This window comes from Hoplias malabaricus, chromosome 3, assembly GCF_029633855.1.
Source record: "Hoplias malabaricus isolate fHopMal1 chromosome 3, fHopMal1.hap1, whole genome shotgun sequence".
In the NCBI taxonomy this organism is placed as follows: domain Eukaryota; kingdom Metazoa; phylum Chordata; class Actinopteri; order Characiformes; family Erythrinidae; genus Hoplias; species Hoplias malabaricus.
The window spans coordinates 17,018,617-17,162,795 of NC_089802.1; the positions used below are offsets into that span (position 1 = coordinate 17,018,617).

Here is a 144,179-nt window from a genome sequence, read left to right on the forward strand (position 1 = left end):
ACCCAATTGCAACTGTAGGGGAGTCCAGGAGCAAAAATACCTCATTTTACTGAGTTGTGAAATTACACTCTGGTAAACATGTCACCTGGGAATTATTTTCTTTGTGCTTTCGTGAGTTAAATAAAGCTTCAAGAGAATAAAAAAAACCACACATACTTGTTTTAATTACATTTTACAAAATTTGTCTAGAAATGGGTTCTTCTTCATTTATTGCTGCAAACAGCATGTAAAGCCCTTTTTTAAAGGTTCAAACTCAACAAAGATATACAACATATAACTGTAAGACATGGGAGCATTCTAAATTTAGGTGTAGGCTTTATGTAATTGCACTGTTCTGAACATGTGAAAAGCCAGAGAGAGGTGAAGAGTACCTCTGACATTTGACCCTATTCTCTCTCCTCTTACTCTATGGCTTTGTTGTAATGGGACTCAGCTGTGAATTTTACAAATAAGCAGAAAGAAGCCTGACCCTCTCCTGATATATGCTTCACCTGCATTGACAGGTTTCCGGGAAAATAGACCAGAAACCACACAGCTTTCCTTACAATTGACAGGGGGCCATCATTCTTCTGAGCAGAGGGAGTGGGTTTGCTTTTTAGTTCTATTTATTTCACAAGTCATGTGCAAAAGTTTGTTGAAGCCCCTTATACTTTGTGAATTCAGCTTCTTTAAGGTGCACACATTGAAGACACTGACCTTCTACATGCCACGCACAGCTTGTATAATCTCCACAGGAAAGTATTTTCAAAATAATGGGAAGAGCTGGGGCAGGTGCTCATAAGCCTAGAAGAGTGTAAAGTGTCAGCAAGAGGCAACATTGGACTGTGCAGCAGTGGAACTGTGCTCTCTAGAGTGATGGAACACATTCCAGTATATTTGGAATGAGTTTGAGTGGTGCTTGTGATTAGATATCCATATCCATCCATTTGATTGCAATCAAATCCACACAGAAGTGTTTCCATGTGTACTGTAATCCCGTCCTAGAAGAGTAAAGGCTGTACTCATATGCATTTAAAAGAACACCATGTAATATTTGTACCATCAAAATACAGCTTCAAAAACAGTGTGTTATTCCACTGACCTGTAATACGAAGAATAGAGCCTCTGTCGTTGCTAGTCGGGGTTCAACACTGCAGGAACGGTACTATGTAACTTTTGGATGAGGGTAGGATACCACCCCCTTCCTAAATGTTACCTAGTGTTCCTTTAAAATGGCTAAGGGAGATTTTTCTGAAGAGAACACATACAAAACAATTCACGTCCCTTAAGAACAGGAATGTCCAAGGGAAAAAAATAGTTTGCAAAAATTAAGATTAAATGGGTCTTTTTACAATCACGCAATACTTGGTAGACCCTCAGAAAAAACTGTAAGGAGAAAATAAACCTCTATACTTATTTTAATCTAAAAACAATCTACCGATGTCTCTTCAGGAGAAACAGAAAATTTCAACCAACTTCTAAGAATGAACTGGAGGTGTTTATAAGACACATATAAACTACATGAACATATAATGTATTAGATATTTATATGTGCGTTAGGAGAATTTGCGTTAGGACACTTACACCTCAGAAGCACATTTTAAAACACAACATATTGTGCAGTTGCTTCTTTATATTCACATTGTGGATTTATTATTTATTATTTATTTTATTTATTTATTTTTAATAAATGTATAATTCTCGGATAAATAGCTTTATATAATGTTAGATGCCCTCAGAACACTTCTACACAGTGCTGTATACAGTAAACACATTTATTATACATATATACATATATTTAATAAGGAATGTGGACCTGGCAATTGCCTTGAGAATGAACGCAGTAGTATTTATTCCAGTAATGAAAAAATGTGTGTGTAGGCCGTTCAGGTGAGTTGCAAGAGAACTTGATAAGGTCGAAGTGTGCATTCTGCCCTGAGGCTTTAATATACTGAACACAGTTTATAATGAGGGCTCTCTTTCTTCTTTAGCCTTGTGGTGCAGTCATGCTTACTGAGGTAACACACACATTGACAGAGACCACAAATATCAGTCCAGCTTTGTTCATTTTTAATGAATGTTTTCAGTGTATCCCTTTCTGAGTGTGATGTCAGTATTATGGTGGCCCAGGACATGAAAACAGCTGAATTTAAGGGAAATTTAGAGAATACTACAATATCACATAGAAACACGCAGAAGAAATTATTATTATTAACACAGAGCTTTAACGGAGAACCCATACACGTTCTTGAACAGATTTAACAGTTGTTATCTCTTTATGCTGTGTTTTCTTTTTATTTTGTGGCGTAGTTCTCTTTGGTTTCTTTTGTAATGCTGTTTTGTCTTGCCTCTTTAGGCCACCATTTTGTCCAATAGTAGAGAAGGTGGCTTTTACGGCTGTTATTTCTTTCTCTGAGTTTTCTGTTCTGTGGAACTGCTGTAGCCATCTGTTCTCATTCTGCTGGACGGCTGGTCCAGGCTCTGGTCACTAGGCTTGCGTGACTGGCCGGGTCTGACCGTGGGCCTGCCGTTATGTAAATGGCCGTATGATTTATCAAAGTGTGCTGATAGGAATCACTATGCAGGAATGTCAATTGGAAGCAGTTCAGAGAAGTGGGAGCAGGCCGAGCAGATGTTATAGGTGCAGTATAATCTTCATTAGACAGACAGACACACACACACACATAGACACACACCCACATGCTTGTCCGATGTCTCAACATACACCAAACTATGCTTTCGCTATAACACAGTGACGTTAAATACCAAGAAACAAAACAATGATCACAGTAGACGGCAGCTACAGAAAAGGCTGTAAAAGTGCCTGAGGTTTCAAACCCATGTTTGCTTGTGGTAAATATACAGAGTATCAAAGGGAATATAGAGCACTGTGATTAATGGGCACCTCGTCATGTTTAGAAAATGAATCTAAAGAGAGAGGGGCGGTAACAATAACACAGTGGGAAAATGGTGGATTTGTTCCTGAAATGAAATGATTTCCACCTTTACTCCATGTTTAATGTGGTCAGAACAGTCCTCTACGTTTACAGTTCCAGAGCAGTGTGACAGCACAGGAATTTACACCCAATTCATCAAACCTCACGTCTGTCAAAGTCACATCGGACACAGATCACTGGAGGTTTTCAAGGTTTTTTTTTTTTCTTCTTCTTCTTCTTCCCCTTGGCCAAATTCTGAACATTCAGCAACCTCTTACAATTTTTAAATTCATGGAATCATCTGATAAAGGTTATATCAAAAGGAACTTTGAAAATGGCCTATATTCTATGCTTCCCGTCTTCACTGACATTAATATTCATCCTCAGAACAGCCACACTTCTGTAGCCAGTCATTTTCTAAACCCTCATCATCCTTTAGAATGAAAATGAATGTCAGGTTTTGTTTTTGATATATGTAAATTACCTCTGATCGGATTGGTTGCCCAGTATGACACTTCCTTCACAAATCAGAATGAGGTGAAACATTGTATATAACTTCAACAGCAATGGGCAAAGGCTGAGGAAGTTTAATTCTGATATATCTCCATTTTTGTCCCTTGAAATATCCATAATCACTGCTCACCATGTGTGTGTGTGTGTGTGTTCTTCTCATAAACAATGCAAAAACACTCCAAGGTGACCCAACCAGACAACGTGGGATCTGCTGTCTCCTGATTGACTGAATGCAACATCTCCACTGTGTCTGGTTCTGGTTCTGGTTCGTGTGAACCAGATTATTTACTTTGAAAACAGAAGAGAGGCACAGTGCTGAAGTGTGGCGTGCTTCAAGGATTTGTTGGATGTAACAAAGCAGCGGAACATTTAAGATAAAGTGAGCACATATCGCATGGACGCAAGGAACATGCTTGCAGCTACGAGAAATATTTTTTAATTTTTTTAATTTATTTATTTTTACATCTGGCCCTGTGCATCTGACAGTGCTCTAGCCAGTATTCAATTCTCCAAACACAGTCTATCAAAAGCTGCAGAACTAGCACAGCTGGGAGTTGCAAATGAGCAAAAGCAGGAGTCAATTTACAAAATGTTTCGTCAAAATGGAACTGGAAACGGTCAAATAAGTCCACAGAAATGCTTCCTAAATGGCCTGTCTATGCTGCTGTGTAAGGTAAGTGTTCATTTTATGGTACAGCAAACAAGACAGGGGTTGAAAATAAAGTTTCTGTACTGTATTACCTGCAGTATTAAACCCATGCTGATAAAGCTCATTTGTTCACTGTTATGTCTAGTATAACTACTGTAGTGCTGCAGTTAAGTTCAAATTAAAGTAAAACAATTGAGATCAACTGTGATTAACTCCAAAATAGGATGCATTCATTCATTATCTGTAAGCGCTTATCCAGTTCAGGGTCGTGGTGGTTCCAGAGCCTACCTGGAACCATTGGGTGCAAGGCAGGAATACAACCTGGAGGGAGCGCCATGTCCTTCACAAGGCAACACACACATTCACACCTACGGACACTTGAATCGCCAATCCACCTACCAACATGTTTTTTTTTTTTTTTGGACCATGGGAGGAAACCCATGCAGACACTGGGAAAACACACTAAACTCCTCACAGACAGTTAGCTGCTGCACCACCGTGCCGCCCTCTATTAAACAATATTATTTATATTAATCATTTCACACGTTTTTATTAATACGTTAATGTAACCTAATGTGAATGTGAAGCATTGCTGTAGAAGGATATTAAACAGCATGAGCATACGTGAACATTAAAACACTGAATGTTTTATTTAGATCTAAACAGTAAATAGATTAGAAAAGCCACAGAGGCATGAGGAAGACATGACAAAGGCCTACAAGGAAAGAAGATGAGTCTGTGTTTGTCCTTCTATCAGAACTGTATTCACCACAGTCCATAAACACATTACAGAACAGATCGATACTCTGAGTAGGTCATTACGCTCACCATGCTGGCTAGCACTGAGTATTCTCCACATAAAGCTGTCAGAACTGAAGAACTGAGCTAGCGGATTGTAAAACGCTTGGTTACTGGTTACCAGATGAACAGCAAATAGGAATGGATTTTTAAAACTTACTGCAACATAGGCACTGAAATAAAAACAAATCAAGAAGGATCCAAATCACTCCCGAAACACTAATCTGAGGAAGCCATTTCGGGAATGTAGAGATCAAGGGAAGGGGAACTCCCGGCCCACCAGCCACACATGTCCCTGCATCCAACTGCATGGGCCACCAGGTATATACTACATTTTTATTGGTTATATTCCAGTTGTCTAGCGTTTGATTATGAAAATAACTTAAACACTGTTCAATAGATTCATCTCGCTGCAAGAACCCTGATTGTAGCTTCACCCAATTTCTGCTGCATTTCTGGTGTTGTTAAAGTCTACTTTGCAAGAATGTCAAGAAGTGAAGGAAAGTTGATAATCAGTGTCTTTCAAGACAAAAGGGCAGTGCATTTTGGCTGCAGTGAAAGGAAAGCCACTGTGCTTCCTTTGTGGAGAAGCCCTCACAATTCTAAAGAAAAGCAACACTGAGGGAAAAGAAGATCTTTAGGAATAATCTGCTGGTCTAGTGTAGATAGACAAAAAAATTGAAATAAAAGATAAAGAATACAAATGAGCTATGTTGTGTTTTGTGAGACCCACACCAAAGTCGTTCAGCTGACTAATTTAATGTTAAAGGTAAATGGAACTTTGTAGCTGCAGCAACACTGCTGTGTCTGAGCCACTCATAAGAGCACAACACAAACTAACACACAACCAGCGTGTCAGTGTCGCTGCAGCGCTGAGAATGACCCACCACCCATGTCATACCTGCTCTGTGGGCATTCAGACGATTGAAGAACAGGGTGAAAGGGGGCAAAGAAGTATGCAGAGCAAGAGATAGACTCCGGTTTGTAATTGTAGAACTACAAAGGACTTCTGTGGACAGTGGAGCTGGGAGAATGGACAGCGAGTGTAGAAACATGGAGGTGGTCATAATGTTATGATTGATATACAAGTATGTAGTTTTCCTAAAAGGCACATTTAAAGCCAGGAGAGTTCCAGGTTGGCCCTGATATGCTTTTATTTCCTCGTCTCTGGCAACAGAGTGGGACCATTTATATGTGCTCTGAATGTACTCTATCTCTCTCTCTCACACACACACACACATAGACACACAGAAACAATTGTCCAAGCTTTATGTATCTGGAACCGAGCCATTATAAGACAAACGTTTTGTGCCTGTTCTGGTCACTGGCCATGGCTCTAAATCCGAAAGAACAGAGGTGAAGAATGGACAATATGTGTGAAGATGTACTGTGCCTTCTCTTTGATCTATGACACAGCTCTGTGCTCTTATCAATGAAGGTATACTACTCTCTCCTTTCATGCGGCTCCATGTAGTGACCGTTTCTTTGGCAATTCCGACAAAAGGAGATACGGGGGGAAGGAAGTGTTGCCAAGTGAAGTGATTTTCTCCCTCAGATCCCTGCTTCCGATTAAGCCGAGCACTTTTTAACCATATCTTCAAATCTTCTCTCAAGGACGAGCCCCTCAGCTCCAGGGAGCTGAGCACATGCACGCAGTCCAGCCATACGTCTGCTGAGCACTAGTGAGTCATAACATTTGCTAACAATAATGGCTTTACGCAGATTAAACTCTCTAAAATGATTTCCATTCCATTGGTGCAGGAGTGAAGGTTTTAATTTCACCAGCGTAATGCCCACAGCACATGCAGGAAGAATGTCTGCCCTTTGCTGTAATGCATCTGTCAAAGAAGTCAGAGAAGATGAGATTAGCATGCAGACTGGCTTTGTTTATGGATACGACTGCGCTAAACAGTTCAAACTGTAGATTCATCCAACCATTTTATCCCATACCCCCTTTACTCTTAAAAATAATGGTGTGAAAATGGGTTCTGTGGAGCAATGCCATATTAGAACCATTTGGATCCATAAAGAACATTTGAATGGATGAAAAACAACTGTGTGATAGCATTTATACAAATACTGCTCATTACTCAAGGGTTCAGGGTCGGTTTTTGGACTTTGGGAGAAGACTGGAGCACCCGGAGGAAACCCACATGGAGAACACACTTAGAGTAGTTTATTGAACATAATTAATTAAACAAAACAAAAATTCTCTTTCTGCTCCTCGTCTTTCTCTTTTCTCCAGAGTGCTCTCCTCACAGTAGTTGTAACACACAATACACATAACGGTAATCTTTCAAATAAACAGTGATCATTTAAGTTAGTGATTGTGTAAAATGGAAAGGCTACATTAGTAACCACGACAGCTTTCTGAAGTGAACAGATAGCAATAACTCTCCCTCATAAACAATATTTTACAGAAATAATTGCTGTGTTCTGCTGAAGCTTCAGTCACTGTGTATTTACAGCAGACCAGTTTAACACCGGGGGAGATAAAGTAGAGATAAAAGGGTTCATTTATAGATAAACACTACATTTTCCTACAGTTTAATAAACTGCTCATTGCTCCTTAAACAAAGAAAACATTCAAGTACATATTTCTTCTTAATAATTGTATCAATAATAATCTGATTTTGAGTACAGTCCGTTTAAATCCCTTTCGCTTCTCTGCTGATGCAGCAATATTTTGAAATCCCCCGTGGCATGCAATGAACCATGGGATATCTCGGCTGGCGAAGGTTGCATCCTTTGTTTCTATGGAAAAGAAGGAACTATTTGTCAGTCGCATACGAAGGGGCCTACGAAATGGGGCAGTCTAGTCACACTGCTGTGATGTAATCGGTCTACAAATGCGTCCTTCAAATTGAAACGCTCATATTACATTATTTGGGGATCAAGTACATAGGTGCTACATTTTCAGCTTGACATGAATTTTCACATTTCCAACGAATAGCGCTGCTGCTCTGTCTGCGTGACCTCTCAGGGTAGAGATATACTTGCTGTTAACTACGCATCACGGCTGTCTCACGTATCCTGCATCCATTCAGTGCATTGGTTGTCCATATCCTCAGAAAATACACACCATGCAAACGCAAGGTGCAGTACATGGGTAAACAGTAGGGGCACTGCAGGCGATCAATAGCATAACAATGGTGAAACGTTTTGAAGAAGGCTGTGTCAGAGCCAAGTCCGCAATTACCCATATCTTTCTGTGGTCTGCCCTCTAGTGGGAGTCTCCAGTTACAAGTGTAGCACATAGGCGGTTGTCTAAGCGAATGCATGACCAAACAACAAGTATACCCTAAGTACGCTAAGGCACTGCACATTTCCACTGTTCTGTCACATGGAACCAACATGGAGGAAAAGAGAACAGATGCGGTTGGAAAAATAGAGATATTAACTCTTTTTAAATATGGATTTCAACATACAAGCAATATTAAAAGTAGAGCTAACTAACTTCTTTTGTGAGAACTCATTTTCACCACTACTACTACAATACTAGTGTTTTTCAGATATGAAACAGCTGAACCAGAATGGAGGACTGTTCACAGCACCCAGTGTGACTGGAGCTTGGAGTGGAAAGTTTTGTTTGAGCAAAAGCTGACTGTAACTTTGTGATTTAAGTTGAACTTGCCTGTAAGCTTTTATTCACTGTTTGAATTCCAACAGAAAGACATTTTTAACTCAAGCTGTTCAGTTTTTGGCACATTTGGTATGCCTTTACTTTTAAGCAATTTTAGCTATCAGCCCGCCTAGTGCATCTGAAATAGTAGTAGAAAAGTAGTGAATATTACCCACCTACAAAGCAGGAATCCTTATCACTTTTCATTTTTTTCAGGCAATGTTCAGAAGTCTTTCCACCATCCAAATGCCTCCAGATGCCATGTTTTGCCATGACAGACCCATGAGGGAGAGAGAACCCTTGAGCTAGTTTGGTCCCAGACACTTTCCCACAGTTTGTTTCCCATTTACCATGCCACACCAGAGAGCTAGAAAACGGTGAGAAAACATTCTCTGATTTTTTAAATAAAAAAAGTATTGGATTAAATTCATAAGCATCATATTTACGGTTCAAAATCTTTTTATATTTCTGAGTACCATCAGATTATTGGGACAATTTTCCAATATTGCATTCGATAAGATTTAAAACTACCGTATTAACGAACCTCCATGTACCCATTTATGTTTTTTCCTAGAACAATGTGTCCATGCCAAGCTTCATTAAGGACCCTTCATTTTTAAGAGAGCTCCTGACCCAGACGGGGCAGATGGCACAGCCTGTTGACATTTGTGCATCAATATTCTTGCCTAGTTTTGATTAACTCCTCATGTCTCTCGTTTACATGTGTCTAGAAATGTCAACAAATGTCAAGGAAATGTCAAGGGCTAGTGTGGCCAGGCCACGTTTGGGGTTGAACTGGAGCATGCTGTCTCTGTGTTAGTGATAGTAATAGGCTTGGAAACCTCCTGGGCCACACTGTCCTTGCCTGACCTAAGAATGAGAAATATAAAGGTGCATGATCTATGGTGAACGATTCATGGTCCATCTGTTTCTCTGCATACTTTCTTTTCCCCATTTCATGGTCAGGACCCCCATAAAGCAGGTATGATTTGGGTTTGGGATCATTCTCAATGCTGCAGTGGCAGTGACGTGCTGGTAAGAATGGATCAGACACAGCAGTGCTGTTGGAGTTTTTAAACTGGAAATAAAATGGACAATGAGGGTAGATACAAGGTAGGAGTTCCAAATCAACTGATCATTCAGAGCATTTTCTGAGCTGCTTGCTTGTTCATATCTCACTCTCACTATACTGTATGTCCACGTGTTGTTAGAGACAACTTGGATATTGTAGATATTAATCTGTGCATACACAGCTTTCTTCACAAACAATACCTAATAATAAAATGGATCACGCTAGATCAGCAACACATGTTTTGAGCTAACTTCCTTTATCTGGTGTTTGGTGATGGAAAGACTAAAAATGGTTTTGAAACATAAAAATAATGGGCACGACCCACTTTGAAAGGAGCTGATGTAAGCAGCGAAAAATCACCTCAGTGAATAGGTTAGCAGGTGCATGGGAACATGATCAAGTGTGTCCACAGAGCTGCTTATGTGTGCAAAATATGACATACAAGTGTGTCAGTAGGAAAGAGGGCCAGGATATATGTACGCAAGCTGCCCAGTGGTCTGCTGGGTCATTAGTACAGAACGTATGAAGGCTGTGTGGAAGTACTTAGAGCTGGCAGCGATGGGCTAGGTCTCTGACGCTGCATATGAAGTGTAGCATGGGTTTCTTGCATCTTTCTCTATCCCCTTCAAGTAACTAGGCTAAAATGATGAACTAGTCCCTGGATTTGGCACCAGCCCTCATTGCTCTAGTTAGCAAGAGTCTTGTATGTAAAACTACTTCTGAACTCAATACATCCCACAAGTGAAGAAACTAAGGCACCTCAGCTACGTCCGTGACTAATAACAGAAATAATTACGCTCCTTTGCTTTCTTCATGCTTCACAGACATTCCTAATGAATTTGAAAAAAGGTTTCTGATATCTATTAACCCCACTACAATAATGGAAATGTAGCTTATAGAGCAAAACTGTAAATGAGAAATAGATGCATATTATCTATTGGAAGTGAAGTCATTATATCATTAAACATGTCTTGTCATTCTCGTTGAGAACACATTTTAATGTTATGTTTTAATCATATTCATGTTTCAGCTAGTAATGAACGTTTGGCTACATTTCCTTTTACATGCTTCAAAATGACCCAAATCCTACAATTTTTATATGATGCTTTCTCAATCTCTCTGACTAACAGATTCGCTGTGATGATTTTGTTACATACAGCCTCATAAACCTTGGTAAGATCAGGTGCAAATGTTGGATGATTAATTCTGGATCCCTAACACTCTTCACATAGCCATCACAGTGTTAGATGATGCTCCATCTCTCCAAGAATACAACACCAGTGCTCCTCAATCCTATTCTGGAGGACATTTAATTTAGGTATACAAAGGTTTTAAAGCACATATAATTGTAATTCAAAATTCAAACATTCTTTGGTAATTGTTTACAGTTGCATAGTATTAAAAATGACAAAACGAATATTTGAGTAATTTTATGCTACATTCACAATCACTAACACTGAAATCACCATCTTTAAATCATCTAAACCAAAACTCCCAAATTTTGTACACAAACCAGATTCCAAAAAAGGGACACTAAACAACTGAATGCAATGATGTGGAGATGGCAAATGTCAATATTTTATTCATAATAGAACATAGATGACAGATCAAAAGTTTAATCTGAGTAAATGTAACGTTTTAAAGGAAAAATATGTTGATTCAAAATTTCAGTGTCAACAAATCCCAAAAGAGTTGGGACAAGTAGCAATAAATGGCTGGATAAAGGAAATTGAGCATATAACGAACAGCTGGAAGACCAATTAACACTAATTAGGTCAATTGACAACATGATTGGGTATAAGAAGAGCTTCTCAGAGTGTCAGTGTCTCTCTGAAGCCAAGATGGTAAGAGGATCACCAATTCCACCATTGTTGCGCAGAAAGATGCGGCGATACCAGAATGGTGTTACCCAGCGTAAAATAGCAAAGACTTTTAAGTTATCATCATCAACCGTGCATAACATTATCAAAAGATTCAGAGAATCTGGAACAATTGCTGTGCGTAAGGGTCAAGGCCATAAAACTCTACTGGATGCTCGTGATCTCTGGGCCCTTAAACGTCACTGCACCTCAAACAGGAATGCCATTGTCAAGGAAATAACAGAATGGGCTCAGGAATACTTCCAGAAAGCATTGTCAGTGAACACAATCCACCGTGCCATTTGCCGTTGCCAGCTGAAACTTTACAGTGCAAAGAGGAAGCCATTTCTAAGCAAGCTCCACAAGCTCAGACGTTTGCACTGGGCCAGGGGTCTGATGAGTGTTGTAGGAAGAAGGGGGGATGCCACACAGTAGGAAAAAATGGCCTTGTTCCAACTTTTTTGGGATTTGTTGACACTGTGAAATTTTGAATCAACATATTTTTCCTTTAAAATGTTACATTTACTCAGATTTTGATCTGTCTATGTTCTATTACGCATAAAATATTGACATTTGCCATCTCCACATCATTGCATTCAGTTTTTATTCACAATTTGTTTAGTGTCCCAACTTTTTTGGAATCCGGTTTGTACAATATTATCCCTGAAAACAGAGCAAATTGGTGCACATGTTTTACTGAGCTTTCTCGTTGATGCAACACATAATGAATGCAACAATGAATAACTTCTTCCCACTCGCCATTTTCAAACTGCTTAACCTTTAGGTTAATTTCTGTTGAATAAAATGACAACTGCCACATTTAATACTATGCACCTTTTACCAGAAAATGACAAAATAGTGAGAGCATATTTGAATTGTTAATTACAATTATACAATTTACACACACACACACACACACACACACACACAACAAAAGATTTTTTTTTAAGTTTTAAAACATTACGTTTAATACTTTGTTAGCCCAAACGTAGACTCAGACTCACTACTTCAGGCTCATGTGTTGGTGTTCAAAAGTGTCCCACTATATTGCCAGTGATTTACAGTGGAGATTAAACAAGTATATCTTGTATATAACTTTAGCAATGTTTACATACTACAGCAATCCCTTTTTACATCTAAAATGCAATATCACTTCAGTTTCCCATGATATGAGCCTTTAAATGTGTAATACACATGATACACAGTAAATCAATTATCATCCCATTTCCCATAGCCTTCTAATGGGACAAGCATCATGTACCATCTAATAATGTGTGTTCTGGCATCACTGCCCAAATTACTCACTGCTATTTGACACAGTGCAAAACAAACAGCAGTTTAATTTACTATCAAAAGCCATAAAACACAGCCGGTCAGAGAGTCTCCAGCAGAGCTCTGATTACAAGAAAACAATCAGAGTCTGGGTACAGACAGTTACTAGAGTAAAACTGCCTGACACAATAGAATAACATTAATTTGTTTCCTTCCATTTATCCTCAATGACCTCTACACAGAGGGTTGTATTCGGTCAAAGAAAGATCAAGTGGTACACTGCCCATTCAAATGTTTGGGTACACATTGCAATAATGCAACACACACAAAATATCCAAATATAGGTTTGTGAACACCAGCTCAACCAACGTTTCTCATGAATTTAAAAGGCATGAACAGAACGAGGTCATAGCATGGTTACGGATATATTCTGAAGACCCAAATTTTCCTCTCAAATCAGGGTGAATCAATTGTACCCTCTTTTCTACAATAACAGTCTCTGCTCTTATGGGAAAGCTTTACAGTCAATGGTAGAACATTGCTGTGAGAATTTGAAGTCATTTAGCCAGAAATCATTAGTGAGATCAGGTACTGATGTTGGAGGATTACTTCTAGATCAGAAAATCCATTCCATCTAAACTCAGATGTACATGACCACCCCTCCTCACTCACTCCAGAATATTAATCCAGGCCTAATGCTAGGGGAATTTATAGCCCTCTAGCATTAGCTTGGCAATGACCATGGTGACTTTGAACATGTCCAGCATCTCCAGAGCTCTAGCAGTCTGCATGCTGCAGACATTCTATATTTGACATGCGCACACACACACACTCACAAAAATAAAACACTATTTAATGCCTTTATATTCACTAAGACAATGATGAAAGTGATTCTGTCAGCAAATAAAGAGTTAATACATGAAATATACCAAATAAAATATTCCACTAAAATCTAATATTTATTGCCTACCCGGAATCACTGGGCGCAAGGTGGGAACACACCATAGAGGGGGCACCAGTCCATTGAAAATAATAATTTTACATATCATTACATATTATTTAATGCAAATTTTAAACATTGTTTTAATGACATTTTTGTTGATGAAATATGTACAAGACCTTTAAGATCACACTTCTGCCCATTTGATTGTTTGCTGATGTATTAAAAAACATATAGTGTGGCATGTTCCAAAGATAATGGAACGATTAATATGCATTGGATATATTGGGCATGTGTTAGCCTACATGAAAGAAGTAGGCAGTTCTGTGTTCTCTTCTAAGCATGTTGTTGTTGTCCACTCTCACTGTTGGCAGCTCTGACAGCAGCTTAAAAAGTGTTTCAGAGGAAGCACACAATCCTCCATCCTCTCAGCTTGGTAACATTGTGAAGAAATAAACATATTTTCACTGAGAAAATCAATAAAATACATACGTTAACCAGAAGTGTTCAAAGTGCATTCAGCTGTATCTGGGGAACTGTATTTGGTTTTACAGATGATTTAAAAACATAAAAAAGACCCTAAAAGCAACTGGCAGGAGAGTCTGAGTGACAGCAGTGGTTTCTACACACATGACCTCACTTGACCCCATCAGGCGCTAGTTATTCACAAATCCAGCATCGGGCAGTCGGGAAGGGGCTAAAATGACAGACATGTCCCCTCTGTGAGACACACTCAGGGCACTGGGAAATGTCACATCTAACAGTGCAGTGAATTTACTGCCCTAGCCCAGCTCTGTGGGACTGTGTGTGTGTGTGTGTGTGTTTGTGTTCCTCCTCTCCATCTCTGACCTTCTCTCATTGATGAATATGTATGGGGCAGATTCTGTCCTCACCATCAGTTCCACCTCTGAGCTGGGAGAGCGAGAATGCTAAAACCAGATCAATCACCACACTGGGAACAGACACAGAGGTTATATATATATACACACACACACACACACACATACATACATACATGGTGGGCCATTTATATGGACACACCTTAATAAAATGGGAATGGTTGGTGATATTAACTTCCTGTTTGTGGCACATTAGTATATGGGAGGGGGGAAAATGTTCAAGATGGGTGGTCATCATGGCGGCCATTTTGAAGTCGGTCATTTTGGATCCAACTTGTTTTTTCAATGGGAAGAGGGTCATGTGACACATCAACCTTATTGGGAATTTCACAAGAAAAACAATGGTGTTTAACATTGGTGTTAATGTAACTTTATTCTTTCATGAGTTATTTACAAGTTTCTGACCACTTATAAAATATGCTGCCCTTTGTGTTGTTTTGTCAATGCAACCCTCTTCTTCCACTCTTCACACACTGATAGCAACACCACAGGAGAAATGCTAGCACAGACTTCCAGTATTGGTAGTTTCAGGTGCTGCACATCTTGATGGTATGGTGTGGTATATGGGGTACAAAGATAATGGGGCTTATCTTCATCAATGGAAGCCTCAAAGCCACTGGATATGTGAAATTGCTACATGATGATGTGTTTCTCTCTTTATGCACTGAAGATGGCACGTTCCCTGAGTTTTTCCAGTAAGATGGTGCACCACCACATTATGGGTGTCAGGTCTGAGCATTCCTAGATGAACAGTTTCCTGGAAACTGGATTGGTCGTCGTGGGAGAGTTGAATGGCCCCCAAGGTCTCCCAATCTGACCCCCTTAGACTTTTATCTTTGGGGTCATCTGAAGGCAATTGTCTATGCTGTGAAGATACGAGATGTGCAGCACCTGAAACTATGGATACTGGATTTTCTTGTGAAATTCCCAATAAGTTTGATGTGTCACATGACCTTCTTCCCACTGAAAAAACAAAAGTTGGATCCAAAATGGTCGACTTCAAAATGGCCACCATGGTCTCCACACATCTTGAAAAGTCCCACCCCCCCATATACTAATGCGCCACAAACAGGAAGTTAATATCACCAACCAGTCCCATTTTATTAAGGTGTATCCATATAAATGGCCCACCCTGTATGTGTATGTGTATATATATATGAATGAGAGACAGAGAGAGGAGAGAGAGAGCACACTAAACTCTTCACATATACTGCCCTGATGCATTTAGATATGATGGCACAGGCCACATTGTTCCTGTTTCAGTAACAGACGTCTTCGTGTGTGTGTGTGTGTTTGTGTCTTTGGAGGGGCCACGGTCACTGTGTCTCTTGGGAGGGGGGGGGGGGGGACATGTTTGGGAGTTTCCTGTATGAAAGTGTAGAGCGAGAGGATGGCTAATTGTATCCCCTGGGAGCAGGACATCTGGGACAGAGATGGTCCTTTGTGAATGGTGGACACACAGCTTGATGAACCAGCAAATAAAATAAAATAAAAAAATAACAAGAGAGGAGGAGAGCTGTGCGATTAAATGATTCAAGAAATTAAAGCCCTCAAAATTTCTATTAAGTGAAACAGAAAGGTAATAACAGCTCAGATGATTCAGTGAGCAGTGCATTACATCTCCCTATGGAGCAAGTAACCTTTCCATAAAGAAGAGCATTCCACAGGAGGGTTTATGTCCCAGAATGCCAGACATATACTCCAATGAGCCACAAGATTATAACCATTAAGAGGTGAAGAGATTAACAGTAACATCTTGTTGGAGTGGCAGCTGATCATGTGATAGGGGTATTTTAGGCACCAAGTGAAGAAACAATTCATTTAAAACTTATACTGGTCATGGGTGACATGGGAGTGTAGGGGTCAATATGCGCAAGCAAGGCCAAGCAGCAAGTTAATTTCAGTGTGTGTTCTGACACTTTTCATAACCAGCTTTAAAAGGGACCTATTACGAGTCTGTGAATTTTCTCATCAATTTGGGGATTCTTATCTTATTTTTATAAATAAATCAAGCCAGTTTTTTTGGGACCTGCTCAAGTCTGAAAGCATGGGATAAAATGAGCAGTTGTGATTGCATTGTGCAGCCCTGGACCTGTCTGAGCAGATCCAGATACTGCACTGGATGTGCTTTTATTTGTGAGTGCAAAGACTAGGTTAAAAAGACACAAAACAAACATAACAATTAGAGATATGAGTACTGATTAAATAAGGTGATAATGAGAAAGAGAACAAAGCAAAAATGGCTCAAAAAAGTATTTCTGCTCCTCATGCCTCACTCCTGGTCTGTTTGGAATAAACAGAGGCTCAATCTTAACAGCTGCTGAAACTGTTTGTTCTGAATGGGGCTGTGTTGACAAGGTAAGAAAAGTGCTGTGCTGATTGATCCTTGTGGTATTTTGACCAAACAGGTCACAGACCCTAGGAAACTGCTAACTTGTGGCAGTATAGGTATAATCTGTATACATCACATAAATACACAGCAATTTGTGATACAGTAGCTCTTCTGTGGCACTGGGTTGGCCTTCACTCCACTTGCTCATCAGTGTGTTTTAGGCACACAGGACCCAATTATTAAAAACATCAAAATTACATTTAGGTGTTATTTCAGGGACAAAAAAAACCTTCCCATAATGTCTTAAAAGGGTCTTAGTTATTCACTACACATGGTTCTATGAACATGCAATCAGTCCCTGCCTCTCCTTACCCTCAGCTGCTCACCTGAGGCATGAAAGCCCTGCCTTGAAAGTTGATGGGATTCTAGCATTTAAACTACAGCACATGGACACTTTAACAAGGTTTGAACAGTTGATTTTCACTGGAGGGGATTTTTATTTTTTTAAAGGCAAAGGCAATCCACAGAACCCCAGAGGGATAACACAGAATATTAGATACTTTACAAAGGAGAAAAGGGGAAGAAATTTTAAAGGCTAAACACACAATTCTGGAGAAGTATAGTTTTCACAGCAAAACAACCCCTTAATGTTTCTGTTCAATCAGAAGCTCATAAGGTGGAATGGTATTTTTGAGTAAGATGCAAACAGTAGTTTGTTTGTGGCTGAAGTTAATGTGTTATTCACGGTTTGAATTAACACAATCTCATTGGTAACTTGAGCTGTTTAGTTTTGTAGAACTTCCACTATGCATTTAACTTAATGAAGTTAGTAGTTTCCTGAATTTGATGTCAGTTCCACCTTAAGTAATGTACGTTTACCCACATATGGAGCAGGAATAGAGCAACATCCTCATCTCTTTTAATTATTTTTATATTTCCGAGGTCACTCCTCTGTCCAAATGCCTCCAGATGCCAGTGCCTGAGCGGCAAAAGAGGGAGAGAAAGCTCCTGAGCCAGTTCTGACCAAGACATTTAGTTTCCCATTTACAGAGGGAGGCTGCATATAAACACCAGAGAACCGAAGAGCTTGCAAACTATGAAGAAACATTCTCTGAGTTATAGAAAATGTGTAATGCATTAAAATCATGAACATCACCTTTAAGTTAATTCATTGCTATCTCAGAGGTCATAACTCATGATGTCTTTTTGTTCGCGTGTGTTCCTCCCACTCTGAAAATCAATAGAGTGTGGATCTATAATCAACACAGCATGAGCAATGGCTTCTGGGTCCACTCTGTAGGGCAGGTATCCCACTGGTCATAAGCCAATTCACCCACAACACCTACAGCAACCCCCCTCCCAACCACACACACACACAGGGAAAAAGTCAGCACCCATACACCCACTCCAGAAAAGTTCTGTGATTCCCCACAGTCGGCTATGGACTCAGCACTGACAGACACTGCCTTATAAAACCTGCTTAAAACCACTGACTATAATAAAGCTGCAATTACAAAGTCTTTTAACACAATTATACTGTTATATAGAAAATTATGACTTAACGCAAAACTAAAGTCCCACTTTAAATGGTCTTTAATTTAAGTTGTTACTTTAACAAAACACTTGCAGCTGTTTTTGTTTTTACACATGGATTTTCACTTTACAGTTTATGTAAATTATGGTTATCCACACACTTCAAAATGATAGACCTAGAACCTTCTTTATTAAGTAAATGTTTCTATATAGAACTCTGAACACTTAAAGAACCTTTCATGAACCGTTCAGTGTTCTTTGAATCATGACAATGTTCTTCAGATTGACTGAGAACGTGCTATAGATGGTTCTACAAGGCACCAAAAACAATTCCTCTGTCATTATAAGCTTGACATCATAACAATAGAGGACAGTTTTACAGTGTTGATAATGAGTAAATACACAGTTATCACAGACCCTTTACAGAGGAACCAACCTCATTTAACTGGAAAACCATCACAGTAGTTACGTTATTGTTAATGTCTAAATATGAACTAGTGGGCTTTATATTAATGACATTTATAATCACTAAAATTACAAAATAAACCTCATACTCAGATCTGTGAAAACTTTGATGAAGGCCATTGAGTCTGCATCAAAACATGTGATATGTATTATATATAATTAAACACTCTTTCTATGTTAACCACCCTTCCAAGAGCTTATTAAGTGACTATTGTTCTTTTGTTTAAAACACCATTGTTAGTCAATAAAGACCGCAGACCATAAAGTTGTCCACATACGAATAATTTAAATATTTCTCCTCTTTTACAACAATTTATTTGCAAAGTCAGGCCTTATACAGTGTCAGTAACAAACTCCAAAAAGTCTGTAGACACTGCAGCCTTTAGCGGAGGAAGCTAAGTTCCAGTGCACACTTCTGTGACACTGCAGGATTAAATCTGGACACTCCAATTAAATGTGGTTGCCCACCAGTGATCCTTAGCAACCAGTAGCTTGAGATTAATCTTTTGAAATCCAATCACACACAGATACTGCCAACACTAAAAATGGTAATTTCAGGCTTGTTGCCCAAATACACTGGTAAAATTAAATGTGGCAAAAAGGGCATTTTGGAAGAATGCCACAGAAAACCCAAATCTTCACAGGATGTTTCTTTTGAAAGCAGTTTTATAAGTGAAACACGAGAATGTGGAAAAACCCTAAAGATCAAAGAACCTCTACATTATATGTATGTCTAACCCAAGGACATTTGAAGATATAACTACCATGGAAAGATTATCAACAATAATTATAAAATAAAGCACAGGTTTTGCATATTGGCAAGTAGTAAATAAGCCTAAGAAAAACATGCCATAGGCCAAACCAATATAAAATCCACCAGCACTGGATTAATGTAGCTCCAGCCAATGCATCTGAGATGAGCTGGATTAAAGTTTGTGATCCAGAACTAATCATTCAGAATCAATACCTGATAAATGCTAATGTTTATGAGGTTGAATGCAATCAATGTAAAGCAAATATGTCCACTGTTAGCTGTCAGCGCCTTTTGAAGACCTCTAGATTTGCACAAAAATGTAACAGTAATTTTTGCTAAATGTTCTGTCGTTAACTGACATCACGCCTGTCAGTCACACTACTTTTACTTACAGCATGAGTGAGATACAATGTTCATTTCCATACAATGTCTGTGTGGAATGTGGCTCAACGTTTTTGTCAGATGCTCAGTTTCTATTTCTGACACGTGACACTTGAATATAAAACTCACTCATTTTAAGTGAAGTCTTGAGTTGTTATCTGATTGGTCTGTAGTTCATTGACATTCTGAGCTACCAGACTCAAGGCTTGTGTTGTAGACAGAAACTGTGTTCAAAATGCCCCCCTACACACTATTAACCTTTACATAAGTCACTATAGAGTGCACTGTTATAGGGAACTGAATTCAGGAACGACATGAACAAGTTTGGACACTTCCTCGTGCAGGTTTTTAATCAAACAACGCATGCATTAGGGGTATTTGTTTCTGTAGGGTGCATCAGTTGTACACTATTTTCTCAGAAAATATATCACTGAGGTGCTAACCTCCTGCTTGTTCCATGCTTTTAGATTGAAAACAATTGTAGCTTATTTATTATTTGTAGATGTTTTATTTGTGTTCATTCGTTTGCCCCATTTCATCTCCAGGACTTATATTTTATTGTTTTTGTACCGTTCTGTAATTAAAACTTACAAATATTTACCTCCCTTTCTAGAGAAGAGTAGGTAATGGAACACAACTGGACTTTTAAACCACTGCTGTTCCTTTAAAGGTACATTTACACTCTTTGTAACTTTACTGAACAGTTATAAATCTGTACAGTACCTTTTTTCATGACAGTGCCGTTATTGTGATACACTATGTGACGGTTTGAATACACTGAATATTTTTGGACACTACTACTAAATGTCAGAAGCGCAAAATAATACGCTATATAGTAAAGAGGACACAGTTTCAGAAACATGAATAGTTCGCCTGATAGTGATACACTACTTCGTAGCTTGCTTGCTCTCATCACTTGTAGTTAGTACAGTTTTATATCGCTAAAATCTCTTGGCAAGACAACAGTAAGGTGTTACCAAAGCTTCTTAACAATATTTGGTATTAAATTTCTTTATTCATTTTCCATATAAATCACTTCAGTGTTTTATTAAAAGCTGCATTCACATTTTACATAATCTGCTTTTTACTCTCTACACCCCACCCTCATTTCCCCTTATTTTTCACACAATTTCACTGCAGATGACATCATCTAGTGACATTTTAATTCCTGTACTTCCAGGCTCCTAGTGCTGCCTCATGTCCCCTGTTGAATGCAGAAATGACTCTAGGTACAGTGAGGCCTCGTGTGGCCTTATTACACAGGCAGCTGGGAAAGGTAAAGGGCTTCTGATCTGAGGCACATTCACAGTACTCCCTCAGTAATGATCTCCAAAGGGACCCATCTCCCTCCCATCCCTGCTCCATCTCAACCAGTGAGAGAGAGAGAGAGCTTGGATTATGGACTGTCCTGAGAAGCACTTTTCTCTAATGTCTGATTTCCCATCTCTGGTAACAGCTATTCTCCTGCATTTGAAGCAACATCCCTTAGAAAATTAAACAGCATACCGCAAAGAAGCAGAACAGTGGATAATGCAGCAGTTAAAACAAGCTTCATCTGAGACATGTGAAGCCAGCTAATGCAATATCATTGGCTAACTTGACACACTTGGAGGAGAGCACTAAGTTCTGCGGCTATGTTCACATTACAAGCCTCATTAATCAAATTCCATTTGAGCAGGTTTGCCTGTATTGACAGTTCAGATTCATAAATGTAAGTGGCCTGTATTTGTCTATAATATGAAGGAATCTGTCTCTGCAATGGCATGCATGTGCACATTAATATATTATGTGTATTATAATATGATGTATTAAAATAGGACAAACTGACGCATCAGGAGCTCATGTGTGCATCACATTTTTGCCTGGGAAGATGGCAACACCTTGTAGACTGTAAAAGATTAGGATGGTAAGTGGAAAAAACAGCTGATATGCCTTTACTGCTGCACCAAGAGATCTGCTAAATTCCAAATACCTCCTCTCTACACTACGTAATGCACAATGTATGTCATAAAAAATGAATTCTGCACTCATGTTATGCATAGTATGTCTAATAATAAAACCACTGGTATAAAAGTATAAGCTTCACATTTTGAAGTTCAATTAGTGCCCTGTCTGGATGTAGTAGTTTTAATTTTATAATATTTGAAGTGCACCAATTAGGCACTATTTGTGATGCAGGTCAGCCACTCCTCCGTTGTTGTTTTGCTGTGCTGTGGGCGCTGACTTATAAGACAACACTAAGTGCATGCGTACTGGCAAACCCTTAATGAAATCAGATCAGAGCATTCACATTCAAGTTGCATGCCAACAAATCAGATACATACCTGATCTAGGAGCACATATGAAATTGACTCAAATATGATTTGAAAAAATAAGATTTCATGTGTCGTCACAGCCTTGAAAAAATAACCCTGATCTGTGCCACATTCAGGCAAAAATTCAGATTTGAGTCATTTCAGCCTGGCAATGTGCAAATAGTCATTATCATGCGTCATACTGAGTGACGGGTGTGAGGCTTCTTATTAATATAATTCTCAAAATCGAGACATCTAAAAAACAAAGCAATGAATTGTTGCATATCCCCTCTATCCCCTTCTTTGCAAACCTCAGAAAAAATATTGAGCAGTGTGAAAGCCTTATGATGTTATATTTTTCTCCATGTCTGCCACCCGTTACCACAGGCATAAAAAGAGTACTATACAAAGCAGCCGGTGTTTTCCCAGCTATTTCCTTGCCATGTGGAGAGTGAAACTGTCATTGTTCTCTACGTTTCTAAAAGAAAGGACACGGCACTTGGTGAGAGTGCATCTCACGGTTTTATCAAAGCAGTTGAACTCGAAGTGAACTGATGAGAAGAGAAAGTGACTATTGCAGGGCTATACTCCTGACAAACGCTGAGTGAAGTGAGGATACGACAGAAGTAGAGCAAAAGCCCCCTCCTCACAGGCTTGATCTGCAAAAAAAAAGCTCTTTTGCCAGCTCACATTTACTGGGGGAACGTGTCTCCCAGAAGATCTAGCAGGGAGGGAATTGGCAGTGAGAATCAGCATCTACCGATGGCAAATTTGTCTGCTTCAACTCGCTGTGCTATTATGCGTGGGCAGGGTGGATTTTCTGCCTGCCTCTCATTCTTTTTGCTCTCTCACACTGGAGAGAGGATTGAGCCAGATTCACAATGGCAGATTTTTTATTCATTGTGTTCTAGTTCCTTGCTTTTGTTTCTAGTAGAGACAGTAGAGTTTGTTTCTTCACAGCTGTAGTGCCATCTCAAGCCCTGGGCTTCTGCTAAAAACCCACACCCAAGCAGTAAAACCTATGAATATTTCAGAACATATTCCCTTAATATAAGGAAATGATTTGATTACACAGTATGTCTTCATTTTTTTTTCTTTCTGTGTGGGTGGACGTGGAGAGAGAGAAGCTGTCTCAGTGCAGTCAGATTAGAAAGAGTGATGCTCCCAAGGCACCTTTTAAATTACAAATCACACTCATCAAAACCACAGCTTGTTAAGTTCTATTCATCAATAGGTAATCAGCAGCAAGCACACACAAAAGGAGAGACTGTACTTCAACATAACGTTACTCAATGAGTATTTACTACATAATGTCAAGCTAGAGCTCAACGTTTGCATACATTGTATGTTTCAGTGGCTTAAATATAGCAAGATCTAAAATATCGAGATCTAGTGTGCGGAACAGCGGGCTCATTTGATCGTTCACAGTGCATGGACAAATTCAGGAAAACATGCTGGTACACTGCACTCATATTCTATGTTACAAATTCCTAGGCATTTACATGGTTTGGTAAATAACTCCCACAGCACTTGAGCCCCCAAGACTAAGTTGGGAGGGGGGCAGTTTTGGAGTGTAAGCAGACACTAAAGAATTCATTCACTATAGCTCATTTCTACTGAAATGTTGCAAATGACTAATAGGTTGAGAACTGTTTCCTATAGCCTGTGTATTGACTAAACATGTAATAGCTGACAGAAATTAAATACACTCATTGGCATCTTACTTTCTACTCTTTCATTCAAAAGTCTGGAATCATGAAACAATAGTTGCTGTTTTATTAAATTATTTATGCAGTGTAGATTGAAAACTAGACATCAGACCATATTTTGAGACATTTTATTCTTAATTTCAGAAGTAGTAAATTATATACTGCAAATTTTGCTATTTAGACTTCCTGAAATTTAGCTGCCTTAATATTTGGTATGATATTCTGGTTTCTCAGTCATTATAAAATCGTCTACACCCCTTTTTCACTTTTCATTTCAAACATTTACAGATTACTACAAATCAGTTGTAGAGTTTGTTAAATTAGTCAAAGATGTAGACGAATAAGATCCTAAAAGAACCATATTACAAATGCACATACAAAAAAAACCTACTGAAAACAATATTATCGATTCTAAACTTTGAATATAAGTGTAATCCTTACCTACACTCCTTCCCCCGGATGTTGTGTACCCCTACCACATAAGCGCATTTACGTTTACATTTACTGACTGTAGACCATTTGTTGCAATTAACAATTTGTCAGTCTTTACGATATTCGTCAACAGGAAAGGACTACACTCTTAAAAATAACAGTGCTGCAAATGGTACTCTGATCGATGCCATAGAATAACCAATATTAGTTTCATAAATAACCATGTTTTTGTTTTTGAGATGTGCGAGTATGAAGAAGCTTTTAAAGATTTAAACATCCATCACTCAATCTTTAGGTTCTATACCCATTTAAATGTAATTAGCAAAAACTGTTCTGTATGGAACCAAAAGTTCTATGCCATCGCTCAAATAACGTTTTTGTACAGTGTACTGTAAAGTCACTGCTGTTCAGATACTGAAGTTTTAAACATTAAATTTGACTAATATTTCCAGATTTATATGTAGTTAAATATTTGAGATGTAAAACACAGTTATTCAGAGGCATTTGCTGTAAAGAATTGCCCTGATTGCTTACTCGTTAAATGTCTTTTTAATGTTGATTTCTGAATATGGCTTTTTTTCATTTATGGAATATGGCCAAATGTCTGTGTCTACCCAAAACTGCAAAAATTAAACTTTAGATTGCTTTTTGGATTAGATTTTTTTTTGTTTTACACATGATAACAATGGTATTTAATCTTAAGTTAAAAATATGGTCCACCTGAAAAAAATAACTTTTTTCTATGAAAGTCTTTCAAGCTAAATTTACTACAGGTATTATTCAGGTGGTGGAACCTTCTCAACAACTGTGATACAGTAGTGTCATTTTAGAGGGAGTAGCTGTGCAGAATCCTTACTAAGCTTTTTGGTTGGGTATAAACCAATGGTTGGGATAAAAGACAACAAATTGCACATCAACAGTTGGGATGTAGTAAGTGATTGTAAAGCTACAAAGACCAACTGTTATACCTGATAAAACAGATAATAAGTGCAATTTCAAGGTAGGTTTACTATATAAACTGGCAACTTGGGAACAAATCAGGATTTACTGTGACTGCTTCCACCTATACAGTCCTATGAGATATGCAGGGAGTCGATGTGTGGCTATGGAAGACCTATCTGATGACCTATGTTGTTACTCCAGCAGCAGTCTTCTGAGCTCCTGAGGACAGGTGATGGGCAGGGCACAGGTGAAGTCCTGACACACATATGCCGTGGCTTTCCCATCTTGCTGAAGCAGGGAGGAGAGGACAGGAAGCTTCTGATACAAGAAACCTCCTGTATTTCCATCGGCCACTATCAGAACCTGAGAGAACATGGAGAAGAATAGTTAAAGATAGGATACAAGAGTAAGGGAGATGGAAGAATGAAATAGAGGGGGAAAAAGGAACATGGAGAGAAGGAGGGAGGAGAAAAATAACAATGATTGTCATAAAGATGACAATTAGGCAGAAGAATATAGACAGGGAGTGGGAGAGTAAGGCTGGAAAGATACAATCTTAACCCAGTGTAAAATGGACAAATCCATACATCCCTTTGGTAATAAACCATGATAGAGCACAGTGAGAGGTGATTACACTGGCTCATTTCCAGCTGACAGTGTTTATATATGGCCCTCCTTGTAACAGGACTCTGGCAGTGTTAGTGATGGAGCCAATACTACAATAATGGCCCTGACCTGTCTTTGACTGCAACCTTTCACCACTTAAAAAATAAATAAATAAATAAATTCAAATATAATAATAAAATTCAAATATCAGTTAGAGTGTTACGACTAACTTTGTATACATACACATTAAAGTTAAATTGTACACACACATCCTCATACACATTGATTTGTTCCAGTGTATACTTTGCATGTTGTCACAGTTAAAGGGAAAGACATTCATATGAAAGCCTGCAATCATGACACTGATGGCTATATAAAATAACTTGCTGTTTTCAATTACAGTTCAATTTATGTCAATGTCTCCCCGAAACGAATGACAAAGTCTAGAGCATAATCGCTTCATCATAACTCGTAAAGTTTGTTGGCACCCTTAGTAATTAATGAATTCCACTTTATGGTGCCCCAATTGTGGACACATTTTAACTTGTGCGCACACAGATTGTATCAGAAAAAATGGGAAGAAATGGGACGGGATGAAGCAGCTACACAAGACTAAAGTCATCATGCCAAACCAAGCAAGGGTAAGAGGGGTAGGACTATTGAGCAGAAGAACTGCTTTACCTGGATTTATGGTTTACTAAAATACCTTAGGAATAAGTTTTTGGAAGTGATTTTTGTGATCCAGAACTAAACATCCAACATCAGAACCTGATCTCACTTATTTCTCAATACTAATGAAAGCAATTATATGGTCTTTTTGTATTTTTGTGTGAGCTTTTGTTATCCCTCTCATAGTCCCATCCCCCATTCCCACCAATCATTCCCCCACTTACATCATACCCCTCCTTTCACACCTCTTCTTACCCTTCCTTCCTCTATCTTATCTTTCTTTCTTTGATCATCTTCGTCATCCCCTTTACCCCTCCTCAAACTCCTCTTCTTCCTCCAATTCCCCTTGGACTGGCAACAGTCACAGACTGGACTGAGAACAGACTGAATTGGGTACAGAATGAACTGGCTATAGACTGAACTGGTGACAAACTGATGACCAAGCTTTTCTGCATGCAGGTGAAGGAAACCTCTGAACCTCCAGTTTCTAAACTTCAGATCATCCTGAGATACACTGAGATCATCCAGCTGTACTCATACATGGTCCTGTGTATGTGTAAATAAACTCCAGTCAACGCTGAACTCCAGTCTCCTGACACTTCAATGCAGAATTTCTAACACTAAACACCTTCAAGAATGTTTCACTACACAGCATCAAGCATTCTCAGATGATTAGTGGCTGTAGCAAAAGAGGGACAGATTCCTAGTGATATGCTTAATCAAATTTCTGATTTCATCAAACTGTAATGTGATTCTTCCAGGACCAACATAATACATGAAGAACTGTAAATGTTAAAAAACAGGCACTGAGCGAAGTTGGCACTGTACTAAAGTGTACTGCTAATTATTACACTTACAAAACTCATCATTTAGGTTTGCAATACTGCTGGGATTTACAGCAGTGATTAGTAGGTGTTTCTAAAATGTGCTCAGCAAAATGTGTCTACAGACTGCAGATATTGTATAATGGCTATTGCATATCATTTGACTTTGCCAGTAAGTACAAAACACAAAGGTCTTAACAAGCTGTGGTTAGAAGACGTCTGAAAGATTAGTCTAGGCCAGTGGTGTTGAGGCAATAGCAAATTATTATATTATTATTGTACTATAAAAACTGACCCGCCGGTATTATATGGCGCATTTACCGCTAATACTGCAAATCCCACAATGACTAGGCTGAGCCTACCCGCATGCTTGATTGGTTGGCCCCGCTGAGCCACGTGACGGTGCAAAGGCGGGCGGGGGAGCAACCACTACCAGAAACGCTCTCCTCTGTGACAATCGTCATAGCAATCTCAAGCTACAGCTATCTCTGAGCTACCCCTTCCCATAAATGCCAAATATAATGGCAGAATATAGGAGCATTTTGGACAGGTGGGAGGTAGAATATCTGTTTACATATGTAAATGACAGACCGGTGTGTCTTGTATGTGGAGCCAACGTGGCTATAACTAAGGAGTACAACATTAGACGACACTTTGAAACGAAACACCACGACAACTACAAGGACATGAACATAACTGAAAGGAGCAAGAAAGTAGAGAAGATGAAAAGAAGTTTGGTTACACAAAAAAAATATGTTTAAAAAAGCCACTTCACAAGTGAGGCTGCTGTAAAGGCGAGTTATATTGTAGCAACAGAGATCGCAAAATCAGCCCGGCCCTTTAATGAAGGAGAGTTTGTGAAAAAGTGCCTGATGAAAGTTTGTGACCTCGTGTGCCCAGAGAAAAAGCAAGCATTTTTAAACGTGAGCTTGAGCAGAAACACAGTAGCTGATCGCACATTTGAGCTTGCCTCCAATCTGTATGACCAGCTGATGGAAAAGGGAAAGGATTTCTTTGCATTCTCTCTTGCTGTGGATGAGAGCAATGACATATCTGATACTGCTCAGCTGTCAGTCTTCATCTGTGGAGTGGACTCAAACCTGCGTGTTACGGAGGAGCTTTTGGGACTAAAATCAATGCATGGCACAACCACAGGTAAGGAAATCTTTGAGGAGGTTTCCAAATGTGTTACTGAAATGAAGCTGCCGTGGAATAAACTCATGGGATTAACGATGGCCAGCGATGTGCGGTCGAAAGAGTGGACTGGTGAGCAGGGTTCGGGAGAAGATGCCGGAGGAGAATTGTGCAGGTGAGCTTACTGTGTATGATTGTATTACACACCAAGAAGCACTGTGTGGGAAAGCCTTAAAGATGGAACATGTTATGACTACAGTAACAAAGGTAGTTAACTTTACAAGAGCTAAAGGTCTGAATCAGCACCAGTTTCAGTCTTTTTTGAAGGAGTGTGGTTTGGAATACGCAGACGTGCCATATCACAATGAGGTGAGATGGTTAAGCCGGGGGAAAGTACTGAGCAGTTGTTTCGAGCTGCGTGTGGAACTATGTCAGTTTCTGAAAAGCAAAGGGAAGGACACAGCAGCGCTCCGTCCACTCCGTCCATTCAGCGTCTCCTGGAGAAGCAGACGGAGCTCCAGCAGGAGAAGACGAGGCTCGAGGCTGCCCACGATGGAGGAGCTGGAGTGCCAACGGCCGCATAAGAGCCATCGCGGGCAGCCTCGAGCCTCGTCTTCTCCTGCTGGAGCTCTCTGGGACGGCCATCTTTACTCCAGCTCCGAGCTGGGAGCGTCACACGCACACGCGCGGATATTTCGAACGAGCAAGAAGGTTTCTGCTCATGGATATTTTTGAGCGAGCAAGAAGGTGTCTGCGCACGCGCGGATATTTCAAGCGAGCAAGAAGGATTCTACGCGCGCGCGCTCAGATATTTTTGAGCGAGCAAGAAGGTTTCTGCGCGTGATGTCTCTGACCTGCGCGCTCGCTCCACACTTACAGCCATTACAAAGATTCAGCCAATCAGAAACGTCAAAGTTAAAAGGTAATTTTTGATTGGATGGCTTGACCGCCAAGTGCGAAGGACATTAGGCCACAGCATAGCACCAAAACGGCTTTAGTTAAGATAACAAACGACCTTCTTCTCGCCTCTGATCGAGGCTGCGTATCCATGCTAGTTCTACTCGACCTCAGTGCAGCTTTTGATACATTTGATCATACTATTCTGCTAGAAAGATTAAAAAACATGGTTGGAATAACAAGAACAGCCCTATCATGGTTTAAGTCTTACCTCACAGATCGCCACCAGTTTGTAAAAGTAAATAATGTTTCTTCTATTCATAAAAAAAAATGATATTTGGAATTCCCCAAGGCTCCATTTTAGGACCTTTACTATTCATATTATACATGCTGCCACTGGGCAGAGTTATTAGCAGGCATGGCATTACCTTCCACAGTTACGCAGATGACACACAGTTATACATATCAGCCAAACCAGACGACAAACCAACACTAAAGAAAATGGAGGACTGTGTTAAAGAAGTGAAGCATTGGATGTCATACAATTTCCTTCTGCTAAACAGCGACAAACCGAGGTTCTCCTTCTAGGTCCAAAACCTGCTATAAATAAGGTATCAGAATTAATACATAATTTTGACTTCCCTGTTCTCCCTAGCTCATCAGCAACAAATCTGGCTGTTATAATTGATTCAGATCTATCATTTGATCAGCATATAGCATTTCCTACATCTTCGGAACCTCGCTAAGTTAAGAAATTCCTTATCCCTCCCAGATGTGAAAAGTTAGTTCACGCTTTTATTACATCAAAATTAGATTATTGCAATGCACTTTTATCAGGATGCTCCAGCAGAAACTTGAGTAAACTCCAGCTAATTCAAAATGCTGCAGCCAGGGTCCTCACTAAAACTAGAAAATTTGATCAAATCAGCCCAGTCTTATCGGCCCTTCACTGGCTTCCAGTTAAATTCCGTATTGATTACAAAATTATTTTACTCACGTATAAATCCCTACACGGACTCGACCCTAAATACCTGCGAGACCTCATCACGCACTATGAACCAACAAGATCTCAGGGCGCCGGCCTCTTACTAGTACCCAGAATTCATAAGACTTCAGCGGGAGGAAATCTTTCTCCTACAAAAGACCCTCAGCTCTGGAACAATCTTCCAGCTAGTGTTCGGGATGCAGACACAGTCACTATGTTTAAGTCTAGGCTCAAAACACACTTGTTCAGTTTAGCCTTTAGCAACTAACCTCTTTCTAGTTCAAGGTTGTCGTTTCAGGAACTCATGGACATGGGGAATCTGGGTAAACGTGGATGATGTGCTCACAATTTCTCTTTCTTGGAGCGGAAGGATGTCTTTGCCTGAGCTCCTTCTGGTTTCCCTCTTCCCAGTCTGTTACAGTCAGATCCGTCACTACACCTATGAAAATATTCACATGCTGTTTTTCTCTGCTGCACTCAACTAAACTAACTGCTTCCCTTTACTGTTTTCTGAGAAAATGGTGGCCCACTGATGGAAGATTGTTTGCTAGATTCTCCTGCGGCCCAGACTAGACCAGACCAGACCAGCTGCTCACCTCCATCTACTGCTGCCAGCCTCTGACCACTCGCCATGATCAACTACACTGAAGTAGAAATGGACTCAGATTAGCAACACTGACTGATTCTTCCAATCTGATGCATTATTATTATGCCTCAAGATTGATGTCACTATTATTATTATTATTATTATTATTATGTAGCATAATGACACTTCATTGGTGATAATTTAAAATTCAATCTATAGTTTGATCAGAGGAGGATGGGTCCCCTTTGTGAGTCTTGGTTCCTCCCAAGGTTTCTTCCTCCAGCCTCGAGGGAGTTTTTCATTGCCACTGTTGCCTTCGGCTTGTTCGCATTGGGCTTTGATTTAAATGTTCTGTTCTGAAACTGTGAAGCTGCTTTGTGACAACGTCAGTTGTAAAAAGCGCTATATAAATAAATTTGATTTGATTTGAAAAGTTTCTTTGTGAGCTGACATTTCTGTGTGACATCTTGAGCCATCTCGATGCGCTGAACCTGCAGCTTAAGGGGGGGGGGGGGGTTGCATCATCACAGACATGTACGCTGCAGTCAGGGCTTTCAAAACTAAACTGTGCCTGTGGGACAATCAAATGCTGCAAGGAAACCATGGCCATTTTCACCAACCAAACTCCAAATGCACCAACCAACCTCCAAATGGAGCTGATTGACCTTTAGTGAAATGACACGTTGAGGTCAAAATATGATGCTGTGGGCGCCACGCAGTTTCTTCAGTTCATCCCTGACACAATGCCTCAGCTCCGCACCCAAACTGCTTAGATGCTCTCCATGTTCAGCAGCACTCATCTATGTGAGCAGATTTTCTCCTCGATGAAGATGACCAAAACATCTCACAGGATCTGACTGATGAACACCTTCACGTGATACTGAGGATTTCCTCAGCTCAGAGCCTGAGCCCAGACACTGATGAACTTGCATCCAAGAAGAGATGCCAGGTGTCTGGCTTGGGCACATCAGAATAGATCACTGTATATCAAACTGAGCAATAAGTTTTACCTTTTCTTTATGCATATTTTTCTTGCTACTTCAAGGCATGAATGGTTGAATGCTTGATTGACTTATTATTGTTATATTATTTTTACATTCATTAACCTGGTGAAAAAGTTTATTTTGATATTTAATGTTAAAGCAAAACATGTTTGGACCATATTAAAAGGTTTATTTGTTCAATGTTGTCCCGTGATTTTATTCAAGTTTTAAATTTTGGCACATTGTGTATTTGAGTTTGACACCCCTGGTCTAGGCTAAACATGACAGATGATATTAGATAATATACTCTGTTTTCAGTATTTAAAAAAAAATCTACCCATTGTTGAAAGGGCAGAAAACAATTCCCCTCATGTTAATGAAGACGTATTCTCATTTATATTAATTATAATCATACACAAGATAAGATGTAAAATATCCTATGCCATCCAATCCAGCTCCAGGGGCCTGGAGGTTGTGGGTTCGATTCCCACTCCAGGTGACTGTCTGTGAGGAGTTGGTGTGTTCTCCCCGTGTCCGCGTGGGTTTCCTCTGGGTGCTCCGGTTTCCTCCCACAGTCCAAAAACACACAGTGGTAGGTGGATTGGCGACTCAAAAGTGTCCGTAGGGGTGAGTGTGTGAGTGACTGTGTGTGTCTGTGTTGCCCTGTGAGGGACTGGCGCCCCCTCCGGGGTGTATTCCTGCCTTGCGCCCAATGTTTCCAGGTAGGCTCTGGACCCACCGCGACCCCGAATTGGATAAGCGGTTACAGATAATGAATGAATGAATCCATTAGAGCTTTACATAGGGCCCACCCCACTCTCTTCCTACCGGCAGCCACATAATTTCTATTGTGTGGTCTATCCAGCTACACCCTAAGCTGCTGTGGCAGTTTATGATCCGATCAGCAACCAGCTACCCTTAACATCTGTGGTTATTCCTCGCCTCATTGGTGTTTTGCTGAATTAAGCCCACAACACATCCAGAAGGCTCAAGAGTTAAGTCTGGCATCCCAGACCCACCCCCCTCCAAGCCAGCTTTACAGTCCTACCTTACCCTTAAAAATCAACAACTGTAAATCCACACTGGCCTCCCTGGTGATTAAGATTGTACCTAGCCCCAGTGGCACCATTAATTCATGGTCCGTGCCACCAGTTTCATGTGATCTTTATGTACTTTACGTTTATCTTTATGCCTGTGTTCTCCTTATCCACAACCACTGACTAAACCTTTCAGCTGTTCTGGCACCTGATGCCGAACAGCACAAGCCTAACACCTATCTCAACCGGTCTAACATGTGCCTGCCAACCACATTCCCTCACCTCAGCTGCCACGTCAGTGTATTTCAGCTTCTTCGTTTCAAATGCTTCGTCTACTGCATCCTCAAATGGAAATATTAACTCTATGAAATAAACTATCCATTTATTTTCAGATTACAGCAACATATCTGACCTCAGTGTAGTTAATGCAATGCACTCTGGGACCTGCAGTTTTGTACCTACATCCACCACCATTTCCAATCTTGTGCTTCGCCCATACACCATTATTTAGCCTGTGCACAGTCTTGAATATGTCCACCCTCATGTACAAACCTAATCACTTTATAACTACAACCACTCGTTAATGCATTTACCTCTAACCAGCAAACATGCTAAAACTCTTAGCACCTGATTATATCTCCATGTATACCTGTCCTGCAACCAATGCCCTTACAAGCTGATAGAATATGCTCCAGCGTGCCAACCCCTGTACATAATCTACAGCTAGGGTCCTCACCTACACACTGTCCAAGATTTTGAGGAGTTGTAAGGACATCACAAGTTGCTCCAAGCAAAAACTACGACTTGCCTGTATCACCCACAATTCTTGCCAAGTAATCTCCCGCTTCTCTAGATTCTCTCAGTGAAGCCACTGGCCACATTTTGCCTGTGACACTGCTGTTGCACACCATGCCTCCTCTTCTTCTAATACGAGGCAGTAGGCCAAACTGCAGACACCACCATTTCAACTTCCCTGGTAGACAGGGTTTATAAATGCTATTTATAGCCTTCACCAATTCAGCCTTTATTCCCACAACGTGGTAGGTATCATTTAGTGCTGCACTATACCAATTACCTAAACTCTTGGCTGGTCTCTCCGGTACTGTAGGAACCATTTCTCCTTCCATCCAAAATTTTCTTGCACAAGTTTTCCTTTGACAATCGACAGACTTCTAGACTTGCTTGGTTTCAGCCTAGCCAACCTTAGATTATCATTTAACTTCCCCAGCAACTGCAGTGTGAAAGACACAGCAGTCGTCAGGGTCATCATGTCGTCCATATAAGCCCTGATTGGTGGAAGCTGAGTACCATCATGCAACCTCTCCCTGCCTAAAACCCATATAGAGGCCCTGATTACTACCTCCATCGCCATCATAAATGCTAATGGTGAAATCATACATCCAGCCATTATACCTAATTCTAACTGCTGCCATGACATATCAAATTCCCCTATATAAAAGCAAAATTGAATGTCCTCAAAATATGCTTTAACAAGCCTAGTAACCTTATCTGGCTTTCCACATAAATTTATGTGCCATTGAGCCAAATACATACGCTAAATCTAGGAAAACAAAGATCTCTATTCTCTTTCTTTGCTGTCTGAATCTGATGCCAGATCATGCTGCTATGTTCCAAAAAACCCTGCAAAGCCAGAAACCCCTGCCTTTTGTACTGACATATCAATTAATTTGTTTGATTTCAAATAAGCAGCAAGTCTCTGTGCTACATTAAAGAAAATCTTACCCTCCACATTAAGACTTATAGGCTGAAACTCCTCGATACCCACAGCATCCTCCTTAGGGATATCACCTGCTCATCTCCACTCTATTGGAATGATCCCTTTCTTCCGAACTAAGACCATCAACCACCACAAAAACTTAAAGACCTCAGGTGCCTACTTGTACACACAATACGGCACACCATTAGGCCCTGGAGCAGAACCTGCCCTTGCATGATGCACCGCATCTTGAACCTCACTCCATTTTGGTGGGCTAACTCTAGTTCCTTTGCTTTATTCTTATCAGTGTGCACATCATTGAAATGTTCCTCTAATTCCCTCTTTCCAATTTTTAAACTCCCAGATTTCTCCTTACCAAATAAGGTCTTCACAAAATTAAAAAGATTTATAAGGAACACTGTCCTAGTGTGTTCCTTCTTTTTCACCATTTTCCTCAAGTTCTTTTCTATTCTTAACACTGAAAACCTACCATTAAGCTTTCTGTAGTACCTTAATGCCCTCTCTTTCCTCCACTGCTTTCTAAAAGCCCTTAACTCCTGTATTAGTTTATCTATTTCTACTTGCCGTCTTGACTTCACTATATCTTGTCCCCTTTGCTTTTTCTGCAACCTTGCCATTCCATATTCATAAATTACTTCACCAAAAATATTACATTTCTTCTCTGCTGATCCCTTCAAACCAGCCAATATACCTTTCAAATCATCATTTATTCACTTCCACCCTACTACATCTACTGCAGCTGGCCATTTTACTTTTATTTTCTTCCCAATTCCTTTCACCCCTTGTTTCATCCTCTTCTGCTCACCACCATTCCTTTGGTTAATATCAGATTCACCCTCCTGTACACTTGTGCTGGTGTTCTCCTTAGTAGCAACCTGGTGTTATTATACTGTGAACAGTGGTGAGTAACCTGTCTCTGGACCGACTGATTTGAACAACCCCGTAACAAATATTGTTCAATGCCCCTGTACTCCCTCATCCAAGCACCTTTTCTTTTCCTGATGAATCCTCAGACTTCTTACTATTGTCACCTTTTCCCATCCGTGCACACCCACCTGCAAACTCTTTCCTTCTCCTGCTACCCCAGTTGCCACTATATTTATATTCTTTCTCGTACTCAAAGCTGTTCCATTGTCCATAGCCATGCAATTCTCCTTTGAGTCATCTTCCACCCCTGCTCTTGCAGACTCAAGGGGTATTGAAACGATATGTTTCATAGTAGCCTTTATTAGTTGCATCCACATGGTTGATCATACCATGGCTGTAAGCTCTAGCATTAGTTGGGTTTCATAAAAGTGCTAATTTTAAGCAATATTTAAATATATTTCCCTATGAGATAACAAAAGGCGAGAGAAATTATTTTGAATGTTTCCAGCAAATTACACATTCCTATTTTTATGATTTTATTTTTCCTTAATATTTTCCAACTGCTATTATTTATTATCTGACAATTTCACGAGGAATAGACTAAAAGAGGGAGAAAAAATAACCTTGATCAAAGTTTCATTAAACTAATATACATTTCTCTCCAACAATAACAGACATGTGAGGTTTTGTGAGGACAATCATGATACGGATGTGATGTCAAATTAGTTCTTGACACTTGACTCAATAATTGGACAATGTCGTTGAATAAAAATCTGTGTAGCATTAGCCTTCTAAACAATGGCATGTAAAGCTCAACCTTCAGTAATTCGGCTCTATTGATTCTCACAGCCAGCACTATCACACCCCTCCATGTTTTCCAAAGCTCTGACAGAAAGAGAAGCCCGAAATAACTCAATCAGGGCTGGAGCAGGTCAGGGGGGTGGCTGACAGTCAATGCTATGCTGCAGGTCTAGTTAGCTCAGCAGCAGGAATGGACAGTAGGGTGGTCATGCTGAGATTTGACTTCCATAACAAGAGTGTAGCCCTGACTGGCAATCGCCTTTCACCCAATAATAAAGCAGCAGGAATGAAAGCACATGTAGCAACATTGTAGCAAATAAGTCCAAGCTTCTTTTAAAGAGCGAATCCACTTTATTTCAGTGCAAGGCTGCTGTCTGGTCTTAGAAGAGTGTCACTGCAGAGTAGCGAAAAGCCAATCGCAGTTATGAAGAACGTTTTCCAAAATGTGACAGAGGTTACATTTTAGGACACAGCTCCAGAGGCACAGAGAAGATCTAGTGAGCTGAAGGATGGAGCCTGCCACAGCTGGCAATTCTATTTGCTTTCTGTTAACCTCTCCCGACCGTGAAGAAGTTCTATAGTGTGATTTTTCTGACAGTTGTGGTAACAAGTAAGCCCTGTAAAAAACCTGCTCCCAGTCACCTAAGCAGCACAGCTCTTGCCTGCTGCAGAGAAGTCTCACTTTATTGCAACTCAGAGGCCATGGAGAATTCCGCATCATTACCTTCCTGCTAGCAGCCTGGAGCAGCTTCCTGTCAGACGTGTGGGGACATCACAAGGCCTGTCAGCAGCCAGACTCAAAAGGCCATGACAGTCCACCAAGGCAGCACATCAATAACAACATGCAGACCAAACACGCAGCACGGAGACACACTCTGGGGTTACGCAAGGTGACTTCTCCTTTAACTCGTCTCACAGCTCTCGGTAGCTCTGCCAAAACACCTAAACGTTCTGTCTCACACAGTCCCTTGTTAAAATGTATGTTGAGAGTTTGAACCTGTGACAGTGGTTTTCTGAGTTACAGCATAGAGAAATAGCGAAGCAACAACAAACAGCATAAAGAACCATACAGAATACAAAATTCAGTCAGTGAGTACACTGAGCAGAAACATGAAAATGAAAACCATGGTTGAAATGACATTACAGTGACATTTAAATGACATTTTGCTTATTTCTGTTTTTATATGAAAACTTAAGTGATTAAAAAACAAGGAAAGAAAATGGTATTATTAAAACATGCATAGCATATTTTACTTGGAATTACTAACATAGAGCCACTGTGGCAGTTTGAGAGCATCATTTCAATAGGATCTAATTGGTATGAATATTTTGTGGCTCATCCTAATTTTAAGGGGAAATAAATATTCAGGCAACCAAGTATTTATAAAAACGAATTTTTTTGCTCGTAAACCTTAAGTAAAACTGCTTTACTAAATGGTATTTACTGTCATTTCTGACCACGTCTTAAATAAATAAAATAAAATTAGGGGCATAAATCTGAAATATATATGTGTATATAAAGTTATATTTATAAAGTGATACAAAGTACTGAATTAACCAGGAGAAACTGCACTACATAATATGAACAAAAAAATTGCTGACCGAAGTGTTGACAAAAAAAAGAGCAATAACCAACCATAAACCTTCCTGTCTTATGAATCATTCAGTTTTCCATTACTGATCGAGAGGAACTGAAGTCCACCTCATTCCTCCACTTCATTCTGACCTCACAACAATGCCTATCTGGTAAAATGACTCCCATTTAAAAGCTGTCAGTAACTCTACACGAAACACCCAGTACTACCCCTCTCTTCCCAGGAGCATTCTAACCCATGATTCCATCACTAGAATCATGTACTGATATCCATCTTCCGGTCTGTCAGCTCATTCTCCTGCACACCTAATCGCACATACAGACTTACACAGACACACACACACACACACACACACACACACACACACACATGGTTGATTAGTCTGGGGAATTTCATCAGCTTTGTCTCCTAGCAGGATAGAGCTGGTCTAGAGAGCTTGAGGCTGTCAGCACACACAGGTGGAGCATGCAGCCATTACTCATTCAATTATCTGCTGTGAGTTTATTTCGGAGTGCTACACATTTACAGAACACGTCAACCTCATTCCTGAGTCTCCATTTCCTTCTCCAGAGGTGGAGAATGATGTACAATCATGTGGTGTCAAAAGAAAAAAGAAAAAAAATATGTACAGTCCCCACAGAATGTGTATTTCCATATTAAATACTAGAAAAAACTAGAAATGTTTAAAGATGTTTTGCTTGTCTGTTTTTGCTATTGCAGAAGACTGAATATAAATATTGCTAACTGAATATGTGAAGGGTTTTGTGTAATGTATCATTGCAGATGTGGAAATGGCTTACTCAAACATAAAATCATCAGATGGGAACATTTAATTAGGTAGACCGCAATCTATACCCCTTTCCTAGTGTGGCTACTTTTCTTTGGAAAATAGGGGAAATTAACACGCAGAGACATTGACGCCAAGCACAAAAGCACACCTAGTGGAGCAGTCCCTAAATGTGAGTGAGAATGTAAAAAAATAATGCTGCTTGTGGCACAACTGCTGTAAGTGAGTGAATGTAAATGTGAGCATGTTTCAGAGAAAGTAATGTGTGTGTTTATGAGTTTGTCTTTGAAGGAGTTACAACCCAGGTCCATGAGGCGTTTAGTATCTAAAAACATCTGTTTTGTAATAAAAATAGATAGACAAGCCGATTTTCATGATAACTTTTTATTATTATTAATTTTTTTTTGTTTGTTAAATGAGCCAGACATGAGGCACTGATTATTAGCATTTAGCTCAGTGAAGGGTTATAGACAATACTCCGCGCATACGCATGTTAATCTCTAGCTAATGCAAGGAACTGCCATATAGCCCAATTTGGTACATAAGGACTTGACTTTAATCCTAAAAAATATTTAATCAATAAACAGTGCAGCTCAACATTAAATATTAATCTTCGTGTTTTCATTTTTGCATGATCTGCAGTGACTACTTCAAACCATGTAGGTGGTCTGTCCACAATCTATAAGGATTTTAATCATGAAGAAGGGACTGGAAATCCCTACACAATCATCAGACAGGGGTATGCGTTACAGGATAAAGACGATCCTACAGGATAAAGATGGAACTACCTCTTGCACTAATTCAAGGCGCATACAAATAGAGCACACACATAGCGAGAGCAGTTCACAACCTGGCGAGTTTTCAGCTAACTTAGTTTAGAACAGGAGAAGGTCTAAAAGTGCGCTTGTCCTTCTGTACCTTCACTGCTCTTTACTGTGGACCTATGTCTTGGGCTCCTCATTAATTTCTGACTGAGATTCTCTCAGCCACAGTGATAAGCACCCTTTTCCCCTGAGAAAAGGCACCTGGGGGGAATGCTCTGATGGAGATAATCAAAGCTTTGCCACAAATCTGGGGTTAAAACCTAGTCCTTCCATGCTTCTTTGCCTCAGGTTATCTTACACAACAAAGTGGTAGGTTCACAACTTAGCTAATGCAACAGATAGGATTTTATACAGCAGGACATAGTCTTGTCAGATGTTTGCAGTGAAGAGTATAAAAGTACTGGTATAGGTGAAAAAAGTGCACGTGTTCATCTAGTCAACGATTACATGTAAATGAAATTTGGTATATAAGAAAATACTCTTGTAACATCTGCAGTTTAGTATTAGATGTAATTTTGTAAAAATGTAACTGTATGGAACACACTAAAATGTAATATGACCACTCTATTATGAGGCAGTGATTACAGTTTTCTGTAAATTCCCTGCTAAAGGCACATTTCTTTGGCTTAAAAAAGCAGAGAACAATACCACATGTATTGATATATTTAAATATTAATATTTAAACTAAATTTAAATTTGTGTGCAATTAACTGACGGTCATATTTCATACATGTGTATATGGGTTTTCCACTATTTTTGTATGGGCATTTGACATAACTTGATTTCTTTGTCTCCTGTCCTCCATTACAGACCGCCAGTGAGCACCAGAACGCCCACCAATCCAGAACTCTGAGAAAAACAATACTCTGTTGTCATGGTTACTGATTCATTTAAACCAGGGCTGACCAGCCATGTTCCTGATTTTATTTACAGTTTTATTTCAAATCTAACTTAACACAGCTCCCTCTAATATGCAGCTATATTTGGTATGGTGCAATGAGTACATATCCAGGCACTGGAAGCTCTAATACATAAAGAAAAATGTTCTATAAAGTTTATAGACACCTTTGTAACTACTGCAGTCAGTAATTTTAAGGTGCACTCACTGCTGAGACAGGAATTGAACTGTACAAATACATTCGAAGATAAGCCTAAGTTCGCCAGGCTCAAAGCAAAGGATCCAATAATGAGGTAATACATGGAACTGCATTCTCTGGATGGATGAAGTTCAATCTAATACCTTTGAGATGAGATGAAGTGAAGTTTGGGGTCCAAAACCAAATCATCCAAAATCAGTATCTGAAGTCACTAATGTGACTGCGGTAAAATGGAATCAAATCCACTATCGAAATAGTCAGTTCATTAGTGATTATAAATATACCACATTCAGTGAAAAGTGTGTATCAAAAAAAAAACATAACCTTTACGATAGGAACAAATGAAATATCTACACCTACTAGAACAATACAACACTCAACTGAAATAATACACACGTCACAAAATGTTTATCCTGAAGGCCTGAGACCTGTTTTGTCTTTCAGATATTCAGCAACAGATGGCTATTGAGGAAATGAAAGAGCCTAAATATAGGAGGACGGAGGCAGTGGCGCACTCTTTATGACATTAATTAACCGAGACAAAGACTCTGTTTATCCTGAGAGTGGCTGATGTAAAAGAGAAGGACAGGGGGTTGACACTTATCCCTTCAGCAGCAATCTGGATCATAGTCACACACACCTGAGGTTATGATTGTCCACTACCTGCACCTCTATTCTACAGGACATGAGAGCTCCAATGTGAGTGTGAGTGTAAGACATGACAGCTGCATGTGTGTGGACATAGTCGGTCCCTGAACTGTTCTGGCACTTACAGAAATTACCCTGTGAACAGGGTCAGAGTCGAGGGCTGAGAGACTGTAGCGTCTGACCAATAGAAAAATAACATGTTTAAATGTGAAATGTCATCGCTGTCATAATGAAAATGTCTAAACTGCTGTAGTGTTAGAAGTCTTGTCTTGAGGGTGTAGCACAGTGCATACCAGTGTTTATACCTACTACCTAAGTAACCATACTTTGGAAATCTCTCACTTACTGTACCACACTCTGTATCCTGATGGTCTTACAGTAAATACATAATCCAAGAGAACCCAGAAGAATGAAGTCAGTTGTTGCTTTTGTAATTTAGGTCTCTGAACTGCCTAACAATTCACTTTCTTCTGCTTATTATGCGAAGAGCATCCTCATCTAACAATCTCCAATCATCACACTGGACCTGTGTTTATGTGAGAGCACAAAGATGAGGTTAAACACAGCCAAACAAACACAAGTGCACAGAAATTTGTGCTAATTAAATATTGCAGCAACAGAGAAGAAACAACCAAGCATAAACGGCTAAAAAACAGAGTTTCTGCTCTTTCCTCCTCATTCCAGGGCCCCTGTGGTGAACTGAGCTGTGGCTCATTCTCGTTTAAAGGAATAGGTTTTAAGTATGGTACTGTGGTGTTTTATCCTTGTGATATTTTGACCAATTGTTGTTAACCAGGCATTTAATTAAGACCCCAGAGATCTGTGTTAATTGTGGGAACGGGTACAATGCGACCCCTTTAAATTGGAGAATTAAAACAGACACACACTTGTAATCAGAATCAGGTAAACAAGACCAGTTTTCTAAGTACATATTGGATATTTTTTGAAAAAGTCCTCTGAACTGCTAGTATAAGAAGTCAGCTTCAAAATTCTGTCAAAATGTCACCAGTTAATCAAACTCAGAGAATAGAATAGAGAAGCGTTGCTTTTTTGTGTTGTTTCAGAGTTTATAAGCCCTGTTTGGAATCTATCTGTGCCTGATCGCTGCTTTTCATTCTCTCTAACTCTATCGCTCTCTCTCTCTCTCTCGCTCCAGGCTTCCTCCCTGAACCTCTCTGGCTGCTGTCATGTCTCTAAGGTCTTGTTATAGAATCAGGGCCATTTGTCTCTGTAATCAGACTTAGCTGAGAACTCCTTGCAGCCTCAAAGGCCAGGCCCTGTGTGCACTGTAGTGCACAAATACATGCCCAAGCCACCACACACCGACATGCAAAATGTTCTTTTCCACATTATGTTTATGTTGAAAAACTGTTTATAAACACTATGCCCTGTTTAAGTAACACTAAGCAGGCTGGAACTTATGGATATTAAAGAAGACTATCTTTAAAGAAGAATATCTACATTTTTGTTACAAAACAAAAGCCCTTTAAAAACAATGCTCTGGCTGCCTTTAAGTAAAGTATTTTCCTCTAATAAGATGATCTCTTAAATGGTGGTGGATTTATTCTGATATGCAAAGAAAAAGATTTCACAAAGCTGGAAAAAAAAATCTGAATCTACTTTGGTTACAAACTCCTATGAGCATGCAGACATACAACCAATTTTTATTTGTTATTTGTATTAAACAAATTACAGATCAATACGAATTGTACTCCGTATGTGCATATGCTCAAACAATGGCTATCAATGTGCATCCAACAATAAAAGCAACACAGTGCATTAACTGGTTTAATTTGAACTGTAACAATAGTGGAATCACTTTATAGAAGCATAAATTGACATTTATACAAGGAGAAACAGCAAAACATGTTAATTTGAATATTATTTTACTGGAAAATGAAAAACACAGAAATAAAATCTGGGCAAATATATCAAATATATAAACTTTATATATGGGGAATATACGCCCCCATTAACTGACACCAACTTGTAAGACCAATATATTCAGCTGGTAAACTGATTGCACAACTGCACAAGTAAAAAAAATAATAAATATTTTCATTCAAAGTGATCTGTTTTACCAACGTGTGTGTGAGTAAGAAGAAATAAGTCAAATATGACTCAATTGCTTAAGGTTTTAGAATAGAATAAATTAGAATAATACTCAAGCTGCTAAACATGAATTCATAATGACATGTGGATACAACATATTTTCTGGGAAAAAAATAAATAAAATTATTTACGGAGAATGTTAATAATTATACTAATTATCATTTGAATGATTAATTGATTTTAACAGAGCAATTATGCCAACCCCACAACGGTTTTAACATCGATGAGAAGGAATATTTTTAAAAATTTAAACACATTAATGATTTGTGAGTCATCATGGTTCTGATTTCCAACTTTATTTACAAATGCTTTTTAAGGGTGTGGTGACACAAAACAGAGTATCATAATATTGTCTAATTTCTGATACAGCTATATATTACCATGTCCATTTTAATCATACATACATCCTTACTACTTTGAGAGCCTATTTAAATAGGACATAGCCAGAGTCTTGAAAAGCTGGCAAAGGTCTATAGTATTCAACTGTATGTGTTTCTGTATACAGCCCCATGTGGCTGTGAACATGCCTCGCCAACATTATCAGCACAGATCAAAATCTGATTATAATGCAGAGAGATTCAGCTCAATCTGAACTCATCTTAATTTCATATGATGTGGTTTGTGAGATTAATTGATTTAGAGGGGGGCTTGGTTCAAGGGCTTTGATGCAAATCTGAATTAAAAAAAAAGAAAAGAAGCGCAGACGAGATTGAAAAAGCTGAGAATTCTTACACAGTTCATTCCCTGCAATTAAACCCCCGTGCTCCAAAATGAGTGAACAGATGATACAATAATTGGATTTAAATTAAAAAACATTCTGTAGCCTGGGTGGGTTAATGTGTCGAGGAAAATGCATTTTCAGCTCTGTCCTCCCAAACAGTTAGTCAATACTCTAAAGGCTGACATAAATCTTCAATACGCCTTGAACTGAGGGTTAGATGAGGTTGAACATGCTATTAGCACCTAGAGGAAATTCTACACTGTGCTAGGCTGCTCATGCTTGATTAGTTTTTATGTCCATTTTTATGTTAATCATAAGAGGGCACAGTCCCTTAAAAGTAGTTGGATTTTTTTTTTATCTCTAAAACTGCTTTAGGGTTTGTTCTGCCTGTCATTTTCCTGGGAAAAAAAATCTTCTCAACTTGCATGGTTGGTATAATGAAGTGGGTAACCCCATTACCCTTCATGTGGCTTTTGATTACCAGCCTGGGGAAGACCCTACCTCTCAAACATAAATTAATCTGAATAAGAGCATCTGCCTAATGAGAGAACTGTAAATAGGCATAATGTAAATGTCAATGCATTCTGCTTGTAAAATTGCTTTCTGCTAACTAGGGTCTCTGTGGTTACATGAACAGACTGAGCCTAAATTAAGTAAACCACATATATTATGGTGTTGTTGTTATTGTAAAGCCCTAGTGGACCAGAAACTGTGTTTTCTTTCTAATTAGGTTACCATTGTTCTTGCGCGTACATAATATAAAACTACTCCTCTTTAAGGTTATATATCAGTCTTTAGTGTTTTCTGTACACTCAGCCTTTACAGAACCATCTTCTCTGTTTGTCAGGACACTTAACAAGTTAAAACCAATGACCAAGAGAAGCAATCACCTGAGCTCATTTTTCAGCCTGCCATATGTCCATTTGTTCAAATGCCTATACCAGCATTCCCTGGATGCCCATTAGAAGTAAAATGAATAAGAAACTTAGCATTTTTAAGATGGCACCATATGGCTGCTGGATAATGTTACCAAAAGCCAATATTTCTCATGTTATGTGGAGTGCATCAGTAACCACAGCATTGGTGACTTTTACATGTGAGAAATTTCCATTGATGTGGAGGCAAATATTGTGTTTTAAGAGAGACGTGCTGCCATTAAAGTTATGTCTTTTCCAGGAAGTCTGTGGTCATTTCAGCATGACAGTGCCAGTCCTCATTTTGTATGTGCTTGGCTTTGTAGACAGAGTTTATATATGTGATTGATTAACCTGTCTGAGGTTCAGTCATGGCACATCATGTAGGTAAGACAAGATAAGGCAATGGTAACCAAAGATTTTTGCACAGCTGAAGCCTTGCATCAAGCTACAATCAGCCAAAATTCCACTTGTAAAAACTAAATAATTTGTTCCCAAATGATTAAACAGTGTAATTAAAAGGAAAGGTGATATATAACACATTGGTAAACATGCCACTGTCCCAACTTCTGGAGTGTGTTGGCGGCATCATATTCTAAATGTGTTTACATTTACAAAATACTATTAAGTTGTTTAGTGAGAACATTGGAAATCTTTTCTTTGTGATTTTGTTAGTTAAATAATACTTCAAGAGAATTAAAAAATTAAAATGAATTACTTTTACTGCATTTTACACCAAGTCACAACTTTTCTGAAATTAGAGTTCAGTGCTCAGCTTCAGTAGCGTAGTGGGCTGGGATTGTCAGGCCAAGAGCTGTTAGTCAAGGATGTTCATCATAATGCTGTAAGTAAAATTTCTGTAAAGTATTATCGGTAACTTTTATGACTTTTTCTAAATTAGTTTATATAATCATATTCTAAATTAATTCACGTATTCTTAATTCTATTGTCTGGGATTTTAGGAGTGGTGTGGTGGAAAATCAAATTGACACAAATCTCCAAGATGTAACTAAAAAGCCAAGACATATCTGATATCCATATTATGCCCAATAGACTTAAGACTTACATTGCAAGCAAACACTCTTCCATATTTTTCCATAAAAACATTCCCAAAATTTCTCTCAACTCACTCAGATCATATCTAGGTCACAGTGACTGGTTGATATGGTTTAGAGAAGGGTATGACTACATGCTGTGCTATAAAACTGAAAAACAATCGTCTTTGCCATTTTCACTAAAGCGTATGTCATAAAGACAGATTATATTTTGATTTCTGCCGTTTCTGTTTTTGTCCTTCCGTCTGATAATTCAAAAAGAAACAGTCGTTTTTAAACCTATATAAAGTCATGCACACAAAGAGATGGTAGAAGCCAAGACACCAGCTTTGTTGTCAAGATCATCTGCCTTCTGTCATACAGTGTTCTATCAAGAATTCTTTGCAACCTCCATGAAGATCCAGATTTGGTATGAGTGGGTTGTGAGAAATCACAAGAATGCATTTACAGAAAAGGTCAGGGTGACGATTTACTTATAGTGTTTGTTTACACCATTAGTCTCTGAGCTCTAGTTTAAGCCCAAACCTAAAGAAAATCATTCGGACACTACACAACAGCGACTGGTTGACTACTAAGTGGAAAATGGTGTACATTTCTGCTGAAGCTTTTATTTAAGCCAGAGTGTGCATAGCACACAAATAAAGAATTATATTTCATGAGCTCAAAATGCAGTATATCCAAAAAGAAAAGTGGAAAAGAGTATGGAATTCTAGTTTAATAATGCTCAGCATTCTAAAATTTAGTCTATTATGAGCACAGTCTAAATGACACTTTGCAGCAGGGTGCTCCAGTGTCATATAAAAGGTCTCAGGTCATTGCTACCCAGCTGCATGTGTAGTGAAGAGGCCACTGCCATTCTGAAGTCAACTTGGTAGAGGAAAATCTCATCAACTGCATAGTCTCTGGGCTTCTGACTGGAAAACTCAATTTCCTATTCTGCACACGGAAGCAGATCTTCATGGCTTTAATATGAGGGAGTGTGCGTGTGTGCTTTTTGTGGTTTCAGAGCTATTGATTTATTGACGTATTTATACTTCCTCTGTGAAGACATATAGGCGAGTAATATACATAGCATTGACTATACTATGATCCCTTGTTTAGTTAGTAGACCTAAGTACTATACAAATTACAGCAGCGGATCCATCCAGCAGATTCAGTGATTAAAGATGACTTCCATTACATTTAATGCTTGTGCTGTGTCTGCACATATACGAAAAAAAAATTCTATTTCTGTTTCAAGGAGGTCTTCCAAGATAAAAGGTTCAAACCTGCATACGTTTAACACAAACACCAAGACTTGACAAGGATTTTTCTTTTAAATTAATAAAATCTTTCAGACACTGAAATGGACAGTTTGACTCCAAAATATGACACCGTAAAGCTGCACTTTCTCCAGGTCTCTAAGAATAGCTCTATCCCCAGAGGATTTAAGGTAGGGATGATGATTTGACTGCAGGCTCAGCTCAATAAGAGAAAGTCATCTATTTTTCAGCAGGTTCTTCCCACTCCGCAATCAACAGGGCAATGTGACTGGCTTTTTCGATCATGTCTGAGTCAATTAAACAAACAATTCAGGCCAGGGTCCATCTGAGGCTTAGTCGCTGCAGAATAGGGCCACGCGTGGGATGCTCACTTCTTTATCAGTGCCTGGCCAGATGAAATTCTGTTCTGTCCCTTTTTTTAAACTGGCCTCACCAACACTAACTCATTACTCTCAGCCTCGTCAGCCTCATGCCTGGCTGTGTCTAGGCAACAGACTGAGTTCTCCCCCTCTGCTACCAAACCTGGCGGAAGTGTGAGACCTGTTGACATGAGGACAGAACACATGAGGATATACAATTAAATTAAGGGTGGAAAAAAATAGCCCAAATTTAAACATTTCCTGGGGTTGCGTTCACTGCCTGCATCTGAAAATAGACCAGGCTCTAGTTTTCATAAGCCCTCAGTGATGGCGATCTGAGGACATAATCATTGCAATGGACTTAGCTGACCCCTCAGTTTGCAAAAGAGGGCTGAACATGGGCAGGAGTTTAGTGCCCTATGAAAAATTTGATTTATTTGACTGCAGTGTTGTGGCATTCAATAATTGGTTTTCGCATGCTATAATTGTCCAAACCCAGGAATATCAGTGGAAATGGAAGCAACGCAGACTTCTTGTTGCTTTTGTTTTAACTGAAGTGTTATATGGTGGCAGGACTAGCAGAGATGGATGGGGCTAATCAGAGTGACAGCAGCAGGATGCTGGTTCAGGGGACAGCTCTGTGCTTCTGTCACTACACTACCACTGGTGATAGGAGCTGACACTCTGTGTCCCACATAGTGAACACTGACACTTAGTAGGGTCAAAACTGGGGTTTAGTGTTAACAACCATGAGACAGCAGCATGCTGAGCCTACAATAATTCAGAGCTGAAGCATACAAACAAAAGTCATTTCTAATCTGGTGTAGGCACCCTCTTGTTCAAATAGAGCTTATGAAAACGTTCATATCCTTCAGCATGTCTATGAATAAGACATTAGCAACAACATACACAGAATTTATTAAAGGATATTACTGTATATCATGATTATTATTTCAACCAGTGATGATATTAAACAAATTATCCAGTGTGACCTTTTTTTTTTTTATTTGCTTTGTCATTGCCTTTAATTCAACCATTGGCTTTGTACAAGCATTCTATTCTGCAGTAATCAATAGTAAAAATTAAGATGTATATAACATAAAAGATGTCATGTCCATGGCATCATGCACGTCATTAAAATAATGTGAATCAGCATTTTCCCGCGTTCACTCCAAATATCGGTCCACACTCCAACAGAAAGTTTATTGCTAAAATTGAACAAAAAAATCTGTTGCTGTTTAGCGTTTCCCAATCAGCAACCAAACCATCCACCACTCCATCCACATTATGATGACCTGAATCATTTTATTTTATTGAACCTTTAATTTAACCATGCAAGTCATTAAGAACATCCATCAATACATCCATTATCTGTAACCGTTTATCCAGTTCAGGGTCGCAGTGAGCCTACCTGGAATCATTGGGCGCAAGGCAGCAATACATCCTGGAGGGGGCGCCAGTCCTTCACAGGGCAACACACACACACACACACACATTCACACCTACGGACACTTTTTTTTTGAGTCGCCAATCCACCTACCAACGTGTGTTTTTGGACTGTGGGAGGAAACCGGAGCACCCGGAAGAAACCCATACGGGGAGAACACACCAACTCCTCACAGACAGTGACCCGACAGACAGTATGGGACTCGAACCCACAACCTATGCTAAGTGACTGCAACACTACCTGCTGTGCCACCGTGCTGCCCTCATTAAGAACAAATTCTTACTAAAAGTAGATCTCACTCAGTAGGCACCCCTGATTAAAGGCTAGAGTTCACAAAAAAAATATATATCTGTACACCTCCAGCTGACGCCCCCAGAAAAAGCATTAGTTGGGCACAGGAGTAGATTAGAAAACATTAATTTATTCATTCATTGTCTGTAACGGCGAATCACTGGGCACAAAGCACACCCTGGAGGGGGCGCCAGTCCTTCGTGGGGCGAAACCCAAACACATACTAACATCTAGGGACTTTGAGTTACCAATTCACTTACTAGCCTGTGTTTTTGGACCGTGGGAGGTAACCGGAGCACCCGGAGGAAACCCACGCAGACACAGGAAAAACAAGATTAGAAAATATGTTTATTGGCTTTGAGGGCATTCACCAAGAGTACTGAATTCTGTACTGTTTCTGCATAGACACTTCTAGAATGCCACATGTGGAAAACATTTAAAATAGACTCAAATTATATCTTTGATTTCATGTGCATGTTATCACCGCGATGCTGCATGACACACCCAGCCGGTGTGAAAGGCTACGCTGATTAATGTTGACACCGTTACAGTGTCTGGTGAACAGATCATGTACATAGGCTGCAATAAAATGCTCACTTGACTGGAACAAATGAATGATCCTGTAATGCTTGCCTGTGGTACTTTGTAGATTTTTTTTAACACTATATTATCATTTGTCTAGTAAACGCTCACAGACTTTTTAATTAAATTAATATTTTGAGTATGTGCAACAGTCCTGACTGTCAACAAACACAGCATATGTTTGCTAAGACCACAAAAAATAAAACTCATCAACTCTTCAAAGAGACCAATGCCACAGGGAGCATGATCAAGCCTGATCTTAGCTGATCATCCTCATCATCACCCCGCAAATCCATCCTGATCTTCTCAAGGCACAGCAAGGAGCACCAAGATACTGGCCTAATTTCCAAATACAACACACTCCATCTATCTCCTCTAAAATGCCACTGTGGCGTGTTCACTAATAGGGAGGTGGGTCTCCCAAGAGGTTTTTGCTCACACAGTAGTGACATCAGATTCCCACGATATGGCAGCTTCATTCCTACGAGGATGCAAAAAGAATAGAAACAAATGGAAAAGGAGAGCCCCCAGAGTGCATTTTTCACATGTTGCTTTAGGTAGCTGCGTTTCCCAGTAAAAACATGAAAGGCCAGGTATAATCTGTGTGTTTGTCTCTGTGTTTGCTCTCTGTGTTGAGGAAGCTAGGAAGCTATAAGTGCAGAGCAAGGAAAAGGGCAGGACAAATGAAAACACTATCTCTGAGCTTCCATGACCTTTATATTAAACAAAAAAAAAAAAAAGCACAAAAACGTAGGCCTCTGGCAACCGCCTACAAAAACCCAAATTATTTACTAATTATTTCAAAATCATTCTGTACACGATGTGCTGCCTTGCCATTGTCCCAGCTCCTGCTTTGCAGTGTGTGCATCAGCATGCACAGGGCAGGAATTTGACAACTTGACCTTTTGTGCGAAATTACTTTTGCCCACTCATTAGCATGAGGACTGTGATTACGCACTAATGCACATGGCAATTCTGGCTAGACCAATAAGTGTATCTTCCAAAAAGTGAAACAATGGAGGGGCATACAGTAAAATTATAGTGAAAATGTGTAAAGAGGCCCAATCACAGTTCTATAAGGTTTTAACTCCAGCCCCAGTGTAGCTGCTAACTAAAACAAAATGGAAAATGTGACAGAAGTTTCCATTTTGTAAAGCAATTTGCAAATGTCTCTATTCAATATCAAAGTTTTCTTTTTGTGTGCCTTTATCTGAACATAGATTTTGTGATTTCCTTGGCAAGCTGTGCCTTGATGAAGCTACAAAGACATTGGCCTACAGTCAAGTACACCCTCAAAATGTCTAACACAAAAACACTAGTTGAATTAAAAAATTTAAATAACTAAATACTCCTAGATTAATGTGTGGTTTTGTTGCTGTTACATTTACGACATCTTGTGAGTTTACTTTAAGGGTCACATATACAAACAATATATTTATATATCACACAGATATGTAAAATAATTTTAATTTTGCAACACTTTTTTATATTTTTGTTCAAGTGTTTTAATACGTAAACTGATTTAATATTGGATCTTCAGAATAATATTTCATTTTATTATTGTAACATTGCATCATGTTTTACTTCATGTTTCAGAGGACTCGCTTACATACGTCCTCTAAATGATCATTAAGAATAAACACTTTAAAACTGTGTGGCAACTTTTATATTTAATCCACACAAAGGAAACAAGCAAGTAAAATAACTATGACTTACTTTGTAGGGAAGAAACAGGGAATTGACACAGGAAATTAGACCAGCTGTGTCTTCTGCATCAGGCTGGCCACAGATAACTATCTGAGAGAGAGAGAAAAGAAAGGAAAAGAAAGGGTGGGAGGAAGGAAAGAAGGAAGAAAGGAAAGAAAAGGGGATCAGTTGTGCTTGTTGCAGTAATGAGGTAAGCAGGTGTGCTGGGGTACAGGCTGCCCTTGCCTGGACCTGCAGTTTGTTATTTCTCTTCTTCAGAAGACTTCTTCTAGCGCAGGTGAACTCCAATGGTCACAGCACATTTTCACAGCTTTTAAAATGCACTGGCAGAGGAGGAACGTTTGAGAAAATGTCTTCACTTGGAAACTGAATTGCAGCAAATAAAAAATGATTTTTTTAAAGAAAGCAAAAAAAACACGACAAAATAAACTAGCAAACTAAGAAATTGAAATATGGTATTGTTCTAAAATGTTTTACATTTAAAATACTGATAAAATACAACACAAATAAAATGTGCCATAAGATATGTACAAGGAACATTTTCCCACTATGCTGAATTCAGTGAATACACTTATTTTGACATAAAAAGGTACAGCAATGGTTTTTTGTGTTTGGCTGAACAGTCCTGATCTGTTTGTGTATTAATTACCTGTTTGAAAGTGTAGTGATGTGCCAGGAGGCCTCTGACCATCTCAGGGAGGGCAATTGGCACCTTAGTTAGTCTATCAGAAAAAGCAGTCAGCAGCTGTTGAGAGCGCTGCATCCATTCTCGATTGGCTGTCAGGTGGGAGAGGCGTAGCAAATTCATTGAAGACACAGAGTTTGCACTGGGTTCTGCCCCATCCTGATCTAGAAAGAGAAAATAAAAAGTTCTAACACTCTCATAAATAAAGTTTTCTTAAAGGTTTTTAAAATGTTTGTTGCCTTTGCCGTACAATTTGTGGAAGAACTTCTAATTATTAGAGAATTCATTTACGCTGTGCTTATATGAACTACAAAAGTCCTTCACTCTCAAAATCACATCTCCAAAACAAAACTCTCTAAAGAGGCCTCTGACAAAACAGGGAGCAGATATGGCATCACCTCAAAGAACCCTGTTTTTAAGAGTGAATACTAAGAGTAACCAAAATATTTGCCAAGGGACATTCAGATTGTTTTCTCTCACTCTGAAGGTATAAAAGCCATGCTCTGGAAAAGTTAAGTGTCATTGAATTGATAACTCAAATTATCAACATGACCTTTGCTCATTTATCACGCCTCATAGGGCTGAAAGTGCCTGATATTGCAGGTGAAGTGGCCAGTGGTTGTGAGCTGACTGGTTTTATCTGCTTTTCAGTGTTTATGTGGATGTATCCTGAGAGAAGTTTCCCATGCTCTGTGACCTCATGCAGACAGAGTTGGGGATAGTCTGGTGGCTGAGAGACGTACTGAGGTGGTGACTGACACAGAACACAACACTGCCCCAAACAGATGCAATCAAATAATATAATATAATTTGATTCTAGAATGTAGTTCCCTAAAACTCCATAAGTGTGAATAATCTGCAGTACGTTGTATATAATTCATTTGTAATTACATACAATTGGTAAAATTTAATTTTAAAAATTACACCTATAATCACTGCTGTGATATGCTCCATTACCACCCCAAATTACATAAATTATCCTGATTCTAGTGCTAGATTTCTAACCGTCAGCTGGAACCCCTTTATACATCGTGGTTGTGACAGTTGCTTGCCATTCCCTGCGGTTGGTTTGGTCAATAGTGTGGTATTATAATATATATATAATATTGCGGTTATTGTGACAGCCCTAAAAAAACAAACTGATAATAATTAATGTAAAATTCAGAATATCTTGAATTTGAAATGCAGTGAGCAAACTGTAGATAACACAAGACGTGATCATAAATACAGAAAATGTATTATTATTATTATTATTATTCTTTTCCCAATATCTTTATTTGATTTTCAGTATGATAGAAAAAAAAATGAGCAATGATAAAAAAGACAATTTAGAGAAAAAAAAAACCTGTATATGATGTTCACGATTGATTTTATATTGAGAAAATATATTATGAATTATTTCAATTCTTCTTTAATACTGTAGTCCAGTAATGTGACTTATGTACAGTAATGTGTTTAGACCAGTAAATAGTCCTTCATCAGTGGATATATGACACTGTTAGCTGGATATTTTTGGTTGGTGGATTATTCTCAGTCCAGCAGTGACACTGAGGGCTTTAAAACCTCCAGCAGCATTGCTGTGTCTGATCCACTCATACCAGCACAACACACACACACACACACACACAAACACAAGCTCTACAGAAAGAGCAAGATAACTCTATAGGCAATCATTCCAAACCACACACCGTCTCAATTCAAGGCACTCCAAATAATGGTGAAAAAAAACTGTATGCAAGCAGCAATCAACAAAACCCAGGTCCCAGAATGAAGCACGCTATCTGTGATTTGCTGGCAGCCAGAAAAAGGGAGGGTTACAAGCGGCTAGTTTTGGGCAGGCCGTAAAATAGAGAATGGCATGCGGTCTGGGAGGCAATCCGTCTTTCAGTGACAGTGTGCTGGAGGAACTCACTTCTGACACACTGCAGCACCACACAGCTCCTAATAGAACTCTATATGCCAGACTCACTATATAATGGCGCAGTCACTCTGAAAAGATGAAAAAATCTGTCTAACGTCCCTTTTAATTTATCAGCACCAACAACAAAAGCATAACAGTTCACTTTTTTCCCCTCTTCAGCCATATCTCACTGGTGTCAGTGTCATTTACACAGTGCCATCAGTCACAGGCCGAGGCATGGCTGTGAGTGTCTGTCTGTGTCTCAGTATTAGCAAGTACTTCTGGTTCTAAGTGATAATATAGACTCCAGCTATTCAGGACCTTAAACCGAGACTCCAATGCACCTGGCAAAAAATGCATTCACAGAAAAATGAGCTGAAACATTTGGAATTAATTTTTTATAACTAAAATAATAATATGCCAAACCTATAATTTTATGAAATGCTGTACAATTCCATCATAAATTTAGACTTCCTAAGGTCTCAGATATGCAGGTTACATTTACCAAAACATGTGCAGTTCATATTTATGTATCCATAATAATTTATTTTTAATGGACAAAATAACAGTGAGGGTTTATTTATTTTGCATTCCTTTTGACAGAAAATGAATTCAAAGAAACAGTATAAAAATATCGTGTTTGTTCCATGCCATCACTGTCAATAAAAATCTGATGCATCTCCAAAATAATAACTTTACAGAAGACAAATATTTTGTCATTTGTAATGTAAGTTAATGTAACAACATTGTTTTAAAAGTTGCATGCAACTATCAATTAAGCCCCTAAATCCTTTCCAAGTGACATTCAAAGTGGGCTGTAAATTTATACGTATGCCTTCATTCAGTATTCACAGCTTTATAAATATGCAATGAGCACCTATCACCCTCTAACCATCTGCATACAATTCAATCTGACCTGGCATGTCTCACCCTGAAACTTGACAGTCTTGATTCCTTATGTTTATGATGTAAGAAACTCTGGTGGTCTTCAATTCAATCTGAAATGCTCAGCAATGGCAGACATCTTATTTCTCTCTCATGATGCATCTTCCTAGCATAAAAACAACCACTACGTCCCTTGATCCTGTCCTTTTGTGATTTCAGCACCATATAAAGGAAACATGAACTTACGAGATTAAAAAGGGACAACTGAAGAATAAAGAAATGTGAGAATGAAAACAAAATCAAGAGTTAAATAAAACATTATAGAAATGGGATAAAGGTGAGACCAAAACAGAGAGTTAACTAAGACCACAAGACAGAGTGGTGCCAGAGTGATGAAGTATTTCACTGCGTGTGCTGGCATGCTATCAGCAGTGGGGTGATGGGAGTGCTATGCAGTGGAGTGATGCTGAACACTGAGTGACAGCAGGACATCTCCATCACTCTGTTCAAATGACTCACTCCCTTATACTCCCACACCCATCAGCCCAGTCAAGAACGCACAGCACACTCAGTCCATCCATGTCAAAGTCTACTCATTTTCTAGTTCCAGGTAATTAAATGAATTCTAGTTCATTTTCTATTTAATTACTAGTTTTACCTCTACAGTTGCACAGGTGGCAACCCTGATCAAACCATCAAACCATGGACCCCCCAGCCTCCCCCAGTCCCCAGGAATTCTGGTGGGTCTTCTGCTCCCATATCCTATGGAAGCTAAAGAATGCTGCATTAATCTGAGTAATATGCATAGGGAGCCCCTTGCATTGAATCTGGATGTGTTTTCTGTTGCTTGCCTTTTTGCATATACTCAAACAATTCACATAAACATTACTATTATATCTCAAATAACATACATGATGTATATGACCAGTGATTCTAACTTTTTAATCCAGTGTTTATGGTGTATATTACTAGAACTCTATTTGCCTCACCCTGTTTGAGGGACAGCAGCAATGTGGGGTCTGAAGGGTCACTGGAGAAGTAGCCACTGCCCTGGGCATCCCAGAAGAGCTGATCCTGCCTTTGCTGGAGTTCCTCAGCCCACTGTAACCACTGCACAGTCTGAGTGGCCTCATAGAGGTCCAGCAGACCACAGATCACAAAGGCATAGTCATCCAGAAAGCCTGCAATTGGTGAGGCTCTAGAGAGATGAGAAAAGAGTCACCATTGATCATGGAATATGACGGCGCCCTCTATAATTATAGTGTTCTTTGGCTTCTAATAAATTATTATTATTATTATTTTTACATAATATAGGACAACAATGCAAAAAAAAAGGGGAAAAATCCAAGCTTTAATTCAAGTGCCTTTATTTGGTGGGAAAAATAATATCACACATTAAGAAATAAATCTTTTGAATGAAATCATGTGTGCCACAATTATTGACACCCCTGGTGTTAGTACTTTATACAACCTCCTTTTGCCATCAAGCCAGTACTTAATCTTCTCCTATAACTCATCACAAGATGGGAGAATACAAAAAGAGGGATCTTGGACCATTCCTCTTTGCACAACCTCTCTAAATTGTCCAGAGTCCTGGGTCTTTTCCTGTACACTCTCCTCTTCAGCTCACCCCACAGGTTCTCTATTGGGTTGAGGTCTGGAGACTGAGATGGCCATGAGAGGAGCTTGATTTTGTGCCTTGTGAACCATTTTTGAGTAGATTTGGCCACATGTGTAGTGTCATTATCTTGCTGAAAGACCCAGTGACGACCCATATTCAGCTTTCGGGCAGAGGCCACCAGATTCTGATTCAAAATGTCCTTACAAGGTTCCCAGGTCCTTTGGAGGAGAAACAGGCCCACAGCATCACCGATCCTCCCCTGTGGGCATGAGGTGTTTTCTGCATACCCATTCTTGGTGTTACACCAGACCACTTAGAGTGTTTGTTGCGAAAAAGCTCTATCTTGGTCTCATCCGACCAAAGCACACGGTCCCAGTTAAAATCCCAGTACCGCTTGGCAAACTCCACCCATTTACGCTTATGAGTATAACTCATAAAGGGCTTTCTCCGTGCATGCCCCCAAACAGCTTGTTGGCATGTAGATAGCACCTAATGGTTGTTTGGGAGACCTCGTAACCCCAAGATGCTACCATTTGATTAAATTCTCTCACAGTGAGCTTTGCAGAACTTTTTACTTCTTTTACCATCCTTCTCACTGTTCGTGGTGGCAAGATACACTTGCGTCCTCTTCCAGGCTTGTTTGTCACAGTTCCAGATGTTTTGAACTTTTTGATGATTGCTCTGACTGTAGATAAGGGCATCTGCAGGTGAGTGGCTATTTTCTTGTAGCCATTGCCTGATTTTTGAAGGTCAACACTCATCTGCTTTACTTGAATAGTGTATTCTCTTGTCTTTCTCATGTTTAAGAGCGAATAAGAGAAAGAGGCCTCTGTGTAGTGCCATATTTATACCCCAGGGAAACAGGAAGTGATGAATTCCTAATTAAAGGTTCCTAGATCCACTTTATGCACTACAGTAGAATGACATAAATGGTTCAAATACGTTTATTTCCAAGAACTTGTTAAGGGTGCCAATAATTGCGGAGCAGAATGACCAATTTATGAGAAATAATTATTTCAGGATTTTTTGCAGGATATAATATAGTCAGGATTTTTTTTTTATTGAGTTGAAGGTTGCTTTTTTCTACATTTTTTCAGAGTGAGATTATGCTTCTGCAATTAAAAATTAATTTATTGTAAGGCTTTTAACACATTTTAATTAGGGGTGCCAATAATTATGGAGGGCGCTGTAAAAACAAGTACGTACAGAGTGTACAAATGGTTTACCAGGAACTTTGCAGCAAAATATACAGAAATAAAAAAGAAAAAAATAATTCAAGAGAAAAGCATTTCCTGTTTTTCTGAGACTGTAATAGCATTGTCAATGTAATAGAACAGGTTTGTTCATGATGTTCATGGGGGCTTTATGCATATTTTGTGTTAACTTAAAGGAACATTCTGGTGTTATGCTAAAAAGTAATCTATCATTTCTATAAATTTCATACTAGAAAAGGATGCTATAAAAAATGATGCAATTTTAACTCCCTTAAATATTTATTTAAATGACAAATCTGAACAACTTAATTATATTTTGTAAATATGCACACGTTTAATTTGATGTCTGCTAAACAAAACATTGAGAATTTATAGAACATTTATATTACATCACTTTGGAATATTATAAAATAAGCAGTAAATTGGTGACAGGTGAGTGTATCATGTCTGAGTATGAATAAAGAGCATCCAACAAAGCCTTAGACTTCGCAAACAATGATTGGTCGTGGTTCACCACAACATTTTTGAGGAGCCCATGTGGTTGGGTACATTCCTGAACGGCGCTTCCATTTATTCCTGCCATTTCTGTCCATCAAACCAGTGACATTTTTGTCCCACCTTACTTTTCTAAACTTTAGGCCACGGCTACCCCAAAATAATTTAGGTGTTTCACAACCTATAGTAAATAAAAATTAAGGAAATCTGAAGAAATCTCAGTCAATAGGGCAACGCCAAAATCAGTGCAAAATCCAACATCTGTCATATTATGTGGAGCATTATTGAATATGGCTTGGATGCCTTGCATATATTTGAAGGTCTACACAGAGGAATATAGTAGGATTTTAGGGAGACATGCTGTATGCTGTCCTCAAAGTGACATAATTCCTTCGTAAGTCTTCGTAAAAACAACGTGGGTGTGCTTGCCCGGCCTGCCTGCAATCCAGCTTTGTCTGCTATTGAAACTGTATGATGAATCATGAAGAGGAGAATCAGACAATGGCAGACACAGACTGTTCAGAAAGTGAAGTCTTATATCAGTATTAATCGCGGAATGGTAACATATTCCACTTGCAGAATTGAAACAATTAGTATTTGTATTTTTGTCAATGCTTTCGTGTTTGTGATTCTTATTTTATTTATTGCATTTTACAGAATGCTGCAATATTTCCAGAAAGGTTGAGTGTCATTTCTCATGTTGTTATATATTTTATAGCATAGCACAAGATGCCCAAGCCTACTTAATTTAAGAATCAATGGTTTTGTGACTCTGATGATATGATTTTGCTTTGTAACAGCCTCCCTCTTCACAAGAAGCTTTTCCGTATAATGTGTAGTTTTTTTGCCGTGCTCTTATATATAATACGCTACTGTAAATATTGGTAATGTGAAAACCTCATTGGTGGGAATGTGTAAGTGTGCATCTATGATCTAACACATAATTCTAATGATTTTGAATGCTTTGGAAGACTTGGAATAAAGGGAACACAGTCAAAACTTGGTGAAAGACATGTCTTCTGAGGATGTCAGTGAATTACATTTACATCTACAATTGTTGTCATATGCTCAGTATAAAGTTAATTGTAGTTTAAGGCCTTTCAAATATTCATATGGCCATCACATCAAGCTGGACCTTCTTTTTGAAGCTGTGCTTGTGCCAAATTCTTCCTGCCAAATTCAAACCCACACCCCCTGACACATTTTATGTGTCTGTCAGAGGTGCGGAGTTGGATTTGGCAGGTGTTTTTCAGACCGTGTCATTTCTTAATGCACAGACACCCTATTTTAACATGATTTTTACTCTAGAGTATCAACCGGAGCATGACACAGCTACCTCAGTGCCCGAGGAGCACATGGGGTTGGGAACATTCCTCAATGGCATTTCCATTTATTCCTGCCATTACTGGCCATCAAACCAGTTCTGTCCCACCCTACTTTTCTAACCTTTAGGCCACGGCTGCCCCAAAATAATTTACATCTGTATTTATTGCTTTTTTCGTTTTTTTTTAAACCATAAAAAAAATATTACATAATGCAACATTAAATGCTGCCTTATCTGAATCAGACTCTGTATTTGTGAGAAAAGTTTTAATAGTGAGAATCTCTTTATATCTGAGTTCAAGTACAAATCATCAGGTTTTCTATGAAAAATGCCATCCCACTCTGACTGGTAATTTTTTATTGTCTGCTTCTTGGTGCAACATGAGGATTTGGAAGCGTGCCCTTGGAAGAAAAGAGGAATATCTGAATCATCAAGCTTTTAGTAAGAAGTAGAGTTTTGAAGCACAAGATCACAGCTTCTTTGTTTTTTGTGCATGCTGGTCTCATGGACCATCTGTGCAATCCTCATGATTTCAAGGAAAGGAAAAGTCTCTTAATGTGCTAAAAGTGCAATGTGTGAAACAACGTTGTAAGGCGCTGATATCTTTGGAATATTTAGCATAGTTATGAACAGCAAAGCAGTAGCCAACATTTCCATCAGTGTAAGTGGAAAACCCTTCAGGCGTGATGTTTCTATCTCTATGAACATGAAACATCATCTAATGGCTGTTTTTAAGATAAGCTCAGATTTATTTTTCTGGGTCAATAAATATATCTTTAAATAACCAGAATGTTCATATGTCTGTTAGGGAACAGGTGTTCACTGTGAAAATGATTTTAAACGTGTAATGGGCTTTTTTTCCACCCCAAGAAAAAAAAAATCACTTAAATTACACAAATAGGGTTTGCAATTAATGGCCATTTTTACTGGAAATTACATAAATTAAGGACTGGCAATGAGCTGTGCAGAGTTCTACATATGGAGACATACACAGAATGTTTTTCTACATATGGAGACATACACAGAATGTTTTTCTACATATGGAGACATACACAGAATGTCTGATGAAATGTTGGAGAGTAGTAGATATCCGTTAAGGGCTCTTATAATTGTACACTTGAAAAACAAAGCCAGATCACCAAGGAGATTCTTTGAAGTTTAAAATAGGTGACTTTGTTGATTCAACTGAACATATCAGGGACTTTTCAGCCTCTGGTCCCAAGCACCTCTAGCAAGGTGTCATTGTTGGTGGCTGAGTGTGAGAGAGCTGATAGTGACAGGACAGAAGATAACCTTGTTGCTTGGAGAATGTAAAAAGCAGGTCTAGCACTTGAGGCAGCGTTCCCTTTTCCAGGTTAAAGAAATGTTTATATAACTGACATCTCCAGAGATGAGAGAATAGCTATGTTCTTCAAGAGGCATCTAAGAGGGGAAGCTTTGACCCTCCATCTGACACTGCCATGTCACAGCAGATATTAAAAGTTCATCTAGGCAACGTTTCAGAGTGATTCAGGAAACAGGGTTGCTTTCTTTGCTCTGTGAGGGAGGTTTTGCCTCAGGTAGATTTTGTTCACAACAAGAGCACTGGGTTCAGCGGAAAGACATGAATTTGTTTCTGTTTCTGCTGCTGAACCCAAGGTGGAGAACTGCTACTGAACTTGTGAAAAGACCTGTGAGACAGCAAAAACAAATCAAACTAGGGCAGTCAATTTTTAATGAACTGCTCTGTGCCTCGATTTTCCATTCCTTCCATCTCTTGAATCCCAGGTGGTGGATCCTCCTCAAGAAACACAGCTATTTCACAGCACAATCTCTTAATCTTAAAACCATACATCTATCTCTCCTAAGGAAACTGTGTATGATCAAGCAATCTTTCTGAATCAATACACACAGAGCTACACACAAGGTCTAAAAGGCGTATGAAAATCAATAAATGATTCTGAGCATATGGGAGATTTCCTTTGCAATTACAGTAGTAGAATGACCAGATGCTTCAGTTATAACGGAAACACAATACCTGGTCTGGATATCTTAGTGTAATATTCCTGTCACAAATTAATCACAGACTAATTTTATTCCATATATAAAAGATTGCTCATTTGACGACCATTGCAGGAAATGCTCCCTCCTTCTTACCAGAAATTAATACTTATACCCCTCAATGTTTGATCTAGCTCTTGAGAAGACTTTAATTTGCCATGTAAAATATTCACAAGGAGGAACAGAGAAAGGGAACATTTCCTTGTGAGGGTAAAATTAAGCGGCGCAAATACACAATCAGCAGACGTGCTACAGTCTCTCCTCTCCTGTAATTTAATCATCTCGAACCCGGCTGTGCTTTGAGAGTCTCGGTTATTACTCTCAGAATAAGGAAATCCTCCAGCGACAAAGCAGGGCAAATTAAAAACAACCCAACAGCCAGTACTTCAGCATCCTGCTTCTCTCTAAACAAACAGCACTTCACACAGCTACTCCTGAGAGCACAAATCCCCATACAGTAATCACACTATTTACAAAGACTTTCGATAGAAGACCCAGTTTTCTACTGATTTCTGTCAAATCATGTATTATGACATTAATCAGTAATAGCTCGCCATTGATTACCAGGACACAGCACTGCATGGACAGTTAGCAGCAGCATAACATTCAGTTCATAACAGATTTGTTTATTATCATGTCACTCAGCAACCTTGTCGTCACCTTGATAATAACCTACTGCTTTCTCTCAAGTTGGTTTGGTAACATCATGATATTGACCATTATCTTTATTATATGTTACACTATATCGGAAAAGAGCAAGTCTGGTCACAGTAGGTTCGAAGCCTACCGTGAATCATTGGGTGTAAGACAGGAACACACACGGGATGGGGCTAGTCCATCAAAAGAATCATACACTCACTCGGTCGCTCACACGTTCACAAGAAAGGGACAATTTTGAACAGTCAATACATCTACCACTATGCAGTTTTGGACTGTTGGAGGAAAGTGGAGCACTTGGAAGAAACCCACACATTCATTCATTCATTATCTGTAAGCGGTGGGTCCAGAGCCTACCTGGAATCATTGGGCGCAAGGCGGGAATACACCCTGGAGGGGGCGACAGTCCTTCACAGGGCAACACAGACACACACACACACATTCACACACACCTACGGACACTTTTGAGTCGCCAAACCACCTACAATGTGCGTTTTTGGACAGTGGGAGGAAACCGGAGCACCCGGAGGAAACCCACACAGACACGTGAAAACACACCAAACTACTCAAAAGGTGTGTGTGTCCCAGCAAGAAGCACTTTCACATTCGCCAAATATTTGCCAAAGCATGATGTATTATATTTTTATACAGAACATTTTATACAAGAGCACTTTTGGTGGGCTACAGTATCTTCCACATTTTGTTATCACATAATACCAGACACATAAAAGGTACTGTGGTTTAATTGATAATAACATTCTTTTAGAAGTAAAATATTAACTGTAGTTTGGTCCTTCTTATTCCCACTGCAGTGGGATGAGTATCAAAGAAATGGAGAAATGCCAGCTGAGAGGTGCCCACACTTTCACAGAATGAATTAAGGAAACAGCACAGTCTTCCAAGTGAAAATAAATGTGTCCTGCCAGTTTCACAGAAAAAAAAAAGAACTAAAAGATGGGTCAACTTGTTCCCTTGCGTAAAAGAACACAGCAACACAATAATGTTTGTCTCTAATCTATTTCTGCAGTTGTGTAACCTTATTTTGAGGCAGAGGGAGGTATATTACTTACGTTTGCTCTATGTCCACCTTGTCGCTGCTGTAGCAGGAGTGCAGTATCCGCTGACCCTCTTCATCCCACAGATGATCTCGGAGAAACCGTGCAGCCTGCTCTGCTCTCTGAAGCAGGGCCTGGTCCCCTAACACAGCCCCAACTCGTGCAAACCCAGACAGCATCAAACCTAGGATGAAAAACAGTTGTTGCAGAGTGAAAGCAAATAAACTCGACCGGTGCATTTCTACTAGAGCTACAACACATCAATTAAAAGCAGAGAAAACCTGTACATTCGAGGGCCAGACCAATATGAATATTTTGCCATCCATACCAATGTTAAGGAGCGAAATTGTCCAATAATATATTTGGCTGATTTACTTTTATTCAGAAATGCATATTAGAGTCGATTATGACAAGATTCTGCATATTTATGTCCCCAACATGCAATCAGCCGGTCAACACATTACATACTTTTTCTGGTGACACGAGTTCATTTTTACATTGGCCAAATGGTTGCCAAAGCACCATGTATTGTATTTTTATACAGGACAGAGGTTTCCACTGGCATTGGCAGAGAGAATTTGGCTAATTTTTCATTGGTGTTGCCCACATCCCACAAGTGCATGTTCCTTACAAATATGTTACAACAAAGAAATAATATACCAAACATGAATTTCCTAACTTTTTGTGCTAATGTGTATGCTCTCTAAATGAGGAAACAGATAAAACCTTGGTTGTGTGTTGGTAGGCCTTAACTCCCCATGTTAATATGCATTTGCTCTGAAATAGTGAGTTTTTCATAATAAAACCTCTTTCAGACAAACTAAGAATCAGATTTTAAAAAGAAAGTACATCACAAACTGCTTGCCTAATTTCATGGGTTAAAAACATTAGTACACCATAATAATTACAAATAAACTCTGTTTACTGTCCATTAATTTGCAACTGCAAATTTGAAAATATGTTGGTATGTTTTCATTTTCTACATAACTCAAACACAAAGCAGAAATTAATTTTTTAAGTAGTCCAGCCAGTGTAACTGTAATCACTATAAGCAGGTATGAGCTATAGTCTGGTTTAAGGATGACATGACTGTAAAAGCTGTGTTGAAATCGGAAATTCTCAGCAGCAGGGTATCTGTTCAACTGTGATGATTTACCAGAGGTAAATAGAGAGGAAAGTAGAATAAATAGAATAAAGTAGAGGGGAACCTATTTTTAGAAAAGAGGGGGTTTCCTTCACAAAGATACCTTAAATCAGGCTCTAGTACATTCCTATAACCTTGAAACAGTCCCAAAACTCATACTTTGGCTTAAGTGTATCAATGTAAGCCTATAAACTCTCAGTATATAACTACGTTTAACAGGGCTGCTCTACACAGAAAACACAATCCATAAAGATTTGCCACTGCTGCCACTCAGAAGCAAGGAATTCTGCTGGGATTTTTGATCTCCAGAAACACAGGCTGTGCAAGCTTAAGATCACTAACAATACGCCTGTCAGAGCATTCCATTAGCAAAGAGAACTGTGTGAGTGCCCCATCATCTCTGATTAATATGAATTACTTTGCAGGTAGAGATACGCAGTCTTAGTGAATTAGCAAAGTAATGGAGTGTAGCACACTAAGGACTGCTGTGATTAAACAATGTCTCCATCTTTCTTCAATTAAAATATCACTTCATTAGTCACTACAAGCACTGTTCGACATGTAGGGGGGCTCAGAAAAAGCCATGAAACCCTATGAAGGTTTTTGATAGCTTTTCACTACATAGGCACATGGTACAGAAAGCTTCTCCAAGAGCTTTCAAAAACTTGGCTCCACATTTCACAGCAAGCCAATCTCCTGAGAACACTTACAGCAGTGGTGCTATTAGTGAAAACAATATCACAGCTTTGAATTTACAACAGCTTTGTTGGCATACCATGATCAATAAGCAAGTGCGTTTGAGTCCGCAAGGGCTAAACCTTTGGCTTATTTTATTCATGCCTCAGCATTTCATTTATTAATTGATGGCTGTTTCCATTAGGCAACATTCTGTGGAAAGTAATTAAGAACACTAATTAGCAAAGTACATGGTTTTTCAAGCACCAATTCACTGGTGAATGTATTGCTTGCTTCAGTTAAAAGGATGAAGCTGAGAATGAAAGAGGGATTCATGGGGTACTACCATTCCAGGAGGCCAGGATTTTAGTGTCCAGATGAGGTTGAGGGCGTGCTCTGCGCACTTCAGCTAGTTTAGCCCTGGCACTGGTCAACACTTCTGACAGTCTGTCCACACTGAGGCCAAAGCGAGCAGCAGTGAGCTCCACAGAATAGCGCACTATCAACACGTTCTGGCCCTGCAGCTCACCATGTGGGTCCTGTATAGACCCCGAAAAGAAAAGACAAACACTCATCATAAACAAAGTAGAGCAAAGACATTTTAAGAGTGCTATATCAAAGAGCAGTCCATTTTGTTCAGGACACCATCTGCTATTTTTTAACAAATATGTTTTTCCCAACTGTGACCGTGAAATGGATAAGTGGAAAAGATGTTGATGTTTTTGCCCATCCGGGTTATTTAAAATATATACCTGAAGATATATCATGAGTAAAATAAGCAGTCAACATCTTGACTGAGCTGCTTTGAAGCAGCTTGCACATTGGAGGTGATATGTCATTAGCATTTTGCTACAGTAAAGGGAGACGCCAGATGTAGCCATGTACCATCTTTTGGTAAATGAATTTCATGACTCTACAGCAATGACAGAGACATTTTGGTTGCTAAATTGCTAAAGGAATAGTGGTGAGTCTTCATGCGAGCCATGTCAGCGAGGTGGAGCAGACTTCACGGTGTTCCAGCGGATTGTGGAAACTGGCAAAGTGTCATGCCCCCCATTCAGCTATGTGATGCTTCGAAGTTGACATTTCCCTTACGTGGGTAGAGAGTTCCTCGCTGATGACCTTGGTAAAGGAAGCGCTAGGTATCTGAAAGAGCACAGGCGTGGGAGAGAGCTAAAAGGTCAGCAAAGTAGGCACGACTAACACGGCCATGGTTGACAGTGAGATCCTCAGGTCTTTCAGTCTGGAAGAACTCTCACATGCTCGGGAATCTGACACTAAGGTGATCCAGGTGGTTGAAGTGGAGGCAACTGGAAATGATGGATTTTTTTTGCTAGAATTCTTGAAATAGTATTCACACTAATAGCAATCAGTAAATCAAATTCTTTGATGTCATAATTAAAAGTTTCCTGTTCGACATGGGCCACAGGAGTGCACATATGCACGGAGACACGAGCCTGAAGAGACACAATGCAGGAGAAAGGAAGGATGGAGTGAGAATATTTTTAAACAAAATAGTGGCTGGATGAAGCCAGAAGACAAACCAGAGTGATCTGTGCAGCTATTGATCTATTTTTTTTTTTTTACATGTGAACGAGACATTAGGTAGGTGAATGTTTGTTGAAAGGGGAGGTGTTGTGCTTGTTCACTTTTTAGGAATTAATCATAAGAAAATTTTATATAAAACCATCTATCTGGGAAAAAAAACATATGAGACAGCAGTCAAGAAGCCACTACTTAGAAACAGCCCAGTAAACCATTAGCCATTGATTCAACGTTGAAATAACGTAATGACTGCCGTCTAATCAACATTCTCTTAAGGTTGAAAATGAAAGTTGAAAAGATGTCCAAACACAGACATTGAAAAGACGACTATTAGACGTATTTTGGACGTCCATTCACGTTATTAATTGGTGCCGAAATAAATTACTTGTATAAAATGCGTTTTGGACGTCCACTGACGTTATCGATTGGTCACCACTTAACTAACTTATTAAGATGGAATTTGGACGTCCATTGACGTTTAAAATATGTCCTTGATGGACAGACTACTTTAAGACCTATTTTGAACGTCCAGGGACGTTCATTGTTTACTGGGAGAAACGCAAAATTTTCTCAAACAACAAATTGCTGGTTTCCCCAGTGGATAAATAAACACTAAAATTTTGGATATTATATTAAATGTTTGATATTTCTGTGGCATTTTCTATTAAGAATGTTTAATTTTCGTCCATGACAGTGGTAAATATTTTATTACCCAAGTGCAATATTTAACTAGGAATTAATAAAAGAACAGTTTCTGATTTTAACATAGTAAGTCATACAGTACACTGTAACGCAAAATAAATAAATACATTTTAACATGTTAACACTTTATATTTTCTCCAGAAATCATCTGCACCTGTTCAAGCTCAACATTGCCTTGGTCTTTCACACCATAATGATGCATGAAGATGTCAGCTTGTGTCGCACCCCCAGTGGCCCCCGCCACTGTGTCCGGGAGCAGTTCTCTGACCTCTCCAGCTGTCCACACGCAGAACGCACCTTCTCTTTTCTCACTGGACTCAGGCGTGGGCAGCGAGTCTGCATCCTCAGCGCTAAAAAAGCCTCCCATCTGTAGGAGGCAGTAGTGTGTTTAACAATCACATGAGACCAAGATCTCTACTTATTAATTAATCTACTAATTTAAAAGTATTTTAAACATTACTTGCATTGTGCATTGTATTTTCCACACTTAAGTGACCTCTCGGGTCACATTCTCTAACACTGGTATTTTCAATGAACAAGAATTTACAAATCGGAGCACAGTAAATTAGAATCATGATGAATTCTGTTAACATCTAATTAGTCAATAAATCATTAAAAAAAATTCTTATCATTCAAAAGATTTTAATTGCTCTTTTCATTCACTGACATCAGCTCATTTATCATCACGAAAGAGCCATTATGCTGCAGCACTGCTTGTATGTGGCCTGACCTCAAAATGGACCTTGTCTAGTAAGATTTTTCAATTGTGCTGACCCAGCAAAGACATAGGAAGCAATTACTAATAAGTAGAAAGATGGCCCACCTCGTGGCTGAGGTCTCTTGAGACGTACTGCAACACATCGAGGGCCACATCTGAGAACAGGCGCTCTCCAGACACCTACAGTGAGAACCACAACAGGACCACATCAGGGATAAAGAAGCATAAAACAAACTGCTGAGATATCATACTTCTCATAGAGCACTGACAAAGGAAAAAAAAAGAATCTGGTTCATTTGGGCTTACACCAAGTGAACAAGGAAAGCCAGAGGCAATCTGTCTAATGATTTAACACTACCGTTTAGACATTGTAAATCAAAATAATTTTACATATATGGACGAAAGAACTACTTGGAATAACATCTTTTTACATGTTTTTCATTGTCGCAGTCACACAGCTGCCGGGACCTGGAGGTTGTGGGTTCGAGTCCCACTGTCTGTGAGGAGTTGGTGTGTTCTCCCCGTCTCTGCGTGGGTTTCCCCCAGGTGCTCCAGTTTCCTCCCCCGGTCCCAAAACACACGTTGGTAGGTGGATTGGCGACTCAAAAGTGTCCGTAGGTGCGAGTGTGTGAGTGCATTTGTAAGTGTGTGTCGCCCTGTGAAGGACTGGCGCCCCCTCCAGGGTGTGTCCCTGCCTTGAGCCCAGTGATTCCGGGTAGGCTCCGGACCCACCGCGATAAGCGGTTTTAGACAATGAATGCATGACTTAATGTTTTTCATTGGACAGTGACGAGACATTTGTAATCCCAAATTTTGAAACTTAGTTGGAACCTTAATGTATGCACTGTGTGCAAATATGAGCATTTGGAAAAAGACTAAGGCAGAGTATGTCACACACTTACACACAACCACACACCTGGTATGCAGTGATGTAGGCCACTGCCAGCTGGGCCTGATCATACAGCATCTTCTCAAAGTGGGGCACATGCCAGGAAGAGTCTGTGGAGTATCTATGAAAACCCTGAGGTTTAAAAAGCAAATAAATAAGACAAAAAATGAATGGAACATGGTAGAGTTTTATTTTCTAGGATCTAGGCAGGCTGTGGATTACCTGAGCTACATGATCATGAATTCCCCCTAATGCCATCATTCTGAGTGTGTGGAGAGCCATCTGCAAAGCCTCTGCTCCCTCAGTGGAGGTTCGATTTACTGCCCAGTATGACATTAAGAACATCAGGTTCACTGTAATACAAAAACATATAGGGTCAATGTGCATGGAAGTACAGCGCTGAGAAAAAACCCATGCAGTGACATTTATATAACCTCATAATACATACAGTCTAAACAACAATCATTCTTAAAAATCTGTCAAAGATCCTTGTTGATTTTGGTGTGCACATCTATCTGATTGTCAGCATATGTTTACCTGGGGTGGGGAATTTGGGTGCATCTCGAAACCCTCCATACTCCTCTTCATACGAGTGAGCCAGCTGCTGGAGACATCTGTTGGCAACATCTGGGCCTGATGGCAGGGTTTCTCCTGGGTTGGCTGAGATGGATGTGCCCTTCCTCAGAGCGTCCACCACCCTTTCTCCACTGGTTTCCAATGCTTCTCTGTTATTCTGCCACTGAGAAAAGTACAACCTGCCACTAGAACTCTAGACAAAAACTTCAACATCTAATTGTTTCTTTAATGAAACTTCAACAAGAGGTGTCTGGATTAAACTGTTTCTAACAAACAGGTCTGATGTGACACTACAAGGAGTACCTTTAAAATATGATAACACAAATCAGATAACATACACTGTACCTGTTCCATAATCCGCATGAGTACAGTTTTAAATCCAGGTCTTCTCCCACTGTCTCTAGGAGGGAAGTATGTCCCTCCTATGAATGGCCTTAGTTCTGGAGTAAGCCACACACTCATTGGCCAGCCACCTCCTCCACTAGTTGCCTAGACATGAGAAAACTAAATTGATACACTCCAGAGATCATTTTTAACAAGAATAATACTGTCTAAGGTTAAGTTATTTCACTCTGATTTTATGGCGGTCCAAACCTGCACAAATGTCATGTAGACTTTGTCAACGTCAGGCCTCTCTTCTCTGTCTACCTTTATGCAAACGAAGTTGTCACTTAGTATCTTCCCAATTTCCTTATCCTCAAATGATTCTCTCTCCATCACGTGACACCAGTGACAAGTAGAGTAACCCACTGTGACAGAAGACAACGAACCGTGTAAAAGACAGAAAGACCAAGGTTTTTAGCTCATCCTGTGACTTAGACAGTTACCTGATAAGAAAATGGGTTTGTCTTCAGTTTTAGCTTTATCAAACGCCTCTTTACCCCATGGAAACCTGAGACAAACAAAAGATACGAGCAGAATGAACCAAATGAAAGGATTTCAACAAAACATTATAAAGGAGCACTTAAAGTGACATTAGGCAAGATAAGGGATTTTGCTCCTGGGGCTCCCCCTAGTGTAAGTCATAGTTACAGCACTATACTGAAATCAGTGGGGGAATGGAGGGATGGGGTGGTTTCATACCCTACTTTGAAAGTTACATAGTAAAGTTTCTGCAGTGCTGAGCCTGGAGTAGCAACAACAGAGGCTCTATTCACCATATTACAGCTCAGTGGAACATCACAATGATTCTGAAGCTGTCGTTTTAAGGGAAAAATGATTGGTTTACGGTTAAGGTATTGTTCCTTTAAAACAGCTCTAGTATTCAGAGACTATCCTTCATGTATTTACTTTCCCTGACCATGGAAACTATGCATGTTATTAGATTTTCATGACACAATTTTGATATAAGGTACATTTACTTGAAAAATTAAGGAGGCACTTAAAAGAAAATAGGTGGAAAATATCTTAAGTATCCAAACTGGTGTTCTAAAAATATATATTTAAAAGATACATTAAATGGGACTCCTAATGCAGGTGCAGGATCTGGTAGACCACTGTGTCTACTCATCTTTAAGGCTCACCAGTCGACAGGGTTGTGCGCATGCTGCAGTAGGTAGGGCGACCTCTCTTTACTGAGACGATTTGTGTGTTTTGGCGGATGTAATTTCTCTGGCCCGTCACCCCCTGATGATGCCATGCTGAAGCAGACCGTTCCAGGTGACCTGTTCAACAGTGGTGTGTTATACTCTGTAGACAAAGGTTTGTGGATGCCTGCTCATTCTAAAATGAATGTGGTTAACAGATAGTGTGTCCCTCCTTTGCTGCAGTAACAAGCTTAACTCTTCTAGGAACAGGACTGAGAGGATGTGTTTACATTCAGCCTTGAGAACATTACAGAAGTCAGGCATTGATGTTGGAAGTGTAGTTCTCCAACACAAATGTCACTGCATCTCATCTCAGAGGTTTTGGAAGGTGTGTACATATTAAACAGTGAGAGGAGTGTTTATCCCTGCACATTTGGACATTTTGAGTTTGTCTTCTTATGCAACTGCTCTAGAGCATGTCCTTCTATTGACACTACTTTTTATGTAATTCTTTTTTTAATGAGCATAATTAAACATCTGTGTCAGTGTCCAAATTATAGGAATTTTCTTATAAGTAGCTCACTGCTGTTAATCTGCATCTTAGCAAGCTAGCTCCGTGCCTGTAGATAGATGCTGACTTAAGCTAATAACCTAGTTCTATTTCTTGCCTTATAACAGACATTTAAGACGCAAGTGGCCATTTTGTTTTGATTATCATCTCTTTTACTCTAAAGCTGGTTTTTCCTGTGAGCCGTAGCTACGCAAAGCCTGTAGAGTATACTTTGTTTACCTCGGTTAGCCACTGATAAGAGGACATTTAGCGAGCTAGCCTTCACCACACACCGTCCTCCACTTAGCAATATAGCTCCCTTACCACGCCAACCCAAACACTTCACGGAAAGTCTGTTTGTTTTTACCTGAAGCTACCCTGAGGGCACCTGAAACTCAGGTGTCTGGGGTCTCTGTCAGAGCGGAGAGTGGGCGTGTGTTCAGAGCTCCGCTTGTTAAAGAGAGACCTGCTCCGAGCTCGGTCTCTTCTCAGAGAGACTCCACTGAACAGTCCCGACAGTCCGAAAGGCCTGGTGGAGAACGGTGAACGTGTCCAGATAAGTCTGAGCATAATATAAACTCAAACACAGTCCAGTCCGCAGCGCCTCTCCAGCGCTGGACTCACACAAGGAGAATAGAGTTCCCTGCAGTTCAAGATTCTACCACACAGTGGCGCTACAGGACACCAAACCACACCAACCAGCCAGTTAGAGGTTCCATAAAAACACCCATATTATTCCTTTTCATTTTCTAACTAGTACAAAATAAATATACAAACAAATAAATATAAAAAAAATATCAAGAACATGTCAATGCTAGCAGTGTAACGTGTATTCTGTGCGTGAGAAAACCTGTTTGAAATGCGTTCAGCATTTGAGAGGCTGTTTATTATGTGTTTTTCCTGCTTGGACACTGGGGGTCGCCTTGACTAACGCAATAGGGCATTGACCGAGGACTCAAGACCTAGGTTGGTGAGCTATATATGCAGAGCACATACGTAGAGAGTTGTGAATGTAGTGCCTTGCCCAAGGAAACGTATTGCACGGTGTAGTATATTTTCCAAGCAGGGAACTGAACTCAGTTCTGCTGCTGGGAGACAGCTGTGTTACCCACTTTGCTACATCAGCCACTCTGTGTGTGGTGTTTACGTTATTTTATGAACCATAACAAATAGTTTTGCCCTATGTAAATCGCTTTATTCCTAAGATTAAAACTGTGTGTGTGTGTGTGTGTGTCTAGAGGGGGCCTCTAGGGGGCGCCAGCAGGAAAAGGGTGACCCGGAAGTAGAGGACTGTGGAGGCTGGTCGTGTTGTGTTCGTAAACAGAAGAGAGAGAGAGAAGCTGAAGATGATGGAGGTCGGAGAAGACGAGCTGAAACAGCTCGAGTATCTGTCTCTGGTGTCTAAAGTATGTACTGAGCTCGACAACCACTTGGGGATCAGCGATAAGGACCTGGGTGAGTGAACGGACTATGTGGAGTTAATACGTGGGACACTGCTGTGGTGTTTCTCGGTGACTGCGAGGACCCGCCGGGAGCTCGGCGGTGATTTAACTCTCTCTAACTGTTAACTGTACTGTCGGATCTGAGCTCCAGTATACAGCCAAGGGTTGGCTGTAAAACACAGTAGACCATTCGTCATTTAGAGTTTCTAGTGTGTTATTGCCCGCTGCTGTACATAATCCGCAATGCACTTTGTTTATCTGTTATGTTAGCATCGTGCTAGCAGCGCTAGCCGTGCTAACGGTGAGCTCCAGTCTGATGTGACTCTTTTTTTAGTAACCTAGCTAATGATTCTAACTTCTTCTCACAGCTAGAAGTTACACTTTCATCCAGAACGGGTTTATAACTAATCAGCAGATCTTAAACTTAGTCAGCTGTTGTCCTGGTTGATTATTTTCACAACGCTAACGTCGACTGAGCCGTTGTGGCCTAAACTGGCAATGTTGTTTAGGTTATGATGAAACTTCGTGTAATTACACGGTGTATTCTACCTCAAAAATCGCACATATTAATACTCTACAACCATTGTCCACTTTAGTAGTCCCATTTGCTATGTAGGACTACATATTTGTGTAATTATAATACAATTACAAACATCTCCATCTGTTGCTCTGCCACCACTGGTTGAGGACTAGAAGATGACCAACTCAGTCTGTGCAGATGAGCTACTCTCCTTGACTTTATAATCTACAAGATGGACCCACAAGTTAGGAGTGTCCCATAAAGTGGTCAGTGAATGGGCAATGTGTGTCTTATCCAAACGCCACCACCACATCACTGTTACTGCGGTGTTGAGAACGTTTCACCAGAAATGTATCACTCTGCAGCAATTTTTTACATGTAGTTATAGGTTTGTTTGTTCATCCGTAGAGATAGCATGAGATAGCATGCTACTTGTTTATGAAACATGCATTTTGTAAATATTAACATGTTGTTTATGTTGTTTACAGCTGAGTTTGTCATTAATCTTGCGGAACAAAACCCAACATTTGAGGGATTCAAATCAGTGCTGCTTAAAAATGGAGCTGAGTTTACAGTAAGTCTGTTGTTTGTATATAATGTTGGCTGAGAGGATTGCTGCTGTTCTTATTTAGTCTAGTCATTTGCCTAAACTGGTTCTAGGAAGTAGAAAAACAGTTATCTTTGGAATATCAGAAGAAGTAAAAAAAAAAAAACGTGATCTGTTTCTAGTGCACATGTGATCTGCTGTTCTCTACTGGTATATGAATGTGCAGTGTATTACTGGTTCATATTGTTTTCTGTCTTTTAATCTGTACAGGACTCGCTCATCAGCAATTTACTCCGTCTCATCCAAACTATGCGGCCACCAACTAAAGCATCTACAAGTAAAGGTTTGTTGTAAATAGCGTAGAAATAAAACATGTTGTGATTATTGAGATTGACGTTATGAATCAAAATCATGATGCGTTTTAAATTTTAGAGTGTGTTTTTACCTGTCATGTGTCATGCAGGGTCTGAGCCTGTGGTCAAGCCAAAGAGTGAGAAGGACAAGTTGAAAGACCTGTTTCCGGCTTTGTGTAGACCAGACAACCCCAATACAAGAGTAAGTTTTTCTTCACTTGATTAGTTCTTCCAGCTGTTTGAAATGTCCTAAAGCACCACAGACGCTAATCGTTTTTTGTTTAATAGACCATGCTTGATGAAGATGATGTAAAAGTAGCAGCTGATGCTATGAAAGAGTTGGAGATGTTCATGCCAAGTGCATGTGGGCCAGACTCAAAGAGCAGCAAAAAAAGGTGAGATTATTAGTCCTTACCAGCAATAAAAACGTGGGTGGAGTTTATCTTTACTTTTTGAACAAGCGTATATTGTAATCTCAATGTAAACGTGTGGACTTAATGTTTGTCTCTATGTGTGTTAAACCGAGAGTGGAAAAATACACCATGATACATCATTCTGAAGTCTGTGCAGCTACATGGATTTTTACAATATACAATGTGATTTTCAGATCTGATGGTGCCAGCAGCAGCAGCAAGAAAAGTCGAAGGAGCCGGAGTCGAAGTAGAGACAGAGACAGAGACCGGGACAGAGACAGGGACAGGAAGAGGCGCCACCGTTCACGTTCCCGCTCCCGCTCTAGATCTCGCTCTCCAGAGAGGGAGAGAAGACGCCGGACTCGGTGGCACTCCCGCAGCAGGTCCAGAAGTCCTGGTCGAGGAGATAGAGATAAGGGGTCTGACCGCTGGAAAGACAAACACGTGGACCGTCCACCCCCAGAGGAGCCGTCAGTGGGTGACATCTACAATGGCAAAGTGACCAGCATCATGCAGTTTGGCTGCTTTGTTCAGTTAGAAGGCCTGAGGTTAGTCACAATAATGTGATTCAGCAGGTGTTTCTGTTAGCATTCCTCATGTTGACGCTAAGAAGAAAGATCACATGCTGTCATGCTGCTTGCAGTTGATATTATCTCCATATATTTTAATACAGGAAACGTTGGGAAGGGTTGGTTCACATCTCTGAACTTAGGCGAGAAGGCAGAGTGGCCAACGTGGCAGACGTGGTCAGCAAAGGTCAGAGGGTGAAGGTTAAGGTGTTGTCCTTCACTGGTTCTAAAACCAGCCTTAGCATGAAGGTAAGAGGAAAAACAAACCAATCTGAGGTAGTTACATACCTATGTCTGTTAATCCCCTGTTGATTTGGATGTACTAATGGCTGGCTTTCCATGCCTTTATCAGGATGTTGACCAGGGCACAGGGGAGGATTTGAACCCTAACAGGAGAAGGAATATTGGGGGAGAGGGTCAGGAGGAATCAGCCATGAGGAACCCAGACAGACCCACCAACCTTAACCTGGGTCATGCCCCTGAGGTAGAGGACGACACGCTGGAACGCAAAAGACTCACAAAGATCTCAGATCCAGAGAAGTGGGAGATCAAACAGGTGTGTGTTCACACATGCATGAATTCTTATTGGAAGAGTGTGTTAATTGTTTTCTGTTGTACCCTTTTTCTCGTGGTGGCTCTATAGTAATGGGCTTACATCAGAAAGGCAACATCATTACATGCCCAACCCTCTGTGGCACAGGTTAATTTTGGGATTTTGTATAGTAAACAGCGGCTGGCTAAATGAGCATAGATATAAACATTTACAGCAGTCGTTAATCCAGCAAACACATGACAGTTACACCCTGGATAAATGTAAAGCCTTGTAAAACGAGTTGTTTTTAAATCAAGTTTTAAACCACAAATTTACTAGAAGTTAAATCCCAGGCTGTTAAATGCATGTTAAAATTAAATGCAGATACATGGCATGTAATTACCACTAGGTGGTAGCATTGTCTTCTCAAGCACAGACTGTGTTGTATTTTTGACCATTGCATCAGTAATAGTGCAGGTTATTTATTTTTTCATTATGTTTGGTCCCTAGATGATTGCTGCCAATGTCCTTTCCAAAGAGGAGTTCCCAGACTTTGATGAGGAAACTGGGATCCTTCCTAAAGTTGATGATGAAGAAGGTATGTTACAGTGGTTTCTCTTTACGTTGTAGTACAATAATAATAGTGCAGTCGCTACTAAGTGAGTCTGATTTACTGAGCCTTCAAACAGAACTGTTGTATGTTATTCTGTTTGAAGTATTTCCTCACCATATGTTTTTGTGTCTGTCCCTTAGACGAGGACCTAGAAATTGAACTTGTGGAAGAGGAACCACCCTTCTTGCGAGGACACACCAAACAGAGCATGGATATGAGCCCTGTGAAAATAGTGAAGGTCAATACAAAATTCTGATCAGAAATTGCAGTATGTATGCTATTTTTTTCCCTCTAGGTCATTGTCACTTACTCGTTATTTTCTTTTTTTCTTTCAGAACCCTGATGGCTCTTTGTCTCAAGCGGCAATGATGCAGAGTGCTCTGGCTAAAGAGCGACGAGAAGTGAAGCAGGCTCAGCGAGAGGCTGAGATGGACTCCATCCCCATGGGCCTCAACAAGCACTGGGTGGACCCCTTGCCTGACGGTATAACATGTGTCTCTTTTTTTTCATGTCACTGTTTTAGGTGGATAACTGTAATGAAAAGCAATAGAGTACTACAACAAAACGTGTTCCATTATGTCTCATTAGTTAAAAACATTTATTCTGTATTTCAAGTAAAAGTTGCCACCAGGGATTTATAGACAATTGGTCTTTTATTTTAGTGTTTTCCCTTCCTGTGTATTCAGTGTGTGTTGAACTTTTAAAAAAGGGAATATTGTAATTGTGCTTTTCCACCGCATGTCTCAGGCTAGACACGACTCAAAACGGCTCGCTTAAAGCTTGTCGCTTGTCCACCATCACAGCTCCCCTGCGAAACAGAGCAGATGGCGTCGCAAAACCCTGCCTCTCAGGAATTGCTGGCTTTGAAAACCACAACAACTGTTGATGTAAAGTTTTTGTTTTTTGGACTAAACATGGCTCCATGCCCCAGTTCTCACAGATCAGTTTTAATAGTTACACATTTCAGCTTTTACTGGTAATTTTCATTGGCCATGAGCCAAAGGAGCATATAAACTTTTTCAAAACACCTCGAGGTAAAGTTACGGGCTGCTGTTTGAGTCCGATGTAAATAAATGTGAAAGCTGCTGTAACTTAAGAGGTTTTATAAGCGACATGTCTGTGCTGGATTTGAAAGAGCTCTGCATTTCCTGGTGGTTGACATGGCTCTGGCCAATCAGTGCTCTGCAAAGTTTACACATCACCATTTAGTACCTACTTGGCACAGTTGGAACCCCGAGTGAGCTGGGTCAAATCGAGTAGAGTCGTGTAGTTTCCATGCAATGGAAAAGCACCATTACATAATCTTGAGCTTTAGCCCCCTGCAGCCTGACAGACCTCTCTCTGGTAGAGCAGTGTCTCTGATGGCCATCTGGTTTCCTGCACCCTTTTAAAAGGGCGGATGGAGGATTGGCTGTAGTTATCTCTGCTCCCTGTATACCCTCTGGCCTGGCAAGAGTCCATCATGTTAGTTTCTCAATAAATGCACTTTCCTTTCTCTCCACACACTTCCTCATCCCTCCTCCTCCACACAACACATACAGCTGATGGAAGGCAGATTGCTGCCAACATGAGAGGCATCGGCATGATGCCCAACGACATCCCAGAGTGGAAGAAACACGCTTTCGGTGGCAACAAGGCCTCGTACGGGAAGAAGACACAGCTGTCCATCATTGAGCAGAGAGAGAGCCTGCCCATTTACAAGCTCAAAGAGCAGCTCATTCAGGTTTGTACCTTAAAGATCACAATAAAGAAGTTTCAGCTCTGTTGAAGAGCAACACCAGATAACATTTGACAAGCCTCATTCTGAGCTAAAGTGTTGTCATGTTATAATTGAGTTGAACCGCAGAATATAATGCTAGCTTAATTTACCAGAAATATACTAGGAAAGCTGGAGTAGGTAATTTTGTAGAAATCAACAAAGCTATACTATTTTTTTGACAATATGCAACTGAAAGACCATACTTTGTGTGATAGGATATGAGGATGAAGTAGAGAATACTGATAAAATGGTACAAGGCCATGTGAAACATCAGCAGAAGGATTTAATAGCTGAGGTGTTGTGCATTTGGAAGCCAATGTAACTAGTCAAGGATTGGAGTGATGTGAGCAGACTATTTAGTTGATGCCAAAACTCTTGCTGCATAATAGTCAATATATTACAGAGAAGGAATGCAGCACATTGTTTTCTGCTTCTTTCTTTTGTTTTTTCTTAACTAACTTGCTAGCTTTCTAAAACATGTATCTCCAAAATAGCAACTCAAAAGGAGAAGGAAATAAACTGTCCCAAATTTCATTGGAAGTTATTTTGGAGCATTTCTATGGGCCCATTCATCATGATAGTTTTGCACAATGTGAAGGACAGTGTGCTGTGTTCAAATGATGTAGTAGACTAAAAGGTATTTTGATTGGACAGTGGCGATGTGCAGGCTGCAAAGTGTGCGCAGGCCTTGAAGTACATATGTAGACGCCAACCATTCATTTCATTCTGTCTGAATGAACCGTGGTTTTTACAGCCCTGCAGCTTCAGCAGGAAACATTTTTTAATTATTATTATTATTAGAGTACTGATTTATTTATTGTGAAGTATAATATGATGGTCGGGACCTTGTTGCTGAAACATAAGCTAAACCTAAAATCTCCACTCCACTATTCCTTTTCACAAGCCAGTGAACATACTATCACTTTTACACTCATAACTAATCAAAAGTAAGCAGGATGAAGTGTCTAGTTGTATATTCACTACATTTTTCTCAGTAATGTTATCTGTGCTTCTCTTAGCTGTATTTGAGATCATTTCAATCCAAAATAATACATGCTAGAAAAACAGGAAACATGTCACATGAAGAAATAATTATAACCCGTTTCTCATGTTGTTGCAGGCTGTTCATGATAACCAGATCCTGATTGTGATTGGGGAGACAGGCTCAGGGAAGACAACTCAGATCACCCAGTACTTGGCTGAGGCTGGATACACTACACGTGGAAAGATTGGGTGCACACAGCCCAGAAGAGTGGCTGCCATGTCGGTGGCTAAAAGAGTGTCTGAAGAGTATGGGTGTTGTTTGGGGCAGGAGGTAAATACTGGTGAAAGCATTACACTGTAAAGCTGTTTAGTTGTGCTGTTGTCAGTTATGCCTTCATTTATATAGAGGATATAAACAACAACCGTTTTCTTCCTGTGAATGTAGGTGGGATACACCATCCGTTTTGAAGACTGCACCAGTCCGGAAACAGTTATCAAATACATGACGGATGGTATGCTGCTGAGAGAGTGCCTCATTGACCCAGACTTGGGCCAGTATGCCATCATTATGCTGGATGAAGCTCACGAGAGAACCATCCACACTGATGTGCTCTTTGGTCTTCTCAAGAAGGTATGGACTGAGTTAAACAAATTCTTTCTTGTTTTGATTAATATTTATTCCATTATGAAAAAACAACAGTAATTATATTGAGCTATATTGACCCATGAGGGCGGCACGGTGGCGCAGCAGGTAGTGTTGCAGTCACACAGCTCCAGGGACCTGGAGGTTGTGGGTTCGATTCCCACTCCGGGTGACTGTCTGAGGAGTTGGTGTGTTCTCCCCGTGTCCGCGTGGGTTTCCTCCGGGTGCTCTGTGGGTCCTCCCACAGTCCAAAAACACTGGTGGACTGGTGGTTGGTGGACTGGCGACTCAAAAGTGTCCGTAGGTGTGAGTGTGTGAGTGTATGTGTGTGTGTGTTGCCCTGTGAAGGACTGGCGCCCCCTCCAGGGTGTATTCCCGCCTTGCGCCCAATGATTCCAGGTAGGCTCTGGACACACCGCGACCCTGAACTGGATAAGCGCTTACAGATAATGAATGAATGAATGAATATATTGACCCATGATGTCCTTTTTTATTTTTTTTTTCAGACGGTACAAAAGCGCTCAGATATGAAGCTCATCGTAACATCTGCAACTCTGGACGCTGTGAAGTTCTCACAGTATTTCTATGAAGCTCCCATTTTTACCATTCCCGGTCGTACTTACCCAGTAGAGGTGTTGTATACTAAAGAGCCTGAGACAGACTACTTGGATGCTAGTCTTATCACAGTTATGCAAATCCACCTCACTGAACCACCAGGTAACCACCCAGTATTTTATGCAGGAAACATTGCTCTGTTATAACTAGAACATTCTGAATTAGGTTTGATCCAGTATATTGGAGTCTCTGTTTTTAAAATGCATTTAAATCAAGGAGTGTCTGAAATGTGCTTTATGTTCCAATTTGATTGTTTCAAGTAAAATGTATTACAGTTAATAACTATAAACTTAATAACAGAGTTGAAACAAAAGCTGTGCTTATTGAAATGGAAAATACTATTGGTTTAAAAATAAGGATGTTTGTATTAAATGGTCTCAGGTGGTAAACAGTGTTAATACAAGTCTTCCTATAAGCTCTGGAATGTGTTAAGTTATGACTTGAGTGAAGCTGTTATTTATTGAATGGTCTCAAATTTTAAAGTCCTCCAAAAAGAATAATTAAAAATATATCCAAAATTCCTTTATACGAGCAGGATTTTATTTAGTTTCCCTGAGGGTTTCTTGTGATAAATGTATGAGGTTAAGGCTAACAAACCCAGGTTTAGGCTCCCAATCTAATGCTCTACATTGCGACCCCAAGCTACGACCTGCCACAATGTTATATTATAGAATTAATAATGCAGTGTGATCCAAAACAATGCAGTTCTGTGTGATTAAAAACGTATTACATCCCTAATCTGCACCAAACACTATCCTTCACCATTGCAGAATAGTGTGGGTAGGTCTTTTTGCGCAGCGACGATGATCGGATGCTAAAATTGTCTGCTTGTGTCCGTAGGTGATATTCTGGTGTTCCTGACTGGTCAGGAGGAGATTGACACAGCTTGTGAGATCCTGTATGAGCGAATGAAATCCCTTGGTCCTGATGTTCCAGAGTTGATCATTCTGCCTGTGTACTCAGCCTTGCCCAGTGAGATGCAGACAAGGATCTTTGACCCTGCTCCACCTGGCAGCAGAAAAGTATGAGTATGATTTTGTACAAAAGCAGATTGTTTTACCTTCAAACTTATAATCATAGGTTTAACATTATGTTCTACTGTTTATTTCTATTTTTTGTCAACAGGTGGTCATTGCTACAAACATTGCTGAGACGTCTCTGACAATCGATGGCATTTACTATGTGGTGGATCCTGGTTTTGTCAAGCAGAAAGTGTACAACTCCAAAACAGGCATTGACCAGCTTGTGGTGACTCCAATCTCTCAGGTAACTTAACGTCATAATTAATTGGCCAATAAACCCAATACAACTTGGCTTTTTCTGGCATTAAATCTCTCCTTTGTGGTGTTCAGGCCCAGGCTAAGCAGCGGGCAGGCAGAGCAGGCCGGACTGGACCTGGCAAGTGCTACAGGCTATACACAGAACGTGCTTACAGAGATGAGATGCTCACCACCAACGTGCCTGAGATCCAGAGAACCAACTTGGCCAGCACTGTCCTCTCTCTCAAGGTGTGTTTTCAACCATACTCCCAGACCTGTCTTCTATCTCAGCTTGTGTAACTTCAAGACTGTGCCAAATGTAGGATAACAGGGTCTACTGTAGAAAATGAGGAGCATGTGATTTTATGAACTATATTTAATCAAGTTTCTCTCCCATTCAGGCCATGGGCATCAATGACCTGCTTTCATTTGACTTCATGGATGCTCCTCCTATGGAAACTCTGATCACGGCCATGGAACAGCTGTACACACTAGGAGCTCTGGATGATGAGGGACTGCTCACCCGACTTGGACGCAGGGTACGAGTGACTGAAAACTGTTGCGTGTATATGTGCATCTTATTTTTGATCATGTGTTACATTTATAAGGGTTGATATGCTGGATATGCAAATGATGAATGCTTTTACTTTCATTCAGATGGCAGAGTTTCCTCTGGAGCCCATGTTGTGTAAGATGCTTATCATGTCTGTCCACCTTGGCTGCAGTGAAGAGATGCTGACAATTGTGTCTATGCTGTCAGTGCAGAATGTTTTCTACAGGCCAAAGGTAATTCCGCAGTGACCACACCCTGCACCAATTATTAACCTGTTTTAATGGGTGTAAGCTTAGACTATATGTATTTGTGTACTGATGGTGTGGTTGCCATTACTGGGCACAGTTTTCATTCCAATTATATTGAAACACCTTGATAAAGAACATAGAATTAACATTGTTTTTCAAAATGGTGGATCTGGATGCGGGCGGCATGGTGGCGCAGCAGGTAGGTGTCGCAGTCACACAGCTCCAGGGACCTGGAGGTTGTGGGTTCAATTCCCACTCCGGGTGACTGTCAGTGAGGAGTTGGTGTGTTCTCCCTGTGTTTGCGTGGGTTTCCTCCGGGTGCTCTCATAGTCCAAAAACACACGTTGGTAGGTGGATTGGTGGCTCAAAAGTGTCTGTAGGTGTGAGTGTTGCCCTGTGAAGGACTGGCGCCCCCTCCAGGGTGTATTCCCATCTTGTGCCCAGTGATTCCAGGTAGGCTCTGGACCCACCGCGACCCTGAACTGGATAAGCAGTTGGATGGATGGATCTGGATGCTTTAGAGGCCAGTACCATGTTAGAACAGGTAGTCTCACTTTCACATAGCTCCAGCGTCAATGGCTCTCTCTGTGGGCTTCCTTCCGGTCCAAAAACCCATTTTGGGAGGTGTACTGGTTATTCAAGTGTCCATAGGTGTAAATACATGAGTGTGTGGTGCGCTTTGATGGACAGGCACCCTGTCCAGGGTGTGTTCCAGGCCTAGCGCCCAGTGAAGTAGACTCCGGACCCACCGACCCCCTCAATTAGATAAAGCGGTTACAGAAAATGAATGAATAGAGGCTTTTGTCTGTTTCATCCCTAAAACCCAGCAATTTTGTTTCAGGACAAACAAGCTCTGGCTGACCAGAAGAAGGCCAAGTTCCACCAGCCCGAGGGAGACCACCTGACCCTACTGGCTGTGTACAACTCCTGGAAGAACAACAAGTTTTCTAATCCCTGGTGCTATGAAAACTTCATTCAGGCGCGGTCTTTGCGACGTGCACAAGATATCCGTAAACAGATGCTGGGCATCATGGACCGGTAAGAAATTTTAAAATGGTTATTCTCTGGCTCATATCTGTAGATTTTATTTTTTTTACTGCAGGTACATAATTAGATTCGGAGCTGGCAGTGTAACTTGCTCTCTTATTCTTATAGGCACAAATTGGATGTTGTATCGTGTGGTAAGGCCACAGTTCGTGTGCAAAAGGCAATCTGCAGTGGTTTCTTCCGTAATGCCGCTAAGAAAGACCCACAGGAAGGCTACAGGACCCTTATTGATCAGCAGGTGGTTTACATCCACCCTTCTAGTGCTCTATTCAACAGGCAGCCAGAATGGTATGTTAACAAGAGTGCTACATTCATATAATTGTGTATTCTTTCTACCCTCTCTATCTCCCTAATATAATGCATTGTCTTCATCCTTCAGGGTCGTGTACCATGAACTTGTCTTGACCACCAAGGAGTACATGAGGGAAGTGACCACCATTGACCCGCGCTGGCTGGTGGAGTTTGCTCCAGCCTTCTTCAAAGTGTCAGACCCAACTCGTCTCAGCAAGCAGAAGAAACAGCAGCGCCTGGAGCCTCTCTACAACCGCTACGAGGAGCCCAATGCCTGGAGAATCTCCAGAGCTTTCCGCAGGCGCTAGTCTGCCTTTGCAAGGGATCTGCGAACTGCCTTTGTCTTCTAGGACTGCTGCTGTGGATCCACACTCACACAGTGGTAACTGGATGGCTGAAATGGACAGAAATTTGAGGGAATTGTTTTCCCTCTACCTCTCACGTTATAATTTAATGGTTACGAGTTGAAGATTACCCACAGCCAGTAAAGGGGAACGGTCCTCAGTTCAGACGTTTGAATTTTCAATAAAACAAATTTACGCCATGTCATTTATAGTGAAGCATTTCTTTTAGCTCAAGTTCCAAACTGGCTTTTTTTTTTTGTAAAATGCTTTATAGAGAGTATATCCAGCCCTTCAGCTCTTATGTAACAGAAAATAAACTAATCTTCCCATCATAGGAAAACAGACCCTCGATGACTGAAGTGCTGACAGGGAAGGAGGTTTTGATTGATTCAGTTAGTTCTGTTAGTTCCTTCTGTTTCTGTCTTGCACTGTCCTTCTGTAGAATTTACAGTCATTTATGGACCATGACTCAAAGCAGGATCAGTGTCCTCAGCTAGAGGAGCATTTTATTGTAATTGTATTTTGTGGCAGGAAATGATTGGGAATTGAAATGTGCAGAAGCTTTTTATATTGTTAACCCCTCGGTTGTATTATATCAGCTGGGACCATTTCCGTGCTGCGATTAATAAACTTTTTCACTCAAAGAGGTTGGTTCTTTAACTGATTTAGTTTTGTCTCTGGAAACCCTTTTATTTAATTTTATTTATTTATTTTTTTTTTAAACTCATTCGATGAATGATTCTGGGTTCATTGAGTGCAGACGTTAAAAAAAAATCTGGAAGCTGGATTTTGCCCAAATCAAAGATGAACTCGAAGTGTCTGTAAAGCCAAAGAGAGTTTATTTAAACAGCATAAACACAGCAGATTTGCCATCAGGAATATGTGATTTGGTTAAAAAACAAACAAACACTGGAAGATTACTGATAAACAATGTACTATTTATTTATAGTATTATTATTCAAGTTATTTGGATTATAGTGTTACTGCGTCTTTGAGAAATGCCCCCCTTTAGACTGCAGATCCAGCACATCAGTCAAGCTACGATTCTCACATCACCCAACTGGTTGCTGAAGGAGTAGTCACGTGATAGTGATATTTACATCATGGAAGGCTAATCTGTGTCGAGGTGTCTGTTCCAGGACCTCAGGATCACTGTGGAAATGTCCTTGTGAACACTGATTACTGCCATATGTTGTGTGAGTACAGATACCTGTGAACTGATATATTAGAGGACTTAGATTTGGCTTGTTTAGATACTTGTATACTAAAAGTATTTGTTTAAAAAAAGAAAAAAAAGCCCTTTTTCACCCGTTGATCAGCGTCTTTTCCAGCACGTTGCATAACTAAATCACAGATAAACTCCTCAGCTTCATATCTTGCACACTAGTATCTTTTAAGTTAACATTCACTAGGATTTCAGATTGGGGGAACAGTCTGGCCTCAAAATCATGTAGGAGTAATATCGGGTCTTTATTAAGCCACTCGCTGAACCACAGTCACGTGTTTGTATTGGATAGGCCTCAGAAGTGAGAGGAATGCAGAGTCTCTAATGATATTAATTTAAACAAATCAAGGAAAAAAAAAAAACACCATAGCCTTATATACAAGTGGATGGGGTTGGGCATGTGCAATAGGTGCATGGGAAGTAAGGGGGTGGTAGTAATGGGGCTGTCGGTGGCATTAGTACATGTAGCCTTTGGAGTAGGGCTGAGGGCCCAGGTTGGTGGCAGCTGGTTCGGAGGGGTAAGACACGCCCTCATCCAGGTGGGACAGCGGCACTGTGTCCTCCTCGTTCACGTAGCGCTCGAACTCGGCCTTCAGGCTGGGCCGCTGATTGTCTGGGAAGGCCAGCGAGATCAGTGCCTCTGGCTCACACACAAATTTGTAAACGTAGCGCTCGCCTGCCACCTGAACACACAAAGAGAGTGTAATCAGTTACAGTGGTAATAGGGGCACATATTAAACTTACAAATGTATAATTGTACAAAACCAGTAATCAAAAAAGGAGAGGAAATCCTGGAGGAGGAGCCCTGAAGCGTCAGGCCTTATTTCCCATATTTAAAAGGCTTCACTTTTCATAGAAGCCTCATAATTCAATGGTTGAGACTTAATGTAGACTGATGTGAAGTGATGCACTATACTCATCATTACTGACAGTTCTTCACTAAGAGACTGAAATGTCACCAAAGAAATGCATTTTTGTACTGTCTAATAACCAAAAAAATGGTGCTACAAAAGGTTCTTTGAGTGATGCCATGGAATAACCATTTTTGTTCCATAAAAAACATTTTTGCTGATAAGATAAATGGGTAAAAAACCTTAAGAGCGAGTGATGGATTCTTAAACCTTTAAAACATTCTTCACTCTCACGTCTCTTTAATAAACATGGCTCCTTATGGAATCCAGAGTGCTTCTTCTTCAGCATTACTCAAGGAACGCTTTTAGTGCCTTTATTTTAAAGAATGTACTGTCCAACAACCATCTAATATTTTGAAGTTTTAAAAATCTAAAAATCTCATCATATAAAAATGTCTGAGGCACAAAATGAAGGCTTCAGATGTCTGCTTACTGTCACCATGTATGTGAACAACACTGCCTCAAAGTCTCTCTTGAACTATACCTTTCATGTAATGCTCACTTCAACATTTAATAATAATCTAAATTCAGCAAGCCTTTGGGATCCCAGGCCTGAAGGTTTCCATCTAAACAAAAAATTGACCAGAATTCACAGCTCCACAACTTAAACATTCCATTTTTGTAAACTATACCATTTAGTTTTTTTTTTTGTTAAATATGAGAAATAAATCTTAAAGGTGTTGAAACCGGAGTGTTAGTATAAGCCCTTGGTCTCTTATTAATTTACTCTGTACAACTGCAGTAGCCTACATTTGAGTTGTTTGGGGCGTGATATTACCTTTTGCATAATTCCCTTCTCGTAATAGTAGCGCAGTGAGCGGCTCAGTTTGTCATAATTCATGGCTGGACGGTTCTTCTGCATCCCCCAAAGCCTAGCCACCTATAAGAAGGAGAAGCAGGGAGAGATGAGAATCAAATTGAATGTATTGAATGTGTACACCTGTCGCCTTAATTTCTCTTAACTTCTCTTATCAGCTTTCAGTTTTTCAGAGAAAGTTAGGGCTTAGTAGATGTTTGCATTTTTTTGCTTACAAATTACAAGACCATAAAAGAAAAAAAACTACTCCACCTTTCAGATGTCCAACTTTGATGATCTAGTTCTAGTATTCTAGTTGTTTTGTGTCTAATATACTGTGAAAAATTATTAAGTGGTATTTAATAGCCATTTGAACAGAAATAAAGCCAATGGAGAGTGGGCTCTGTCATTTGCAAAGTACTGTACACATTTGGTTCTCTCTTAAAATGACCACGAAGCCCATGCTGACATAACTGATTAAATACATAAAGAGCGTACCCAGGACCATCAGAGCATTTCCCTGCTGAAAGTATGCACTCTAGATGACTTTTCAATGAAATCAGCATGCACTCATATGTGCAGTGATTTTAGACCTTCACTAGGGGGCGTCACTTTGTTAGCTCCTTTTAATTTCAGCTGGATGAAAAGAGAATTCTGTGCGCTAACATGGTTCCTCTTTATGGAGCCCAAATTGTTTGTTTGGTTGTCTTTTTTTTTTTTTTTTTTACAGTTTTTCTGTTATAAATAAGGTAACAAAGTTTTGGGTGCTGCATCTAGAGTTAGCAAAGCTTCTCCATTATGCTTTGCTGCAATATTGCATTACAATCTCAGTTAAGCATCTGCTAATGAACACTTTGTACATCATTAAAAAGTTACTCTAAAGTTTTAATTGTTATCTGTCAACAAAGGCTACACTTCAGGCCGGATTATAGGGCTGTGTATAGCTGTCCCCAGAGGTACTGCCTTTGTTTGATCTGTCAGAGCGCTATCAGGTCTAATTGCCATAGTAAAACTCTGGTGGTAATGAAAGATTAATGCAGTACAGTGGAGCAGGCCTGATGGAGGCATCTCTGCATGACGGGTTGCTGACTCATGCTATTTAGCCGTCTACTGACCACAGACAATGGGAAGTTAACATTCGTGCCTCGACCACAGCAGCTCGCTTTGACTTGGAGTAGAGGGTTGTAATATTTAGTAATGGAGCCGTACTCCATTTTGTTTCACTCTGCTGTTAAGTGGAGTAAATAATGCATAGATGCTAATGGAGGCAGTCTTTGTGTAGGTGGGAAGAATCTGAGAAAGAGTGTGCTGATCACACAAGACTTAGCTCAGTTCTTCGTGTACTCAAGAGTTTAATGTTCCTCTAAATACATGTGTAACTGATATTTTCTCATATTTGAAGCCTTTTCATATGTAATAATTCAGTGGGATTTAATGAATTCTTTTAACACTCAACATTTCTGATTAAATGCTTCCATAATGTTTGAGCAACTATCATTTTCTAACATTAAAATTATGTGCATTGAATCCAAGGTGCTTCATAGATGCTCACCTCTTCTGGTTCAATGAGTTTGAACTCCATGCCACGGCCCGTCCAGGCAATGAAGTGTGCATTGCCAGGATCATCCAGGAGAGCCACCAGAAACTGCCAGAGCTGCAGTGAACCACGCCGTTGATAGGGAGCGCCATCACGAAACACGTTACCGCCTTCCTGCTTCACTTCACCTAAACAGAAGAGAAAGCCATCAGTTAATCTGAAGTGTACTGAGCAATCTACAGTCAGGTGTGAGTCCTGTAGAAAATTACATGTCCATATTCCCAGTTTTAACAGTTTTTTTCTGTAAGAACACTAGGTAGAAAATGCTTAACCTGTTGACACATTCACACCAATCAGTCATAAAATTAAGGCCACCTCCTTTGTCCATTTTAACAACTTCTCTTACCACATAGATGCACTTTGTTTTTCTAAATTTATAGACTATTCCATGTGTTGCTCAGCAAATATTGTTTGCCCTCTTTCACACTGTTCTTCAATGGTCAAGACCAGTACTTAGCTGGTTAATTAATCAATTAATGGGTGGTGGATCTTTCTCAGTGCTGCAGTGACACTGACGTGGTGGTGGGGTCTTAGCGTGTTGTACAAGTGGATCAGACACAGCTGTGCTGCTTTTAGTTTTTAAACTAGTCAATGTCACTGCTGGACTGAGAATAGTTCACCAACCCAAAAAACTCAGGCATCAGCATCACGTGGGTAGCATTCAGTGACCACAGATTACACAAGGACTACACAAACAACACAAACTTTGCATCAACAGCAATTGTCTCTGACTTGCACCATTAAGGTAGGTGTGTTGAATATAGTGGACAGTGTGGGGACACCATGTTTTAAAACTGTCTGACTGACTCATACTAGTGCAACACACACTAATGTACCACCACAACAGTAGTATCACTTCAGTGCTGAGGCTTATCCAACTCCCATAATAATAATCTGTGGGGGACCTGACAATTAAAGAACAGTACGAAAGGGGGCTAAAATGTACAAAGAGCAACAAATGAAGTACAGTCAGTAATTGTAGAACATGAAAGTGCATCTCCATGGCAACTGGAGCTGAAAAATTGGGCAGTAATTTTAGAAATAATAATATGGCTTTATTTTTTGGCCTGATCAGTGAATATATATATAGGCAAGATACAAAATATACTGATATAATAAAAGTGCAATAATGCTCTCACAAGCATATTGCATTGATCAGTTTTACACAATCCTATATGTAGGAGAGGTGATTGTAGTCGACAAGCCTAAAATACTCAACACTTGTAGTTATCATTAAGCAGACGGCATAGTTCTGTGTCTAATGTCTGTGCCTTGGACTTTTCCCATGACGTATCTGTATCAGACTGGTATTAACAACTCTGTGCTTTACCAAATGAGACTGTGGGAACTTATCAGGATAACTGACACCTCAAAAAAGTGCTTCCTCCAGTTCAGCCGGTTGAAATGATCTGCAACTATTCCAGCTACCTCATCAATCATCCAAACCATGGGAACTAGCAGCTCTGCTTCTCTGCCACGTCAGAGGAGCCTGGACCATTGTCACGCTTCAGAAACTGTAGCCTCAACCTGAAATATCTTATGTAAAAATATCCAGACTGCTCAGATGCCTCAGACAATGGATGATTGATGCCTGAGACAGGTATTGGCATGTTGTGCATTTAATCCTGTGTTAGTTTGTTATTGTGATTTGGTCTCAAACTGTGAGCTGCAAGTTGCGTTTCACTTTCCATAGTGTTTGCTGTATGGTTTGCATTGCTATTCATGATAACACAAATCTCAGTGACCTAGTTTGAGATTAGTACACAACAGTACAGTACTCTGAAGTTAATACTCACCTTCAAATTTCTCAGGTACAACGCGGGAATCGTTTTCAAAGACGTAACCTAGAAACAGAACAAGGTCAGCTCCCATGGTAGGCTTTAAGTAAAGTTTTCAGTGAGAAAAACTAATCAAACAGAGCATGTTGATATATTAATGACAGTCATTTTTAGAAACACACCTTTACTGTCTGCAAGATAATAACATAATCGTACAGTTTCATAACTTTTCTACTACTGGTGATTTTGTTTTTTTAATGATGGAAAAAAAGTGGAGCAATTACAACAATTATCATTAGCATACAGGACACTAGACTCTCAGTGAAGGAAGTGACTCTAAGTTTCTGTAATTAATCCCTCATTACGAAGCTGAGTCCAGCTTGTGACTGAAATGACCCAAAATGGTGCGACAAACAGAGTGAGCGAAGAGGTGGGTTATTTTTCTTCCCTCCAGGAAAAATACTGGCCTTTTCCAGTAGTAATATTTACCCTGGAATTCTTCAGGCAGCAGAGAGACGAGTGCTGGTGCCAGTGGAAACACAGGCCCGCTGGCTTGGTTAGCCAATGACCGCACAGTGCTGGCCAGGCCGAGCAGGCCGTGATTGATGTGTGTGAGGTGTGCACCTCTTGTCATTTTATTTCTACCTACAGTAGATGCTGACTACAGTTAAGAAAAAATAGTTTGAAGGCGATTGTATTCTAATGTAACGTAAAGCCATTTTCATTTATTGTTAGATGATTACACAATGTAAACTACATTTTATGTAAACTGCTACTAGTACTTTAAAAATATGTAAATAAATATAAATGGATAGTTTTTAATGTCAGTGATAAAACACAGCTAAAATACATTGCGTTTCCATTGTTAACTATACCTTCATTGTTGTGCTGAGGGTTGGGATAGCCCTCACTGTGGTGGTACATGGAGGTGCAACCAGGAACATCTGTAGGATAAATCACAAAACATGCCTGTAAACAATAATCCCTCTTGTGTTTGACTGTGATCCCCAAATATATCTGAAAATTTGTGCTATTCCAAGGCTAACTTCATTTTTGGCAAATAAATCTTTCAAAAAAATTTGTTTCAGATTGTTATCAGTTTGAATAATGATTTTTCAAATGTAAAATATGAAAGTTGTGTTAGTTGTAGGCTTGTCTAGAGTGATATTACAAAGCCATGACCAACAGAAGCACAGTGACATATTGCAATGGCGCTTGCTTTCATTCCAAGCTTCAAACAAACCTATACAATCTCCAAACAATCCAACTCTCGCTGCTCTCTGTCTGTGTGAATGAACCTACACCAGGAAGATTGTAAGATGGAGGACTGGTTTTGGGACTTGCTTCTGTGCAGTGACTCACGCCTGGGGAATGCGGTGGCATGGACGTAGATAAGTCGCCACAGGGGAAAGAGTTTTCAGTTTGGAGGCAGTGAGCCACGTCTTTCACGCAGTTGGGAGCCATGCTACTGCTCACTGTGACATCTGAATGTAACCACGACAGAGGCGAAAGCCCGTGACATTGTGCATGAAATCTGTTGCACTTTCAAATTGAATGGATGCTATCTTAAGCAGACAGAGCACTTAAAACATGAACGACAGCTTCCTTATTTGTCCCAGGCTAAGGGTGCTGCAATTTTTTTTTTTTTTGAGAGTGTACTGGTATTTAAATGCAGGGACATGTAAATAAAAATTATTTTTATGATACCTGCTAACCACACAAAAATAAATCTATGAAATAAACACCAGCATTATTTAAAATGAACAACAATTGATTCTATGGTGTCAAAAGAGGACAGCGGAAAATGCTTAAAGCTTCTTTTAAAGCATGAGCAGACTGAAAAATCACTGTGAGGACTGGGTGATTAACTGCAGTGCTATTAAGGTGTTTGTTTTGCTTGAAACGCACAGTCTCCTAAATACTGGACATATTCTGCTGTATTAAAAAAGAAAATCAAAACAATCAGCAGAGTCCAAACATTGTTAAGAATTTCAGAATGTATTTAAAGTGAATTGATCTATGTCCATCCAGCACTGCTTTGTCTTTAACAAAGTATTCTCTCATTAATTTTTAAGTACTAGAACCAATATGACTAAAGGAACCAGTTTTAAAATGGAACAGGAGGAAAAGTAATGGCATTATGTATCGACAAATTTTAATGTAGTTAATGAATTCAGTTACGTAGTGCCCTTGAAAAGTCTTTCTCTGCTGTTCCTGAGCAGTCGTACACTCATGACTGTGTGGAGCAGCTGGCTATGACAGGGGTTAAGTATCTACTGATAAACAGTCACACATAACAGAGTTCCACCTCAGATAGCGCAGCATATCTAAACAGAAACTTCCTATTTTTCGGACAGATTTCATCACGTACATGTCTGAACTTCTCTCACTGTAATCAGGATTCCTCAGAGCTATCAATATCAGTAAAAAAAACACATGAAACACAGAGCCAGCTAAGCTAGGTTTCAGTGGCTGAATGGCTTTGTCTATAGGAGAGTAGGGCTGTGCTGAAGAACAATGGGAACTAAACCGCTGCTGCTTGAAATCTTTCACATTGTGCAGATGAGCCACATTCACTCAGGGTCATGTTACTCTATATCTCCTATCAGTCAAACCATGGTACAGTAAGAGCCTGTGCTGTACTCTAGAAACTATGGCTGGGCCCTTCTTACCCCTCCACCTCTTCAGTTCTTGAGCTACCCCACTCCACCCTGTCCCTCCACCTCCCCTCCCCTCAAACTCAGAAACTCAGCCCCCCCCTCCTCTCAGGTTACCACCGCTACGCTCATTTTTCCATTATGAGTTCATCTGCCTTGCAGAAAAAGGAAGCCGCTGCTGCAACCCAACACCCACCAGCGCTCCGCCGGGGATTCTAGTCTTTCCAGTGCCCTCCATTTTCTCAATGAAATTCCTCTGCCTCCCTGCCTTTCACACAGCCGCACAAGGGGAGTGGACGAGAGAGAGAGAGAGAGAGAGAGAGAGAGAGACTCAGAAGTACAGTCTGAGCTGAGACCTTTACAAAGTGTCAGAGGTGTGGGAGGAAGGAATAACAACTCTACAAAGCAAGAGGAGGGGGTAAGAGATAGATCAGATGTAGCAAGAGAGAGAGAAAGAAAGAAAATAAGAAGAGAGAGAAAGAGAATGAGAGGGGAAAGAGAGTAAGATAAAAAGAAAGTGGGAAATAAAAAAATGAAAAAGATGAGAGAAAAAAGAAGAAAGAAATTCTTTGGAAACTGTTGTGGCCTTGAATTCACTGTTTACAGTAGTGCTCTCAAACACAGCTTTTGATCTTCGAGAAGCAGAGAAGAGAGGCAGGATCATTTTAATGGACTTCAGTGCGGTCAGATTACTGTATGAGTAATACTCTCTTAAGCCTTCCTCATCTCTGCACTTTTCTTCCAGTAAAGCCTTGTGTAAGTTACATGACCATAGAAAGGCTCTGAAATTGGTCGTCATATTATAATTATTGTACATGGCATAGTCTGAAACATTTAAATTAGATTAAAATGTATTTTAGATGATTTGTTCATTATTTAAATGTCGTCTTTGTTGAATTTGAAACAAATTAAATTGATGATTTTTTTTTTTTTCATGATTTAACAAATCACTCACCAGGCTCATAGGTGTAGTCAGTGGGCTCCTGCTTGACCATAATGTGGGCGGGAGGGAACCTCTGAGGATGGTGCCCGGCCATGTGAGCTGCCCGCTCATACAGAGGGTCCATAAACTCTTGTTTGAAGCTCTGCTGCAGGTAGGGCATACAGGGGTCAGAGTGCTGCCGATGATAACCGCCACCTCCGCCCGCAGGCCCCCCTCCCCCTCCAGCTGGAGCAGGATGCATACGATGCAGGGTCTGACCCGGGGGTCCGAATGGGGGACCCATTTCTGCTGACCCCGAGGGAAACCTGGAACTAAAAGGGGTAAATGGCAAAATTAGAAGATATGGAAAAACAATTCTCTGGGTGGTCGGAGGGTTGCAAGTCACAGCAATTGGGTGATATGCCAGACACTATGAGAGAGAGAGAGAGAGAGAGAGAGAGAGAGAGAGAGGAATGGTGTGTGTGTTGGAGGAGGGGGGGGGGTGGTCAGCACAACACAAACAAGATCCAGACTGTACATTCAGAAAAGTTTTCTGCGGTGTGGACACTAAATTCTCTCTCTCTCTCTCTCTCTCTCTCTCTCTCAATCAATTCTAAGTCTGAGAAATAATAAAATTATTTTAAATCATTAATAAATTGTATACGTAATACTGTCCAGGACAAATGTAACGTAGTCATATGCAAAAGTTTGGGCACCCCTGTCAAATGACATTTTGATGATTTTCAGTACATCCTCTAGTAAAAACCCACATGGATATATGTTAATGTTTAATGACTTTTTACTTATGAAATGTAGTACTAGGGAAACAATAAAATGTAAAATGTTGATGTTTTTCAAGAATGTTCACAGTAGCACTTAAGTAGAAATTACTACATTTGAAGGAATATGTCATATTTAAATTTCTCGTAGGAGATGCGCTCCTTTCTTTTTACTAAAATAAATGATTGCACATGATTGCATAGGATCCTACATGGTGAAGCAAACCTTGAATGAGAGTCAGCCCAGAAAGCTTTTTCTGTTCTTTTAGTTCTCGTTTTTAAGTTCTCATATAAGGGAGAACTTTATGATTCTCTCTTTCATGAGAATATCACTGACTGCTTGTGAATCATGCATGTGACGTAAATGATTTCGAAAATGTACGCATGCAAATATCAGAAATGAAAGAACTCTGTATTGAGCAACAAAGTTTGTAATAGTAAGATAAGCTATAGTGGTGTTCGGTGACATGAATAGATTGTGTAGGAGAGTTACCTGTGGTTAATGGGGTAACTGTGGCTGTGGCTGGGGTGAGACTGGCTGGCAGAGGGAGGGTTCATGTAGCCAGTTTCAGGACGAGTGCCCACCGGGGGTTTGGGGGAGTAATGTTGCATGGGTGACATAGGCGTCCCAGGGCAGGAACTCTTGGATCCTGCTGCAGATGTAGCTGTTGCTGTGGCTGCTGCTGTCGCTGTTGCTCGTTTCTGTTCATAGGCACTGTAGGACACAAATCAAATGTGTGTTTATACAAATATATAACAAATGTATATGTATCAAATGTATAACATTATGACCACCTCCATATTTCTACGCTCACTGTCCATTCTCATTCCTAAGTCACAGACAGCAGGTGATCTGTTGCTGCACAATTTGCATTGGTCGACCTCTAGACCTTCTTCGGCAGGACACTGTTGGCTAGATATTTCTGTTTGGTGAACTATTCGCAGTACAACAGTGACACTGAGGGCTTTAAAAATTCCGGCAGCACTGCTGTGTCTGATCCATTAAAACCAACACACCACCACATCAGTGTCACTGCAGCACTGAGAATGTTCAACCACCCAAATCATACTCTCTGATGGTCCTGTGGGGGTGCTGACCATTGAAGAACAGAAGAATGTGCTAATTTGGAGATACATGCTTTTCATCAGACAATATTAAAAAAAACTTGTAATTGTACTTAAACATATTGTGATGTCATATAATGTTTACAGAGGCATTACTAATGCTTCAGCAAATTATGTCATTTTAATGTCAGGAAATAATAATTTGGTTAAATGGTATGTTTCATGGCCATGATTATAATCTCAGTGAAAAGTGTGACAGTAAGCCCACTGAAAGCAGTTAGGGCCTGTGTGACTGTGAACTCAGTGTCTCTGTGTGCTGACCTGGCATAAAGGCACTGCTCTCCACTGGGGTAGTTGAAGCTCTGCTTGTGGCTACATGACTGGCTGGGGTCTGATCCCGGGCTCTGCGGCTCTTTCTTAATCTTCACCGGCGGGCTGTGGAATGCCACTGCTGCGATAGAGACAAACAGGTTCATTAATACAACCACATTCCTGCTCACTCTATTCAGGCTTCAAGCAAGAGCACAGGGGCAAATACTTTTGTCTGCACTAAAAATACCAAAGCAGTTCAATGACTGCCCAACCAAAACAAGACTGAGGAGCTAAGACACACACATACAAACGGTCAAACTCCTCTTAAAGAGTTACCATCACTCACACACACACACAGGCATGCAGACATTCAAAACAGCACTGACACACCTCTCGCTGATTGATTGATTCGTTTTGACTCTCCTACCACAGACACAACAAAACCATTAACGTCCCAAACTCTCAACAGGTTAAATAGACGTAAACATCCACTGTCGTCACAGAACTCTGCTGAAACACACAACACTACTGTCATGCTTTTGTTAACAGTCGTGGTTCCGCTGTGAAAGTATGCCATTGAGTTTTCTTTCATACAGTTATTTTTCACGGTTGCACTCACTTATTGCATGATTAACTCACTGAAACCAAAGAAAAGCTAACTCCAATGAGGAGACACTTTGTGCTTTCATTAAACAATGGTTTGCCAAAAAAATGATGTTGACAATTTCCTATTAGATCAGATGTTGCTGACTGGCTACACATGGTGTCCAGGATATGCTTGTATATCAGATTAGTCTTAAAAAAAACTTTATAAAATTAACAAATGTACATGACAAAGCTACAGAAATATCATAGATTAAATTTCCTTTTTTATATACACCAGTCAATCATACTGTCAGACAAAGTGGTGAAATATTGACCAGGCCACTAGACAATGATTCATCCCTGGTCAGTAACTAAGGATGAATGATTAGATTTTAGAATGATTAGTAACAAAATCTATCCTATACTAATTAAAAGTTTTAAAAGGGGAGACAGTACATTCAGTCTTCTTTTGGTGTTCTTGCCTAAATAAATAAATAAATAATAATAATAATAATAACTGGCAGCCATTTTCATTTTCTTCTCAGCTACAGTGTCTTCATTTCTCCAAGCTACAGAGGAAATAACCAAACATGTTTCGTCTCATTGGATACACTGATGGGTCACTGTAAATTCCTTTTTTTTTTTTGGCCGAACCATGGCTTTGGGAGTTCAGCTTGTGTTCAGAGGGAGGGAAGTTTTAGTGGAGTTGTAGTGGAGTAGCTGAGGAGCCACCCAGCGCGTTTGGGCCTGGGTCTGCACTACAGTGCTGCTGTTTATTATTGGAGAGGAGCAGCCCGGCGCACAGACTGTATGGTACAGGATGTTTTTCTGGGCCGCTGAGGGTAAACAGCAGCAGCTGTGCTCCTCCAGCTGAGCTCCAGCCCTGTGTTTATGGCTGTTTATGTGTTGATTGTCGTGGGCGCAGACCTGACTGAACAGGCACAGGCTGAAACCCAAACCTAGGTAATTATATATTCGCTATCTGAGAAGAAAGAGGAAGAGGCAAAAGGCCTCTTCTTACTGTAATACAGCAGCACTAGCAACAGCCCTACCACAGGCATCATAGAAAGGGGGGGAGAGAGAGAGAGAGAGAGAGAGAGAGAAAGCTGAGAGTGGGTTATATGGCACTCTTCTTTTATTCCCATGCTGGGCAAAGTGATGAGGAAGTGTTGGCTTAGTGCAAAGCTCAGAATGGATTAACTGGTATTTAAGCAGACTTCTCAGAGAAGGAGACAATAGAAGTTAAGCATTTTAATCCACTCAGACCATGAAAACATGCCATAAAGTCTAAGACTTTAGTATGGGTGATATACAAAGTCAAATACACATTTGGAATGTGTCGGCACAAGCAAGTATTCTTTTGAGTTGACAGATTTGAATGCTAATACTGTATCAACATAACCTCTCACAGTAGTCACCCTTTAAAGTCAAGGGTGAATATTATTCAGGGCTGTAATCATTTTTGCCCAGGTGTAGGGCATTATTTACTTGGTATAACATGGAAAACCTGTAAAATGTGTGCAGTATCCATTGATAAAATTGCCATTTCATGCTGCAGTAGAGGTGATGATATGATATCATTACCACATTACATTAGGTCACTATTAGTTTTCTGAGAATGTTGTGGTATCATCAGTACTTCGGCAATGCAGAAAAGACTGCATGGTTCACTTAAAGAGCTTTAGGAGAGGCTCCCAAGTGGTCTAGTTGTTCACATTAGGAGACGATAAGTCGCTAATGTTGTCCCTAGTCTCTTATGTGTGTGTTTAAGGCTACTCTTGTTGTTGCCTGTGGGCATAGCACTGTCCAGCTACTTACAAGAATTTGTGTGTGTGTGTATGTGTGTGTGTGTGTGTGTGTGTGAGTGAATAGGTCAGGTTTAATTGAAAGTATGATGTTAACTCTGTACTTTTTTTTTAAAATGTACTTTTTACATTTTCAGTGCAATACATTATCAAAAGTCATGGGAAATGGCAACTCACTGGAGGCTTTTTATGAAGATATTCCAGATTAGCTGTTGTGTGTCATGGCTGGCACTTGTTTCTAATTAACAAGCCTTGGCTGACCCCATTCTTCTCTTAACAAATCACTTGTTATAAATCTAATTCATTCCACTGGGAAGTGGTGTTGTGTTATTCAACCCCAGTCATATGCCACAAAACCCAATGTCTAATACACCTTAACACTTCTGCACTTTAACACGGCTGAACCTTAGGTCATTACACTGAACATGTGCCGCTGCTGGAGAAAATCCTTGAGAAAAAGTAACATTATCAAGACATTTCCTCCTGCTGTAAAAACCTACACTCAGTTTATAGAGCCGTGGCAGGAGGGTAAACAGAGATGTGACACTAAAGGTACTTTGTGTTCATCTTTGCTTCTTTTTATTTGAGGTAATTCGACCAAAGCTCTCGGTTTCTGGCTTCTCTCTATGTAATTCATTTCATAGTTACATCACTTTTCCTCAAGCCCACTCATATTTCAAAGATTTTGTTTCTCATATGAGAGGAAGAAGGGGTCATCAACCTGAATGTGGAGTGTGACATCTGGGTGAAGTGTTTAGATGTTCCTGGTCGTACACTGTACACAGTACGCACATAGAATTAGTGCTGCAACTGAAAGTAAGAGATTCTGAGATTTTACCACAGTCAAGGAGTCAGAATAAAGAACCTTCCTCTAGGCAAAAAACAGCACATTTAGAAGCACAGTTACTGCTTATTTGCTAAATATAATACTGAAAAATGGGGACCTTTTATATGTAAATGTGTTATTTTTTAAGGTATATGTATATTTTTTCTGTATGTTGAATAAATATCAAGCATGTCATAAAATGTGCAGAAAAAATTCACCTTTATTTTGTGTTAACTTATTTTCTCTTTGAAAATCAACTAAAAATGACATTTGACAATGGGTCAACCAATGGTACATGCAGTTTTAATAAGAAACCCTTTAAATTCATTTATATTTGGATTCAATATTATTTAAAAAGTATATTTTTAACTTTTTTAATTATTATAAAATGTCCTTTTCAGTCAGGTGGTCTTTACAAAGCACAAATTTCCACACTTGTGCCTTCATCATTGAGCTGTAAACGTAACAGTGAACACTGTGAATGTTGCTATCACTTAGCATTCGCACGTCTCTTCAAGAAACACACGTACGTGTGAAAAAGCAGTAGCATTGTGCACAAATGACGAGAGCATCTCCATTCAAAGTGACCCGAAAGAGGCAGGCCAGGCCAGGGCAGAGGAGCTGGACTTTACATATGTAAATAGCATGCTTCAGAGGAGAGGACAGGGAGGTGAAGGGGGATGGTCATGGTTGAGTGCTTTAGGAAGTGGAGGATCATTATAGAGGGCCATTCAGTCAACTCCCACCACAAACAAATCTCAGGACCTCGATACCCCCACTGCTGGCCCAGACAAAAAAGACAGCCACCAGCTGTGACAGATGGAGGCACCAGGGGATCCTCAAAAGTCTCTGCAGGTCTGACAGGAGGAACGACGCTAGTGACCATCCCAACAGGGAGCCCTCTTAGTGTGGGTCTAGCCAAAAAGCACATTAGCACTCTACCTCTAAGTCTGAAAGCAGACAATCTTCCAATATGAGTTTAATGTCTGAAATTCTTTAATCTGGCACTAGAGCTACAATGCTAGCTAACAAGTAACAAACAATTTAGTGAATGCAAACCTGTCTTATTTATTACATGTGTGCCATAAAATGCACGTGTTAAGGTATCTGAAATAACATTTTTGACACTATATGACATACAGTAGAATTAATGTAAATGAAGAAAAATACAGAGCATAGCTAAAAACAGTAATAATATACTGCTGAAAATGTATTTACTGTAAATAATATCCAGGGTTTCTTTTCTCAATTTTTAGACTTGAGGCAATGGTCACAGGATAAAATTTATATTTTCAAAATGTAGGACTTAGAATTAGAATTTTTTAATGTAATAAGATACAGCAGAATGACAAGAACCAGATTAACTGAAATCTATGGCACTCATTGAATGCAATATAGCATGCTGACTGTGAACATCTACTACTTCACTGCACATGCTTTGTCTTAAACTGGTCATAAATTTCCCCACTTACACTCTGCTTTTGAGCTAAACCTCAACACCCCTGAAGATCTGGACAGTTTTAAAGTATTGTATATTCATGTCACAATCACTTCCTGAAGGTTTTCAGCTTGCGACAGCTGTGGACAAGGCCAATTCCTCAATAATGTAACAGGTAGAATGATTTCCTGACTTTGGTCCAATATTATGGGCTCATAAACACTCAGTGCCGCACGAGAGCACAGTCCAAACACATGTGACCACTGTGGGCTGTATTTTGTTACAGAGAAACAGTTTAAAAAGAGTGACCGATTAAGTAAACCCAGGCGATAAGATAGAATTCAGAGCAGAGTTTATAATGGATTGGAGCTTTGTGTTAGGAGCAGTATGCTGTGAGCAAATATCCTTTTCCACATTCTGAGGTGTTTTTGATTGGATCTATTGTAATTAGATCTAATCTCAAACATACATTAGGCCAGTGACAAACTAATAGCATAAGAGAAATCCACCCAGCCTCCTATTGGCCTGTTAAACCCAACAGTGACCAATCAATAAGAATAACAAGAATTCCAATTTTACTAGAATGGCTTTAAATGTTAAAATGAAGGTATTGATTTTTGGTATTCCACTTAATGCTGCTTTTAAAGCTGACCCAGTCTTTTGCAAATGGTGGCTGTCAAAGGCTATACATCAGCCTGGGAACACAGTGGCACAAAGGTGTCACGGGTGGTAATCACAGCAGTCACAACATGTCTAATCAAGGCACTTTTACAATGGCAGGATTGCAATATGCCAAGGCGACGCCTCTGTTATGAATAGAAGAACAGAGGAACAGCTTTAAAGCGAGATATTATTCATTCATGTTGTTGTGTAGACTGGGATTCGATAAATACCTCAAGCATTAGTCAACCACTAGACTGGAAAATTCTGTTGCAATCCTGCTTTTGACAGTGCTGCAGGGGTCTGGACATCTTGCAACGTTTCAGTAAGGGTTTCAGTTTTAGTGGGCCACTTTTTCTGTGCAACTCTTCACCTTCAATAAAACAATCAGAGGAACGGTCGAGTGAAGGGAGAGGATGAGGGAAATGACTGGGTTGCAGAGCTTAGAAAGAAATGGGTCTGTCATTTCAGCAGGGCATAGAAACATGTGCTAGGCATGTGGGCTTCAGGTCAATATGGAAGAAGAAAGAAAAAAAGTGAAGAGGGCAGTTTTTTCCAGAATTGTTCTTCTCTTAAAACAGCTTTCTTTCACTTTTTGGTGACTGTTTCTCAATGAAATATATAAAATGTAAGCACTATGTAAGCAAAGTCATTCAGACTTGATGTAAGTGAATTAATTGTAGGCTAAAAATTTCATTTAACAACTTTGTGTAAAGAAGTATTTAGCAGTAGTTGCAATTTCCAAACGATATATATATTGAAATAAATACTAAAAAACATAGTATATTGTGTTATAACACTATAGAACGGTAAGTTGCAAGGCTTGATTGCAAACAAATTCATACTTAGATAAAAGTAAGTTGACATATGTTGCCGTTTCTTTCTTTGTAGCAGTGCTGATAAGAGTCACACTCATGTTCGTAAGAATGAACATCTGTATCATGTCACAGCTGCTGTGTGGATTCAGGCATGAGAGTCAGTGTTCATGTGATGAGAGATGATCTATGATTAATTTCACCAAATTCAGTTTCAATTCCCTTTCCAAAGCTCAAATGGACCAAACAGCTACAGAGATTTTCCACAATTATCTGACTTCAAATGGACTCCACCATTACAACATGAATCAGTGCTGTAACTAGGATCTTATGAGCCCAAGAGCAAAAGGAGAAAGAAATAATGGTCCAAATACAGTATTTTGCTCTTTTTTTCTTTGTAACTGGACAAAAATGGAATTTTCCATTAACACAAAGTTGTGGAACAAGGTTCAACCCAATAGCATTTACTCTTAACAACAATTTCAATGATAGACTCCTACTTAGCAAACTCAAACTGGGTTATGAAAATAAACATGTTGCAGTATTTGAATGTTAGCATTAATGATCTGTATAGTGAATAATGTGGAGATACATCTATGTAAGCTGTGTGTGGGAACATTGGAACTGAGTTCTCTGGAGTGGTGAAGCAGCATTATATAGCTTTGAGATAAGTTGGGGTGACATTTGTGATCCAGAATTAACGCTCTAACATTAGTTATAACTAATTTTACTGTATCTGAATGGCACATCTGAATCAAATCCACACCGAAATGTTCCAACATATAGTGTAAAGCCTCCTAGGGTCTATTACCATGATAAAGGTTAACAAAGAATATAATAAAACTTGTTCTTTAAAAAGAAATATTGAAAGGGTATATGTTTGTATATAACTTTTGGTCTTACAGTGTGTGTTGTTAAGCAATGAGACCTTTCAGGGAGTATGTGGCAAAATAAAAAAAAACCCACCCCAGCCCTGCTGAAGTTATGCCACTGATATTTATAAAATTGAACATGAGAATAGCTTTGAACCAAGATAAATGAGAGGAAAGAAGCAAAAAACAGAAAAGGAGTTCACTATGGAATGATGTAATCTCATGCAACATGATAGTGTTGTGATGAATGCATGTGTGTGTAAGTGAGAGAGGTATGGATATTGTGTGAGAGAATGAGACTCAGTGTTGGCGTGTGTGTGTGTGTGTGTTTTGTGTGTCTGTGTGTGTATGAGGGGGTAGAAGCAGTAATTAATCTCTCCACCTCCCATCCTTTTGCTCTCAATATAGCTGTCCTCTTTAAATGTTTAATGCATGTATTGATTTCACTCTCATTGCAGAAATTATATAATGAACCTGACTGTAGAGATATCCATTCAGAGATGTGTTGGAGAGAGGGGGGAGGAAAAAAGTGCCTCCTTATCTCCTGAGAGAGATAACACGTGCCCATTGAGTTCCTGTCAGGCCCGTGAGAAATACATTTCTACTGAGACTGCGCTCACGCTCTCCTTCATTCCGGGTTAAGGCCTTAATTATTATAATAGTTTGTGATAGAGACACTCAACCTGCTTCTCCGTCTTTCATCTACGCTCACTATCGACTGATCCATCATTTGTTCTTCAATATACGACCTGGTCTGTGTCAGCATAAAATCTCTGAAAGATCAGGCCCAACAAAAGGGAAGGGCAAATCCAATCGGACCTAATAATGACAGATCACAGGTGGAATTTATAGCAATGTATAAGACACATGCCCTTCCTCTGCATCAGTACACGCTGTCCAACCTTCCAAACCATCACTGTCACTATCAAACCTTTATCGTTATCAAATCAAAACCCTAAAAAGTCCTAAATCTGTATTTTACAGTGCTCAGTAGAACAAAGAGACTGCTCATTTGGATTCATTTCCATTCAAACAGACACTAAGTAAAAGTAATTTTTTCGGGAGATATAGTTGTCAAAAATATTTAAACCGTTCATCTTTGAGAGACAGGACAGTATTAAAGCAAACTTAGCTCTTGTTTCAGATCTGAAAATATACACAAGATTTCAGACCATCCTTCCACTGTGAAGAGGCAACTCAACAGAAAACATAATTACTGAGACGGTATTAAACTCTGAATGTGGCTGAAATACTCAGTAATACTCACTAAAAATATACAGTAGCTGTAATTAAGGCAAATGAGGACACACCGATTACAACATCACAGCTGCATTAAGTTATTTGAATCTTCCGTTGCTTTTGTTTTCCCCAGACAATGAAAATTAAAAAACTAATGAAAAAATAAATGACTTAAAACCAGCTTGTAACTCAGGTCACTTTGGACCATTTTTGTTATTTTTGTCTTTCATCACAATGTGGGGCACAATTTGAAGTGCAGCTGGTGTAAAAAAACAAAAACTGCGGAGGAAAAGAGTTACTGGGCTTTGACCTGACATTTGTGTAATTCACAGATAAACTCCCCCCTGTTCTCCCTGTATGTGTTACTACATATAGGGATGCCTTGTTATCATTTGTCCTCCCCCACTGATCCTTTTCCTTTCAGCAGCATAAAGAAAGGGGGAGAGAGAGCCCCCTCTGAGAGAAGAGAGAGCAGACGATGTCCTGGACTGGTTTGTGCTTTGCTTTTTCTCCCTCCCCCGAACCCCCACCCCACCCCCCAAACCTCTCCACAACCCTTCTGCCCAGTAATGCAGTAAAACACAAACACACACACACACTTCTGTCCTTTCAACGAACAAATCTGAGCTCCACTGGCCATACCTCAGTCTGAGCCAGAATATATACAGCCTTACAGACAGAGATTCAAACAGACAGCACTTGCACACAAACAGGGGAGATTTATTCTACTAGCACGGCCAGGAAGAAATGTAATGTACAGGTAGACTTTTTATCCACTAAAAATATGTTAAATGATACAGCAGGGGTTTTTCTAAACAACTTGTGTTTCATAAATTTATACTAAAATCTCTTTTCCAGATAAAAAAAATATATATATTTACGCAACAGAAATGCTTTAAATTGAAACTCTAAATAAAAAAGACTGGAGTGAAGCTGGATAAAGTAATGCAACTTAACTATATATATATAAATGAAAATATGGTATTGTTGTAACCTAATTAAAAGTACTAAGATGTACTCTTCACAAAGAGAGGTGTCTATCAGAGTAATAAGTTTTAAAAACAAAACAGAGAGTTTTAAACTTAACTGGCAAGAGCATCTATATTTAATTTATGACTAATGTCCAATGTCTAATGTTTATTTGTGAATAAATTAGTAACTACAAAATGCTTTAATGGGTACATTGTTAATGTAGGGATAACTGCTTGCAAGAAAAGATGGAAAGAAAGGAAAAAAACAAATAAACAAAGGGGAAAAAAAGAAAGAGACAAGTAAGACAAAATAGTAACAAGGAGTTTTTAGTGACTGTATTAAAGACTTTGTTTTGTAAAGAAAAAAGAAGGACAGAAAGTGGTGACAATGGGGATGTTGTTGAAGAACGTAGCGCTCAGGCAGCAGACTTTATGAATGGAGGTTGCATTTTCACTCAGTGCTGCCTCAGCCAGTCCATCACAACCAGCCCATTCATACAACCGAGGGGCTTACGAGAGAGCGCGAGTGTGTGTGTGTGTGTGTGTGTGTGTGTGTGTCTGTGTGAGAGGAAGGGAGGGAAGGCCAGCCCCCTGGTTGAGATAGGGTGAGTGGTCTCACTGCTTTTCTGGTTGTCTGTAGGATGTTTTTGCAGACTTTGTTGCATAGCAGCTGTATTTTGGAAAGTTGAGAGCTTTTGGAGCAGTGTATATTGTTAGGAGTGTGTTGAAGGGGTGGGGGTGCTTGGGGTGGTCGGAGGGTTGCAAGTCACAGCAATTGGGTGATATGCCAGACACTATGAGAGAGAGAGAGAGAGGAATGGTGTGTGTGTTGGAGGAGGGAGGGGGGTGGTCAGCACAACACAAACAAGATCCAGACTGTACATTCAGAAAAGTTTTCTGCGGTGTGGACACTAAATCTCTCTCTCTCTCTCTCTCTCTCTCTCTCTCTCTCTCTCTCTCTCTCTCTCTCTCTCTCTCTCTCTCTCATTTAACTCCTTAAAAAAGGCAAAACTTGGATATATGGCCACAACTTCCTATATAATTACTACAAGGCACAAAATCAAACAATCGGCCCACACAACACTGCAATTGCTGGATTAACTCACATCTTGGATCACTCAGAGCAGAGAGAGAGAGAGAGAGAGAGAGAGAGAGAGAGAGAGAGAGAGAGAGAAACAGAGGAAGAGAAAGAGAGAAAGGGGGAGGGGGTTAAAGCAAGCAGCCCAGATTTTCACATTTCAGCTCTGTTTGTAGAGAAACAGGAAAAGGGAGGAGCTGAGGGCTCCATTCAGAAAAAGGAACTGTGAGGGTGGAGCCTGCTGCGAGACATTTTTCATGAATGGAGCAGAGACGAATCCTGTCTCAAGCGCAGACGCCACCAAATGACATGTTAATCACAGTTTGTGCTACTTTCACAACTAAATTACACTGAATATGAGGCAGAACCCTGATACAGCTGATAACATCATCCCTATCCATCATTTACAGACACACTTCCCAATAAACCATACAAAGAAAAAAACCCAGACCTGACACTCAGATTACTCTAAAATCAGAGCTGATCTTTTTAGTTTCCTAAAACTACTGAAGGACCACCGTGTTCCTCATTTACTGCGATAAGCCTCTTTGACTCTCAAATGTCACCCCACATTCCACCAGTAAACGCAGCATGTTGTGAAACAGCTGCTGCAAGCAAATGTCTCAAATGTGCACCGTTTTAAAATCAATAAACAGAGATTAGCAGTACACCCTTAAAGGGGAATTCCATACATCTTTCACAGTTTCTGCATAATTCAATGGCTCAGATATAAACAAAGTCATTCATAGCGAACTTGTGATTTCTTGCAACAATTTTACTAATAACATTACTACTAATGTTATAACATCTATTACAGAGACTCAGGCACAATATAACAATATTAATCATGTCCTGTAACAGTTTACATCACATTTAGAGGCAATAAAACCACATTTTCTAGGTAAAAAAAGTCATATTAGAAATATCTCAGCATGACCCTGTTTGTATATTAATGATGATTTAAGTATATCAGTATATTTAAAGATTGGTGAAAATGCTATTAAAATATGTCTTAGTAATTCTATAGAAGAACCCATTGAAGTTTCAAGCAATTTTAATTAGTCATTTATATAATTATTTATTTATGCCACCTCTTTTTTTACAAGCATATTTGGGAACTTATTGTTTTAACTGCTTCTTCTGCCCTGGTGACTTACTGTTGCTGTAAATGTCTTACTAGACATTTCTAGAGATTCATTTTGGTAGAACAAGTGCCCTTCTGTGGCTTTTTACTGTTAAAAAAAAATGTCCAAGCTGCTTTACAGAGAGTTAGCTAGTTAGACGTTATTGTCGAAAATGAGGAAGAGATAGAGATAGATTTGTCAGCTGTGCAGGTGTTGCACAACAGCATGCCCCACTTACAAGAAAAGAAGGAGAAGAAGAAAGAAAAAAAAGGAGAAAAAGAAAAGAAACGGACATTCCAACCCTGCTCCAATGCTTACTCTGTGTCCTCTGTCACAGCCGGGCGGGCAACAGCTCTGTTGAATAGACGGTGAAACGTTTGACTGGATCACAACATGTTTTTTAGGCCCGTAAGTGTTTACAGAAGAGAGACTGTTATGAAACGCAGGACGCTGGCATGACTTACCAAAACATCTGACTCACCTGAAGTGTACAAATGCCTACAAGCTCTGAACAAAGCTCTCCCACCACTGCAGTGGCATCGGGCAATGTTTCATTTCATTACAGAATGGGTGGCTTCGACATACTCTCGCCACTGTGACCTCAACCATGAGGGAGAATGAGCTTATGTTTATGGCCTGTCAACTGCAGACGGTCTCAGAAACTGCAGAGGGCACATAAATTATTGTAGCGCTATAATTTAAAAGAAAGGGTGTGTAGAGCTGCCAATCAAGCCTTTACGCCACTTAACTAATGTGACAGGCCTGTCAGGCTGAAGCTCACACGGAGTCTGCAAGGGGCTGTCACTGGCTGACCGCAACACCACAATTGGTTCTGCCCTGATGGGGTTAAGTGGACATGACCCCTCAATGCCCTGGAGTTCATCTCCACTTCCTCCTTGCCATTGTTGGACAACAGACAAGAACAATATGTTATAGGGAGCATCTGTCACCACATGTCAAGGGATTAGATGGCAATGTTTGCATACACTGGATTTGGGCTTACAACAAGCAGGGATTCTATCTTTAAGGAAAGTTTTGGACTTTTCCTAATAGGCACAAGCGAGTGTGGATTTGATTCAGGAATGCAGAGCCTGTGTTTTAAAGGGAAAATTATTTTGTTGCTTTTATATTCAAATATTAAGATTCATAATATACCTGCTGTATGTAATCATTTAAAAAATTGCAACTCAAGTTCTGTTGTGACTATTCCTGTGACAATAAGTACTATAAAACAATGTGGTTTTCAATATGTTCAAAATGTTCTCACAGCTGCTTCACATACAGGCTCTTATTGTATGAAATTAACCAAGAGATAGACACAGACTTGACATCTGTATTTGGGCTTTAAAAGAGGCAGAGACTGTGTCCTTTCTCCTCTACCGAGCCACTGCCCAGTTCAAATTACAATTTCTGCTACAGAAAAAAAAAGATGTTGTTTGTGTGACTCATGCCTTGAACTCTATAACCCATGAAAAATGCCAGCAGTGTTTCCACAACATGGGCCGTGGACTTGCCAACGTGGTAAAGGCCCAACCCATAGGTCTGTGAATGGCTTTGACAAAAGGTCCAGGAGAACTGTTTACAGAGCGCACGCCCCTCCACAAAGCCTGGCACGCCATTGTGTGGAGACACAACACACAAAAACAGGAGAGCAGTTGAAAAGGCAGCCTTGGTGTTGTGTGGTACAGGAATTTGCTTTTCCATTTACACCTCTGACAGACACAAAAGCCAATCTTTGTGTGTGATTCCTGAATGATCTTTTACCGGTTTCCTGAGCTGCTCAATTGAGCCTTTGAAGCACATGCAAATGGAAGGTGCTCTTTAACTCGAGCATCCAAATGTGTCGGTAAGAGCAGCAGGTCATTTGCGAAGTGTTTCTCTCTGTATTTCCTACTCAGGGCCTTAAGGACAACACGATTATATTTCTGACAAGTGCAACAACCTCACCTAAGCCTCAAACATTTTCTCAACCTATCAGTCTCAATCTTTCAGGCAAAGTGAGCAATAACATCTCTCGCTTCACACAGTAGACTGCCAATCACTCTTGAAAATAAAGGTTGCTTTATAGTTCTTGACTCGGATTAGTGGTTATAGAAAAAAAATGAGGCCCATATTCCACATTTTTCTTGCACTTTACTTTCCCCCCTGACATCCACTTATGATGTCTCTGTGGGTTTTATGAAGCAAACACAATCTAGATTCTTTTTTATATTAACATTCTCCAAAAATAATTTTTAGAACTTACAACTAGTCAGGCTTCTTCTGCTGTTATTATTATTATTATTATTATTATTATTATTATTAATAATTATTGTTGTTGTTGTTATTATTATTATTATGGTGCACATTCATGCATGCAGAAACTCAATATGCTTTACATACAGGAAATAAAATGAAAGTAATTAATTAAACACAATAAATATTTAGATAGATATTTTGTTACTGTGTCTTTAAAACGTATGTATATGTCTCATTTTTGAGTGTATCCAAAAGCATACTCTCTATATATAACTTTAAGCTATAGCCAGATCTAAACTGCTGTAGGATGAAAAGATGGATTCCTTGGTTTTAGTGAATATATGGACACATTCTGAAACATGTTTACTTCTACAGCGAGACCTTTAATTTAAAGCGAGGAGAAGTCCATTTTCCCCGAATTGGCTGTGGGCTCTTTAACAAACTCTATATTTTATGGAGGAATTTGTATTTTGAGAATATTCTTTATACTCACATACTGCGTTTACCAAAATGTTTGAAAGTGTTTTTGAGGAACCAAACGGGTTCTTCTATGGCCTGAGTGCAAAGTATCCTCCATTTAAAATAGTGAAAGCTTCCTAGAGCATACTTGGAGGAAGGAAGATTTACTTACAGTTTTCTGAGTGGAAGTCAGGAACAAACTGTTCATCACTATCAGGAACTTGAGCTGTCATTGAGAAAAAAAAAAAAAAAAAGAGAGAAGGCATGCTTAGAACCTTGATTTAAGATTCATAGTCAATCAGTCAAACAGGGTACACGCTACAGAAAATGACAAATGTGAAATTTCATGAACCAAGCCTGAAATCATACAACGTAAGCCAGAAACTCCTGAAAGCTGTACACATTAACTCTAAATACATTTTGCTGAAATATGGTCCTCATGACAATACGAGGCTTGAGGATCAAAGTTATAATTTGTCTTAAACGGAGCCATTTGTCTTAATTCATCGGGGAATAGACTGAGCCTGTCCATTAGGCCAGCCTGCCTCTCCCTTCATCTTCATCTGTTTGAAACCTGAGTTACTGCCTGTGGACAGCCATGCGACCTTCACCTCCACTTTTGTCTGTGCCAGCACTTTTCCATGAGCAGCAGATCAATACCCTCTGCTCAACACTGTGTATGGATGCGTGTGTGTGGATGTCTTGATTACTACTGGATTCCATCAGACGTACAGTACACTATTTCACTACTTTTGAAATGTGCAACTTTTTATTATGACAACTACTAAAACTAATGGGCACATGTATTGCACTGAACCAAGTGGCCAGTTAGCCACAAGAAAAGCTTTAGCAGACTCACTTCTTTTGTTATACGTTTCCTCTTGTAAGTCAATTTACTTTCAAAATTATAGTATTATTTAAAAATTATAAGTATTATATTTTAATAGACTCATAACGGCAGCCTTTCTATCAGATATCACAAAGCCATTTTAGTGAACATTTGTCTCTCTCTATGTTCAGCTCTGATCTGAAGGCATTCACAAAGGGTGGGTGATAAAGGGCTCACAGGGAAACAGTGTTACCTAGTTGTTTGTCAACCATGCTCTTGTGTCTTATTGAACCAAACTGATAGTGGATCAATAGAGAATCGCAGCTACTGATGGCCTGCCTCAAACAGCACTAACATCATCTGTCTCTCTCTCTCAGCCTCACTCTGTCTGCTCTTATCCTGCTGATGGACTTTCAGTCTTGACCGATGCAGCTAATGGATGTGCACACTAGGGCTGCAGTAGATGGACAAAGCATCATTTCATCAGATCGCAACATATTGCAACTGTGATACAAGATTGATGTGGAATGGAAAATGACTGGCTTGCTTTATTTCGACCAAAAGATTTAATAGATGCTAGATTATGATTAGAAAATTATTTAATTATTTGTGTAATACACCCCCCCAACCCATAAAACAATAAAAACAGTAGACCAATAAAACAGTGATTGATTATATGCACGTTTGGTATATAGACAATGGTAGGGCAAGTCTTATTCATGCATTCATAAATAATGAGCATGGAATGAGAAAGCTAAAAAGTGGATAAAAATATTGCTGGGTCTGGTGTCCATGCCTTACGTCGCTGCTCGCGTCATACCAACTGAAAGCCATTTCTCTGACAATGATTGGCTCTGTGCAGTGAGGTGTTCTGGAATTCATCACCTGTGTTGAGTCCTTTGAAGCCTAGTTCTTAAGGTCAAGTAAGAAGTGGTTGACGTGAGAGAGGGAAGAGTGAGGAAGAGAGAAAAGAGAGTGCTCGTTGGCTCCCTTTCCATGAGTGCAATAACACAGGAAAAGGTATTGTTTTCCAAACTATATGGTTTAAACCTATATTCTTGCAGCCCATTTGGTTAGTGTGGTCCTAAGTACTTTAGCAAAGACAAAAAGTGTTCCTTGGTGAACCTCAAATAGGACTGTTTTAGTCTCTTCTTGGGTCATTTTGGGTGAAGCCATCAAACACATAATATACAGTCGCGTAAAGGAAGATGGTAGGTCTTAAATTACAGAAAGACATATAGTAAAGCTCAATATGTTTCCATAAAACCATATCAGTAGCAATCTGTGGTTATGCTGAGTTTGCATTGTATATGTTTGCGAAGGCAAATACAGGTCGATAATGGACTCTAATTTCAAGGATATCCACTTAGTTCAACTTTGTTGAAAAGACTGAGTCATTCAAGGTATACAACTGACTCCTCAGGTCATTTAAAGAGGGTTTGTACTGTCCTGTTTCATGCACAGTGCTGGTAAATCGGAGCAGGGAAAGGCTAAAATAAGAGCAGATTAATAGTCAACGCCAACACAAATAATACCGGCTCCATTCCCTAAAGTGACCTTGAAAAACATGTCAAGAAAATCGTCCCAAATCTGAAACCAGCTCTATGCCAGTAACTGATTCTTTTCATGACTTGAATGACTTTCATTATTGATAATTATGTCCACCCTTCTAATTATAAATTCTCATGACTAGCTGCTGCAGTTATGAATCTAAGTCAAACACTTATAGTTGTTATGCAAAGCAAGTTTTTGTGGCTGCAGGTGCACCATTGATTTTATCGCACTCTGCATGCATTTCTATGCACACAACCAATTTATTTACTCTCCAGTGCGTCTGAATGAGTAGTGGTGGAAGTGGACAATGACCCACTGGGCCCGTTGCATGCCAGTCGGCAGTCCTCTGTTGGGATATAAGCCAGGTAGGACTGGTCCTTTCAATCATACCGAAAAGTAACGTATCACAATATTGCCGTGGTAACTGTTGCACTGCCAATAACATACTATACTACTAGACCTCATCTACAAAAAAAAATCTTGTATCCAGTTTCACCCAATCAACATTAGTTTTTAAAATATTTGCTCAATTCTGAAAATTATGCCAGAAACATTCTGTTGAAATGTTGGGACCAGGGCTATTTGAGGTGATGCAATCTTACTTGGGTATAAAAAGAAAGCACATGCAAATATTTATTCAATAATCCAACAGGTTAGGAACAATGTTCCTTTCAAGGACTTTATGTAGTTCACACTCCACGAAGCATATCATCAAAAGATTCATGAAAATCAGAGAAAACGAAATCAAAAACCACAACTGACATCCTGTGACCTTCCATGTGCCTGGTGGCGCTGCATCAAGGAATAAAATATGTGATAGACATTACCAAATGGGCTTAGTAATACTTTGATAAAACCATGGTCAATAAACACCAGTCATCTTTGCATCCACAAAAGCTAAAACTGTACCACGCATTATGGAAGCCATATGTCAACAATGTCCAGACTTCACTGAGTTCATTTGAAATGAACTGATTCACAGAGGAAACGTGTACTGTGGTCTGTTGAGTCAACCTTTCAGACTGTTTAAGGAAACAACAAATAGCCAAATAGGAAAAGGAGCATCCAGATTGATACCAGCATAAATTTCAAAAGCCAGTATCTGTCATGGTACAGAGTGTATAAATTGTGTAATTTGTTAAAGCAATATTAACAACGAAAATTTTAATACATTTTGCTGCTACATACAGCATAACCGACCTCTTTTCAGGGGCATTCAAGTTCATTTCAACAGAACAACAGCAAGCTACATCCTACACTGGCCTGCTAAACATATAGATCTATATCTCTAAAATAAACATGTGGAATGTTATGAAAACCATGACAATAAAAGATTATGGAGCATATGGTTGCACCACTATCGACTTTTATAGTTGTCTAAACTGCATCAGTTATATTCAGCCCAAAAGGTTTAAGTGTTGGTAAAAGGAAAAGTGAGCAGTAAATATCCCTCGGATTTTCCCAACTTTCTTATTGTGCTCAGGCATCAGTCGCACAGAAAAAACAGATATAATAATAATGATCTCTTCTTATTAACATCACAAAGAGCCATGCAAAGAGGTATTTAAAAAAAGGTTAAAAATAATACAACTTAAAACACTAAATTCGTATTTTAGAACAAAGATAATTTATGCCACTAGTGCATTAAATAATAGTGCATTAAATAAATATAATAAGGCATTTAATGTTACAGCCTAGACTCATTTGCTTTCAAATATGCATAACAAGCTCTGATTTATGATGCACGCTACAGGCTACATGACACAAACAAAGAGTAAACGTCTTGTGCTGTTGTCATTTTCCCTCTGTAACAGAAGGAATGATTAAGCCACAGGCCCAATACATACTGTAAGTGCTGCACTGAGCAACAAAACCCTAGCCTGCTGTTTCACTAGGCATTGCATACTCCAGCTTCTCTTCTCAGCCAGTAGACCATAAACACTGCAATCAAAAAGAGTAACTCTGAGACGTGAGATTATTCTGCCACTTCCTGTGATGGAAATCATGCCAATGCCCCTTTTGAGCATGCTCTGATAAATTACATTCATTTCCTACATATTCCACTATCCTGTTGCTATAGTGTAATTCTATTAGAGCCACTCAAGTTTTCTTCTGTTCGCCCCCGAGGAGAAGCATAAGGCTTTTTTATATATGAGTCAGAGCAGAGGCCAATATTTGGTCTTCCAGATCAAACAATAAATCATTTGCGCTTGTTTCAACATGTCTGAAAAGAAACACATGCGATATGTGCAAAGGAAAGGAATTAAAAAAAAAACAACAAAAAAACACACACACACACACATTAGGGATTGTCTGAACATCAGTTCCTTAGAGCTAACTGGAACACAACATAGCCTGACTTTCTCTCTCTCTCTCTGTGTGTGCATGTACATGTTAGAGAGTGTGTGTATGTCTGTGCATGCACGTGTGTGTGTGTGTGTCTGTGAGTGTGAGAGAGAGAGAGTGACTGAGTGAGTGTCTGAGGCCAGTGAGCTTCCAGGAACGTCTTGTCAAGGGCTTTGAAATGCAAGTCAGCACAAGACTGGAAGTGCGTCTGTGCAAGCATGGAGACATGTTTCCTTTTTCTCTCAGGGACTCTGAATGACTGAATTTTTTTTTTAGTCCGACAGATCCTGGGAGGAGCCAGGAGGTCTGTCTTTAAAAAAAAGGTAAAGGCTAATAACAAGACTCGACAAGCTTTATCCATTCAGAACTTTCTTGTCCCCGTCTTTCTCTTCCTCTCTCCCCTTTAAAGTGTGAAAGCCCTCAAGCCTCTGTTTTTACAATATGGTGAATCACCCACAACCACAATCACCTGATAATAAGCCGTTTGGTCTATCCAGTTGGAAAAAAAGGAAAAACCTGTGCTCTGTGGACAGGCTCTGCTCTCTTCTTTCTGTGTGGGAATATTTTAGTAAATCTCACTCAGAAGAACACAAACTGACATTAATAAGTACTGTATATGCACAAGGGGTGAATTCTAATATAGCCATGTAGCTACATACACACCTGAGTTTTTATAGATAACGATATTAATAGTCAATCACTGAACAAAGACTGAACTCCTCTGTCATGAATGCATTTGAACATGTTGTACACCTATGTCAGTATTATTGTACTACCTCTGTGAAGAATTCTAAATCAGTAATTGAGTAATTGTTTTCTAGAACTGCACATTCACATCAACACCAGTCTAAGTGACATTTTTTACATTGTCATAATTTAATTACACTATAATGAAAAGCCTGTGGAATTCCCCTTTGAAAATACATGTTGTCTCGTTTCAGTTTTCAGTGAGAATAAAGGCATAGTTCTCACTGGTGTGTTTTATGTTCATTGTCTCTGTCTCTCACCTGATGAATGATGTGTGAACTTTACAGTTTGACGCTGCATGATAATAGGCATTGCATGGTAATTGTGTTGTGGATGGGCAATATCCAGTTATTTGATTGAATCCTCACTGTGATTATAGGATGTGCTTCTGTTTAAGTCAACCTGCTGATTAAACTGCTTATCTGAAGGTTTCAGGCCAAAATAATGCTTTTAGATACACACTTCCCACTGACACAAAGTTCACCAAAACAGCAAAATGGAAAAAAAAAAAAATTCAGGTAGGAAATGATATAATCAGTGATGTGATAAATATTAAAATCTTTGCAGACCGGAACAGCCAGTCGTCAAAGGGACCGGAGATTCCTATTTTCAAAGTGCTGAGCATTAATCACTCCAAGCATTAATTACAGCTTTACTTTGACATGTGAGTACTGACCTTGAACTGCAACACTACAGTGTCTGAACTCTTAAGTACTTTCCTTCTGAAAGAACAGCTAGAACCAATTTCAGTCATTCTCTCTAGGAAATGTGCCTTTATTGTAAATAAAATCATGACTAATGTTAACATACGTCACAAATACTCTGTTCCATTTCATGAAATATTTACTGATTTTTTTTATCTTTCCTGTTATTTTCTTAAATATTTAAGCAGAACTAGACCACAGAAGAGATCAAGCAGCATACTCAACAACTGTAAACACTTTAAATTGGTTTTCAGTGAATCTAATAGAATCTGTTTATATATAGAACCATGAACACTCCAAAAAACATCCAAATGTGTAAAAAGACCTTAGCTTGGTTAAATGATCCTTCTCTGTGAACAAAAATTTGCTCTAGATGCTTCTTTAAAAAATCTTTACTGAATGAAACTGTATAGCACCACAAATTGTTCTACCCCAACAGTAGTACTCTACAGAAACGTTTAGGCTAAGAGTGTATGTAGTAAGTGCACATTCTATGATAAAATCACATACTGATGTGAAAACTATAATAATAGACAAAATAGTGAGACAAAGAAAAAAATAATTAAAATATATATTCCTATCATCTATTTATTTCATAGATTTTTTTTTTAGTCTATAAAAGGCCTAAAACAGCACAGATCCAGAATTGTGGTTTCAAGCCTACTCTTTTTGTCCACCACTCCCTGGTCTGGACACTGTAAATCCTTTCTGCCAGGATTCATTTAAACTATTCACCGCCTGACCATCGGGTTTTGATGCTGTTTATTTGCATTAGCTGTGTTCATGCCACAAAACTGCCCAAGTATTCAGAGTTTATGTAGCTCTCAGTAGAGTATGATGATTCATTTTGTGATAGAGGCTTCTTAGATATTTATAATATAAAATACCTAGCAAACCCATTACTGTTTGAAAAGAAAAAAAAAATCAGCCCACAAGGGGATTTGTGCAATACCCTGGAAAACCCACTTTTGGTTTTCTTTCCCTAAAATCCTTTCCCTTGAGGGTTCTTTAGAGGAAAATATGTGAGGGTTAAGAAGCTTTTTATAGATTGGGGAAACTTAATTTAATGTAAAGACTCTTGAAAATGGATTTTCTTCAAACTCACAAAATTTATTTTTAAACATATTTCTTCAGAGAAACAAAAGAGGATGTCGCATGGCATAATCACTTTGTGGCAGTTGTAATAGTGTATTAAACTAAGCAAAGGGGCCATAAAAATCTTTTACTGGTCTCAGTTTAAAATGGCATCAGGCTATCAAATTCATACTGGTTGAAATCCCATTTTCCTAGGATCAGTGTAATAAAATCAACACCAGACTCTGGCCATGAGTCAATGAGATCACATTTCAATCTGTCCTGAAGCATCCAGCCGTGTGCCTAATCAAAGGGGCCATCCATTTTTAGTATTTAATTATCCCTTCTTTTTCCACTAGCAAACAGGCACTGCTATTCTTAATGTTACTACTTTTCGATCCATGTTTATTGCCACTAGAGGGGCATAAGCACTGAGATCCAGACATACAGCAGACACAAATAGAAGAATGCCAGTCTCACCTTCTGTCAGCCATGTCTCTTGAAGCTGACTTAAATCCTGAAACAGATCTGGAAAAATAAAAAATAAAAAAAACATATTACAGCTCAACACAAGGCAGTTATTCTTCAAAAGTTCAAGTCTTCCATCACTACATGCTTCTGTTCTTGACAGCGTCTACTGCCTGCATAAAGGCCACAGTCAGTTTCCTAAACATGCTTTTTACTTTACCTTCGGATTCCTGAGGGGGTAATTCGGTGTCCATGTATTTCCTTTTTGCTGCCATCAACAGTCTATTTAGGGGCCCATTTCCTTGCGACCTCTGCAAACAGCAAGCATATTATGTAAGTGGAAATATTTATACAGAGTATAGAACAAATAAGCAACATTTGAGCACTAGGTGATGAGTTATAATTCAAATATACAGTGAAGATATATAGTGGAAGACATGACCATATGTTACAACCACATTTCGAGTTCTGAATACTGAGGAATTATAAATATTTAAACTGTAGTCATAGCTTGTTGTGTAGTGTATACAAATCTCAAACCTCACTAGTTACAATGAAGGTAGACCCTACAGTAGGATATAGTTTTATAATACTTGGAATATTATTAACAGCTTTGTTTTTACATTTTAAAAGTATAACGAATCTTAGGGTTTTCACATTCCTGACTATATCTCTAACCATACTTCCGTCAGGTTTTGAAATAGAGCTCACCATTTAAAAATAGACGTGTAAACATGACATATTCTTTGTAAATACGACGTAACTATCAGACTCTAACAACAAAACACCCCAAACAGGACCAATGTAAGTGTGTTGCCTATTCTACAATAAAACAACGGAAAAGGGTTAAAAAACTGCCTCTGTGATCATTATTTTGGTTCAAACTCAGCTTAGTTTTCATCGCAGCTCGCGCGCAACAAACCACAGGCAACGGACGAGCGGAGGATCCAAACAGCGGAGAACACGCCGGAAACAAAGCGGGGAGATTCAAAAACAGAGCACTTACATTAGCTAAAGTATAAGGCACTTGCTGGTCCAGATATCCATCCATCTTATAATCCATGCGTTAACCGTTCGTGGTCATTTGGGCTGTTCTGAGTGAGCTCCACGCAGTCTGCAGCAGTGTGGAGAGCAGGCAGCTCGAGTTGTGAATGGAGCCGCGAGAAAGCTGCATACGTAATGAGCTCCATTCACGAAAACTGTCCCACTGCACACACACTCACACGAACACACACACAATCTCTCTCTCTCTCTCTCTCTCTCTCTCTCTCTCTCTCTCACACACACACACACATTCACGTTTGTTTTCGTGTGCTGTGGAACCATCACATAGACCTCCATTCATGTTACAGAGAGATTCTTACTCTTATTTTTCCCTAAGCACAACTAGCCTAACCCTAACGTTGTCAAGGAAGAGAAGTCCTCACAGTGTGAGTGCGTGAGAGCAGATTTAGCCCCGCAACGTGATTTATTCTTTGTACACAAACGCACACTCAAGTTTGTTTTCAGGCACATTTGGGGATATAACACAGACGTATGCTACATTCGCTGTGTATTTGTTCATAAGTGGGTTACTACTAGTCGAAACCTAACCGTAAACTAACCCCTGACCCTAACTTCACCCTAAAATGTCTTTAATTGTAAATGTACTAATTTAGATTTGTGGCCCCCAGAAGGAAGTGAAGCCCACGCAATGTGCGTGTGTAAACAGATTTTGGTCCCCACATCGTGGTGTATTCCTGACGCACACACTTCCTCAAACACTAAATCAAAGCCACACACGGGACAGACACACTCTATTTTTCTATACGTGGTCACTCTCTATTGTTTACAACACAGTAATCAGTGAAAAAAAAGACTGTGTTTTCTGGATTTCCTCGGGAAAAAAAAGGGCTGACTTCCTCTACAGTAAATCTAAATAAGGCCGTTTCTATTTATTTGTTGGACTGAAAAGTAACATAGCTAATTGGAAATCTAATTTATAATGTCTATTTTATGCCTCCACATGTAGGCTATGTTCAGGAAGTATGTATGGACTATGATTTAAAATATGCAGAAGTATGTCGTGTGTTCGTTTGGAAATCCAGTGTAATTTGAAGCAGGGTGCTCACATTTTTGCACACGGCTGTATGTGTTCTGCTTTTCACCGAGGCACGCGAACAGGACGCAGGGGGAAAGAACGGCGTCCTCTGTTTGTTTATGTTAAAAGTTCTTGAAAAAAAGCGCTTGAAAAGGCCCCTAAACCGTGTAGGTTTAGACATATACCCCAGTTGACTTAAAGAGGTGAAGGCTGTGGTCCTGAGAGAGGTGAGGCAAATAAGTTAGAATGAAAAAATATTTTATGCTCAAACTTTAGAGTCGAGTAGCTTTTCTCGCTCTTGTGCTCGCTCCGGTGATTGGTGGATTTTCTCTTTCAGGAGCTCGGGTTTCTCCCCCTCTTTGTCCACATGAATGGTCTCACTTATGAATGAAAACTCGGTTCCTCCTCTAGACCAATCACAAGCCGCTCTGTTTCAAACCCTGCAAACCAAGGGCGGGCCCTGCATCGAACCGACCAATCAGCGCCCGGCGGCCCAAGAGTGTTTTCCCTCCCGGCTCTCGCAGTTGTTTTTCATTCACAAAAAGGAAAGAGAAAGTTGAGGGAGGAGAGGGAGAAGAAAAAAAAACCCAGTCCATTCATAAAAACTTGCCCTGGCATGAATGTACCGAGTTGTTTTCAGCACACGCTCTATTAACAACAGACACAGGTGAAAAAAACACACCACGAGGTCCCTCCCCAGCAAAGCTGCATTGAATTAAAGACTTTACACGGACTGTCTTTACTCTCAAATAGCTTACAGCACCAATATAGACTGATTTTATTCCATGCTGAGTTTATGTACAGGGACAGCATGAACTGCTTTTGGCCTATAGCATGCATGAGTGAATGCTTTCCATAGAAAATCATCAAATGAGACACTCCAGGGCAGCAGCACATGAAGCTAATATCGCTCTATGCACTATGCTTGAACCTAAGTGTGACCTAAAGAAGAAGATGGGCCACTTTATCAATCCCCTTAGGGAAAATTGGGCTGCAAACCACCTCTAGACCCAGGGAGCAGCTTTGGAGTTAGGTGCCTTGCTCAAGGGCACTTTTGCCATGGCTGATTTTTTCCTGATGTTTCTGGGATTTGAACTAGCAACCCACTGAACTCAAGCTCACTTCTCTAACCTTAAGGCCATGGCTGCCAAATAAATAGTACAAAACATTTCAATGCTACTGTGGTAGCCACTAAATATTTAAAGTTCCAACTTTTAGTGTAAAATCTTCCCAGAATGTAACTCTTTGGTTAACTTATAATTAATGCATGATTTTTGTAATGACTGGAGCCAAAACCAGTCATTCAACAATACCCGGACATTACTTTAGTTCTCATGAATCCACACACATATTTCACCATGTAGTGCAGAGCCTTCATAGTAGAGTAGAAGTTGTTATGCAGGAAAGTCAATTCGATTGATTCATGTCTTTTCATAGGAATGCAGTCTATACAGACATAGATCTTTCAGGCTGTGGTGGCACTTAAAGTATAGAATTGTTCAAGTGTCATTTGAATCCCACTGATGATAAAAACATATGTAAAGGAGAAAGTGTGCTGCACATAGCTATTACAAGCTGTTTGTACAAAACCGAACACGTGTGTCTATGAAGGTGTCTCTATTGTGCAGTTAAAAAAATAATTTAGTGCTTTATTTGGAAGGACTTTATTGATTATAAGTGCATTCTTAGGAGGACTGAGGGCAAATCTCATCAACCATACTCCATATCTTGGCTTGATATATTTACCATTGCCTACTATAATCAAGCCAACGGAATCATACTTTTGCCTTTACTTCCTGACAGCACTAACATAACTGATAAGATGATGCATGCAGATGATTTTACTGCTTCATAAAACTGAACAACCTTGTGAATTTTTGTAGTAAAAAATGTGTAAAATTCAGCCATCGCCTTATTTTTGGCCTGTTTTGGCCTGTAGGTTGAGCACTGAGATGACCTTAAACAGTAGGCTCAACGTATATCTTATCAGCACTTTTGTAGATTTCAATTTCAACTCTGTTGACAAGGAAAGGATGTTGAAACTCATGCCTTGAGATTTGAACGGTTTAATGGTTAAGGCAGTAAGTCAGGGTCCAGCAGTGGGGAAACATACTGCACTTTGACTCCCTACTGAGATTCCTATTATCTCCTGTGGTTCAGCCATTTGTGCAAGGCATGAAACGTATGCTCACCCTTTTTTTTGCAGCCAGACAGTCATTTTGTCTGAGTGTATTATATTCTACTTAATAGTATTTATATAATTTTCATTACAGATCTGATGAGGATAATTTAAAAATCATATTTAAAATCATATTAATATCACCATTGTTAACACCTCGGCATAATTCAACATTTTGCTGCTGATGGCTGATGTATTAATTAGAACTATAGTTTTATGGTTATTTTTGCAGCTTTCTGTTATTTATTGGCTGATATTACTGGTGGTTATGCCTGCAAACTATCCGAGTATATATTGCCATGCATTCATATTCTACCAGTAAATTTATCTGCATGGTTGGACATCAAATAAAATTCACACTGTAAATGTTTTTATATCTTAAAAGTACATTTTATACACTGTAATGTATCATATTTAAGTTGGATAGTTTGTTTCACACAAAAAAGAATTGTGTGTATGAATTGTGCTTTGCATCAGTCGACCCGATTGAGTGACAATTACATCAAGCTCCTTTTTTTACTTTTAGACTCAATTCAATGTAGGTTTACTAATGTATATTTTACTCTTACGTTTTTCTACTTTCACAGTATTTGGTGCTGCCGTAACTTGTACTTTTCCCTCAGGGATAAATAAAGTGATCTATCCATCTACAGGGTCAGTGGTAACATTTTTACTCACTCTGCTTTTGCCGAGTTATTCATGAATGCAACATGCTGAAATATAATTAGTCTGTGGTTGCTTCTATAGAAAGATATCAGTGTCTCTCAAATACTTTTACTTCAGTTATTAATCTAAAACCATTAGCTTATGTCTAAGTTGTGTCTTTTGTTTCTCATGAACTCCTTTTGGAGACTTTAGCTGGTCTTACATTAACTCTGTCACACTGCAGTTGTGAAACAAAATAAAACTAACTGCATAAACATGGACTGTTTAAATCATAAGAAGCCTATACTCCGAATACTCAGTGCCAGTGCTGTATGTGGACAGTGGTATTTCAAGGAAACAGGAAGTGCAGTGTACCGAGTCAGATGCTAGGTATCCTGTATGGGAGGTCACTTCTGCTGGGCTGTGTTGTTCTGAACGGAGATTTCCAGTGCAAACAGGCATCGTGAGAATCCAAAGCTGAGAGTGTCTACTAGGGTGGGGGACAAGCTTTTCCTTTCGAATATAAGCTAAATACAGAGACCTAAAAATAAGTCTTGCAAAACATTTGTCTACAGACTTATCTAACATCCTTTAATGCCAGGTTGCCAAATTAGGCACTGACGGACTTGTATCCTGAACTGGGCCTGTCCAGGCGCCTGCCCATGTCCACTCTGATTTCCTTCAGTTGTCACAGCCGAGGAATGAGTTTCACCTGAGCACAGTCTCCTACAAAGCCTGTTGTGTTTAAGGCGAGAGTTTAGCGTGTAGACTTTCCTATGGGGCGCACAGGGATTCAAAAGTAAATATGCAGTAGAAGAGGAAGCTAAAGGAAGTTTTCAGGGCTGGAGTTTCAGAATGTAGTGGAGAACCAGACTGGTTTGCACAATGTTAACTTCCAGGTCAATAATGAAAGCTTCCAAAAAATCTATTTTCCAGCACGTTACGATGGAGATAACAGTATTTGTCTGTTTTCCAGGAGATCAGTAAATCAATCAATCAATTCATTTTTATAAGACAAGTCCGGTACCCCTAGAATACACAGGAATTTGACTCTGGATTTCAATGAATCTGAAAATAGAATCATAAAAAATATTTTTTAATATGTAATTTAAACTGCACGATGTGAAAAAAAACAAAGAATGCTATTAGTAATTTAACTAGCATTAGCAATTTAACTAAACTAGGGTACATCTTTATATTGGGAATTAATCTTGCCCATTAAACATCTATGAATCTAATTAGTATATATTTTCAACTTTGGGAATTTAAAGAGAATATATTTCCAGTATTGGGAATTTAAGCAGCATATGTGTTCAGCACTGGGAATTTATATAGTTAGGATACATGTTCAACATTGGAAAATTAACTAAGGCACATTTTCATCATTGAGAATGTAGCTACGACACATGTCCAATATTGGGAATTTAACTAAAAGGAGTTTTTAACATGACCGTTGTGTTTAATTTAGGAAATATAGCTGGAATTTATGATGTTCCACATTGGAACTCTCATAATATATTCTTACATTGCAGAACTGATCTAGGAACTAGCATCTTGAACCTCTTGGATGTCTAAATATATAAAAATATGTAACATCTACATTATGGTAAATTAATTTGAAGTACAAGGATAGATCATATTAAGAAGACATTATGAAAAATATACCTGACAATGACAATGAGAGCTCAGAGTATACTGATGTAGGATGCTTAATTCAAATTGAAAAGTAAAGCCTTTTAATATTTTGCAAACCAGACCCATTTAAGCCTTATTTTTGAGTTTTATTTTATTCTACTTGTCAACATGGATCTCTCATATTATCATAAAGGTACAGTCCATTCAGCATTGCCTTTCAGTCTGATTTGTCATCTGGAAATGTTACGCATGTTCAGACACCTGGCAGCCATTCTGCTTTTTCCATATGAACAGCTTATCTTTTCATAAATTCTAAGTCCTATTCCTTTCATCTTACTTTCAAGCCTGTGTCCAGCTATGGAAATTGTTCCAACAGTCAAGTGTATAGTTAGTGGAGTATTGTGGCTGTCTGTGGTTGGGTTTAAGTCATTGTGTGGTGTAGCAGCAGACATTGTCAGATTTACACTCTCTGGCACAAGGCCCGAGCGTCACATTGTATTCGCCTGCACTAAACCAACCCACAAGAAATGATTTCTCACAAACCCCCATGGAATGCCTGGCACTGGATAACACACAACCCAGATGATACCCAGGCTTCTTTAGAACAACTGCTACTGTGACTGTTTGTCTGACATGTCATTGTGTTAATGACCAGACTGTATATTTCTGTAAGCCTAACACCAAATTAAACAGAAGCCCCAGTGTTTCTACCATTGTTATGGCTTAAATACTTGTTTTGGCAAGTTGCTTTCAGTTTCAAAAATGACCCTGAAATTAGAAATGATTTTTCAAAAGCAAGTGTTTGTAATCCCAAATACTTGTAAGTAACTAAACAAAGACCTCTGATTTTTAAGTAGTTTTTGCGAACAATGAATACATAATGGCCATTTTTAACTGCCAGGGTCTGTCTGTGTAGGTCTTGTTGTCTATTGTTAAATTATTATTATTATTATTAGTTTACTCACGTTCTCTGTGTCTGGATGTGTTTTTTTTTAACATGCCCATGTGTACGTTGGTCTTTCTCGGGCTGACGGGTGTTTATATGTACTTTGATAGTGCTGCTTGGCCGTTACTCATTCCTGCTGGGTGTCTGACCGTTGCCTGGGCGCCCATCTGTGTGGCACTGGGAAGGAAATGTCTGGGCTGGCATCTGAGAGGCCATCCACGGCTCGGTCCAAGCGTGCCCTGAGCACCTGCAGCCCCAAGTCTCCTGCCCCTCACAGAGGCCTGCTTGTTTGTCAACAGGCCTTCTCCCTGTTAAAGTCAGAATCTCTCCTTAAGCTGCGCAGCCCTGGAGATCAATCAGCCGGGCACAATGGCCTCCTGCTTTACGGGCCTGCCCTTCAGCATGGCCCTTCAACTGCCCACACAGCTGCGCTAGCCCCAGCTGAATCTATACATCTGAAAAACAATGTCCTTTCCTTCTGAAATCCCCTATTCCAGCTTTTCGCTGACTGCCAGCAACACATCACGAAGAGGGAGATGAACTTTTTTTTTTGTTCTAAATCGAGGGGGATTGCAGCATTGGGGGCACACAGAGGAGTGTTGTTAGCGTCCCTCTGACAGTGGACATTTTGTATAAACGCCCAATTGTTGGTTCCGCCAACTCCCTGACATTTACATTTATAGCTCCTCTTTCCAGTTCATTTCGATGCTAATTTGAGGACAAAGCAAAATCACAAGTATGTCAGTTATAGTCATCTAGTTGTATTTGTCTGGCTATGGCCCAAAAAAAAAAAAAAAGAAATTACAGAAACCATTGCCAGAGGTACAATTTGTACACTGTTATTTCAGTGGCTGTCAGTATCTAGCAATAGACACGTTATGCAGCATGTGCAGCCTGAATTTATTAAATCAGCAGTGGAGAGGAGCCATTTTTTAAGACAAAACTGAACCGACGAGCCTACTAACACACAGTACTGTGCAAATGTTTTTGGTACTAGAGATTATGAGATTTAAAAAGCTATTTATCTGAGCAGTAAGTGTTTATTTGCTAAAAAAACAAACAACAAATAACACCTAACATTAAAATGAAACCAAAAAACATTATTCCAGTGAGTGTGATATTCTGTGTGTGAATGTGTTGGTTTAACTTTTTCCAAATCTCTCCTCGTAGCAGTCCATTTCATTTGAGGATATCATCCAATACCTATTTTTACTGGTTAATAAATAATGAATTTAAATAATGTGTGCTGTTGATTTAACAAATTCATGCAATCAAGGAGAATCTGAACAAAACATTGTTCTTCAAACTCACTCACACCTACTACTTAGAAAAAATGTGTCTTATATTTCTTATTTGTTTATATGTATTATCCATGAGAATATGTATCTCTTTATACAAGCACCACGCTTTGCTGTGAAGGTGTTAGGTACCTAAGACTTCTGCGTAGTTCTGTTTTCACCAATATTAACAATACAAATGTCTTACCACTTTTAAAGGAAGCAAGTCAAACTGGATATTTGTTGAAATATTGCCAAGTAAAATCAAATTATAATGGAACATCTTTTCTTTTTTTTTCTTTTCAAAGGAACTTCCCATTTGCAGACCACTTACGGTTTCAACATGAAGTCTCCTTTTGTAAATGTAGATGTTTACTTGTAAAAGTAAATCTAATGAAAAAAATGACATGATTTTTAACTAAGTCATTGTTCAGGTGATAGACTCTATGATGCTGTCTCTGGGAATCTGATATGTAGATGAACATAATTAATAAATCATTTACTTGTTCATTCAGGTGGAATAATGTTACTGCATTTATAAATCAAAATAAAAAACAGTATATCTGCTATTTTTAACATTGAAAGTTGCAGTTTATTTATTTTTTTCTCTGTGGAAAATTTCACTATTATTCTGTTTTATACCTGTTTTAAATACTTTTTTTTGGACTACTTCTACTTTATTTCTACCATTTTATGTTTTCTGAATGCATTAGCTATAAATCTGTCAGATTCCAGGTTGTAGTTGGTCTGAAGCTCTATAAACTCAGTTTTATAAACAAAGCACAGACTGCCCTCTGAAACAGCAAGGGGGATATTTGAGAGTCCAAACAAATAGGCCTCTGTGTTTAGCTTGGATTTATCCGGTTATGTGTTACCTGATAACATTCAGCTTGGCTACAGTTGCACAAAATCCAATGTGGATGGACTAGGTACAGCTGATTTTAAAAGTTAAACTTTTGACTCATATTGTCTGTGTTTTACAACAGATAATATTTACATTCATTTAAAATTCTGAAAATACTCAGAGAATCTCTTGAGCTTTAGGTCACCAACCCCTATGCCAAATGTGGGCTAGAGGGGAAAAAGTGTTCTCTGGAGTGATGAAGTTCTATACAGTATCTTTGGGATGAGATGGAGTGATATTTGTTATCCAGAACTAATCATCCACATTCAGAAAGTGGCCTCACTTAAGCTTACAGTTAAACCCACACTGTGTTGCAACATCTAGTGTAAAGCTATGGCAGAGCCGTTATGGCAGCAAAGGGATAACTACTTGAGCTCACTTTTAGGAGAATTACTGGATGAACAGGACTCTTCAAATCGTTGGCAATACAGTGTGTATATATGCTAATAGCACCATAAACAGCCATAAAATTCTTCTAAACCTCTGATATTATGGTGACATTGTTGTGGTTGTGAGTTTCGAGCATTACCTTTCTGTGAACCTTGTAAATCACAGAGAGGGGATGGGTATGAACAGTGGTGTGAATCCCTCATCAAGTTTCACAGGCCTGTAAAAGACTGAGTTTGTAGGAGAGGGCCAGCTGGAGTGTGCATGCCTCATCTTTGTGATCAGAGAAGCATGAGGGACCTGTAGCTACTCACAGGAGTTCCATGCATGTACAAGATGCATCCAGGATTACACATGCTTTTATACTCAAAGCAGTCCGCGAAAAAAAATATATATGTCCACTGAGAGAGGCCCCTGGAAAGTTAGAACTGTCCATCTGTTGGTATCAAGGCAGATTTGATGATAATAAATGTGGCTTTTTGGTTGAAGGCTCTTCCTCCAGTGATACTTGAATATTTTTAAGTGCTTCAGTCAAACAAATAAAATCCCACTAATGAGATGAATCTGTGTTGAGCTGCAAGTGAGCAATGAGGGTAAAATGGGAGGGGCAGAAATCCCTCTTCCTAAAGATGAACTGCAAAATATAGCGGTAGCAAATATTGTATAAGGCTCATATGGCATCTTAAAAGATGTATTCAAATGTTTTCTTAAGTGATTGTTCTTCATGTGACGTCTAATGACACCTGGTGGCCTGGATGTGGCTAAAATTCTGTACCAAACGATTGCAGTATTTAGCAGACCCTCTTATCCAGAGTGACTTACAAAAGTGCTTAATGTTCAAACAGAATGTTTATCCTAGCTAGTACAAAGAGTTAAGTTTAAATGTGGCTGTGCACTGTTGTTTTTTTTATTTTTTTATTATTATTTTTTTTTGTAAATTTCTCTTTAAAGTAACACTAGGTAAGATCTGATTTATTTATTTATTGCTCCTGGGGTGCCCCCTAGCTGAATTAAAGTTTTAAATATGGCACTAAAATTAAAGAGGGTGGGGCATGTCGTACCCTCCTCCAAAATTTACATATTGCTGTTTCTGCAGTGCTGAGCCCTGAGTACCAGCAACAGAAGTTCTATTCTCCTTATTACAGGCCAGTGAATCACCACAAATATTTTGAAGCTGTAATTAAGGTAATAATATTACATAGTGTTCCTTTAATTATGCCTAGTTTTCATTCTTACCACTAAGAACAAATGTATGATTACTGTTGTTAAATGAAAATAATAAAGGGCTAATAAAGTATTATGGGGTGGCACGGTGGTGCAGCATGTAGTGTCACAGTCACACAGCTCCAGGGACCTGGAGGTTGTGGGTTCGATTCCCGCTCCGGATGACTGTCTGTGAGGAGTTTGGTGTGTTCTCCCTGTGTCTGCGTGGGTTTCCTCCGGTTTCCTCCCACAGTCCAAAAACATGTTAGTAGGTGGATTGGCGACTCAAAAGTGTGTGAATGTGTGTGTGTGTGTTGCCCTGTGAAGGACTGGCGCCCCCTCCAGGGTGTATTCCCGCCTTGCGCCCAATGATTCCAAGTAGGCTCTGGACTCACTGTGACATTGAAATGGATAAGCGGTTACATATAATGAATGAATAATAAAGTATTATACTTCTTCATTTACTTTTAAATCCAAGAATGTGTAAACTGCACAGTACTGAGCAACTTGGTGTGATGCTATTTCTTGTGTTGTTGTTTTTTTTCTGTGCTGAATGAAGGTGTTCTCTGATGTCAGACCCCTGCCTAATGTCAGTGGATGAAGTCAGTGGTATTTGGAGGCATGAGATCATTTTTCCATTCACACTGCACAGTGGGCCGGTGTAAGACACACCTTTAACTCAGAGTAAGTGTAAGCAAGCCTCCTCAGGTTCAGTTTGGATCATTTGATGAGCACACTCCTCGTGTTCTCTCACCCTCCCCAAACCAACCTACTTCCAACATGCACAAAATGATCACTATTTTCAAATGGTGATGTACAGATCTAGTTGTGATAAGCTCTTCTCATCACTTCTCTTCTCTTGTCTTCTCTTCTCAATACCAACTTCACAGAACAAAGTGGCTTCATAATGACTTGACTACTGCCTTGCCATGTTGTTTGGGAGAAGATATCATGAAGCATCATATAAGATGTAGAACTTGTTATTCTCCCCCTTACTCTACCCTTACTTTATCCATCACAACATGACATCAGCCCTTTGTCTCAGTTACACATCCTCCCCAGTGTCCTGATGGCTGAGATAACGCAGGAAAGTCACTGATTAGCCAGGAATCTCGTTACATGGAGCAATGGATCCCTCCCTTCCTCTTTGGCCTAATTGAGATGAGCAGAGCCAAAAAACCAAGCAGGTGAGCGGAAATGCATTTCTCTCTCTCTCCATGTTCTTTACTCTTCCTCTGTCTCTCAGTTTTGTAGCCCACACAAACAATAACTCTAGAGTTGCATTACTGAGATGAATGACCTGCCCAGCCTCTCACACTACCATGGAGGCATATACTATGTTTTTCGTAACACTTCCTAAGTGTGTCGGAGCGCTGCTGGGCTGGCTGTGTTTTAGGGATTGTGCTGGAGCTTTAGGGAACCTTCTTGAATGGCTAAATAACTCCCTTAGTAGGGTTCAGTGACCCAGAAAATGGGTTCTGCACCAAGGAGGAAATGATGGCCGGCAATCAAGTGTCTGTGAACAGTTTAGAAAGAATGCACCAAAGGGGAGAAAAAAGCACCAGCCCCTACATGTGCCGACAAATTACAGGGTAAACAAAATCTCGAGCTTTCAATTCATTGAATTATGTGGCATTTAAAAAGTCCTGAATTAAAAAGTCCTAGATTTTGTGAAGTTTTTTACTGCTGAAGTTAATTTAATGCTGTAGCCTGTTTATTGGATTTTCAGCCAAATCGGCCTTATATATAAAAATATATCAATCAGCCACAAGATTGAAGCCCCTGACAGGTGCAGAACTTTGATGATCTTGTAGCAATGGCCCGTCAAAGCGTGGGGTATTTTAGGCAGCAAGTGAACCGTCAGTTCTGGATCTGAATGACCCTGACAAGAGTAAAAGTTGTGATGTTCAAAGTATTTCGGTCAGTGAATCTCCACAGCAGTAGGTCATGTGGGGAATACCTGGAATGCAGTGATGCAGGATATATATTTCCACTCATTAGTTCTAGGACTGTTTTGTTATCCCAATAATCCAAAACACATTCAGTGATGCTGAGGTCTGGGCTATGGGGAGGCCAGTCCATTGTTTTAAGAAACACCAGTAGCTTCTTTCTATTCTCAGCGAAGGCATTTACTGTAGATACTGTTAACTCTATGTGTATGTATTTCTTGTTCTGTCCTCTCTTTTTGGTCAGTCACATTGCATGGTAAAGTCACTGTGTATATTGTTATACTGTGTGTCATACTTTAGCTTATCTGTCCACATATAACTTGCACTTAATGACTATTTTGACTGAATACATATTTATATGTATTCACTGAGGGTGAAGCTCTTCTGAAGAAAAGAATATTCCATCTATTTGTCACTCATTCGTGGCCAAGAAGAAGACTCGTGTGGATTTAATCTTGGATAAATGAAGAACAAAGCATTTGTTGTACCTCTTTGATCTCTGTGAAGTGATGATGAGTTTGAATTATAGTAGTACATAAAGGGTTCCACAGGGTTCCCCATTTAGCCTTAGCACATCAGTCACAGAGAGACGACACCTGTTGTGCTCACCTGCTTCAGCTCATCTCAGTGATATCTGACCCCATTTGACCTGCTAACCTGATCTTAAATCTGCTTTACCTGAGATTACATGACTACTTTGTTACTTTATACAGGTTAGACACTGGTGAGATCAGATGTTATTGTTGGATTATTAGTTTTGAGTAAATACAGAAAATAATAAAGAATAACAAACTGGATGAGCTCCATTGTTCCATTCCAGTTCTCGACAGTCCAATGCTGTGGGAAAACCCCTCTGCCTACATTTGGCATGAAGCATAGTGACCTTAGTCTCAAATGTGAATGATACATAGCATCCCATTCAAGTGGCACTGCTTTTCTGTGGAAATTAGATATTTCTTTCAGAAAGACTCATTAATACAGGGTGGGCCATTTATATGGATACACCTTAATAAAATGGGAATGGATGGTTATATTAACTTCCTGTTTGTGGCACATTAGTATAAGGGAACGGGTAAACTTTTCAAGAAGAAGTTTGATGTGTCACATGACCCACTTCCCATTGAAAAAACAAAAGTTGGATCCAAAATGGCCGCCATGGTCACCACCCATCTTGAAAAGTTTCCCCCCTCCCATACACTAATGTGCCACAAACAGGAAGTTAATATCACCAACCATTCCAATTTTATTAAGGTGTATCCATATAAATGGCCCACTCTGTACATTGAATGATCACTGGATTAGGAACACCTACATTGTATCTACTCTTATTGTCCATTTTATCAGCTCCACTTAGCACTTCAGTCTACCTGTTTCTCTGCATAATTTCTCATCCCCATTTCATGATGTTGTTCAATGGTTAGGACCCCCACAGGACAATCAGTGAGTGTAGATACAAGGGAGGTGTTCTTAACCCAGTGATCGTTTAGTGTATATATATATATATTTTTTTGATGTGGCTATTTGTGATGGAGCAATGGACTACAAGAATCAGTTAAGATTCTGGTTCAGAATGACTTGAAAGGACTATTTTCCCTGTGCTATACAGTTACAACACCTGTTACGCAATCATATGAGATTCAAAAGGGGACATTAAGCCACTTGTTATTTTAGCTCTTTGGGGAATGTTTTTGCAGTGCATCACAATGTGTGGGAGAATACCTGAGGAAGGATCCATTTCATATTCAAGCATGGTTAAGTGGAGGCCCTATTATGAGCCATTCTCATATGCCATATATCATGTCTAGTGTAAATGTGGTATGTAGAAAAACATGTTGGAGAGAGTTAATATGTTTCTACACTGTGGAGCGTAGGGGATTTTATTTTTCTCTCAGCAGATGCACACAGAATCCTTTGAGTGTCAGGTAGCACATTTTTTGGTTTTGAGGCATGACAATCTTATCTTGGAAATGGTGCCAAGGTGAATCTCAGCCCCTATCCTGCCTGGGCTCGATCAGAACACTGGGTATCACCTTTAGATGGGACTATCACATCTCATTCTGCTCTGGGCAATCAGTGAGGTGGGAAAATCTCCAGTTACACAGAACTGAGCACAATGCCACTGCCATGGTGAAAGTCAACACCGTCCCTATTTTAATGCACAAGGTGGCCAAAGACGACACTGTCATCATGTAAACAGTGCCATGAGCAAACAAGTTATAAACTTGCATTGTCATCATCATCATCATTCCACCAATCAGCCTCTGTGGAGGTCCGGTAGCGTGTGCATGTTATTATGTTATTGGCTGTCCACAGAAGCAGATGGATCATTCAGAGAAAGCGCTTGATAAGGTTTATGGCTCTATCTCTTGGCAACAGAGCCCAAATAAATAAATTCAACAGGCTATTTGTTAGAGGTAAACATTTCTCCTCTGCCTCTACCAGCTTTTCAAAAAATTGTCTGACTCCTGCTCTTTCTACAGAAAGCCTTCAGAAGAGCAGAAAACAGATGCATTTTGTCAGCGAGGGGCTAACTAGTCTGAATTAGGTTTCATAAAAGTGCTAAAGTTCAAAGTATCTTTCTTCAACTCACCTCAGTGTTGCTTTGAACTGGTATTAAACTACAACAGCGAATATATATATATATATATATATATATATATATATATATATATATATATATATATATAAACTGAGTGTATACTCCCTCATCCTAAACACTAAATAATTATAACAAGGACTTAGAAAAACTAAGACTTGCTGTTTATCTTGAATTCCAAGTGAGACCCAGAATTCCATATATTTGGAATATTGTAGATATAACTATTCAACCAGCTGTGCTGGGTAGTAATGTACTACATGTAAACTGGATCATCTGCTTACAAAATAAAGTTTTAAAGATGTTTTGACCGGACAACATCAATCTATCAGTTTATTAATTCCTAACAAGATGAGATATCTTTATTGTCATTGCACAAAACAACTAAATTTTGTTGGAACAATCCTCCAGGTTCTAATAAATAAATAAATAAATAAAATTAAATGTCTGTAGCCTTAAAATGTTTAATACCTGTGTCACTATGACTGATCACAATATATATCTGTAGCTTTTGGAGACTGCGGGGTGTAGAACAGGATACGAAAGTCAATATAACGGGAAAAACACATTTTCCTTCTGCAGTGTGACATATTTCCAGGAAGGTATTTGTATTTTTCCACACTGGCTGGTGTATGGTCATGTAATCTAGGTGGTAGAGGCGACCCAAAGTAAATATATTTTAAGGAAAGGGAATAAATATAGTCTTTAAAGAATATGATATCATCAATCATGACTAATATTCCATGGACAAAATCTAAAAAGTAGCAAAACCATCTACTTATGTTTGAGGCTGAATTTTAGTCACACATTGTGAGATAAGAACTTTTATTACACAAGTTTTTTTTGTTTGTTTGGTTGTTTTTTGTATTTATTACACAATTTTACTGGTCACAACAGGATATGAAGCAGTTATATCAATTTGAAAGTTGATATTTTTGTTTACTGATTCTAAACATTTAACCTATACTCTGTAACATATACGTTATAGATTCAATTTCACGCACTCATTTTTCTAGTTGTTGTTGGAAATTAAAAAACAGCATAATAAACATGTATTAACGACTATGAACCTCACATTTTAAACACTAACAATATGTGGAGGAACCAAAGTTGATCTAAAACAGTTAATTTAATATTCTGAAATGACGGCAGAAATGAAACTCATGGTGCTTAACGGACAATGTAGTGGTACCGTATTCCACCTAGTGGTCAGAAATGGGATAAGCCAGGATTTTATTTATTATTTATTTATTTTACCTGAATTATGGGAGTAGATATATATATGACAGAACAAATATGAACACACACGGTAGGAGACTTGTTACTATTCTTTATACCCCCTGGGGATTTACTTTTCAAGCCGTGCGTTTTCAAGTTTTTTCCCTTTGGTTAATATAATCATTTTATCCCATATATTCTGATTAAGGGAGGCCACAAAAACACGGGATTTGTTTATTTCCCAGATTGTAGGTTGGTAGACAAATACTCAGTGTTCTAATGCACTGAAAACGTTTTTCCATAGGCCTTTTAACACCACAGCCCAGTTCAAAATTAAAAAAGATAAACTGTTAAATGTCATAGTTAAACAGTTAAACTCTAGCCTTTACGAATAAACAGCATCCTGTTGTATGTAAGAGCTTTTTGTAAGATACTGTTTGTTTGCAGGAAACGTAAGGAGCCACTCTGTCATTTCTAATCCAGCGTTTCTCAAACTGTGGGGTGCAGGTGAGGTGCAAAGAATCTGAAGAAATGAACATTCCTTAATTAAATGAGCCTGTCTTTACTAATGCCTTTCTGTTTTGGTTTCATTGATAGCCCTTAAGCAAAATAAAAACATTAGATAGGAGACGATAAATACTAGAAAAATACCAAAATATGCTTTTATTCGCAAACTTTTATTTCAAAAATGCACCACTGAGATTAAGGCATTTTGACAGTGAGTCAGACACGGTCGGTCTTCTTTCAGTCCTCTTTAAGACAGAGGCCTCCAATTTTTATTCAGTTTCTGATCATATGAGGGGCCAGCTTCATTGAGGTGGGTCAAGCTCGTTCTAGAGGTTGGGCTCAATCTTTAAGAAACATCCCAGTTTTCCCACAGACCAGAACATAGCCCTTCAGAATCCAGTTACATTGGACTTGTGTGTGAGAATGAGGACAAGGATAGCAATGGCCTTTTTTTGCCAGAGGGCATGTGGACTCCAAAGATGGGTCCAGCTGATTCTACAGGTTGGAATCAATCTTTGAGAAAGATCCCAGTGTTGCCATAGACCACAACATAGCCCTTCAGAATCCAATAACATTGGACTTGTGTGTGTGTGTGTGTGTGTGTGTGTGTGTGTGTGTGTAAAAAAGAGTGAGTAAGTGAGTGAGTGAAAATGGGGATGGGGATAGAATAAGAGAGCCAAAAAAGATTTTGACGTACCTCATAGAGGTAACCTAAAAACCCTTACAACAAAGACCTGGAAGTCTCCAAACATAACCCAACAGACTCCACAGAATAAAACCAAACAAAAACAGCACATTTGTCATAACAAAAAGCTACAAATCTCCAATGAAACTAAAAACCATTCATAAAGAGCCAGTGAACTTCACAATTTACAAACAACCATCGTTTACAGCATTCATTGTGTCAAGCTGGTAAACCAATCACGCAATGAATAAAACAGAACTCTGTAAAATGTATTTACAGAAGAGAACCCAAATTCAGCCTCATCTAAAGACAACAACCAAAATAAGATCCTGTTTTCAGAAAGCAACAAGACCGCTGGGAAAGCTTCTGAATTGAACCGAGACAAAACAGCTTACTCCAATTAGTAATCATTCAAGTCTCTGACAGGTGGAGGTTGTTTTGAAGCTTCATCCTGATTGGCCAGAAGATTTAAAGACTTAAAACAGTGACATCTAGTGGTTTGCAGAAATCACAGCAGCCATACTCTCCAGACTGAGCACACAGACGACCCAGGATCAGTGTTTACCATTTAGCTGTGAGACAAACAACAGAAAATGGTTTAGTTGTGAACATCTGAGTGAAGCAGAAAATAGCTCTCACTCAATTTCTTTAATTTTTAGTTTTTCTTCGGAAAACAAGTTTGAAAATCAAAATATAAAGGCATTTTTAAGAGCTAAGGAAAGTATTAAATGCTTTTGAACTTATTTGTACATCTTTGTTTAACGTGTAATTCAAAATTCAAGCACTCCTGAATTCAGTTATTAATTCTTCTTGCTTGTCATTTTCAAACTACTCAATTTTTGTTGAAAAAATTACAAAGGAGCAGGAGAACGTTTGAATATTGAAATACAGTTATATGCTGCACACAAAGAAAACCTTTTAAAACAGCTAATACATGTCTAATCTGTATTTAACGGAAATAAACCTACTGTAGAAAACTGCACCAGGTATCCACTTCCCAAGAACTCATTTGTTTCTACCGCCACCCAAATCATACCTGCTCTGTGGAGGACCTGACCAAGATAACGTAACAAAGTATGCAGAGCAATAAGTGGGCTACAGCCTGTGAGTGTTGAACTATTAAGTACTCCTGTGTAGTCAGTGGAGTTATTAAAATGGACAGAATTGAATCAATGATTTTATCATTTTAATGCTGGTGCATAGTGATGGGAATATCGGCTCTTTTTGGGGAGCCGGCTCTTTTGGCTCGGCTCTTCATAAAGAGCCGGCTCTTTCGGCTCCTAAATCTTTGTTTTACCACTTATTTCCACTGGTACATAACAATATTACCTACATTTTACATGACTATATGGACAAAATATTATTGTTCAGTATTAAAAATAATACAAAGTGTTGCAATGGCCAATTGTTTTTATGTCTGTCTTGTAATAACTCACTGATTGCACTCACACATTCAATTGTATAAATAACTGGATTTGTATTTAAACACCTTAATAAAAAATCACTTGTTAACTCTGAAATATAGCCAATGGAACCCAAAAGGTAGGTATTATAAAATAGCTTATTAAATTAAATAATCATCCATTTCTGGGTAATAAAATAAACAGATACTCTGCAAAGTGCAAAACAGCAGCATTCAACGGTAGTGATTAAAACACCCACAACTGTCATCAAACATTTAACTGATTTAACATTTTCTTCAACTATTTTTTGGAAGATAGTAGGGCTGCAAATAATGATTATTTTGATAATCGATTAATCGGTCAATTATTTTTTTCGATTAATCGATAAAATCGATTATTAATCAAATAAAAAGGAAGACAAGCCAAATTTGGTTTCCTGTCTGGTACTAGCATATTCAGGATACCATCAGTGAGAACAGCTGCTTGCTGTGGTGTGTAGATCTTCTTCAAAATATAGTCAGCAATGCTGGGCTGTTTTTATCTGAGGTGAGAGAGAACGTGTAGATATGAACATACACCTTTTTTAAGTTAATAACTACTGATCTAAAATGCAGGCAAATGGAAATTACATAAATGGATATTGGGTGATGCTGCCATGTGCTGAGAATAAAAGGGAAATTCATATTCAACACATATGATCAGATATTGTTAAGATATTTAAGATTTTAGAGAACTAATGTTGTAATTGTAAAAGGAACACACAACCTGCCATTATTAAAAATTAGCGTTTACATGAAGAATTAACCCAACCGTTACATTAATTTTATATTTATCAATATTTAACAGTGTATGTAATGTAATATACACTTATAATGTAATATACACTTGGCAGTGATACTCAAACACTAACACGCAATGCCAGTCAGAAAAGACCTTAAAAAAGGCTTTAAATATATTATTTAAAAAAATGTTTGGATTGATTTTTTAATTAAACTCTGAATGTAACTGCAGCCACATTTAAGGTGGAACGGAAAACTCGCTAAATACAACAGTGATATAAATTTACTAAAAATTATCTTGTTTAACTACTCTAGCAGGCTCTAGTAACACTGAGTGAGAGAAAAAGTAGAATGAACTTACTATACTTAATCTCTTTCACACATAGCTCCAACAGGTTTCATTTTCAGGTGCTCGTGCAGTGATGTTGTGCTGCTGTGCCATGCGAGATCAGCTGTGCACATTTTGCACCTAACGCTGTTCCTTGAAGGCGTTAATGTAAAGTGTTCCCATACTTTTGATGACTTGGGTGGTATATTTTTCTCTCTGTTTGTGCTAACATTGTCCTCTGCTGTGACCGCCTCCGCCATTTTTCAAACCCTTCTTCCAGAGTTCGTCACGTGTAGCAACTGTACCTGTGTGTATAATAACTTACGCCCAACTAATCGATTATTAAATTAGTTGCAAACTATTTAAACACTCGATTTTAATCGATTAGTTGTTGCAGCCCTAGAAGGCAGATTGGCATTCAGGAAAACCAAGTGTCTCAGCTTTGCTTGTTGTTCTCTGATTTGTTGAATGACAAGCCTTAGAAAAAAATGGCACGGTCTTAGACAGGAACCGGCTCATCGTTCACTTACAAGAGCCGGCTCTTTGAACCGGTTCGTTCGCGACCGACACATCACTACTGGTGCAGTTATGAATCGCCACAGGTTTGTCTAGGTTATGTCGGAGGCTCTGTGAACCTGCTGCAGATAAACTGCCTCTAATCCAGCGTTTCTCAAAGTGTGGGGATTGCTGTTGGGGCGCAAAGAATCTGAAGACATGAACATTTCTTTATTAATGCCTTTCTGTTTGGCCAATAAAGCTTACTCAGTAAAAGGCACACACTCACAATGGATTCATTAGTCGGAAACAGTTGGTCTTCTTTCATTCCTCGTTAAAGGCTAAGCACCAGCTATATGAAAGTGTCAAACAAATAAATATAGTGGAATTTGAGTTCCTAACTTGTGTTTATTGATAGTCAGAAAACATGTTATTTCGTACTAATTCAAGGAATAAGGTTTAAAAGACGGGCGGCACGGCGGCGCAGCAGGTAGTGTCGCAGTCACACGGCTCCAGGGGCCCTGGATTCCCGATTCCCGCTCCGGGTGACTGTCTGTGAGGAGTTGGTGTGTTCTCCCCGTGTCCGTTTCCTCCCACAGTCCAAAAACACACGTTGCAGGTGGATTGGCGACTTGAAAGTGTGAGTGAATGTGTGTGTGTGTCTGTGTGTGTCCAGGGTTTATTCCCGCCTTGCGCCCGATGATTCCAGGTAGGCTCTGGACCCCCGCGACCCTAAATTGGATAAGCGGTTACAGATAATGGATGGATGATTTAAAAGACCGTTGGTGCCCCCCCCCCAACGGTGTTCGGAAACTCTAATAGGCGTCTTGCCTGTGACGTAGATGGTGGACAACAACTCTAGAAGCTGCACTTAATTTAATGCAAAATGACGAAAAGGTGTGTTGTTTTTGGCTGCAATCATTCAATGTACAGTGGGACATCTGTGCACAAATGGCCCAAAGATCCTTAAATATCCAAAAAATTGACTAAATTTGTAAACTTTAAACGGGCACTTTGGAAAGGACCCTCCGCTCACTCCGTTATCTGTAGCTCATTTCACTGGCGCTTTTCCAACAATATGAGCATGTAAGGACACCAACGAAAGGTGTTCAAGAGCCTCTGTAACATGGAGGTAAACAGGGTAAGGACACTTACTTCGCCTGTTTTAGTTGGTGTTAGTTAACGTTAGCTTGACTTGGTAAACTCGGTGGCTCAGATTATACTCGGCTACGTAGCTGCATTACGGAGGTTTATAGTGTCGGATGAATTCGAGTTCGACTTCGATCACATTTACAAGAATAACGGTGCCTCTACATTTGAGTTTAGCTTATTGCTAGGCTATTGTCATGAATAATGTTGGTTATTTAGCTAGATACTGTCATAACAGTCAGTCATAACGGTGTTTTACCGCGGCGTTGTTCAGCTGTTGTCCACCAGTGACGTCAGGGTTGCGTTCAAGAATTTCCGTAGCGAGCTCGGGTTTTTCCATCAATTTAATAAAATTGTCAGTTTTAAAGCAAATTAAGCTGCTATTTTTATTATAATTCATACTTATATATGTCAATAACTAAAATAATGTAAAAAATATTCATGGAGGTCCATTAAATGGTGCTTAGCCTTTAAGGCACCTGTTCAAATATAAACCTGCTCCAATCATCAGTTTCACTGGCCTCCGATTCACCGTCAGAGTCTGGTTCATAAAGTTAGATTTTTACCAGCTGTGGGCTTGAGGTCAGTAACAAGAGCACAACAGATAACAATATCGGTTAATTACAGGTATAAAAGCGGCTCGACTATAACTTTTAGAGAAACCAAAGTATCTGAGAGTCAACCTTAATATTAGCTGTGTTCAGGTTGTGAGAAAGCGCTCTAAACATGCAGCAAATAAACGTCAGTCTCTGGCTGTGTCGCAAACTGAACACTGCTGCACTTATTCATACAACAGTTAGTTCCGGTCGCGCACTCTGATTGGATGAGAAGCGTTCTGAAGCGTACTTTATTTCGCGATAACGGCACGGTTTTTTCACAACCATTGTGTACCTCCCTTCGCCTGAGTTGGGGAATGATAGAAAAAAGTTTGAGAACCACTTTTCTAATGCAACATGAACAGACCGATATAGTTAGTGTTTTCAGTTGATGGCCTACAGCGTGTGTACTACAGAATAGGCCGCCATGTCAATTTTCAGGTATTATCAGGCAGTTTTTCTAATTTTCAATTCACTAAAGCTTACTTACGGACTCTTTTTAAAGTCTAAGGCACTGCTGTAGACCTAATACTAAGTACAGCTGTTTAACGAGATTTTTACTACGTTTAGAGGCAGTGTAGTTGTTGGAGATTAGTCTCCACTAGATGGCAGGAGAGGCTTCAATTTTCTCAAATTCACCTGCGGCCAGCCTTGTTTTCAACAGAACTTCTACAAGGTGGATATGTTCATCACTGAGCCATGAACACAAGGAAGATTTTCAGTTTTCAAAGTTCATTGCTGTTTTACTTTATTTTGTTTGGTCACTGCTTTTGTATTCTGGGTTGATTTTTACATGGGCTAGCATCCGTGTTTTATACCTCCCTGTTATAGAAAGAACACAGCTAATTCCATGTGTGGATAGAGAAGAAATTTATGTAATCAGACATGGATAGACCTTTGCGTCATGCATCTCAAGTAGGATTCAGACAGATTTATAAGCATAAACCATAAAATTCTTAGAGACTGGAAATGCTCTGTCATTTCCAAACCTATCAGAACCAGTTAGACCTCGATGTGCTGTAAATGTACACAGTTGAACACACACACACACACACACACACACACACACACATAGACCCTTGCATAATATACACACCTGGTCCCTTGCATAATAATTGAATGAACTTCTAAAAGAATATTAAGCAAACAAAGAAATGTGAGACGTTCCGTATATTTTCCAAGCTGTTAAGTAAACATTTTTGCAGGCATCTGGATGAATCCCTTTTTTACCCAAGTATAAAATGTCTTAATCCTCTGTTCCACCAGCAAACACACACACACAGACACACACATATAATCCTCTCCATCGCCTCCTCTTCCCTCGCTCTTCGTTCTCTCTGGTTTTCTCTTTCCTCTCAGCAGTCTGTCCCTTTTTTCATTCTTTTTCTTCCTTCCTCTTGTTCTGCACTCCCTCCCTCCTCCAAACCTGGTGTCCCTGGTGAAATATGGGCCAGGAAGATGAGTGAAAGCTTGGCTTGAGTGAAACACATGGGCAGAGTGTGGAAGGCCAGCAGGTACTAACAGGAACCTTCTTGGAGCGAGACGTGGGTTTCAGCAGCATTTTTAGGGTTTTTCAGGGTTGGAGAGTGTAGAATAACACCAGGCTTGCCATGTGTCTGCAGCAGATGACAGAGTCTCTATTTCTTCCCGCCTGTTTGCTGCTGTGTGGAACATTCTTCTATTCTAAATACAATTTCACAAAGAGTTGGTCCTGTGGAAATGATCGTAGCAGAGAAACACTCGATGGGCCAAAAGAACAAAGCCACAATTGGAGGGCTATTGTAGCCCGCACCCCCCCTCCCAAAAGTTGCACTTCTTTTTCTGCAGTGGCTATTAAATAGCATTTAATTGGATTTAATTGAATATTTATATAGTTAATAAGCATGCTCTACATATATCTTATACATTTGTGAAAACCTTACCTAACCTTACAGACATATCTGTTGTGATCATTTCTTCCCCTGTGGCCGAAATTCTATCATGGACAAGATGGACATTTACAGAAAACACATCTAAATACACAGACACATAACTAGATAGATGTCTACTATATCTATTACATTAAATATCCTAATCCACCAATAAGTTAGCTAATGAGCCAAAGTTGGTGCTTTAGGGTGGTTAAGATGAGGGTTTCAATGGTCTCTCAAGCAGGTGTAAAATGAACTAGAACTATGAGAAGATCTATGAGTTCCCCTTGGTCCATGTGTTTTTTTGTTACAGTGGACAGAGCACCTATCATATCGCATAGGTTCCAAACTGCTGTCTAAAGGGTGGTAACCATCAATGGCTTTAGTAGCTTTATTGAGACATATTACCAAGACTTTTGCCTGTACCTTCGATGCACCTGACAGTGTAGTCATCCAATAACACACTGTTTTATTATCTGTGACCCTCAGAATAAAACATGTTTAATTTTGCTGATATAACTGAAAAGCTGGCCCGCTTGTCCAGAATTTTGGCTGTTCTCTCTGCAGTGAGGAAAGATTCTGCTCCCCCCCT

General features: G+C 39.5%; 3 protein-coding genes across 8 annotated transcripts; 1 reads left to right on the forward strand and 2 right to left on the reverse strand.

The window, feature by feature from the left end:
- Window positions 1-23,550: 23,550 nt before the first annotated feature.
- Window positions 23,551-72,787, reverse strand: spata20 (spermatogenesis associated 20). 4 transcript variants are annotated; one of them, XM_066662626.1, is made up of 16 exons: window positions 72,478-72,787; window positions 71,558-71,698; window positions 70,862-70,926; window positions 70,629-70,783; window positions 70,380-70,523; window positions 69,996-70,197; window positions 69,681-69,811; window positions 69,486-69,590; window positions 68,675-68,749; window positions 68,006-68,218; window positions 65,951-66,143; window positions 63,801-63,969; window positions 56,369-56,577; window positions 52,559-52,758; window positions 51,919-51,999; window positions 23,552-25,744 (listed from the first exon to the last, which is right to left on the reverse strand). In XM_066662626.1, the coding sequence occupies exons 1-16, from the start codon at window positions 72,678-72,680 to the stop codon at window positions 25,574-25,576; spliced, it is 2,457 nt and encodes an 818-aa protein (XP_066518723.1). In that variant the 5' UTR covers window positions 72,681-72,787; the 3' UTR covers window positions 23,552-25,573. The 4 variants fall into 4 exon arrangements, with proteins under 4 accessions (XP_066518724.1, XP_066518723.1, XP_066518725.1 ...); XM_066662628.1 differs by lacking the exon at window positions 23,552-25,744 and adding an exon at window positions 47,798-48,063; XM_066662629.1 differs by lacking the exon at window positions 23,552-25,744 and adding an exon at window positions 50,006-50,683.
- A 614-nt stretch (window positions 72,788-73,401) lies between these two features.
- On the forward strand, window positions 73,402-84,944 carry dhx8 (DEAH (Asp-Glu-Ala-His) box polypeptide 8). The gene is made up of 23 exons (XM_066662625.1): window positions 73,402-73,565; window positions 74,561-74,646; window positions 74,890-74,962; window positions 75,083-75,174; window positions 75,261-75,367; window positions 75,580-75,933; window positions 76,059-76,203; window positions 76,307-76,510; window positions 76,997-77,084; window positions 77,240-77,337; window positions 77,435-77,582; window positions 78,641-78,822; window positions 79,979-80,173; window positions 80,288-80,473; window positions 80,992-81,202; window positions 81,941-82,122; window positions 82,226-82,366; window positions 82,453-82,608; window positions 82,761-82,898; window positions 83,017-83,145; window positions 84,002-84,198; window positions 84,316-84,495; window positions 84,587-84,944. The coding sequence occupies exons 1-23, from the start codon at window positions 73,457-73,459 to the stop codon at window positions 84,804-84,806; spliced, it is 3,621 nt and encodes a 1,206-aa protein (XP_066518722.1). The 5' UTR covers window positions 73,402-73,456; the 3' UTR covers window positions 84,807-84,944.
- Window positions 84,945-85,673: 729 nt separating this feature from the next.
- Window positions 85,674-119,946, reverse strand: etv4 (ETS variant transcription factor 4). 3 transcript variants are annotated; one of them, XM_066664177.1, is made up of 12 exons: window positions 119,723-119,946; window positions 118,937-119,027; window positions 118,729-118,776; window positions 111,167-111,220; window positions 96,894-97,020; window positions 96,001-96,222; window positions 94,762-95,060; window positions 92,025-92,093; window positions 91,168-91,215; window positions 89,327-89,499; window positions 87,757-87,858; window positions 85,674-86,750 (listed from the first exon to the last, which is right to left on the reverse strand). In XM_066664177.1, the coding sequence occupies exons 1-12, from the start codon at window positions 119,777-119,779 to the stop codon at window positions 86,523-86,525; spliced, it is 1,518 nt and encodes a 505-aa protein (XP_066520274.1). In that variant the 5' UTR covers window positions 119,780-119,946; the 3' UTR covers window positions 85,674-86,522. The 3 variants fall into 3 exon arrangements, with proteins under 3 accessions (XP_066520274.1, XP_066520273.1, XP_066520275.1); XM_066664176.1 differs by having other exon boundaries at window positions 96,894-97,023; window positions 119,723-119,945; XM_066664178.1 differs by lacking the exon at window positions 119,723-119,946 and adding an exon at window positions 119,428-119,587 and having other exon boundaries at window positions 96,894-97,023.
- Between the last annotated feature and the right edge of the window lie 24,233 nt (window positions 119,947-144,179).

Excerpts from the sequence above, each read along its gene's own strand:
- spata20 (XM_066662626.1), bottom strand. The coding sequence starts at position 72,680 with ATGCTCAGACTTATCTGGACACGTTCACCGTTCTCCACCAGGCCTTTC. Across the intron at positions 69,812-69,995 it reads ACCCAAATTCCCCACCCCAG|TGAACCTGATGTTCTTAATG; the intron begins GTAAACATATGC and ends TTTGTATTACAG. Across the intron at positions 66,144-68,005 it reads GCAATGTTGAGCTTGAACAG|GACCCACATGGTGAGCTGCA; the intron begins GTGCAGATGATT and ends GGGTCTATACAG.
- dhx8 (XM_066662625.1), top strand. The coding sequence starts at position 73,457 with ATGATGGAGGTCGGAGAAGACGAGCTGAAACAGCTCGAGTATCTGTCT. Across the intron at positions 75,934-76,058 it reads GTTCAGTTAGAAGGCCTGAG|GAAACGTTGGGAAGGGTTGG; the intron begins GTTAGTCACAAT and ends ATTTTAATACAG. Across the intron at positions 83,146-84,001 it reads ATGTTTTCTACAGGCCAAAG|GACAAACAAGCTCTGGCTGA; the intron begins GTAATTCCGCAG and ends ATTTTGTTTCAG.
- etv4 (XM_066664176.1), bottom strand. The coding sequence starts at position 119,779 with ATGGATTATAAGATGGATGGATATCTGGACCAGCAAGTGCCTTATACT. Across the intron at positions 111,221-118,728 it reads AGAGACATGGCTGACAGAAG|CTCAAGTTCCTGATAGTGAT; the intron begins GTGAGACTGGCA and ends TCTCAATGACAG. Across the intron at positions 89,500-91,167 it reads TGTACCTGAGAAATTTGAAG|GTGAAGTGAAGCAGGAAGGC; the intron begins GTGAGTATTAAC and ends TCTTCTGTTTAG.